Raw genomic sequence first — 144,179 nt, 5'->3', positions numbered from 1 at the left:
TGTTTCTTTTAGAGACCCACCGTGCAGGGAAAGAAATTAAATTACTTTTTAAATTACTCTTATTTCCTCAAGCTGTTTCCTACTGAGTTACCAGACCTACAGTCACACCTCACATCAGGGAACACCCAATTTGGCAGTAGCTGCTACATCTGGTTTTACAGACAAGAATGCAGTAATATTTTAGATATTAAAATTAAAGTGCTGCAGTTGGGCCACAAAGAAAGATGCCTGTATACTAACACAGTTCATTTAGAATTCTGTATCTCATTTTCATAAGTTCTATGAGCCAATAGTATCAGTTAAATCAGGATAGTTAGTTAATTTAGTTAAATAAGCAGTGGAATAAATATTTTAGGAGAAATCAAAGAAGTCTTTTGAACTTTGATGAAACCTTTATCATCCTAATGGGTTCTGTTACTTGAAGCTGCTACTGGCCAGCTGTGACACCACATTCTCATGCAGCAATTTCTTCACGTGCATGAGAGCTTGCAATTAGACTTCAGGTGTAGTTATGTGTTTAAAAATGGGATCAACAGCTTCTAGACCTCATATCCTGTCCGTGTCTGCTGATTCCCCCTCTCCACGTTGAGTGTGAAGCTGTGCCTGCCAGGGTGGTGGAGGGAAGGCAGCTGTCCCTGCAGCCCCCAGCCTGCCCTGCAGGACCCCACTGTACGTGCATTACCTGGCCCCGTGCCTGCAGCTGCTCTGCAAATTCCTAAGCACTGTGGTTTTCCTTTGATCTTTTACTCGCAAGGTGTTTATTGGCTCATCGCTGGACAACTGCTTCAGACGATTCAATATTTCATTGCTAACTATGGGGCTTGGAGGAGAATTGATCATGCAGCATACCTCCAACGTGCTGCAGAAAAGGTTTCCTTGATTGCTTTTTGTAGGTATGTTTCTTAACATATTTAAATTATGCAAATAAACAGGAATTCTGTTAATGAACCAGGTAGATCTTTAATTTCATTATCTGCTTACAGATTCGTAGTCTATCTTTAGTTCCATTTTCACACGAAATAATTTTTTAATAACAGCAATAAATTCATATATGTCTTTTTGGAAATTAATGTCAAAACGTTTTTTATCCCGCTGCATAGTGGAGCATAGAAGTGACATGAAGTGACTTGTCCAGTGTCATATAACCAGTATGCCCAATCCTATCTTTTGCAACATGCTTTCCTATGCCAAGTGCAAAAGAAAGAGAAATCTACCTACTTTAATTTCCAGACAAATGCATTTTCTCTAGAAATGTAGATATAATTTTTCTTCTTCACTTCTCATTCTGAAAAGCACATCAGTTCTTCCCTTATTGGTCATAGATACGTGCAGCTAATAAAATGCTTTTTAAAAACTAAGAACCCAGATTTTAATAATTAATTTCAAATATAATCTCATGCAAATTTGTTTGCGTGCACCAACCACAGTTCCAAACTATCTGATCAAGCAGCAAATAAACATTTCCCACTGATATCTCAAATCAGCTTTAGTATTTCATACCTACAGAAAAATTCTTTCTCAAGAATTGTCAATGTACAGAAACCAAAAGAGAATATAATTGTCTTTGACTCAGCTTCCTCTTCAAGCAGTTTCTGCACAGCACTAAACATAGTTCTCTAAACCAAAATATTTTTTGTGCATGGAGGACAAATGCATCAAAAGTATGTGCAATAACACCATGAGTGAATTGTCACCATAATATACATATGCATAAACCTAGCTTTCCATTGTACATATCTACAAAAGAAATTCTCTGTGGAAATGTACAGTGATGAAAATTTCAGGATAACAATCTTTCAATCTTTAGTTCTAACTGAAGTTTGTTTATCAACATATTGTGTCAATAAATACTCTAGGGAAAATTTTAAGGTAGTTGTGCAACAACCTGGAGATTTATTTCTAATGCTCTGAAGCATTTGTTCAAAGGTTTTGTAAGGAGCTGTGATGAGTCAGATGCTCTCCACAAGCAGAACTGTTAGAAAAGTTGAAAACTATGTTCAACAGGTTTTAACATGGTGAGTTAACTTTGGCTAAAGACCAAAGTCCCACTTGGATGCTCACTCCGTCCTCCTACTCAGCTGGATGAAGGGGAAAATAGGATAAGAAGGACTGTAACGAAATAAATACAGGGGCATGACTTACCAGTGATTGACTGGGAGAAAATTAATTTAATTTATTGCCCATTAGAATAGATTCAAATAGTAAGAAACAAAGACAAATATTAAAATATACTGTTTCTCCCCACTTGTCTATGTAAGTTCACAGCTTTACTCTGCATATGAGTTCTGGAAAATTTAAAGCAACTCAGTTCAAAGAAATAATCCTTCTTCTGTAATGCTAATAATTTATCTTCTTTCTTACACACCTTGATAGAATCACAAATTCATACGATAAGATTATGTGGAAGGGAAGTATAAGGAACATAAAGTCCAAGTCCTGGCCCTGCACAGAAGAACCTGAAGAACCAAGCCATGTGCCTGAAAGCATTGTCCAAACATTTCTTGAACCTCATTTCTCTCTGTGTTAGGTTATGCTGTAAGATAATCAGAACTCTCATCTAAGAAATACCTTTATTTTTTCCCCCATTCCGGGGTGATGTTTTCCCAGATTTGATCAAACTTTCAAGAGTTTCGTAAATTAAAGTGAACTTAGAAATTCAAGTGCATAACTGTACTGCAGTAAATGGACACCATTTGTAGCACTGTAATAGAGCTACCAAGAAAGCAGAACTATTAAGCCACAGACAGATGGTATGTGAAATTCTGTATTCATTGTGCTGGTTGCATCAATTTTATAGTTTTTTTCCCTTGGATAAAATAACAGCTATATGTTAATAAAATGGCAGTTTTGTGATTTGCCTTGACATCTACATTACCTAGCAGGTTCTGGATTTTTTAACTCTCTAGCACTTAGCATCTGCTATCTTGGAGCCTCAGGTTTCATGGCATAAAAAGATGTCCACATTAAATTCAGGGAAAAACTTCAGAGTACTATCAATAAAAGGTAAATTAAAAAAAAAACAAACCAAAACAAAGATAGAACTCCATCTGGAACCCAAACTGATTTATAAGACAATTTAGCAGCTTTAGAAAACTTTGGGGACTGGCAATGCTAGATGCAAGGTTCCATAGTACAGCTGTTTTTGTCTTTTTAATTTTTTTTTTTTTGTAGGGAGGAGAAATTATTATTTCATCTGATTTAAGACAAATAGAAAAGAGCACTTCTGAAACTTGAATAACTATTCCAGACTAAAATAATAACTCTCTGAAATAATGATGCTGACAGAGCAGAAATTGAGGGGGTTGAAGGCTTGAAAAGAGGAGTAAGAGATGTATCTCTGGAACAGTTATTCTTTGAGGAGGTTCAGCAGGTAATGTCAGAGAGAAAATAAATATTTTTTCCAAAGAAGACAAGAAAACCCACAGAATTCCTAAGAAATTGGTTGTTATTGCAAAATAGGGCAAATTACACATCATATATTTTTTCTGAATCTTACTGTATATTAAAACACATGCTATATATGTAGTTGCAATATATCAATAATTTTTAATCAGTGCGGTGACTTTTATTATTTGTAAGATTTTTGACCAAAATATTGCTGAATATGTATGTAAGAATGGAGTCAAAGCATTAGTTAAATTTTAGATCAAATTTACCGAAAAGCTGGCTAGGTTGCTCATAAGCACTTTCAGCAAACATAAGCTGGCACAGATACTGGAAAAAGCATTCCTTACCAGCACAAAAAAACATGCTCCTATTCTCATTTCTCCCATCCTTATACCAGCACAAATGATTGGGTGTGCTTATACAGTGTGCAGCAAGAGAGCTGCACAGATAAAAATGGAAAAAAGGAGAAGAGGCAAAGGAATCATTTTCTGTCAGATCTGATCCTGCATCCAATTCATCCAATTGACACATGAACAAATTCTGGACACAACTGAGCCTTGAGAGCAGGGACCATACAGGTAAGGAATGAGAAGGACTTCTCTGGTGGAAGTGGTAACCTGTAATTGCTGAAATGGCTGCATGGGAGTAGTTCAGAATCAGATTGTGGTATAAGCTTACTGTGCTGGTTCAAATATTTTCTAAAATGACAGGTTGTGATCTTATTAGCAGCATTTATTTTTTGCAGGATTATATTGGCAAGTAAATGAAACAAATATGCAGTAAAGATCAGAAAAAATAACCTACAATAATCTTACTTTTACAGTTAGATTTCTTTTCTGCTATGTTACAGGTTTCCTTCTTATACTTTAGCCTGGATTCCATGGTTCTCATCTATTCAATAATACTCCCATTTTAGGATCTCCACCTGGTCATACAGAGAAAGGAGTAAGTGAGGAGTTATCTTAGGCCATTTACACTGAGATGTGGGGTAGTCTAGACCCATTATAGTTCAATCTGCTATATGAGGAATGCTCTTTGCTGTGGGGCTTACTGGAGCTGAAGTACTTCTTTAAGTCTATTTTTTACTACTGGTAGAATGACTGAAACTTTTTAGGAGAATTTAAAAGAGGATTTCCAATAAAAGCTTGGTTTCAGTTTCCCATTCTTAAGAAGTTACAGAGTACATACTATTCCGCTTTTTATAGAGGTTGTGTTTTGAGACATAAAGCTATTTTCAAAATACTTGAAAATATACAACATTTCCATACTGTTGGAGCCTCCTTTCAATATATTTCAGGCTTAAGCTAAAAATAGAATTACCTTCTAGCTGAAGCACAAGGCCTCCTCATATAAAATAAAGTCCATGCATATATTTACAGGTAAAGATGCATTGTAGCCCTTTAAGAAGAGTGGTGACGTTCTCCCTGTACAGCTTGTTCTTTGATAATGTATGAAGCTGGGAGAAACAATTGTATCTGCTCCTTTTGGCAGTAAAGCACCATGTTTTAATACTGTCATATTTCAAGTCTATCATGCCTACGGCTGAGTATGCATAGTATGTAGGTCTGCAAGTGAGTAGGTGAGGAGTGGTTTTGTGTCCTTTGCTGTAACATCAACACAAGGACAGCTGCAGCTTGGGCCCCCCAGGAGTTCTGGAGATTAACTATCCACGGGTCTTGGAGACAGCTGTATCAGCAGCAGTATAAATTTTACTGGTTTGAAGCTTAAATATATAGAGAATAAAAGTTCTGGGGCATAGATGTGCTAAAGCAGAGCAGTAGTTTTCAAGGTACTAAACAGAAAATTTGGTGCTTACAATTAAAAAAAAAAAGCAAGCAACAGAAAGAGTATCTAGGGTTTGCAGACTAAATTTCCAGTCTATAACAGGAATTTCATTTCATATTGTGGAAAATCAAACCCCTAATAATTTTTCATTAATCACATTTTAATAGAAAGAAATAGAGATAGCTTCGTGAAACTATGTCTGGCTCATGTATATTTTATTTCTTCCAGCGCTGATAAATGCTTGAATTTTTTACGAGCAATGGGTAGCTGCTGGAACTAGTACTGACACTGATACCAGAAAAACTAACCTGTTCATCCAGATGTTTGCTTTCCAGTGAAGGAACCATCTACCTCATTCTTCTGACAACTGAACTTCTTTCTCACACCAAATCAGCTGTCAGTTGAAAGGCACCTCCATTAGCATTTATCCCAACCCCTTTCTCAGAGCAGGTTTAATTTTATCAGGTTTCTCCAGGCTTCTGCAAGCCTGAACATCTTGCAGGCTGGGGAGTCTGCAACATCTGGGGCCAACCTGATCTTCTTGGTAAAAAGATTTCTTTATATCTAAATGGGGTTTTCCATAGTCCAGCCTGTGTCTGTCGCCTCTCACCCCGCTGCTGTGCACCAAGAAAAGTCTGGCTGCTTTATCTCTCTACCATCCCATCAGGGATTTGAAGGCAGCAGTAGGGTCTCCCCAGAGGTTTTCTCTTCTCCAGGCTGGGTAAACCCAGATCTTTCTGTTGCTGCCAGTAGCCCCCATTCTCCAGCACCCTGCAGGAGCCACCTTGTGAGCACCAGCCTTGACAGCTGTGCCCATCCTGCCTGTGAGGATCAGATAAAAAGGTGGTCGAATTCATAGAGAGGAGAGGAAATTGGGTGGATGGCCCTTTGCTAAATCAGCCTTCTCTAAAAAATGAAAATCTAAGGGCCTTGAAATTTTATATCAAGGCTTGCATTTATTTTTGGTGAGAATAATGAAAACATTTTCCCCTGGCAGTTAGATAACAGTAAGTGAAATTACAGTATTCCTTGAACTGAGTAAACTTTTTGTGCTTAAAAAAAAACCCCAAACAAACAAACAAACAAAAAAGGTGTGGTCAGAACGGAAGAATTGTGCATATTTGCAAAATTCCAGCTATTTGTCAAAGGCTTTTCTAAACACAGGTAACTTTGGCTGATCTTGCAGTGATAGTTAAGCTGTAACTTGAGAAAATAAAGCTTGACTTTTGTAATCAGTAAAAATATGAGTAATAAGAAAAATACTGCAAAATTAAGATTTTTGGGTGAGCTTTATATTACACTGGATGAAGGGCATTTTGTGTATATGAGGCAGGTAGATTAGTTATAAAACTATTTTTAAAATTGTGCTCACTACATTTAAATTTATAATATCTCTTGGAATTAAAGTATAAATATTTAAGAATTATGTTATTAATTTCTGTAACAAGTCAGATTTTATTTGAATATTTCTGAAGTAAAACTGTTTCCTTGGATAATGGAATCCAAATGATTAAATAAAAATGATCATTTATAATAAATGATAACATGAGAGTTTGCAAATAGTTGTTTCCTTTGGTTTTAATCCTCTCTTAATACCTACCATAATAAGCTGTGAGCTGAAAAAGGTCATTTGTAGTATGACAAAGCTGTTCAAGTGGTGAATTAAGCCCTTAAATTATATGGAATATTAGAATAATTTTTTATCTGAACAAATCAAGTTTAATACCCCCAAGAGGGCTGACTTTCTAGACATTAAATAAAACCAAAGGAAATATATTTAGAACTTTAATGTCTTTTAATCTATTGTAGTGAAACTAATGGCAAATAATTTCTTAAATTGTCCTTTTTATGAACTTTTTTTGTCTGTGTAACAGGCTAAATGCTATGGAAGAAATCTGCAGAGAACTATTACCAAGCACCAGAAATTTACAATTGATTCATTACTAAATTACAACTTAATAGCTATTAGAAGTTAGGTAATACTACATTAATCCTTGTTCATAGAAGATATTGAATTACTTATAACGGAAAGCTGTTTAAATCCACTGATACAGGGAGTTGATATGATATCAGAGGAAAAAATGCAATTGGTTTCAGAGACTTTCTAGTTCACATACCTGTGATGCATACATTATTATTGACAAAGTTAAAAATACAAAACAGCAGTTTTAGACAGTAGCCAAAGTTTCCACATTTTCTGTTTGTGGCCTCTTCTCTTCTGTATACAAAGTAGACCAAGAAAATGGGCTTAAAATTTAAAATCTACAGACATTTTGAGGGCATGGGCGTGTTAACATGAATGGCTAAATACACAAATGTACCTTTTCCTCAGGAAAAAAAGAGAAAAATAGCAAAAATACATAATGAAAAAAATCTTCTGGTGCTAGAAAAACAAAACATGATGGGTTTTCTCTCTTTTTTATCTGGAGGGTTTTTTTGGTTGTTGTTGTTTTTTTAATGTATCCATTTTCCTAGGAAAAAAAGCTTTTTCCCTATATGAAGTTAAATGAATAGGAATATTTCTCAACTTGAAGCGGCAAAAGTTCCATTTTACAGACAAATATTGGCAGATCATTAAAAAGATTACATTTCTTTATTTTTCTTTTTTTTTTTTTTTTTTTTTTTGTTTTTTTTTGTTTTTTACAGAACCATCCAATACATGTGGTTCACCTCTTGGTGGTTCAGAAGGTGGCACTGTTCTCCCTGTTGAGTTTAAATGTTTGTGTGGCATATTGGAGCAGGGAACAGCTGTCATTTAATGAAATTATATGAATTCCTTCCCCATCCATTAGCGCAGATGTCAAGCAAATGGAAAAATAAAATGCATGTTAACACTTTTCTTATTACTCACTGATATGAGTCAAGTAATATCCTGTTACAATTCCTGTTATGTCTCTTACCTGCCTGTCTGTGCTTATGGTATGTAAATAAATCCTGTTCACATGATGGAATTACAGACTACAGAACTTCATTATGAATATATTTTCTTAATTGTTTTTGTCATTGTCAGACATTCTTTATATGATCTATTATGTTCATTTTACCCACAAATATACACCAAACACAGTAAAGACAGTAGGCCCTGAGTACCTCTTAACTTACCTACATAAATTATTTTGTTTTCTCTAATAAAGACAAGAATATTTACAGTTTTCAGAAAGGAAAAATAATGCGCTTTCTAGCTGTAATGCATTAACTGAAAAACTGTAAAATAACAGATGTCAGTGCAGATTGGATTTATTTTTCCAATATGCTTTCAAATGAATGAATGTGAAACTGTTTAATACTTGTTGTATCTCAGAAAGTTGGTTCTATTTACATGATTTTAATGTCTGTTTTTTTAATGTTAGAACTGCAGTCACGAATGTGGGAGGCAACTGGCACTTTCCCAAAAAAGGCTAGCTGTATGAGCTTGTCATTTAGGATGACAGGCGTCTTTTCTATCCTATTTATTTTGTGATTTCATCGATCAGATTTTTTTTCCCACGGTTGGATACTGAATGCGTATTTCTACTCACAGTAGAACTTTATAATCAGATTGAGTCTAACAATGATTTATGGGCAATCAGGTCTAACAATGCTCTGTGGGCAACAAAAACGGGTATCCTTTTCCAGGAAGAATGACATTCTAGTCTCCTACAGTGGTATTTCTTGTACTGTTCTTGAAGGTGTTCAGAGACGTTTTCTTCTTGAAGCAGATAAAGAAATACATTAATTCATGGTTCATTACTTGTCAGCATCTTGAGAATGTGATAAATTAGGATAAAATAATAAACCAATCTGCAGAGCTTATGGTCAGGAAAACCAACAATTTAATTTTATTGCCCTATTACTGTGAATCTACACTCCTGGAGGCTGTGGAGTCACATGCACTTCCACTAATGACAAAGAATTTTTTTTACTTCTGTGTTATAGTATCAATACAGTTATGGAAGAATGAGCTGAGCTGGTCTACAGCTTTCCTTCCACATCATCCACACTGTCAGCTTAGCTCTGTCTGCAGAGTCCTCATTAGAAAGGGGAGTGGAAGGAATGAACAGATTGCTTTTTTCAGATTCCAGATGGAGTTTGTAAATCTGACAGGTGAAGGAGAGAAATGAGTTGGAAAGAAAAATTTTCATACTTGTGAAATTAAAAAAATCTGTATAGAAATTCTTGAGAAAATGAATATTGGACAAAATGGGGCTGTAAATTATACCCTTCCTGAGTATAACAGCATCTGAGGGGTTAATCATTCAAAAATGCTTGAAATTGACACCGAGATAATCTACAATTGGAAATATTGATGATGATGAATACCAGCTGGTCCTTGTCCATGAACAGATTATTTTGTGTAAAGATTTGTGCTCTTAGGTGTTTCGTAAAATTTTACTCAATTTAATATGCTGAGTTTCTTTGTGACCTTGTAAGCATGAGGCTGTAATTTTCCAGATATGTGTATTAAACTACACTGCACAGATGTCTAAGCAGGTAGCTCTCTAGCTTCAGGTCACGACTTATTTCATTGCTTGCTTCATATCTGACTGTGCTGCTTGTTTGAAATGAACCAGACTTAAATAAATACAGCAGTTAGTTTATATGGAATCATACTTGCCATTTTGCACATTTGCAGATATTGTACACAATGGAAAAGAAGTCGGCTTGAAAGCTTAAAAGCTAAGGTTTATATTATAAGACACTAAATTTCTATATTTCCCCAGTATATTTGAAAAGTAAAAGGTAAGGAAAGAGCATGGGGGAAAAAAAAAACAATTAACATGTAGTAATGAAATATATAGGACTGAAATACTAATTTTCTTTATCAGTGTGAGTTAGTATGCAGATATATTTGATTGGTCTCCAAATCCATGTTAAGCAGCTATGCAAAACTACTGGCAGCAGCAGGTCGAGATGAGATATAAACTATTAAATATAAATGTATTATACACACAAATATACATATTTCTTCCAGATTATAGACTACAGGTGATAGAGCCTTTAGCTGGCTTTTAAGCCCCTCCAGAGCATAGGGAAGTAAAATAAATGTTAGGTAAAATAAATAGCTATATGTCACTGTGTTTAAAGCACTCCAGTACTTTAGAGCATTTAAAGACTAACACTCGCAGAAAGTCTTTCATATCAATTATGATCCAGACATGGATGATAATTTCATAGAAACAAAATTAAATAGGTTCAGAATATGATGATAGATAGGAATTAGGCAACTTAATTCTGCACAACAACACATGCATTTATAGAATTACTTCAAGATATTAAGAAAGAACACTTATTTTATGTTAGCCTCTCACTTTTGTATTGTACTATAAATATAAAATTTAAAAAATGAATCTAATTTCCTTTTAAAATTTTTCATTATTTTTCCAGGTTTTGTATACCATTATTCTTTAAATAATTTATTAGTTTTGGATTTTCTTATTGTGAATGTTCTTATTTTTTGTTTCACTGGACTCTTCACGCAAGAGCTGAAAATTGAAACAAGAAGACTATTCCATAGGGTCAGTGCAAATGTTTATTTAATCCTTGCAGTGGCTGAGAGTGCATGCAGAAGAATACAAGAACCAGGGTATTTATATGATCCTTTCTCTTTTTGATTCTGGATTTTGGAATATCAGTAAAACTGGAAGTTTAAAGGAAAAAAATTTATGTTTAACAGTGGAACAGTTTATAAATGGAACCACCTTCCAAAAGTTATCTTCCCCTCTTGTATTTTAATACAGGGAAAACGGTTTATTTTTCACTTATAGTGCTTTACCTCCCACCCTTTACAGTAGAGACTGAATCAAGATGACTGTACTTTCCCCTAAAAGAACAGCCCTAGAATCTGTGAATCCATCAAATGATGTCAAAGCACCCAGAAAAAACTGATATGTAAAAAGCTATTTCTATAGTCTGAGATGGGTTATTGTCAGGGCTTCAAAATCTGGATATAAATTTCTTCTGATCACAGAAAGCTGCATCTGGGTCAGAGTAGACCAAGTGCTCTCAAGGAATATGAGATTCATGATTTTGCTCTCAGTGGAGTGTAAACTGCTAAAGGCTGCATGCCTGCAGTCTACATTCAGAAAGAACTCTGGCTCCTTTGTATTCGCCGAGGGGTATCAGACTCCTAGATATCCTCTGGGGAAAAAATATATATCTGCTGGGAAAGCAAAGGTCTTGTCTCTGCTGCAGGAGAGTATTACACTGATGCTTTTATAAACTGTGGAAGGATATTTGTGGCCTGCTATGCTGTCTTGTAGACCATAAATTCTTCAGGTTTTTGTTACAAGATGTAATTTTTGCTTTAGTTGGATTTAGAAAGAAAAACTACCTTTAAGGCTAGCATTTCACACCTCTACTGTCTGCAAAATATGCAGAAAAAAAGGATTATTTACACATTGAGTCAAAGAATTCTAATTTCTCTTCCCATTTTTTATCTTTATGCCTCAATCTAAGCTCTTTAGGAAACAGCCATATTATCTGTTCTCACAAAGGCTCTAGGCAGAGATCTATTAGCAACATACTTCTGAATTCTTCAGATTAATAGATGACTGAAATGCAAAGTACCCTTACTGATTATAGAAAATGCAGTTTATATTGCCAGAATACAGCTTTTTTAATTGACTTAAGATAGAATCAAATTCTGCTGCATTTGTATCCAGAGTGTGTATTAGAGTTAAGTAGTAAAAACTACCACAGTTTCATTAATTTTGTTTCCAACTAAGAAAACATGAATTCTAAAAATATACTTAAAATATTACTTCTAACAGTGCTTGGCTTTGAATTAGTCACCAAGTATTGAGAGATAATTATAGCACTTAAAGTGAGTGTGAGGAATTGTGGTTCTCGTTGCTGAAGCAGAGATAATTGCTGTGAACAGACTCTCCACCCGTGCTCTTCTATAAACACTCAGTTTGGGAGAGTGGTGAAGAGATTGCTTAGATTATTTCTGCAAAAGCATGTCCATGAGTTCACAGCCTGAAGCATTAAGAGAAAATTTGTTTCAGTGAAATCAGTGGTAATTTTTTTTCTTCCATAGCTTTGTCTTACTGTATCAAACAATCCGAGGCTCAAATGCACTTATCAGTCCATCTCCCCAGTGTTAGAACCGTGCATCTGACAACTCCTGCTTTCTGCAGAACTATCCCCCAAAGCTCATGACCTCCTCATGACCCTCCCCTCTCTTTCCAGTTCAGTCCCAGATGTCCTTACAAGCACCAAAAAAGCCACACAGGAGGTGAATGAAAAAGTCCTCTCCTTTCTGAAGCAAGCCCTGTGTTTCTGGTATCTAGCAACTGACTGGCATGCATAGGCCTCTTTTTCCTCAGGATGTGAATCCCTCCATCATATACTTACATGGGAATATTTGGCATGTCATAAGTTTTAAGGTGGTCTCCACAGATGCCTTGACCACCACTATACCTTTTCTCCAACTTTAATCAAAACTGGAACTGTGCACAATAGCAATTTTCTCTCTGTAGACTGCAGATAAAAATGCATCCAAGGACTCGAATGTTTGACGAAGAAGTCTCCTAGGCTGGTGCCAGAACATGTTCTAGAGAACTTGCTGTTGTTTCTCTGTCCCCTTGTCAATCCCACGAGCCTTTTCATGTTTTTCTCAAGATCACTCTTCTCTCTTTCCCACTTTCAGACAGGCCAAAACACAATTCTGAATTTGGCAGCAATTCCCTAAGGAAAGAATTCATCCATATTTTTCTCCAAATGCAGCACAGTGTGTGGGGATATTCTGAAAGAATATGGAGAGGGATTTCTCATGGAAGGAAGTACGAAAAAATGCATAAAGCTGAAAAATTCCCTAGTAAGTCATACATGTGATGACTCAGTTGGCCTAAGGAACTGAAGCACTCAAAGCACCTCTCTTTCAGGTACAAACACTTGGACACTGATGTCAGATGTCCAACTCAGTTTCCATGATGGCATGAGTGCAAAGAGCTTGTGAAGAGCTCACTACCCATTCTCACTAGGACAAACACAACAAATTTGCAGATTTTCTTAGACCAAGAACAGAAAATGGAAGCCCTCCCCTTCCTCTGTCCATATACTTGTGTTTCTCATCCTTTCTTACCTACCTAATGGAATATTTAGAATAACCATGCTCTCTCCTTCAGAAACCTGAATCTCTAGTGTGGAGTTCAGCTACCCGAAAGACCAGCATCTAAAATTCCTTCTGGAAACAAAAATAAACCCCCATAGTCCCCTATCTCCATCAAAGACAACAAAAGAAACATTTTAAAAGTCAAACCACATATTGAAATTACTTTTGTGTCAGACACAATAGCCTATGAAGATGTTATAAAAACACACTTCTGATTCAAAGTGCTCTTCATTACCTGAGTATGAAATTTTTGTTTTGTGATTTTAGTATCATGTAAAAGATTCTATTGTTAGACTTGTTTCACACTGAAAACTGAGTCTGAGTTTGTGTCCCATCCTCCATTTGATCGAGAGTGTACATTCTTTATTATAGACACAGTGTGTTTTTAAAGCAATTGCATCTTATTTGCAGATTTCTACATTCCTGAAAAAAAAGCAAAACACAGGCTTAGTACTCCTGTATGCAGACTAAACAAATCATATTTTAAATATCTGAGAAAGAGTTTTCATATGTGATGTAATGTCAGGAAGTGTTTTTTTTCAACCAGTCAGCAAAATTAGGTTCTAATGGAATTAATTATCCCTCAAATGAGAAATAACTGCTGGCAATGTGGCATCTCAAGAAGCAGAAGTATAATTTTAAATATTATTTTGATATATTTTTAATTAAAAATCACATTACTTAATAATATTTATTGTCTATATATAATTTTTATTCCTATAAAAGTTGTTTTAGAAAAAAAAAAAGTCAATTCCCGACTGTTATAAACATGAATTCTTGTTTTGTATTTTAAGTTGTTTCTTCTTGAAATGACATTGCTAAAAATATATTTTTGGGAGTAGTTTTCAGTGTTTTTCAATACTATGTGTTCCTTCTGCGGGGTTTTCACCTAAAAATAACTACCTACCTTGATATCTTCACACTCTTCACCCGTCTATTTTAAATATTTTATGCACACTATAAAGTGACAGTATATTTTTAAGGAGATACACCTCAGGTCCTTTGTTACTATATCCTGTTTACAAAGATCTGTAAATAAATATTGCATAAAACTCAATAAGGTGATTTGGGGATTTTTCTTATTTCTTCTAGCAGTTATCCAAAAGCAATGACAGGAGTATCTGTACCATTTATGTAAAGTACTTCAATAATTTTAACTTAAGGGAACAAGCTCATTCCAATATTTAATAGCTAAAAGGTGAATTCAAAACAGACTCTGTTCAGCTTGCTTTGAATTTTCAACAATTAGTTGATCAATTGTGGTTTTTGAAAAATCTAATTACAGTATCAGAGTTGTAGGACATCTTGGATTTTTAACCAATCCTTATGTAATGAAAGTCTCTTTACTCATCATGAAATCTGAATAAATATTAAATAAAAACTTTTATTTTATTATAGAGTCATAGAAAAATTTACTGAATCACCTTAACTAACATCTTGAAAATAGAAAGTGCAATAACTATTGACAGATTTTAATGTTGCTTTGCTTTGGACTGTCAGGATGACTAGCTCTTTGAAAGAATTCCTTCATAAGAGTTTGGGAGATCTATAAAAAAAAGCAGAACATCTGGGTTAGACCAGTTATAGTCTGAGTAGATTGTTAGGTTTTGAGTAAATGGTTCCCCTTCTTCTGGGTGCTGATTGGTGAAGAATTGAGAATTAAAAAGGACAGACATGACAGGCAGCATCATGTACGTAGCCCAGATACAACTGGGGTGAGAAAGCACAGATGATCCCTTCTATATCTGTCACTCACAAAGATGATGGGCAAGAGCTTTTGAACTGGAGAATGCCACCTCCTGAATTACTTTGTCAGATGATAGTCAACAGTAGGCTTTCTGACTGCCAGAAATGTCAGCTGTCTACCTCATCAGCTGAAGGGGGAGCTCAGCACAGATTTATGTGTGTGGGCTGCCCCTTCACTGATAGCCACTCTGCAGTGCTCAGTGCATTGTCCCCAGGCTCCAGACACGACTTGGTGGGTCTGGATGTTTATGAGAGAGACATCTGGCAGTCAGATGCATCAGCTGCACTGCCAGCTCTGCTCCCTGCCTACCGCTCCGCAGTTTCTGGAGAGCTGGAAGCTGTTCCATGGCTGCACAGCTCCATTCCCAAAGCCCAGCTGCTCTCAGGTTGCAGACCAGAAAGGCTTTTAAAGAGTACACTGAAAATTACTGGGCTGAAAGGCAATGGTGTCCTGATAGTGTTGTGTTTCTTTATCAGGGGCTATTTTTGCAGGGCTGAGCTAAGAAACAGGAGAGCCTAGAGAAACCAGCTGCTAAAAGCCTCCTCAATGTGCCATGCAGATAAGCAGAGGAAAAACACCAAGCAATCTGGAATGGCTCCCACATGCCCACAGAGCCTGCAGATGTAAATGCCATAGTATGAGCTTTTCTGCACTCATACCTACTCCTATTCAAATCTGCGCTACTTAGTGATCTGAGGGCATAGGGATCCTTTTAAAATGAATATGAATTTATGGACTAACAGAATCCTTTCTCTCCTAAAAGTTTTTCCCTAGTTAAATTTAAAATTTTTGTTATGTTAAAAACTTCTTCTAGATAAAGTTCCCTGACTCAGAGTTATCAGTATTAACACCTGAGAACAAAATCACAGAGCAGTATTTTGAAACCAAACGTGTTCTGAAACTGTCAAGAGATCCATGACGTTTTCAATTTATTTAATTTAAACTGTGTTAACCTCTTAAAGGATACGGTGTAGTTATCTGTATGCAGCATAGGATTCTCTGTATTCCTGCAGTGTACCTTGTTATCTTGGGGAGAAGGCTTTACCATTTTAAGTATTTGTATCTGCACTGTTGCACAGAAGAATATTAAATAAATGTGAATAAAAGATTGCAGCTGGAAAGAGAAAAATGTCTTTTGTATTTGGTTTACTGACTGTAAGCAGCAGAAGAGTGTTGGGAGTTTTAAAATCATATATATATATATGAAAAACAGCAGCTGAAAAAAAAAGTTTTTCCAGTCATAGAAAGATGTTTTACTGGTACACAAGCAAAGTACTTACTTTCATGAAAGGAAAATGGACAAAAATAGTTTGAGAAGATTACAAGATGAAACAAGAAGTAACTCCATTGAAATTAGGAAGCTACAAGAACAGAGCAAAGTCAAAGTGCACATTTCAGAGTAGGACCAGCACATCTTGATTACCAGTATTGATATGCAATGGAAAAACACAATTTAGCTGCAGCAACATTCACAGAACACTAAAAAACAGTGTTTGGATGTTAACAAGAGTGTATAATTTCATGGTTTTCTCTTCCTCAACTGCCTTTTATTTTAGGAATTTTTGACCTGACTACTTTCTTCACTTCCCTTTAAAGAAATCAAGCCTCAGGAGGCAGAAGTTGCACAACATGGATATTTCATTTCTTTTTCTTTCAACTTAAAAACCAAAGGTTTACCTTTAGATACAAAAGCAAAAAAAAAAAAAACGACAATAAATATCCAACACTTTTTTCACTTTTTTTTCACTTAGATAGGATGGTGGCAATGAAAGCTTGTTTTAGAGCTGCTTATTTAGAAACTTAAGTGCCCATAAAAGAGAGAATTTATCCTAACAATTCACCAGAGAGATGCAGGTTAAGAATAGCATGCTAGTGAAGCAAAACACACGATGACACTGTGACAGATGACAACAAAATGGCCTAGCAATGGAAAATAAATTAATTGTATATACAGTAAGTTTTTCTCAAGTGCTCTTATTTTCTACACAGATTTTCTTTTCTCAGTTATCCTGTACTATAGTATGACCCAAAAGCAGAATAGGTAACAAAAGAAGTGTTGATTACAAGTTAGAGATATGTTACTAGATCTGGGTGATTGGGGAGGCGAGAGGGATTGCTTTGTAGGGAACAAATTCTAGATTTTATGCATTGATTCTTCATCATTATTCCTATTAAGTAACAACAGAATTTGTTAACAAATTATCAAACAAAAGGCAATTCTAGCATTTTGTATATCATTAGTTTAAATATTTCACAGGAAATATTTCTGATAACAGTACTCAATGTGTTTTGAGAACTGAATTTATTCAAGAGTTTGGTTTTCATATTAAGTCATCTCTTTCTCTTACAGACAGAGAATGTTTTATTATTTTTTTCTTCTCTTGTTTTGCAGAAAGTAAACGTTAAGGAGGAGATAAAATTTAGAATCCATTTTTTAAAAAATGAGGTCATTATTAGAAATGTTAAACCTAAAGCCTAATAAAGGCAAAGTTTAAAGTGCAAAGAGGTTCTTCCTAACTTATGCTGAGGGATGTTTACAATTAATATCAATAAATAAATGAAAGGAAATTTGTCTAACTATTGTTACTATTACACAGAGAATGAGAGCTTTTCAGAATAAACCACACATTAAAATTATCTGAATATTTAGAAGAGCAAATTTCAAGTACTTGGTGAGTTTTATGATCCTTCTTGGGAAGTTGACATTACTGGCCATATATAGGTGTGCCCAAGAATTTAATTACAGATGTGTTAAGTACAATACTGTAGTTGAGGCAAAATTATTATAGCTACATCAGTAAATCTCATTAAGAAAACAAGTCCCTCTTAACCCCAAAGTTACAGAACAAAATGTACTGTTTCAAACCTACCAGCTGCCTTGAAATCATGGCCATACTTTAAAAATATACTTCTAACTTTACATTTCTCATTCTTGTATATTATTTTCTGCATTAAAAACGGTTCTTCAAGTCTAAGATGCAGGGTTTTTGCATATCTGGCCTTTACTTCTCTACTTCAAAAGGTAAAATATACTTTATAGACTATTATGCATGCCATTTGTCAAAAATTGGCCTAACTCTGTTTATTGGTTTAGAATGGTGAATTTAACCTGTCATCTGTGGATTTTCACTAAAAGCACTCTTTTCACCTTCAAAATATCTACAACTACTCTGGAGCATATGTTATCCACAGCTCTCATCCATGGCTCCACTTTCATCAGAAAGTTTTTTAATCTCACAACTAGAAAATACAGGGTACTCTTCTAATTCTGAGTTGTAATCAGACATGATATATGAGATGCTTCTTTTTTAGAAAAGGGTTTTAAAAATGTATTATTAAATATGGATTCTTTTGTATTACCAATTATCTGTAAATATTTGTGTTTATAGCTTTGACTCTTATAGAATTACACTTTAAATGGAATGTAAGACTCTGACTAACATTTTTCTTTTAATTAGAATTCAGAGTGTTTGTATATATGTATGTATTAGCGGTGAATCCAGACAGTTGCACACACAAGCAAAAGCATTCAGATAGTTATCAGAGCCAACTGAAAGGCAAGGTGATTGACCTTAATTTTGTCACTTCCATATGCAAAAATAAAAGTCAGATTGAGGAAGCTTTGAAAACTTTGCATCTTCATAAACAATTGGGAAACCAACAATATGAAATTGCTAAAATGACTACAGTTTCCAGAAATCTACTTTCAATGCCTTCTCTAGCACATAGTAGCACATATCTTCAGTTATCTACGTCTTTGGTCTTTAAAACTACCTCTCATTATCATCAAGCTATTTCAAATATAGTATTTCAAAAATAATACCTATTTGAGGAAAATATATTTCATGTCCATTTTATATTTCAAATATAAAACCATGTAATGATCTACACATTAAACAAAATTAGGGTTCATAATCACTGAAATAACAAAAAATAATGGTTTTCTGGAAGAACAAAACTTTCCCAAAGCAATCAGATTTTTCTCTTTTTTTTATTCACAGCTGCAATTTGAATAGAAAAATAAACTTGCTTCTTTATTTGTATTATCTAGTCTGGGACATAATTTAGGAAAGAATACTATGGAGCTGATAAAACATTACACAAGTGCTTTGTACAGGCATCACAGTAAATTATGCAGTGTTGTTTGCTTTTTCTCCCCTTTACCATGAAGGGCATCTTTTCTGTAAAATCTCTAAGAACTCAAAGTACATAGTAAAATGTAAAAATTTTTAAATTAACTGTCATGAAAGCATATTTCTAACCTTTCTGTCATTTCTAACCTTGGATGTCATACTCAGACCCATGATATTTAATACCACTGTTCACATGGCTATGATACCAACCATTAGGTGATGATAAACAGTAAGGCATGCTGAGCAAATGATATATAATTTTATGTTGCATTCCCCATACCCTATTACAAATCACACTAGAATTTCTGTGGTCAGGTCATACACTGTGCTAGGCCAGGCAGCATGTGATGTCACTCCCCTGATAATCATAAACATTATGCACAGATTTTATCTACTGGTCAAAAGAAACCTGTAATTAGTGACTAAGCCAACCAGATCTAACGAAATGACAGGGTCTTTCCAGTCCTAAAAGCATGGACTAATCAAATCCCTTAAAAGCTCCCACTGCTGCCTAACACATTGTATGTCTTCTCAAAAAAGTGCATGTTCTAAAAAAAATTTAGGAAATTATCACAAGCATTTCCAAGATGTCTGAGGCCAACTTGTGCCCCTTCACCCTACTCTGCCTTCCTGTGCCTGAAAGTTTTCTGAGATATCACTGGTCAATGAAAGCAATTACTCATTTTATTTTCACATAGCTATTTTTAAACCGGTCCGTGCATGTTGATCAGCAAGATCCAGTGCCTTCATTGCAGGAACTAGGACAATTTTAATGTATCCCAGTAATTAGGGATTTGGATTTTCCACATATAGATACACACATATCTATCTATGTCTCTGCATATCTTGATGTTATCTTAATTAGATTTGAATTAAGGGCTATTTATTTTGAACAGTGCTCATACTTAATTAAACATTTTAATTTTCAATTGGCAGGCATAGAGGAGATCTGAGTTTGCAGTTAGAGATATTGCTTTTATTGTAAACAGGAAATGAATAAACAGAAGGTATCAGTGAATAAAAATGGTGAAATTTCTTTTCTTGCCTCATTTTGTTTGTCTTAAAGATAAAAACATTTTTAAATGTAGAACAGCATTCTCCACATGCCGTTGTTTTATTGACATATTGGAGTAGTGAAACTTCCTGCTCTTGTTTTATGGTGCCATAGGATGAGGCCCTCAATGAACCTCCTTTGCTTCACATGTCCCATAGATCCTGCTGTGGAATATCTCATATTCTAACGTGTTTTTTTGCTTAGCCTGTCTTGCTTCCTATGCTCAATCCGTGTGGCTGTTCCTTCAGCTGCATAGAGGGAATACTTTCAGGAAGGTATTTGAGAGGAGATATGTTTTTATTATATGGGAAAGGAGCAGTCCTGAAGATAAGAGAGAAGGAATGCCTCCTTTGCTACCTGCCAATGCATTCTGCTGCTAAAAGAAGTGCAGAATTCCTGAATGCTCCCTCCATGGGTAAGAAAGGACTGGAAGCAATTTGTCAAATGACCTTACTAGCACCAAGAGGTTTGTATCTAGTAATAGAGACATCAATTTTGCAGTGCATAGATACATCATGCTTTTTTTTTGCAAACAGTAGTAAATCATACTAATTCTATGGATTGGGTTGTACTAAATTTCTTTTTGTTAAGCAACACTTGCTTATACTGAGAATTTCTACAAGAAAATATGACTCAGCAATGAACATGGGAAATATGCTTTTATAGTAAAATTTTATTTGTACCTTTTATAAAAATACAAAAGCAAACCTGTCCACTTACTTCTGCACATACGGATACATACGGATCATTTGAAGATGATGAAACAACTTATTTCATTCTGAAGCAAAAAGAAAAACAGTGGTGGTCCTTCAGATGACACACTGGGGGTGTGCTGTAGTTCTGCAGTATGTATGCATTCGTCACAGATGAGTAGTTTCTACTTCTATGGATGCTGCACAAGGTTTTCCCCCTCCTGCCATCAGCCCTTCAAAGAGCTCACCTCTTGACCCTTCATGACTGGCTGCCTTCTCACTAGGCAACAGGAACACTGGCTGCTCTAGGGACTGCCCCTGCCACCACCCAGTCCCCGACTCTCTTTACTTTTAGCCAGACTTGGTGGATTTGCTATGAAGGGTTTAATTATCGAGCACTTAAACAATTAGCTACGGGGGCAGTGTGTGCAGGTGACTCAGAACCCAGTGCTGGCTCCTACAGCACTGGAGCCTGAGAAATTCCAAAGTCCAGGGCATAGCTCCCCTCTCTATATAGGTCATCAATAAATTGTATCACACACTTTCTTATCATTCATTTTCTCTGTCTTGCAGCTGTAAAGCGCTTAAATTGCTTAATGACTTTGGCCATGCATTAAGTGTGAGGTCCAGCACTTGTCATTAGCAACCGTTCACATTCACTTTATGCTGCGTATCTTTAAATAATACGTTTAAAATTATTTCCTATATAAGGCTTCAGGTGTCCTGCACTGTTAGTGCTGTGAGGAATTGTAGATATCCTGCCTGTTAGTCCTTTATCAAGCTGCTTATCAGTGACATTCTTATGGTTCCACTGCAAAACTTTAAAAGACAGACTTCTGCTCTCTAGGCGGGCAAAATGTTTCTTAAGTCTTAATATTGAGGTCATGTTTCTCAGAAACAGTTTATTATCTAAATGTAATTTTAAGTATCTTGCACACAAACTATTTCAATAGCTTCATGTGTTCCTGGAGCAAAGGTTAAGGTTTGTTTTTGAATGCTCAGATGAGTCTTACACCCAGATTACCACCAATATCTCTATTTCATCACTATTTTGATAGAACTAATGAAAAGTGAACCCTTCTGAATCTGGACCTCTCTCCTGATCCCACAGGATTACAGGACATACAGGCAAGCTCTGAGTTTGTTTCTCAGCAATCATTTAAAATTATTTAAAACATTATAATTTCCTCGGTTTAAGCTCTGCCTCCTGCCCAGAGATTGCTGCAAGGAATGTTTAGGTTAGAGGTGAGGTTTGTTTGTACTGAGATAATAGACTATGAATTGGGTAGGAGAGACACAGACATGTCCTGTTCTATAATGAAGACAGTAAGCTACGTGAAGAAGTCTGGTATATGCAGTGTCATTAACTTTTCAAATTTATTCACCTAATTGGACCCCTTAAGCACTCAAGTAATTTTACATGGTTGACTGACACATTTTTTTGTGTTGTTTACAGCTACTTCCATGTGTAAACCCACTTGATTTCCTAGACCTGTTTGGCATGAAGGCTGAAAACTACTGGATAGTTTTTGTATGCTAAATCTGTCTAACTAATAAATGTATCCAGCTGTAGGAGGAGAACAATGGCTGAACCCAAGCACACCACTCAGCCTGACAAGCCCAAGGACACTGAAGATGTTTTACAAGAACAGTACACGTCACTGGGGATGACAGGCTATATTCTTAAATATAAACTAAGACCATCAATACAACTTTGCATTTCTAGCAGCACCAATCCAGTAACCCAAATTACATACTATCAGTTCAAAAGACAATAGAAGCAAAAATGAGAAAAATTTGAAAAGTCTGAGTAGCTGCAATAATAAAAACTGGACTTCAATTTCTACTCTTACTTGAAACACATTGCCTGCAAGAACCTACAAGACGAAAAAAATTCCAAAAGACCAGAAAACAAAAGAAGACGAAAAAAACAAAATAAAAAAAAAAACCCAACTAAACAAAAAAAATTCCCAAAACCCAAAGCTTGCCAAAATACACTAAAAAGAGAAGGAAAGAGGGGTGAAAGGTTGAAGGGCTGGAAAGTGTCATTATTAGTGGTTGTGAACGCATACTCAGCTTTTCTCTCCCTGGTTTCTGTAATCAGGCAATTAAATAACCATTACAACTTCAGCGTTACTAGTCTGTATGGCTGCAGAAAAATTATAAAATAACATTTTAAATTACTTGGCATTTAGATAGTAGATAAAAATGGATCATTTATCTGGATGTTCCCAAGTTTATCTTTCTAAAAAAAGGTCATGATGAACTCTTTTAAGGTCTCAATGCTCAGATTCTTCAGAAAAAGAAAAAAAGTAACCTTGCTTCCAACCTTGCCTTTCCTAACTGTGGCCTGTTCTCCCTATTTTCTGTTCACGGCTGTGCATCTGGCCTGAGGTCCACATGCTGGAGACACTGAACTCTACTGGCAATCATAACCACAGAAAAAAAAGGGATCTATCTTTTGAAAAATTGGTTTTAATATAGAGAGACAGCTGAAGGCCGCTGGGGGTTGAACTTTCTGTATATAAGATGGGAAGGCATTTGTAGGAGGCTGTTGCCTACAACAAAAGTAGATTGGCCTATTTCCATTATATCCTTGCAAAATTTATTGGAATTAATATGAGTTACTGAATCGGTTTCACAGCATTTCTAAGAGAGATCCAAGGGAACAGCAACACGACTGAGTGTAATGGTCTGAAAAACAGGCTGTAGCAAACTGCCACTATGTAACATCAACAACCATTAGATTAAATGACAGGATCAAAATACACACCCCCTGAGCAAACAGTCAACTGACATTTCTATTAACGGAAGTTGCACCAACTACAATTCACGTTGACAATCATAAAAAACCTCAGTGTTTTAAGTTAAACATTGTAAAATAAAGTACAAAAATATTTTGCTATGTTGTGAATGTTTATTTTCTAACTAGCCAACTTATTCTTTCCAAGCATTACATTCCCAGCATTGCCACAGTGGACACAAGAGCAACGTGGCCCAGGATATGGACACGTCACTGACACCCAATGTAGAAAACACAATAACAGAATTTGTTTCCAGCCTTATCCTCCGAGTGTGAAGTAACAGCCCTCTGTTATTGGTGTGACGCTTTAGCAAGGAACGATGTCTTTCAGGAGCCTCGCTGGGGGCCTGAGCAGCCATCGCACACCTGGCCGATCCCAGGCTCTCCGCGCTTTGGCTCGGCGCTACCGCGGCCGCTGGGAACAGCCAAACGCGACTCCCGCCCCGCGGGCTTCCCGTGACAAGGTGAGAACGTGTTTCTGTTCCCAGCACGTTTAGCAATGCAAAACTCCTCAGGGAGCTAAAAGGGCGCTTTATACGTTAATTTTGGAGGTTTGCCCGTCTAAACTCTCAATCCCGGCGCCGGGCGCCTCCGCCCGCCCCAGCGGCTCCGGCAGGACTCCGGCGGCGGCGGAACCCGGCCCGCGGGAGGCTCCCCGGCCGCGGCGGGCGCACGCCTCTCCCGCCGAGCGCTCTCGCGGAGCGGCGCTGCCGCCGGCACGGCTCCACGGTGGCTCCACGGCCGCGGAAGCGGCGCGCAGCCCCCGAGCAGCAGCGTTTAGGGTTCCCTCCCTTCAGCGATCCCAAACTCCGTTCCAACGCGATTATTTCCTCCCGCCTCCCCAGCCAGCTTCCTGCCCGCGCTGCCACCGCTTCTCCCCGGTATCCCCCCCGCCCGGCGCGCCGCGCCGCGGGTCGCGGGCGGCCCGGGACGGTGGCGGCGGGGGCGGTGGGCGGCCCGCGGGCGGCCCCGATTGGCGCAGCCGGCGCACGTGGGGCCGCCCTCTCGCCTCGGCGCTGGCAGCGCGGCCGCCGCCGCGGGGCACGGCCGGGCAGGGCGGGGGAGCGCACCGTGCTCCGCTCCGCGCGGGTCTCCGCGTGCGGCGCTGCGACGAGCAGGGGACAGAGCGGAGTCGAGCCGAGCCGAGCCGAGCCTGCGGAAAGGTGGGCGTGGGGGCGGCAGCCGCCGCGCTGCGGGTCGCGGTGGCCATGGGGTGGGCAGGGGCGATGTGCCCATCGGCTCCCCCGGTGGCGCGCCGCGCCCGCCCCGTTGGGGCTGCCGGCTGCGCGCCGCGCGCGGGCGGAGCGCTCGGCGGGAGCGGGGCAGCGAGTTAGCGATCAACTCCGCGCTGGCGTCCACCGCCCCGGCACGGCGCCGGGACTTCCTGGGCGCCCCGGGGGTGCCGGGCCGAGGCAGCCGGGTCTGCAGCCCGGGGCGAGGCGGCCGTTCCCGCGGAGCTCCGCCGAGCGCCGTCTGCGGCGCGGCTGGGGCGCGGCGGGCGGTGCGCCCGGCAGCGCAGCCCTCCAGCTCTCGGAGGCTGCGGGAGCGGGGCGGCCCCGGCGCTGCAGCCACCCCTGGCACAGGAGGCTTTGCTCTGACACCGGCCCCGAAGTCTGCGCTGCCGGCAGCCGCTGGTGCAGCCCGGCAGTGGTCGGTCCCTGCGGACCATCCTCGGGAGGTTCTGTGGGTGGTGGAGAGCTGCACGGAAGCGGGCAGTGAGCGTTGAGAGATGTACTGGTCCCCCTTGCAACACGATGTTTCAGGAGTAACCTTGACAGTCCAGTGAAACGACCACTACCACCTTCCCCGCTTTCTGTTTGAGCCAGCTTTGCTAATGGAAAAGTAAAATCTACAGCAGCTGTCATTATCCACATGTGCTGCTGCTGATGAAATCTGAAGTTCAAGGAAATATTTACCATTTTTTAGAGAAATACGTTATGCTTTTTTCATCATATTTTGCCCCCTGTCAAACAGAGGAGCTTATGTTTTAGGAATTACATCACTTTGCAAGTCCCTCTATCTTTCTCTATATATAAACTGCCTTTTAGGATGTCTTCAACTTGGCTGTTTTCCTTTTGTGAGTCAGAGCTAGTGTTACTGCTTTTCATTGCTTGAACAGGCTCCACAGACCCATGACACCTCTCTTAAAGAGTTTTAAGAGTTGTTGCTCATGTGATGGGGATCATCTGGCAACTCTGCGTAACGTTACTGAGGCAGACAGGAGCTTTTCCAGCCTGAAATACTGGAAGATGACGATAAGGTATCTTGATTCGCTTTTGATTATGACATCTCATCAATGCTGCAGTGCCTAGTTAACTGTCGGAAAGGTCTGTGACTGCCATCGTTTGTAAGGGAGGAGTAAGCAGAGGGCAGGGAAGTTGTGTCTTGCTGGTGGTACATTGAGTTAGGAGCTCAGAGGTTTATTTTTCACATCTGTAGTTTCCAAGCACACTTTACCCCTGATTTTTTCAGTAATTCTAGTAAGTTATTTTAATGAGGCCCTAAGAGCTCATGACATAATGAACACAGAAGAATCCTTGTGGCAGTTTGAGTGCAAGTAATCATAATGGGGAGCTGGGCATTATTTTCCCCCTGTGCTCTGTGAATAGGATTTTACAAGTTCTTGCCCCTAGGAAGAATGTTCCCTGTAGGACTGATGTTATTCTGCTTGGTAAATACTTGAAAAAGGCACTTTCAGTGAAATGTTTAAGGCCTTTTTTCTTGAGGGAATGCAGTTGTAGTCATTCCACCCTAATTTCCTTTCTATTACTCTTGATTTTCTTCAGGACTATGCCTTAAAAGTTGCATGGTACCTTTAACAATGAATATAAAAAGTACTGTGACATTTTGAGTGTAGAGTGAAAGCACCATTTTGGAAGTTAGCCCAATCACCATTTTGTGATAACTTTCTCAGGTGAAGGAATTTCCAGGTCGAAAGAAAAAGGCTGTGAAGAACTGTGCAATGGAAAGTGAGGGCTGTCTTACCCCTAAATAAGAGTGTTTGCTGTGGTGACTGAGATTTCTGTTAACTGGCACGTGTTGATTTCTCATGTCTATTTCATTTATCTTCAAGTGTCTGCGTGTCTCCTAGACATGGTCTGGATAGGAGCATGTAAAGTCAGGGACGTGTGATGATAATATGGTGTTGTGAGCTATAGAAGGGTCAAAGAGAAGTACTTTGCAGGTTTTTTTTCCTCCAGGTTTATGTTCACATCGTCTCAGCCCTGTGTGCATGTGGGATGTTTAGACAGTGAAGATAATATAAGCCATTTATAAAGTCCTCAGTGTGAAGGGTTTTTTTTCCTCCTAGGTGAATATTTTTTCATTGTACTACTTAAAGCTACTTATACTAGGAGTTCACTTTTTAAGTAAGATGAATTAATCAATAGGTACTTCCTGTGTTTGTAGTGTTATTATTACATTAAAGCAGACATTTTAGAAAGCTTAAATATACCTTAAAAAAAATGAAGCTTATAAGACTATATGGGATAAAATGTCTTCTGTTTTGTTATGAATATAATTCTGTGTAATGCCCACTCTGTAAAATAGTAGCTGTTATTCTTTGGGGAGAAACATGCTGTCTCAGTAGTAGTGCATTTGTTCTTTCTTTCTTCTTTCCTTGTGACTTAATGTCTATTTCCAGTGTCCGGCTGGTAAGCTAACATTGCCAAGGTTTTATAAAAGTGTTTTAATCACGGTTGTTTGGATAATATGATGGTAAGACAAACTTGTCTTCTGCTTTTAACCAAGCAGGAATGCTATAGCTAATGTGTAGAGAGAAAAATCAAGTCCTTCAAGGGAACACTTAATTTGCCTAGCCCTGGATTGGTGGTCTCTAGTGATGTTGGGGATTTGAAAAATGGATGAACTAAAAAGCCTTGACATTAATTTATATTGTATCCAGACATGCCAGTGAATTCATTAATGCACTTTTGCATATGACTGCAGCAGTTAGTGCTGGTTTAACTGTTTAGAAGCATGTTTAAATTTAGGCTTTTGGTTTGCCTGTTTCTTGTCCTGAGTTAGGACATGCAACTAAGATATATCTAGTGTTTTATCAGGGCTAATAAACATTGCCTGATTGCTTACAGTTTCTTGTTGTGTAGCATTCCTTGGTTATACAGATCTTTAATTTTATCCCCAACAAATTTCTTAAGCTTGGGGAAAAGGAGAGGTAAATAATAATAATTCAAAACAAGAACTATGAGAGATGGGACTATTGGTTTTCCTGCCTAAATGATGTCATAGAACATTTAGGCTGTGGTGTGCAGGGAGGAGCTCTGGTTTTAGGGGAGTGGGAGGAAGGACATTGCCTCTTAGTACATTTTTTTTCCTCCTCTGGGTGATCTGCTATCACAGAAATGAATGATGATTTCTCAAAAGCAAATGCATTTCTGAAGCTATATATAGCAGAAATAAACTCACAAAATGTATTCACTGGATAACTGAGGGCCAAAAAAAGATCAAACCATTTAACGAAATCATTGTATGCAAACTCTTTCAAAACTGCCAGTATCCTCTTTCTTACTGAGAAATCTTTTCCCAGTAGTCCATTTTCTTTTTCCACTATACATTTTTTGGAGGCCTGGTTGACTTTTGGCATGTGTTATTCATTATGATGCTCTAGAGCTCATAGTTGAACGTTAAACTGCCTTTTTTCCATCTTAAGTTTAGGCAGACATCCTCTTCATCTGAAGTTTTTGACACAGACAGTTCTGTGGAGCCTCTTTGTCATAAGTATAAAAGATGCCTTTGTAAATGGGATTGCATGACTGGGAGTTAGCTTGATTTATTATCTATTCCTACTTCCCCTTTCATAATTTTTCTTTGCAGATAGTTTTGGGATAGAATTCCTGCTGTGCTGAAGGGCTGCAGGTCTGGGAGCAGTTTGGACTATAATGTTCCTGGAAGGATGGGCTGTATTCTGTAGAAGACAGCATTTGTTTTAGATTTCTGATGCTTGGAAGACCCAGTTTCTATATCTGTGTGTTGTCAGTTTCAGACTTATATGTAGATAACAGTGGTAATCTACTGTCAGCAGCCCCAAGGGAAAAAAATCCAGACATTTCTGTTCTGTAGCATTTTGATTTCCTTTATAAAACAGGAGTATTGTGGGAGTTCAAGGTTGCTCAGTGGTGTAGAATTCCTACCAGTGGCTACGAATACAAATTATTAAAGGTTTTATTGTCATGAACTGCAGATGAAAGTCCAGCACTAAAAGCTGAACTTGTTTGGTTTTTTTTCCCTTTAAACATGGTTCTAGTCCTGCTGTAGACATGAGAGTGGTGCCAGCTCCAGTTATCTTTTATTTTTTTCTGCCTTTACTGTCTTGTATGGTTTTAAACTTCAGACACTTTCACTTCATTGTCTCTTCCTAGAGATCTCACATGTTTTTTATAAATTTGAAGTTTCTAAGTAGTGTAAAACACGTTGTGTAATTAGAGACAGATCGATTAATAATAGGAAAAATCCCAAGATTATGTATATCTGTATGAAACACTTAGGATGGAGAGACTTTGGAAAACAGGTTTCTGGGTAGGTTTAGTTTCACTGTCTGTGCATAAAACAGTACAATTAAATGTATAACAGCAATAAATAATAAACTTGGTTTGGATTAGATTTCAATGTAAGAAATTAACATACTCCCACTTGAGTTAAACTGAGCCATGGTTAAATTATTAAGATTCTGCTGCTGTGGAGACAATTCCTTTTTCTTGATGCATCATCATAAGATAAAACTGGAAATGTAACTTTTGTAAAATTTGGTGCTTGCCTGCAATTCATCTGCAAAAAATCAATACTTATAATTTCTTCTTTCTAACTGTGCTGGCCAAGAAGTTTGTTATTTATACGTTTTGGTTTTGGGTCTTCTTTTCACAAGCCATTCTGTGCTATGCTTGCAGGCTGGTTTAGAAAACGTTCTTCTGTATCTTGCAAATACTTGCTTGGAGAACCAAAACAGTAACTCCTTTACTTTACTCACAGTTTTTTTCAGGATTGTTGAGGTGCAAAATTGAAATGTAATCTAATTTTCCACTTGCTAGTGTATTTAGGAGGAGGGGAAGAACAAACAACTGGCCATATGCAGTAGACACTATGAAAACGCCCTCTTGGTAATTAGTAGAAATTCTAGGATGTTCACGAGCTTCCTCTTGAATTATTTGCCTTTAATGGGCCATTATCTGAGCATATCAACTTTCTATTTTCATTTAAAGGGACACGATGCTTGGTTCAACATTGTTAATCATATATGGAAAGAAATAAGGAAATAATATGATCAGTTATTGACAGATTGGAATTACATAGTTAGAGTTCCTGTTAGTTCATTTATTTCCTTAAGCTTATATGACAGGTTCCTGACAGTGTAATAAGTGTCCAAGTGCTCTGATATGCCCAGAGGTTAGTGACTAGTCTGTTAGCACCTCTGTGACTTTAATAAAAATATGGCAAATAGTTTTTTGAAGTGGCAATTTGTTCAGTGTAGGTTAACAATCAACTCTACCCTCTAACAGCATTGTTACTCTGTAGGGCTCTGTGCTGGGACCTTAGGCTTTCAGGCAGCATGGAGAAAGGATGGATGCTCGGAGATGTGCTCAATGCCAAGGGGTTTCCTCCTGGATTCCTGTGGCCATCAGCTCCTGGCTGGCAGGTGTCCACTGCAGGGGGCTCTGCACCTGAGCCTTGGCCATGTTTTTCATTGAATTAAAGTTACAGGATTCAGAGAGACACAAAAAAGTGTCTGGTGTCTTTCCACAGGAAAACGTCAACAAAAATCTTGTATTCAGTTGCCCTTAGTGTCTTAAGGACAGATTTAAAGGTAGGTGTTAAAACTCTGAATTCACAACTTAGTTTTGCCATTTTAAAATCTAGATCTGTGCTGAAAGGATTGCCTCAAGGAAGCAGTCTGCCTTTAAAATACAAAAACCCTCAGAAGATCACAGAACTGTAGAAGAGCTGAGCCTGGATGGGACCTCTGAAAGCTTTTTATAGTTTTATTATACAATTCTCTTCAGGAAAAAAGCTGTGTTAAACTTAGCTTTTTTTGGACAGTGCTGTCAGGCCCAGGTATGAGTCTTGGGTTTGTCTGTGAAAGGCCAGGAGTTTGACTTCATGATCTTTCAGGGTCCATTCCAAGTCAAGATGCTCTGTGATTTGTTTTGGGAGATGGAGAAAAGAAGTTGCAGCTTGTAAATACAGAGGTTCACTAGTATGAGGGGATATCAAACAAAGAAGACTTTGTTTTGTAAGCAGGCAGCTGAGTGGAGTCAGAGGCACATTCACAGATGGAATGGAGTTTGTGGTTACTGGAACTGAAATTTTCCTAACTTATATTTTTTTGAGCCTTAAATGGGGACTTTTTCAGAATCGTCTTACATTGTGCCCAAGCTACTACTTTTTGTCTCGATCAGTACAGAATTTCAGTTTCAGTATAAACACCGTTTCAATATGCTCTTTGAAGAAGCATTATTCTTGACTGATTTTAGTAAAACTCACAATTTAAGAAAATTAATGTGTCAATTGTTTATTTAAAACATCGGTTTTACGCATTTGCAGCTGTTCAGAAGTGACTGTCAGAGGAGCAAAGAATGATTCAACAGCATATGAAGTGCTGGATGCTTCTTCCCACATTGTTGGTAACATATGATCTGTATTTGAGAAATGCAACCAAGACTGAATATTTATATGTTTTGTTCTTTTTTCTGGATGACTGACTAGTTTGACTATAATAACAGACTGAGTTTGCTCTAAGTTAGGGTATTTGGATCACTTTCAGTTTATCAGGGCCTGAAATATACATACAGAAATTCAGGATGGAAGTGTTTGTTTTGAAGATTCTGATTTACTTGAACTCCTGTGGAAACTGAAAGCTGTAGCTGACTTCACTGGGAATTGAACAGAGCAGGTAGGCATGGTTTTGTTGCATAGAGTTGCTTTAATATTTCTGTTTCCTATGTATTTAGTAAGGCTTCGGGTGTTCCTTTAGTATGTGACTATAGGACTAGGTAACGTGCTTCTTAGATGCTGAGACACAGTTACAGTGTATATATACAGATTATATAATCTATTGTTTAAATATCCAAATACACGATTAAGAATTTGCAATAGATGATCAGTTGTACCTTGCAGAGTTGTTAATTAAGCTGCACTTAGACACAAATTGTGTTTGTGATTCAGTCTGGGCTTAAAACTTTTATATCAGTTCTGCATTGACTTGTGAGTTAATGCTGTCTACCTAGGCACCTGATTATCTTCTGACCTGAGGTGTCCACATTTCCTGTCTAGTCGGTGCAAGGAGTTGAAAGCCTTGGGGGCATGAATCACAGCATTCTAGTGTTTCAGAAAATAGTAATGACATTACTTCAGTAAGCAGTATTAAAAAGCATGAACAGAAATAGCTTTTATGTGAGTTGGGAGTAAGGCAATACAATTTTGTGACTGTATTAGCTAAAGGTAGCTGTGTCAGTTGCCTTACACCTCGTTTACACATCTTGACACACCACTGTCCCTGCATGCCCCAGTTTGCCAAGGTCATACTGAATTGTGGATGGTTCTTGTCCCCAGCCCAGGAGGTCAGTTGTATGGGGGTGTCTCTTGAGAAAGCTTTGGGAAGGTAAGCTAATTGATTATCTGTGAAATTTTTCAGGTGGAAGCTAGGACCTAGGACCTCTTACTTACTTTAATGATTTGATGGGATCTGAAATATGACATTTAGTGTCTTAAAAGTAAATTCTTTGTGTCCAATATGATATTTTAACTCGGAGTCTTTATCTGTCCAAAGGCTAATGTGACAGCCTTTAAAGGATTAAGAAACCAGTGTGCCTATGCCTCGATTAAGGAATTTAGTAGATAGGAGCCATGAATAGGGCACCTTCAGATCCTCATAAGAATTACATAAAAGACTAGTTTCAGGTTCTGTTTGGTTTCTAAACTATGTGTTGTTTTATGGGAAAAGAAGTATGCAATTAAAAAATATTAGACTTCAGTGACATTTAATTTATTTTTTTTGTAAACATGATGCATTTTAACCTCCTAAAAAGAAAACTTCAAAGATAAGCTCTGTCAGCCAAGACAGATTTACTCATATCATGTAAAACAGCACTGCATAAAACTGCCCTTCTTCATCTTTTAGTAATGATTGTATTGTGAAAGATACAGCAGTATTTTGGAGTGGGAGTATACAGGCTTATGATGGTTCCACATGCCTATGGGTCCAATTCTTTTCCTAGTTACTTCTGTATAAGTCTTCTCATTTATTCTTGTAGAAATGACTGCTTATCTGTGAAAGTGGGCAGGTCTGGGCTGAGGCAAGGCTTGGTCCTGTTGTCCTTGGAGTACAGTAACAGTGCTTCTGCATTACAGTTAAGGGGGTGATAAGACCATGTTTGCAACTCTGCTTTCTGTTCCTCTCCATTAGTTTATTAGAGAGCTGCTTTGGTGTTCTGGATGTTTGGGTAAAGAAAATTGGGAATTCTCCAGTAGTATCAGACACTTGTTTGTCCCCTGTGGAAACTTGTGAAGCAGGATATAGTCAAGATGCCGACATAGCTTGTGATTAGTTGCTTGTTTCAAACAGTAATAGCTGATGTCTTCAAATCGTGACTTCAGTATACTGACTGGTTTTGTGTGTGAAAGTAGGCTTGTTATTCATTCAAAAGCTAAATCTGCAGCTTTGTTTTTTGTGTTCTGTTTGGTTACAGTGGAAAGTTCAGGAATGGATTGTCTTTGACAGTAACCCAGCTACCACTCTGGGTGCTAGCTGAGGCTTCCTTACAGCTCTCTCTGAGCAGTGATCAAGCTGAAGAATGCATTTGTGTAGCCCTGTAACTCTGACCTGGTGTCCCACGAGAGTTTAGCAGATGCTGAACTCCCCTGAACATTCATGTGCTGGGTGTGGTGCAGAAGGATATGATCTTAAATGAGTTGTTCAAGGTGATACCTGTGGTAATGCTGTGATAATAATACATCTTTCTAGTTCTGTTTTTATAGATTATCAGTGTATTAGACTTTATTTTTATCTTTTAAGCAATTCAGTAAGAAACTTGTGATCAGCTAAGTATGCATTTGAAGTCCTCTTGGTATTAAAATTTGTGAATTTATCCCATGGAAAATCTTGCTCAATGTATAACACAAACATCTTCCCTTTCCAGTTTACAACCAACTTGTTACTTAGGTTTCTAGAGTAAAACAGGCAATGCTGTATATGAACTGTTATTCTGTCTCTTTCATTGTGCATCTGTTGTGTCTTCCTCTGTGTCTGACATAGTCTGTGCGTGTCTCTGCACAGAAGGAAATGAATTTTCACAGGTGGAGCAATAAAAGCCATCCTTGTGAAGGTGCAGTGTCTGGGTGTTTCATAGGGAGCTGGTTTGGTGGCCATGAGCATTTTCTCACTTCCTGCTGGTGACAAAGCAGTAAATCCCAGGTTATTTTCCTATATGTTCCCCCCACTGTGTGGATTTATTTCATGTTCTTACAGCACAGGCTTATCTGAACTTCAGGATATTCCCAGCTTTGACATGAGTGCTCATACTTATTTTTGCCTTTTAATTGAAACATTTCTCCTTCCTCCCTTTTCAAAAGGGTGTATGAGGTAGGGTTGACAATTGATGTCTGTTATGACTAAAGGGAACTTTGCTTTGCTAATAGAGGGGTAAATATATAATTTAGCTTGCAGTAAGAGGAAAATGCTTTTCATTTCACTTAGTGAGCTATGCTGAGGAGGGCATAGTAGGGATCAGAAAAGTGGAATCCAGACTGTGATATAATGTATTGTAATATATTATGCTGAATAAAATTTTCTGAAAATAGAAAAGAGATCTTATAGGGCTCGCAGGAAGTGCAGCAGTCCCCCTAGAAACATGCCTGAGATGGGAGGAAATGAGAGTTCAGTACCACTGAAATACAGAGAGGTGCAGTGAGTTGTCTTCTGAGGTGTGGGAGCTGTGGGAGGTATTATCTGATTAATGAACCAGTAGCACTGGTTCAGCTGTCTACCTTGGACAAGGATCGTTTCTGTAACATAGCTGTGTCTAATCTCACTCGTCGTTTTCTGCCTTCATAATTTTGTCTATTTCTTCCTTATTTCTCCCTATTTCTTATCTTAGCAACCCTTCTATGTGGTTTTAATCACGAGACTGTTCTCTTTGAAACCTCATTTAGCAGTTCCCAGGGACTTCTTAAAGGACTTGTAGGTGTGTACTTCCCTGTCATGTCAGTTTAAACATTAACTTTGGCATCTTTGGTCAAAAAAGGTGACTAGAGATTGATTTTCCTCTATTGATAGGTGAGTTCTCACCTTTCCTCATGTTCTTATTTCCTCATTTAAATAAATGTACTTTCCTGGCTTATCTTAGAAACAAAGTCACTTTTGGGAAGAGTAAGGTGTGACTCAGATAACTGGAAAAGGGGCAGCATTGTGCCCATCTTGAAAAAGGATAGAAAGGAGGATCCTGGAAGCTACCAACTTATCAGCCTCACCTCTGTGCCTGGGCAGGTCATGGAAGAAATGCTCCTAGATGCCATACTAGGGCACATGGAGGACAGGGAGGTGACTTGAGACAGCCAGCACACCTTCACCCAGGGCAGATCTTGCCTGATTAAGTGGCCTTCTGTGTTGGAGGGACTGCATCAGTGGACAAGGGAAGCTACAGATGGCATTTGTCTGGACCTTTGACATGGTCCTCCCCAGCATCCTTCTCTTTAAATTGGAGAGAGAAGGATTTGCTGGGTGGACTGTTAAATGAGTTAGAAATTGGTTGGATGGTCACATGCAGAGGGTAGTGGTCAGTAACTCGGGGACATCAGTGACAAGTGGTGTCCCTTAGGGATCTGTAAACTGTGTTGTTTAGTATCATCATTATTGGTGTAGACAGAGGGATTGAGTGCACCCTCAGCATGTTTGCAGGTGACAGCAAGCTGAGTGGTGTGGTTGACACACCTGAAAAATGAGATGCCATGGGAATCTCAGGAGTTCTAACAAGGTGGTGCTGCACCTGGGTCAGAGCAACCCCCGGTATCAGCCCAGGCTGGGGATGGACAGATGAGAGCAGCCCTGCCCAGAAGGACCTGGGGGTGCTGCTGGAGGAGAGGCTGGACATGACCCAGCCATGTGTGCAGATAATCTTCCAACCCAAGCCATTCAATAGCTCTGCAGTTCTGTGACTTACTTTGTAGTTTCCGTTTCCCTCTACTTTCAATTCTCCCCTTTCACAACCTTTCTTTAAATGAAACAGTGAAGTTATTGATGATAAGGGATGAAAGATAAATGTTCTATAAATACCAATGTGGTACATTCTGGATCTTTCCAGATATGTTATTACACTCTGTGACAGGATATGAAATATTCCACACACATTGAGTAAATAACAGCTGTTATGAATAAAAGCTTTTAAATTAGCAGAGCTGGATAACTTGTTTCTGAACATCTTAAAATGAAAAGCTGGAAGAAATGTAGATAGAATAAGGAAGGACCTGGAATTACGTTAGATATCTAATTAAATGGTTGCTTCTTATTCTGTAGTTGCTCAAAAGAATCCAATGCTTTGCCAGTGCTAAAGGGTCACTGAAAAGAAAAAGACAAATTTGAAGTGGTGGGTGGTTGTTTGACTCAGTATGGTTCTGGCAAGTCTAGTATAATTTGTGTAGAGTATTCTGTATTTAATTAAGCTTAAAATTTGAGTAATGTACGTTCAGAGGCAAGAGCAATGCATCTGTTATATTTTCATCTTTCATTGAATGGAGCAAGTGATTTCAGTGTAGAATTGTCTGTATTATAAGGTACAGGACACTGAAGGGCTGCTTCTGCTTCTGGTTGGCTTTTTTCATAGTTCTAAATGTCTGAGCACTTTAAGTATTGGTAACATTTCTATTGTACTTTGAATTTTCTATTGTGTTTCTTTACGATTATTGGTTAAAAGTTATATTTAGTATACATAATTTGTAAATGAATTATATATTTATATATACCTGAGATTTTTGCTTTTTAAGAGGTGAATTTGCATTCCTTCATAACCACAATGTTTTGATCTTTGGCCTGAATGGATATCTGAAGCAAAAAGATTTTTGGAAGGTTTATTAGCAGTAGATCCTTGCTTGATTCCAGGTGGAAATCTTTAAGTTCTCTTGGGGGGGTCCTATGAAATAGTTCTTTCCTACAGTAATAAAATATATAAATGATGCTAGAATTGTCAAGCTGAGCAAGCAACTAAACTAATAGTTGCAAAGAATTCCAAGTCTGCATCTGGCTATTAAGGCTATACCACAGTTTTGTGATATCTTGATTTGGGAAAACATCTCTTGCTTTCTTTACTTGATGTGCAGATGGCTGTACAAAAGATTGCTCTTGGAAGAAGGAAAGAAACATCAGTAGGCATAGTAGCTAAAAGCACAGAATGCACTTAACTCTCTCTTTCTTAATTTCAGAATCTTTCTCTCCCATGAGGATTTAGAAGCAGCTCTTATCATGATGTAGCTTTTGAGAAATTAGCATCCTTGTAAAAGCTAGATGAAAGCCTTTTAAGAAGTTGTAAGAACAATATTTGAATATTTGTACCATGGGCTATGTGCCTACACTCATGGCTCCTTTATTATGGATGCTGGTTTTTACAGTTGCCTGTCCTTGAAAACCTTTCTGTATGAAATCTTATTGGAGACACAGAAGGTTCTCAAATACTAGTATATCTTGTAGTCCATAACACGTGTGCTTTGCAAATGAAATGCTTCTTTCTTTTTTCAGCAAATGGAGTAATGTGAATCCTTCTTTGAAGAAAAAAGCAAAATCCTAAGCTTCTCCTTCCCTCCTTTTCCCCTGCCCCCAAGTATTTTGGAATATTAACTTTAAAAATGTAGTTTACTCCTCTTTTCATCTTTGAAAACTTTCTAACATGTAGACAGGAATAATAAAAAAATTTGATTACTGCAATCCTGATAATATCCAACTTTTTAAAAAGTGATTAGGTTTTTTGGACTCTTGAAAGCATGTGAACTTGTGGAAGACTAAGTTCAGCTGCCTTAGCAAAGAATGACCAGAAGAAAGCACATGTAGATTCCATTTAGGGTGCACTAAGACCTTAATAAGGATATTGTTTAGTGGGTTTCTTTTTTTTTTGAAACTTCCCTGCCTGTCTGTATGCACTGTGTTTCATTGGTGGCCTCCCTGTACTTGGCAGGCTGAGTAAAGGCTGTTTGTTTATATTCTGATTCAGCATCACTCCTGAAATGCGTACTGTATATCTGCATTGCATGCAAACTCACTATTAAAAAAACCCAAACAACTTTTTAGTATTTCTTATATCTACCAGGGCTCGGATTCAGACCTTTGAATTTCTGGGTGGATTATTTTGTTCTGTTTAAAGACTGAAACTTAGCGTATTCAACCCTGAGAAACGGTTGTGATGGTAACATGATTGCTGATACTTACTGGATGAGGATGAAAATGTTACTTGCAAAGTGAGTGTGTGCAAAATTAAATGGTTCTGCCTTATCTCTGTGGGGCATGGGAAATTTTTTGTTTGGATTTTTTTACTTTTGTGTCTTCTTTATACTGTGTTTAATGTATTTTATTGGTGATAACATCTATGATAAAAAGCATGGCTGAATCCTTGCAGAATGGGAGAGCTACTGAAAGAGCTGTTAAATATAAGTAATTATCTGTGAAGCTTTACCTACCTGTCCTGAAGATCTCTCTCAGGGATTTCTCCAGTTGTTGAACATAATGAGCACAGACCATCATTAACTCTGAAGATACTTGTGTACCTCACAGGATTCTAGGTCTCTTGTTGAATGTGTGACACTTAGTGATTTTCTTCCTCTTGGAGGAAGACGTTTCTCTTTTCTTTTAAGTCTGTCCTGTCACTGTTGCACATTTGTCTTCATATAAAAATTAGTAGGGATTCCCATCCTTTTCTTGTTTCTTTCTTTCTTATGTTTCTTTCTCATTGTTCTGGTGTTACATACTTGGATTGCCTTTGTTTTATTTTCTGTTCTATCCCTTCACCAAATTTCACATAGGTATAAGTGGTTAAAAAAACTGTGGTTGCAGCAGGTTGCCTACTCAGGTTACAGCATGATTAGTGATAAAGCTTTATATTGAAAGGAGAAGATTTCAGAGAAAAGTGTTAATCTGCCAGCAAAAATGTACAAAACCTTCATATGTAACAAGGTGTAGAATGCCGTGCACATTGCAGTAAAGAGTACTTATAACAGAAGTGTATTAATGGCAATAATCTGGGTAAAATTTTAACAATTCTAGAACAAAATCCTAGTTGATGCAAATTTGCTTTAAAATATTTTCCTTCTAACTTCAGTGTACATTCTCACACTTTTCTAGCCTTGCCGCTGTATTGTAACAGGGGTTACACCCCCTGAGTAAAGCCATTTTTGATTCCTTTCAGGAATTAATAGAGGAGGTGATTGTGTTTCTGGTGAAGACAGAACTGTGTACAAGGAAATACTAGATCTGAATTGTTCTTATTACAGTTGTGAAAAGATATTAGAGTGGTAAATAGCTCTGTTGTGTATAGCAGGAAAGACAAAGGACAGTAAACATTTGTATTTGATCTTGAATCTAATTTACATAGTTTATTTAACAAGGCTATCTGCTTTGATTGTAGAAGAGCAGGAAATTTTGGTGATAAGGTGAGTAGCAATTTGAGTTTCCATTTATGCCTTCCTCTGGTGCTTGCACCTTGGGCTTACTGTGTGTCAGATACCTTGAAGCAGTTCACATATCTGCAAAAGCTAGAAGGAAAGGAAAACTGCACACATTTGAATGCTCAGCAAACATTTGTGTGTTATTTTAGGAAATCTGACAGGTCTTAAAGTAAACTTAAAAGTTACCAAATGTACTGGTACACTGAAAACACATCTCCTCAGTGTGAATACAGCTGTACTAGCCTCCTAACTAAGATAAGATCCTGGGAAGGGTGAGTTCTCATAACAGAAGGCAGAGAAAACCTGGTGATGTTTGAAGGACCTAGTTCTTTCCGTGTGTGAACCCTAGTTAGCATTGTCTTTGCAGCACAGGGGAAGAGAGAATGAGGTAACCTTCTTGTGAGAGCTCTAGAGAGCATTGTATGAAAAAGTCCTGTCGTTTTCTCTCCCAGCAATAATATAGCCTGGCAGTAGGGCTGAAGACTATCCTTAGTATCTTTGGGGTGTTGACAAATTGTAAATGAAAAAAGATTACATGGGCTTGAAGGGAAGATGAAATTAATCTTCCTTCATTGTCAATTGCAGCAGAAATAGTCAGAATAACATGTTACTTTCAAGTAAACTTTCACTGTAGATTTAAAAGCCCTGAAATACATAGAACCACACTTGCTCCAAGTAACCCAGGTTTCATGATCAAGTTGTGAATGTTGTTCTCCCTTTCATCTACATCCCTCTATTCATATTTTGAAGTTATATTGGGATCGTACCACCAATTTCAATTGTGTTTAATTGCAGTGTTGTGAGTTTCTGCCTCTCCTTAAAAGGTAAGAAAAATGAGATCATTCCTGTTTTCAATGAAAGTGTGTTGTTGAGTAATAACAATGAGGACATTTTATTAAAGCTGTAAAACTGTCCTACATCTCTTTCATCAAAACATTTTTCTTCAGACAAAACTGAAATACTCAGTCTGCCACTATGTTTGAACTAGAGGACACAGGCTCAAAGATCAGGCACAAAGTAGTGTAAGCACTTACTGAAACAAAGTGAAAAGTGGTGGTAGGTCATTTTACATCTTCTTTGGGAAACAGACCCAAAAAGCCAATAAAAGCAGACCTATGTGGATGGGAATGGGTAATATTCCACAGTTATGGCATTCAGATCCTACACTTTGCCCCTAATTCCTTTTATTCTCTATCACCTGCATGGAATTGTTCACTTCTACCCCCCCAAAAAAATGCATACTGGAGATCCATAAATTGGGAAATGATTTCATCTCCTGTAACCAGCGAAGTTCATTATCACTTCTGTCTATTTGGGTTGTGGTATGAAGTTTGCAGATTTGAATTGCTCAAGACATTCCTCAAAAGTATATCAAAACAGTAAGCACAGGACTGGAGTTACAGCTTAATGGAGTTGAAATAGAGGTGTTGAACAGAATGTAGTACTGTGGTGAAAAAAATATTTTGTGCCTGGGTTATCATAATAATTTCAAAGGATATTTAAGGAGCTGATTTAGCATTGAGACGAACCTTTTTTCTTAAACTGTGTAATGAGAGGAAGCATTGCAGTAAGAGACAGACAGACGGTTCCTGCCAGACACTAGAATTATGACTATATTGATAAAGTTAGTTGAGGTGATTTTTTTTCCTTTCTAAGGTGGGAGGTGGTGATTCCTCTCTTAGATTATGATTTCTGACATCTTCTGTTAATGTGTGCAACAGTGAGACTGCCAGAAAATGGTTCTCTAAAAATGCAATCTCTAAAGTCAACCATATGCTTCATTGCAAGCAGTTTCTTTTAATCCACAAGTCAGTAGGCATCAATTCTGTTTAGTGGTTTGGGTTTTAAACAAAGAACATTGATGTCACACTGAAGCTTGCATAATGCCAGTGGTGGCTGCCTAATACATATGGTTTCTATGAGCTGTTCTAAATTCTAGACTTCACTGGTAGTGCAGATACTGTTGTACATCATTTTCTGGAAGCAGAAATGAATGCTCTTCTGGATACTCTTTTCTGCATTACTTTCCATTTTCAAGATTCAGAATGGCTGAAGAAGGTCCTTTTGCCTACCATTTTCTACCAGTGGGCACAGCAATGTTTGTAGATATTTCCAATTTAGCAAAACAAGTTTATGAAGGTAATCAAAGAAGTAATTTTGAAATAGAGCAAGAAGAGAAAGGGAATCTTACCCTATAGATACAGTCCCTGTACTCAGGTGAGAATGATTTGGAGATCTGACCTTTGCATATGGGTTTGCTTCTTTCTTTTTTTCTTTTTTTTTCCTTGTTGATTTCATAGAGTGGGTATACTGGGGATAAACCCATGTTAACCCCTCTGTTATAGTATGTGGAGTGCTGCCTCAGAAGTAAAATGGAAAGAGGGAACCTTATATGGTACAGCAGAATGCAATTCATAAATGTGGGTTTTTAAATCTAGTATTTATTTCAGTATACTTTCAGTTTGCATCTGTTTATGTACTTGGCACAGAATTATCACTCATTACTTTAGGATTGACTGTTCAATTGTTTCTTTTTTTAAATTTTATATTTTGGATCATTTTGTATTATTAGACCAGCTAAAATGTAACTGTTCATCAGTGAAGTTGGTAATATCTTTTGCTGCTTAGGCTTGAAGGAAGAGCTGTGTTCTCTGCTCATTGATAACCTATTTGTTTTGTATGATTGTGCTAGAAGGTGGCAATTGGCACCTTGCTTTTTTGTACTATTTAAGAATGCCTTGTAATTAATATAATTTGCTGTTCTTCAAGGTAACTAATTCACACATGCAGTAATTCAAAGGAAATGGAAAGGAAGTTACATGGAATTTCTCTTTTGGCTGTGCTTAGTAAGCATGTTACATCATCCCAGAAATTCTGTTCAGTTAAAGCCTAATTTTGGAAAGAAGGAAAACTGTCTGTTTCTGTCTGGAACTTGCTTGATACAAAGCAAGCAATTAAACTTTCTGCCTAAAGACTTGTAATTTGTGTTTGAAAAACTTAATAACTGTAAGGGAAAATTCAATAGGAGTTGGAATCTTAGGTTTTTCATTTGATTTCAACTGTCACTGAAGGCTTGACTGGTTTCATTTATAGCTTCACCTAACCTCTTTTTATGAATATGTTCTATGTTTCTGCTTTCCTTCTCCTTTGGGAATACTTGATGGCTGTCATTGTGGGTTTTTAGCTGAGTGAAAATGACGACTTGAATATAAATGACAGTTTTCAAATCCACTTTTAAATAAGTAAGAATTTTCCTTGTAGATTATATCAATCCCCTTGCAGTGCTTTTAATGGGTCTGTGGGATCTCTTCAGCAGCTGGCAAGGAGTCCATCTTAAAACACTTGTCAGGATCACCATTTATCCTTTGCCCATTGTACAATGTGTGGTTTGCTGCAAAAGTGCTGAGCTATCCCAGCGTGGATAGGTGTGATTTATGAGTCTGTTGCATACCTCCATCCTGTGCATAAGCCCTGCAGTTACCTCATGCTCATGTGTCACAAGCACAGGCATGACCCCGGTGTGTAAGAAGGAATGCTCAAGTAAGAGAGGAATGCTTGGTGGAGCAGTGTAATTAAGCGTGGTGCAAACAGGACACGGTCTGTCACATATGAGCTGTACATTCTGCAACCAAAGTGTGCAAGTAAGTGCTCATCCTTTGGATAGGCAGATATTTAGCATTATTGGTCTGTCAAATGCTAAATGACAGGATTATCATGTGCTAAATAGAAAGCTCTTACTTTTTTCAGTTTTAAATTCGAATTTTTAAGATTTAGATCTGTATTTCTTCTAATGCTGTTCAAACTAATTTTATACCTCAAGACAGGGACAATAGTTTCTGATTTTGAAATGTCAGATTACTAGTTTCATTACTACTTTTTAAAGCATTTATGCACTTTGGCAGTGTTTGTGAGTTTGAAGTATTATGCAGACACAGCTGAGGTATAAATCGTATAAATTACATCAGTAGTAAGTTAGACTAAAGGATATTAAAACAAGCTAAGCAATTGCCTGTTCCCTTTATTTATTTATTTATTTATATCTTGTCTGCTTAAAGTGGGTTTCCTTTAGTTTAGACAGATGTAGCAATGACATTTCCTGATTTCATGTCCTGGGGCAAAAAAATACCTTTAGAAGGAGATTACCTTGAGCTGGTGTAAACTGCTTTGTGAAATATCAGGTGTAAATAATGTATGTTTGAGCTACCCCCAGTAGGGACTGGATCTTTTGAAATGCTTTCGAAGTCTATTTTCAGCGTTTCAGTGGAGTCAAACTTTCTGAACAAAAACTTCCTCATTCTCCTGTCACCAGAAATAAGTTGATCCATTGTTTTTGGTGTTCTACTATGAGTAAGTCTTAACTGAAATTTTGCCTGTCATTGGTACCAGTTTATTTAGGTTTTATTGATATTTTCTGCTTTGAATTTTAAAATGTTGCCTCCTTATGCAACAGAGAAAGCTGAAAATAATCTGTTTTATCTAAAAGTGGGTGTAAGAGTGCTTGTTTATAATAGGCAGTTGTGCTTGTCATTTTCTATATGTGCTGACCAAATGGGGAGAAAACCTGTGGAAGATAATGAAGCCTTTGAAATTCAGCAAGGTTTATTTTGAAATATTACCTCAAAATTTCTTGTAACTGTTCAGGGAGAAGTTATAGTCTTATTTTTTATACACCCAGCATTTTGAAAGGTAGAATTAAAGTATTGAGGCTTGTAGCCTAGTGTCTTGTTGATAGTTACATGCTCTAGTATCTGTGAAACTGCTTTAACTTTTCCTGAACCATTGCACAAATTGCTCAAAAATCTGTTTTTAAGTGTTAATTCCACTGTTATGCGTGCACAATAGCAATGCTAGCTATTTGAACTTCTTTTCTTTTCTTTCTGTTTAGATGTGCTTAGAGGTTCAAGGATTTATGTTCTGTTGTAGTTTCAAGTTTACAGGCTAGAATCTCCCTGAAATTCAGATGACTGCTTACTGGTGGCCTGTATGGAAGAGAAACCATTCTTAACTGTAAGCAAGACCATTTTGAGCATAATTCTCCTTTTTGGCCTGCTCTGTTTATTGTCTTACTAGAATGGCATTATCTTCCTAGGGTGTTGAAAAATGTTGATGAGATGTAGTCTGAGCACTTACTTCTATTATGCATAAACTGTTGTATTTGAATAACTAGGAATTTTTATTGACATATATATAATGTGTTTGGCTCTCTTATCATACTGTTGTTGAATTGGTTATCTTGTTATCTTGACTTAGAGTGGAAGAGCTGGCAAGGCTTGGCAGCTCCTTTACCTCCTATCAAATTAAGGTTTCTTGCCAGTGTCACTGAAGCAATTTTTAATGTGCTCTCATTGGACTAGAATTGCTTGTATAATTTTTTTTTTCTACTAAGTCACAGAATTTCTCAGCAGGACTAAGTATGTTCTTGTGATGCTGGTGTCTCGAAGACAGTCATTAGTCACTTTGGCTCTGTGCATTGAGGCTTGCCTGCAGGAGGGGTGGTGACTAAGGGAGATGCTTCAGCCTTTCTAGGTCATCATCAAATCAGCCTGCTGCTGTCATTCTGCACAAGTTTTGCAGCCCTCCCTCTGAAGATCTCCATCTGCAGTTTTGAAGCCCTTGCTGCCCTTGCTAACCACATACAAGCAGAAAGATTTTTGATTCAGTGGTATAGCTTTTCAGATGCATGTTGTCTTCTTTTCCACTGCTGAGCTGGGCAGTCTCTTGCATAATTACCTTTTATTTGAAGAAGAAATAGCTCCAGCTGGCTACTGCTGCTGAGTTACTGTGTGCAAGCAATGATTAGGTGTTCTGACTTTCTTCCTTGTGCTTCTCTGCTCTCACCATTTTGCCTGTCCTTTGCTGTTACCTTCTGCAGTAGTTTCTCTCATGACCTGCCATCCATTACTTAAAACCTTCTAAAAGCGAGGAAAAATCAGTTTTGTTTGCTTGATTCCTTTCTTTTCCTTTTCCCTGACCTTATGAAACTTGGAATAACTGCAGAAGGCTTGAGTAAGCACAGCCTTTGGATCCTGTTTGCTGCTTAGTGCGTTTACTTAAGCTGTTGCTGGTGTTCCTTGTGCAAACAAAGCTGCTGGTGGTTTTAGGCGGATCTTTTGTTTCTCACGTTGGTTTAACCTGCCCAGGTGCCCTGTGAGCTGGAGGCTCCCTGTGGTTGTGGCACCGGGAGTGGTGAGGGCTCCCTGGGGTCTGGGCTCAGCCTGGGCATGGGACAGCTCCCTGGGGATGAGGCTGAGCCCAGGCTGGGGTACCTGCAGGTGGGGGGGCTGGATCAGTCCTGCTGAGCTCACCTGTGGTCACACAGGGCTCTAGGGATGGCCTGAGGCCACACTGGGCTCTGGCACTGGCCTGGTGGGGCCCATGGCCATCTGGAGGGAGCTGGAGATGGGCCCTTTAGAAAAGAGCAATTAATGCAGGAATATGACTGTCATGCCTTATCTTCTGCATACAAAGTAAAGCCTATTTTTTGTTTTTTGGTTTTTTTTTTATTATGAGCAGGACATACTGAAAGAATTAATTCATAAACAAAACGTCTGTCTCTCCAGCAGTTTTTTTGCTGGGATTGGAATGAGTCATGGGTTTGGGAGCTGTGCTGGTCTCAGTGCAGTGAGATCACCAGAAGACTTAGGGATTTTTGCTGTGCTTTCCAGAAAAATAATATTGTGAAGTTAGTAAAACTTATAAACTTAGTAAAACTTACCCTCCTTGCACATGGCCACCCAATTTATCCCTTTATGATATTGCGAACTGTCTTCCAGGAGAGCAGTTTCCTTTTATTCTCCAATAAAAGCATTGAAGAGACTTGGACAAAACTTTCTATCCTAGTAAAAGTTAACAATCTGAATGTGATGGGAGAGAATGAAGAATGTCAGGAGTGTGAGGAGCAGGATGTTCTTGCCAGTTCAGTTTTGGCCTAAATTTACATATGGGTAAATAACATCATTGAGGGAAAAACAATGAGTTGACTAACTAAAAATAGTCCAGAAATATTTCAAGGAAAATCAGATTTTAACTGTAAATTACTTGAAAAGCAGTATCATGGAACTAGAAGACGGAAAATAGTCATGGAAAATGAAGCTATGTTCTTCTGTTTTCTCAAGGTTTTATTTATGTAATGTTAGTTTATTTATCTAGCCGACGTATGATTTATTTACAAGAAGAAATTGAAGTGTCCCTGTGCTTTGACTGCTGCTTAGTCAAATTGAATCGACTCAAGTAATTGCTTCTTACTTTTGTAGGAGTTGTAGCAGTTTTTTTAATACTGTCTAGCAAGGCTATTATATCTGTATTCTCTAGATTTGGTGCTGTAGTTCTTAAGGTGAGAACAGTCAGTAATTTTGTTGGCAGAAATGCATGCAGTCATGTTAGCATAATCACTTTGCATTTCCTTCCTGACACTTAATAAAATTCTCTAAATTTGATTTATGTGGAAACAGGTCCAGTCTCAATCCCTTAAAATAATCTAATTTGTACCTTAGCTGTTGGATCCCACGTTTCTGAAATATTACCAGGGTGGTCAGTGCCACTGTCTCCATGTCTCTTGCATGTATTTTCACTCTGAGAGTCTCTATCTGACAATCTCATTAAGCAGTGGGCTCCTGTGCTCCATTTATTAGTAATAGGCCTTTGCATAGTTTTATTTCCTCTTTAGGGTGTGATTTTCTATGGGAGTTTTAATTTTCAAAGTTTCTTTTATAAACATTAATGTCTTAGATGCGTAGAAATTGAGGCAGAAGACTTATCCTAAGACTTTTGGAGCATGAAAAACTACTTTTGTCCTTAGCAAGGCTATTTAGGGCACAAGAGTGAGCTGCTTCCCATGTCTTTCTATCATTCCCTTATCTAACCAGCCCTTGGCATGGCTGTAGTCCAGCGTGGTAAAGCCCAGTCCTGGATTTCACCACACACACTCACGCTCCATAGTACAGCCTGTGAGGACCACCTGCAGTGCTTCTGAGTGGAGGGGCTTGGCTTTCACCAACACACGAGTTTCTGCAGTAAAAGAAACAATTCGGGTTCTGAAGCAGCAGCTTTGTTTTGTTTAGACACCGCATGTAAAAAAAAAAAAAAATCCTAGGTGCTGAAAGTCAAGGTTTGGTATTCTGTATGTTGAGTTCAGTGCTGGAGAATGTCCAAAACCTAGTCAGGGATTGCGCTGCCTCCTTCCACTACTTGATTTCATATCCATTGCTAGAGAAGAATGAATTGTCTCTCTTTCCTGGCTGGGTTGGGATCTTTTGTGGCTGGTGTGTTTTGCTCACATCTTTAGGAGAAACCTTATTTTCCTGGCTGCGAGTATCTGTGGTTGCACTCAGATGGGAGAATTGTACCTTTTCACACAGTCTCGGCCTAGAGGTCAGTTTGAAAGAGAACTAAAAATTACTTTCGTATTCTTGTACCTTAATGAAAAGCGTAGAAGTGGGAACATGTATCCTCTTTACCTGTTGAAAAGAGACATTTTGGAGTAGAATTTTAAGTCAATAGCCTTGAACAGTGAGTTTAGTTTTTTACTTGGAAGTCACTTACTAAGCATAACATTCAGTGAAGTTCTCCCCTTTGCAATTCCTTTGCCAGAAATGGCAAGTTATTATTTAATAAACAAAACAGTATAATAACTGTACACAGACTTACCCACTGAACTGTCCATTACCACTGTTTCATGTTCACAGAATAAACTCTGAGAATAGATGCCAGTTACAGGGATTGCAACATACTGTATCAGAGTGTGACAGAAGTGGAGTTCCTCAAGTGTTCTGGAGAAAGTCTTCTCATTTTAAAGTGCAGTTGAAAAGCATAAGACCAAATCATACAATGCATACCCCTACATATCCTTGACCATATCTGCAATGCTACAGCAAGTAATTCTAATTTTTGTCATCTCCCCTGGGTAGTCTAAAGATTCAGCCTTCTTTACTGGTGTTTTCTACTGTCATTTTTTTCGTTGTTGGGCTGAGTCTCTCTGCCAAAGAGTGTAGAGAACTAAAGTCACCAGTGAGGTGCTGGCAGGGCATGCAGGGCATCACAGTTGAGATCAGGTGTGAAGGCAACAGGATAAGTAATAAGAGAAAGAATACATTTGTCTCCCTGCATTTCCCCCTCTCATTTTGGTTGGAAGATGTCATAGAAGCAGGCTCTTGCATTTTGTCAGTGGAAGCCATTTCTAGGCACATGAAGGACAAGAAGTCGAGTAGTATGAGCCAAGGTGGTAAATCGTGCTTGATGAATCTGCCTTCTCTGATGAAACATCTTCCTCAGTGCATGAGGGAGGCTTGGGGAAGCTGAACAAGATACATACTCACAGTGCAATGTACTTCTCTTCTGATGTCGTCATAGCATTTTGAGAAGTGGGGCTTTGTCCCTCCCCTTGTTATCATAACTTAGACTCAGTTTATTTCTTCTGGTAGGGTTTGCGTTCTTTCTGCTCTCTGCTAGGAGATGTTTATGTTATATGGGCTAAAGAAGTGTTACCCTTTTGTCTGGAATGCAGAGACATCTTTGTTAATCTCCTGTGGTAAAACAGTTCATTACTGTGTCATTTGCTAAATGCTTCTAAATCAAGGGCCTCTTGTGCTTGAAGTTATACTTGATTTTTACTGTTCTTATTAAGGTATATAAGTTTTTATATACCTTAAACACTCAAGAATATTTTAGATGTTGGAAGTTGTGTGTATTGTGAATTTAAAGCCACCTGTGTAAGTTCTTAAGCTTTTTTGCCTCTCCTGTTAGCCATTATGAAATCAATATGTTTGAAGTCAATTGCAGAGTGATTAAGTCTGATGAATGGCCAAGTATCAGGTTATAAAGTCATGTTTATTTACCTACTAACAGTATGAAGTGAAAAGTAAAGGGTAAAGTGAAGCTTCATTGAATCATTCATGTTAACTGTTCTCTTTTAAAGTAGCTGATTTCCAGATGGTGATTTTGAGGAGTTCAAAGTCTGGAGATAATGCTACTGATATATTTTATGAATTTTATGCACTTTTTTGTTGTTACTATGTCTGCAAAATATATGAAAGGAAAAACTTATAGCAAAAAGACCACTTGATTTAATATAAGATGTACTTATAAAATTTTCTGGGTGCCATATGTAAGCAGTTAATTACTGAATTACAAAATTGCTTTCAACTACTTATGTTGATGGTTGGATTACAAAGGCAAAGTAGTTTAATTGTTTTTAGTAAAGGAAGGTGTTAGGATTAGTAGAGGTTATGTGTCCTGTTGAGTAAAGAAAGAAAAAGATAACTGCAGAGGAGTCTATAAGTTCATTATAACAGGACATATTGTCTATGAGATGAGTTTAGGACCAGATTTATTTCTCTGTGAAACAGTCTTCCTATCTGTAGATGGAAATTTCTGTCCTTGAGCAATTGTATGAGTTGCTGCTATTGTGTAGTGGTGGTTAGGTTTTGAACAGGTGGAGGATTTTCATAAGGCTGTGCATGCTAGAAAAAGAATGATACATTTGAGATAAACACTTCTGTATCTACATAAATTTGTTTTCTAGGCTGCACACCACAACCAGGGCTGTATGGCTCTCAGTTGTTTTCTCTTACCTTGTGTTCAGGTGTCTTAGTTAAAGATGGAATATATTTCTTCCTGTTGTTGATGCAGAATATATTTGTGGAATAAAAATCATAATTCTTTATGGAATATGTCCTTGTTCTTTTGGTTGGATGCCATTATATCTAGGGGTGTGGCCATGTAAAATATGATGTGGATTGTATGAAGTTGATTTTGGCACAGATTGTTGCAGAGGATTTGTTGCTGTGGATGTTTTCAGTTGCTATACATACGAATCTGATAGGGGAAAATTAAAAATGCCAGTCAATTTTAAAATGTATATTTATCAATCAAGTGTGCATTTGGTGCTAAAATTACCTTTTCATAAGCCTGTGAAGATACATTGAGAGATGTTATTTCAGGGTCCATAGCTGTGCCTGCTCCTTAGAGACAGTGTAAATTATTCATTGTAGAGTTGTGGTTGACATTAAAGTTGGAAGGGTGTCTGATACATTGATTGAGCTGGTGTCTTCTGGGATTTGTCTAAAGGAGGACATACATTGTATATTTTGTCATGTTTTTTTGTTTGTTGTTTAGTTCAATTTTTTTAAACAGCCCTCTTACTTTGACATGTGAAATGGGTAGATGCCTAGTGGCTATAAATCTAAGTTCTGCCTACAATAAGCATGGAATCACGCCTGAATATATGAAATGAATGATACAGGGAGTTTGTGTTGTATTGTCTTGCCATGTCCCAGCTCCCTGGACAGGATGCTTCTTACACAAATGTAGGTGTTACTCTTTGGTCCACCTTCTCATGCCTTCATATTGTATTGCCTTAGTTTCAGGTATGCAAAATGTGATTCTTCTAATGTTTTCACTTCAAATAAAGGCATTCCAGTCTCTCTCTTTCACGGTAAAATGTAAAAACACGGAATAAAAATAGAGAAGGATGTTTTTTGTTTGCTTGGTCTGTCTAGGTTACCATAATTCTTTCATCCTTCACTGTGCTGTTATACTGTTGTTCTCAGAATTTAATGCAAAACTGCAAATATCACTATGTGTTTTACATGTATCCCATACATGGATTAATACCACACTGATCTGTAAGAGATACTCATCTAAAACTTAATGGTTTTTCCGGATCCATAAACCTGATGAAATCTTCCCCTTCTTCAATAAGTTACTATTTGTTCCCTGCAAGGAGTGCAGAGGGGAAAATGGTATTTTATTTATTCTTTTATTTTTATTTTGAAAGAGGACTGTCTTGTTCCCAACAGGCTATCACTTGACAAAATTTCTACATTGCCATATCCATGTTTGATGGAAACTTTCTAGCTATTAAAATAGAATAATTCTGCTACTGATCACTAATTGCAAATTACTATGAAAATAAATGAGGAGGACTTACTTGAGAGGAGAGGAGAAAAGCCAATAGTTTCCTTTCTAGGTTTTTCTCAGCTTTCTCTGAGACTGAACAGGTCAGTTGTTAAAAAAACCCAACCAACCAACCAAAACCAAAAACCCCCTAAAAAACCTCCACAAAACCCCATAAATTTCAAACATCCAAGGTCTGTTTGCAGTTGTGCTTTTCTTAACTGGATTCTGTCAGGAGAGCAGAGTTAAGCTATCATAGTGGGGGCTAGAAGCCGTGGATGACATTTTTAATCATTTCTGAGATTATAACATGCCTTGAACAAAACACTGGGTCAGACCATTTTATTTTTGTTTTTAATTTCTTAGGTTTGCAAAACACTGGAATTTTGCAAGCTTTGTTGAACTCACGCATTTTGAAGTGAGTGATGCTTGTAACTGTTGGAAGATTCTTGGAAAGAAGTATGCAGCATGTCAGAAATGTGTTCAGGTTGTGTTATTTGCCAAAAAGAAAACTGTATTTATTTAACTGCTGCAAAGTATCAGGACACTGCCAACAGATGGTTTACTACTTTTACATAGTATTTGTTTTCCCTCAAGAAAAGCATTCATGTAGTAGTTCATAGAGGTGTGTCTGCTCTTACAGAAAGTTTAATATCCCCAGAATCTGTTTAATTCTTAAAACCATTATGCATTTTGCTAGTAAGTTATTCTTCTTAGGCATTTGGAGTGATTGAAAAAAAACCACTTTATACTTACAGGGGAATGCTGATTCACCTTACATGAAATGAAATGCTTTAATACCTTGATGTTATGTTTTACTGTCTTCTCCCAATGTATTACTGTGCTTTTCTGCTTTTCCCCAGCATTAGAGTAATATAAAGGAACTATTTTTTTTTTCCGTTGTGGGTGTTGCAGGTTTTGCAAATAGAATTTAAAAAATTGAAAATATTTAGCCTGAGAGACCTGACTTTGTTCCCTCCTTCTCTTTTGGGATATTTAATTTAATGGATGACTGTAAGGTGCAGAAGTTTGCAGCTTGTACTGATATCAGTTATGTGAGGAGGAACGGAAATGGAACTGGGAGGATTTGTAAAACCTGATTTCAGAGCATACTGAATTATATTAGTTAGAGAAAGCAAGTGGTAAGAGTGCTATGTGCCAGCTGTTAGCTCAAACAGTTTTGTGGGTTTTTATTTTTTTCTTTAAAACACCTTCAGCTGATACTGTAGGAATAACCTGTCTCTCTCTGGCAACCTGTACACTAAATCATGAATCCATTTAATGTGTTTTTTCAATTAGCAGTACTTAATAAGTCAGAATCTTCTTCCTGTGAAATGTCTTGAAAGTAGATGTGAGTGAGTGTGTTGTAGTTATGGGTGCTATACTGCAGCAATAGCATTTCATCATATGTTTTGTATATTCCTATAGGCAACAGTTCTGATAGCAATGTAACAGAGCCAGACTTTTAACCTTTTTGCTACATCTCTGTTTAACCCAACCAATAATGGAGTCAGTATACCAAGAAATTTTATACTATCTTGAGCCCCATTTGTTCTTATCAAGAAGCCCCATATGAACTCCTGTTTTAGCACCTTTTAGTAAGTTTGGTTCTTTGTAGCAGGTCATGATTTTGAAAAATTTTGTCTAGATTGGCTCCACGCAATGTCTTCAGTCAGTGATTTCAATATTTGATGAAAGTACATGACATTTTGGGTTCTCTCTTTAAAGCACAATTTCATGATCCCAGTAAACCAACTGCTGGGGGCCCATGGGAGCCCTGTCTTACCACCTGCACTTCATTCCCATGTGCTGACACACAGCTGTGGAGTGCACTGTATCAGGGAGTTTAATCTGAGTAAAACCAGAGCTAATCACTTTTGAAGTTAGATTAAAACTGGATTAATTCTCATTTAGTTCACTGCACTACCACAGAAACGTTTATGCACATTAGGAAGAAAGCACAAAAAAAAAATCAATTTCTGCTAGTACAAGTGCTCAAGGTGGTTAAATGAGAACCAACACAAACTACTGAAAGAAACTACATTTCTAAACTACAGTTCTTTCAACTAGTTCACAACAATAGCTCAAATGCAACTTTAAAACCAGCTGATTTGGGTTTGTGATAAAGGATTAGGCTGTGTGAATAAGTTGGAACTGCTTTAATGGTGCCTCAGATGCTGTCTCATGTGATATTAGCCACATTGAGTTAACTAAGGAAATTAGGTTCACATGAAAGTAGCATAAGATGTATGAACACAGAAATGATTTAGAAGTGTATCCTAAGGAGTTGGTATCTTTCTAGTTCTTATGGGAGAAGTGAAAGGAAGCTATGTTAGGTCTCAAACAATTTTAACTGTCCAAAGTGATGGCACACAGAATGTACCTCCTGACTTTTGGTGGTTGTCAATCTAGAGAACTGCAAGTGTTAAAAGACAGAATTGGACTGTAAAACTATTGTACAGTAGGAGAAATAGCCTTAAAGCAGTAAGTACAAAAAAAACCCCTGTTAAGTTGGAATAATTAGTTATTCAGATGTCAGATGTCTTTTTCCTTCCCCACAAAAAGATTGAAGAATGTGGTAGATGTTGAACTGAAGCTCTTGTGTTTTGCTGACTATGTATGGCAGTAGCTGTATAAGGAGTATTCACTCCTTTTAGGAGTCTGTACATCTTGACTTGGTAGGGGCCCATAAAGGCCACTAAGTTCAACTCCTTGCTCCTCACAGGACTACCTAAACCATGTGATAAGGGCATTGTCCAGATGCTCCTTGAACTCTGACAGGCTTGGTGCAGTGACCACTTGGGGAGCCTGTTCCAAAGAACCAGACAAATAGTTCTTTTAGTTGACTCTGGTGCCATCAATGAAGCTGTGAGTCCAGACTTGAGGATTGCATTTCAGAAAAGATGTAGGTTAATGGGAAAAAGTCTAGAGAAATGAGGTGTTTGGAGGAAGAAATCTGTGAGGAATGGCAGAAGAAACTATGACAGTCCCTCCTGCAAATGCAAGTCTAAGGTTGGGTGTAATAACTGATCTTAAGATCTAAACACTTCTGAAAGGTCATAAGAATTAAGCTAACCTCTTAAGACTATGATTTGCAATGCTGTAATGCAAAAGTGGTAGTACTTACTGCTGTGAATGTCCCAGTGTCCTGAGGGCAAATTTCTGCAAATGCTAATCTGTTCTCTCTGTGGCTTTGTTATAACATCTGGCAGTTCCTAAATGTCTTGGTGAATCTGTGTGATTCAAAATGCTCCTGTTTCAAAAGGATGACTCCAGCACCACTGACTTGGTAAACAGTTTTGTAGATTGGGTGGTGCTGTTTAATGTGGTGTTGTCCATCTTAATTTTCAAATTCTTACATTCTCAAAATAAGAAATGACTTTCGGATTGTGGGATTCTTGTGGGAGAACCTGAGTGGGTCTCCAGCAGTTGCTCTTCACTCAGACTTGGAGAGGGCTGTACCACCTCTACAGAGCTGCTTTTGCCTCCCTGGGGTAACTCCCAGAAAGACCTTCAGTTTTTCATGCTAGTTCCAGGGGAGGGCACATTTAGGGAACACTGCTGCTTTTGGCAGTTAAGAAAATGCTGAAAGAACCAGTGTCCACTGATTCTTGCCTTATTATTTTATTAATTTCTTATGAATATAGTCTTGATCCAGAATGCTATGAAAACATAAGCAGAAGTTAATTTTAATTTGCTGCAGTTCTTGACTATATATTTGTTCTCTTGCATACATATTTAAAATAATCAACTAACAGTCTGCAGCCATGCACACACAGAGTCGCAGTACAGAAATGTTATGTGTTTTAGTTGAGTTGGGTTTTCCCAGATTACAGTGTTCTAGGTTCACTTCAGTATTACATCCTTTTTGTGAGCTAGAACATCAGCTTCTGGATCTGGAATTGCTCTTTTCAGAACAAGAAAAAGCTTTATGACCTGGAGTATACAATAACCCATCCCTCAATGTTTCTGGTGCCCTGTTAGGCCACCTACTTAATTTTCTGTGCTGTTTGGAGGCAGTTTAGGGGCACAGTCTCAAAAGAACCAAAAGTGATACTGCATCTTCTGCTTTTGCTGCATCTGCCTTGAGGAGGTACAGGTATTATTTACCATGATGCTCTGAGTGTGTATTTCACTCACCAGAGCAGAGTGCAGAAATAAAAGCAGCCGATCTGACTTCCTCATGAAATTGGGACTGGTTCTCATTTGCTCATTTGTAGGATTTCTGTGATGTCCCTGATAATCTGTCTTTGTAAGGGGTTTGGGGTTTTTTGCAGGGTGATGGAAGGTGTACAAAATGAACTCAAATGTACCTTCCTTTTATTGCATCCCTTTTTTTTAACTGCCTCTTTATAAATACATTTTCCATTCAGAGCTCTTTATCTCTTTAAATCTGTAAGTCCATATAACTTGCACAGAGTTAAAGTCACCTTCCCTTGTAATGAAAGGTTATAGGAATTGCTGAGGGCCTCAGGCTGCCTGCCTCAGGTGACTAAATGAAGAATTGGGGTCTTTACTGCTTTTCTCTGACTATAATATCCTATTACTGTGCACCTCTCGTCTCCTATTTTTTTTCCTTGACCAAAAATATCACATGTTCTCAGGGCACACAGTATGGTAGCCAGTATAGTCTTTCCTGTTTCTTTTGATTATTCTAGGAGCTTTTGAGAAATTCAGTGATTCAAACAAGGCTTCTTCAAGGTTTCAGTAAACAATGCTGCTAAATTCCCACAGTCAAACAAAGTAAAGGCTTGTATTTCAAATTTACAATAAATTCTGCCATATGTTGGTCTTGGATTTGGTGGGCTACGATAAAAAGCTTCACTTAAAAGACAGAAAGCATGTAAGACTCAAGTTTTGCATTTAGGAGCTGCTGCTCTCTGAAGTCTGCTTATGTCCTGTTCAGCTTGATTGGGCAGTTTATTTTGTAATTACATATGTAAGTGAAAACACGTTTCTTGTTTCTAGTTTGAACTGCTACAAATACAATTCCAATTTAGTAATGTCATATTTTGGAAGTAATACTTTATTCAAATGAACTAGTCTTAGATGAGAGGTTATTTGGAAAAATAAATTTGAAATGTGACAGCCTACAAATAACTCTGGAGAATGATTGAGTTATTTTCCAGCAAATACTTCTAAAAGTCATAAACTCATATTAGTAGGAAGTAATAGAATTTTTCTGGCTGCTGCAGTGGCTGCTGCTATTGTCCTAATTTATTTAAATATCTCTCAAGCAAAGTTAGATTTGAAAATAGAAGGATGACAGAAGATGATCTGATTTATGTTCAAGCATTTTAAAGATCTGACCTCAACCATTTCAGAATAAGGTTGATCTGTTGATTTGATCCTTATTTGCAGAGCTTATTAAACTTGATGTTATTCCTCTAGGATAAAGTTATGCTTAATAAATGTATTGCAAACCAACTTTTCGAACTTCTATGCTCTAATATTTGTTCTTTAAAGATTTATTAATTAGTTCCCTTGGGTTTTAAATGATTTTTTGCTTTTTCCAGACTTGTACTATCTATTTTTTCGAGATTTTTTTTTTTGGTACAGCAAGTACAAGATTTTGATGACCTGTAATATTTAGTATAGTTTAAACATTTCCAGCAAATAAATACCAGGCAACTATCACAATAGCAAAAGCTGTTCTTTTGGTAAGAGTGTCTTGCAATGATTTCCTAATGTAGACATCATCTTTCGGGATAGTGGCTTTATTAAAAGCAGATTTGAGTGCTTGTTAGAGTTACTATTCCAGGAATAGTTGGTTGCTCAGATGATTTCACACTGCAGGCAGCATTTCAGTGGTTAGCCTGTCTTGTGAGTCCATCCCTGTTTGTGACTAAACTAAAGATCCTTGAAGACAGCAAGGTTTTGCATACTGAACATTTTTTCCTTTCTTTGGAAACCATTATGTCCTTTTCCATATCTTGCTATGTATTGTAATTTACTCCTATTTGAATTCTGTGTGCTGAGGATTAGTTTTCCCAGTTCTTTCTGCATACCTATACCCTCAACAAAGATACTGTAAATCTCCTTTTTTCCACTTATTTACATAGAGTCCTGTGAAACGTGGGTGTAAAGATAAATTAGCCATTTACTGGCTGTGTGCCTGAAAACAGTCTGAGATTCTGGCTGACCAGAAAACCGTCCAGTTTTTTTTGTTATTGAACATGTGGGAACCATTAAGGATTCAGCTTAATTATCTTGCTTTTATTTAATCTTCTTTTCAAGAAATTGCCTTTAATTGCCATCCCCTCACATACTTTTAGAGGGATAGTCATCTGTTCATAGAGGGAGTTTTAGTGATAGAAATATAATGGAGAAGAACTGTAGTAGAGAAAGATGTGAGAAAATGCAAATGAGCAGCACATTGCAGACACTTTTTCAAATCCACACAGGAATCTTCCCTCTCTGTGTTTCTTTTGTGTGCTGGGGGCACAGTGTAAATGCTGACATCCTGTTCCATAATGCTATAATAGATGGAGTAAAAAATTGCAGAAGAAAAATGGGGTCTTTGTTTAGCCAAAAGCATCATTATAATAATTTGAGTGGAAGTAAACATGTGGAACAAAGCATGTGAGGTAGGAAATGTGGACTCTCATTCTGGACTCTCAGATTTACTGAAACCTTTAAATGCCCTGTACCTCAGAGGGGTTAATGTTGCAAGGACTTAATGTTGCACTGTCTCAGAGTGCTTAGAGATCCTCCAATAAAGTTTCTTTAAGGCATTTTATTTTCTATTTGAGTACAAATGGGAGGAAAAAGTTTGTGTTCCAGTGCACAAATTCATATGGGCCTTGAGTGGAAACTGCTGATGGTTTGAATTTGTCCTGGAATGTGCACCAAGAGAAAATATTATTGTACAAAGAAATATACATATACAACATGAAGTTGTGCATGTACAGGCAGTGGTTTGGGTTTTTTTTTAATGAAAAGAGGGATTTTGTTGGAGAATGGGGAAAAAATGAGACTTATGTTCCTTGAGGAAGTCTTACTTTTTCTTTTTTAGTAAAACTGCCAGACATTATATTATCTCCACTTGTGAAAACAAGGAGCTTTGGAAGGCTTTACTTATTTAAACAAAGGTCTTTTGCATACATCTACTGGTACATAGAGAGAAGGTTACTCATTTGAATTCAGCTGATGATTTTTTGACCTATGAAAAACAACTTCATCTAAACTATATTGACATCTCAATCTCAGGAGTCTGTTTGTACACAGGCACAGTTAGTTATTTTCTTCTTTAAATAAATAGGCTTTTGTGGTTTGTGTTAGTGTCAGTTTTCACATCAGATTTGGCAGTTGTGTCAAGCACACACTGTGTTAGATTAATTGTTTGACTATGGCTTCTGAAGCTATTGTCAACCCAAGTTTTGGGAACAGAAGGATCACAATCTCTGAAGGCAGGAGTCCACACTTGGAGGTTCCAGTCACAGTCCAGGTATCTGCTGTGTCTGTGTTCAGCTTCTGGTGGATGTATACAAAGCCAGTTTAATGTCAAAACCAATAGCAGCATGCAGCAATAAATCACTAACATTTTATGATACTGTAGGTAAGAAAAGCTTGCATCTTCTCTTAATCCTTTACATTCCTGAGTTATCTATTTTACAGTCTGTGACCATTAAGAAAATGTCTGAAAGCATGTATCCAACAATTCAGTTGCAGAATTAACAGCATCAGATCATTGCAATCTGGAAAGCACTTTTTCAGTTGAATGTCACTTGAATGTATTTCTGTCACCTGACAGCATTTCTGTGTGTTTTCCCAAAAAGCTCTTAATTGAAAATTGTTTAGGCACATGATGGTCTGGGTTTTGCCAAGATTATCAGTGTCTGTCTCAGTCAGGAGGAGGTCTGTGTGTTTAAAGCCATAGTCATTAAGGGTGGCCTTGAATTTAAAAAAAAAAAAAAAAAAAAAAACAACAAAAAAACCAACAACCCAAAAGCTAGTTGCAATATTCCAACAGTTTAAATATTGGTATGATGTACTCTGCAAATATTTCTATAACACAGAAGAGAGAACTATGTGATGAATGTGAAAACAACACATTTTCTTTCACTACTCTTTTCTAAGTAACTACCATGTAAGTTTATTCTTTTGATTCTGTTTTCATGTTGATATATTCATTGTTAAAGGATAGGTAACTAAGATGTCGGGAGTTATGAGATCACACCTTGTCAGAAGCTATACGTTCTTTGTTCCTTTGAAATTGGTCTGGGTTTTTCTTTTGATGAGACAATTCTTAAATGCAGTTCACTTTTGTAAAGGTTTATGTAAAATGACCTGATGCTAAGATATGTCAGAATTCAAATACCTCTGTTTTGGTTAACTGAGGTATACTGTTACAGATTTTTTTGGTACAGGATTCCGTTTGCATCCCAAAATTAGCAGGTGGTGAATTCACTTTCGGCTAAGATGTGCTGTCTCACATGAACTTTTTTTTCAGTTTTCTCATTTTTTTAAGATAAGGGAAGGTCATAAACAGTGACAACAAAACTTTCAGACTGCAAGTGTCAAGATAATTACTTTGCTGGTAGTGTGCACACAAAACATAATGGATCCATTACTCTCGTGGTTTCATAATCTGACTGTAATTTATTTACATTTATTTCAAATTATATATCAAATATCGAATGATCCCACAGGCAGAATTATCAGGTAGTTCAGGCCTGAGTATAACCATCCTCATACTAAGAAAGCTAAGAATGTCAAAAAAAATCTGTCAGCTTGAAAGTCTTAGTAACACAGAAATGTGTAAATTAATGTATGTGCATTGGAGTGTCATTATATTGGAGCAATTAAAGGTGTCATTCAGCAGTTTCCATGAATGGGGGCCTGTGTATGTATTACAAGATGTCAGTGCAGGACTAATTGGAGTTACAGCTTGCACAAAGAACCTCTAAATGTCCCCTCTGAGTTCTCCCTCCTTTAGTTAGGCTCTTCTGTAAGCTGCAGTGAGGTTTGTTTTCGGGATGTGCATGGCTATGCAGCTTCCCTGCTCCCTCCCTGTTCCCTACAATAATTTTTCCTTGACGAATGTGGATGTCTCTCCTGAGATAAATGTCTCTCCTAAGCCAGCTGTGCTGCTTCATTACGAAACACGTTTAGGAACTGACCTGGGTCAAAATTGCACAGCACAAAAGTAGAGCTGTGGTTTTGTCTTCACTGACCCTGATGGTGTCTCTGACACTGTTTGCTGTGCAGTTGCCCAGTCAGTAATTCCAGAGCTGAGGAGATGAGGTGCTAAAGCTGCAAGAGGTGCAAGAGCTGTGCAGTCAAGCACTGTCACCAGGAACAGTGCTCCTGCAGGAACAGCCTCACCAAGTCTGAAGCTTTCTCTGCCTTCTGCCAATGTCACTTCTTGTGCCACGGTGCTCCTTCCCTGTGCCCTTGCAGTGCTTTCCCTGGGAATGTGGGACACAGATCTGAGTTTCCCTCAGTTATCAGAGGGGGAATTAATGAAGCTTTTATGCTGCATGAAGTTCAACAGGGTGTTTCTCTGAGAAGATTTTGCAACATACTGAGGTGCTAGTGCCTCTGCCCAAAATAAGCTAAGCTAGTATAAGCAAATACAAGAAGTGTGGAGGACAACTTCAGTGAAGACACTTAAATACTTTGAAAATACTGCATTAAGAAATTGTTTCCTAAATTCTTCGAGGCATTAAAAACTTTCTTTGAAGGTCAGAGTTTTTAATGCCCGTGTAAGTTAAGTGAACTATGATATAATTTAAGAGTTTCTAATATTGTTTTATATTTATGATTTTATTTGTAGAGAGCAGCAGCCTGCTATACCTGTGATCTACAATGAATGCCAAATCTGCAATCAGCAAAGAGATTTTTGCCCCACATGATGAAAGGATGCTGGGAGCTGTGCAAGTGAAAAGAAGAACAAAAAAAAAGATTCCTTTTCTAGCTACTGGGGGTCAGGGCGAATATTTAACATACATCTGCCTGTCAGGTAAGTTTAATGACTTTTGACATCCAGTTACTTGTTTAGGTTTGTCTTTGATTAACTGACTAGCTGTTGTCTGTAGCCATAAGGATCTGGGTGATTCCAGTCTTCATAATGTAATGAGAGAATAATACCACATATACCTTTTGTCTTGAGGAACCACGTGCTCTAGGCTATTTATATTTATATACTATAATAAATTGAACCAGTGGTTTCATTGTTTAAAAACCCCTAGGTGTTCTCTCACAGCACAGCTGCAGAGTATGAACAAATAAGAGTAGTTGCTAGCAGTCTTTCCTTAGTCAGATTAAGATATTTCTTAGAAAGATGAACTTTGCAGGACATTAAAGTGATACATAATTTTTAATGCATGTTTCAATGTCTGCCAACTGAATGTGTGTGAATATCTGTGGTATTTTAGTGTGATTTAGTCACTTAGGTTTTTAGGAGTATCAGTTGCTCCCTTTGAGTGTGTGCATCTTGATGGAAGTACAACTAGTGGCCAGAAGAAACGCTCTGTGACTGTCAGAAAAGTACGATTATTTTTGGACTAAATGAGAGAGTTTCATGGGCTCTTTCAAATTGTGGTGGTTTTTTTTTTTTTAATAATGTTAAAACTTTCAAAGCACAGGAGGTGAAACTCAGTGACTCTACTACTGTGTGTTCTAGCACATCACAGATCTGCCCAAAAAATATACATCTACTGGATGTTACTGGATGAGATGTTGTTTAGATACATATGTGCAAATACTTACGTTAAAATACAAGCTGCAGAGGAAATGCACATGCATACTAAAGTCAGTGAGACAAAACAGAAGACCTTTCATTTACAGCTGAGTATTTTGCTTGTCATTATAGGATCATAGAATATCCCGAGTTGGAAGTGACCCACAAGGATCATCGAGGCCAGCTCCTGGCCCTGCATTTTGGTAAAGCCAAAAATGGCACCATGTGTCTGAAAGCATTCCCAAATGCTTTGTGAACTCTGCTGGGCTTGGTGCTGTGACCAGTTCCCTGGCGAGCCTGTTCAAGGGTTTGAACATCCTCTGAATAAAGAGCCTTGTTCTGATACCCAGCCTAAGCCTTCCCTTACAGAGTTTCATGCTGTTTCCTCAGGTCCTCTTAGTGCTCATGAGAGTGAGGAGATCAATGTGTCACTCTCTGCTTTCCCTCCCAAGGAAGCTGTAGGCTACAATGAGCTCTTCCCTCATTCTCCCATTTCCTAGGCTGAACAAGCCAAGTGACCTCAGACATTCTCCCCACATACAGAGCTTCAAGGAAGGATTTAAAAATTGGTTCCCCTAGGCTGTTCCATAGACTTATGGTTGGGATACTCTGTTTGGATATAAGAACTGTGTACTTCAGTCTTCTCAAGGTGTAGAGGAAATTAGTCTAGGCCTCTCAACTCTTAAATGTTCAAATCACTAATGTTTTTAAGCAAAGCTGAACTCTTCTTTTGGCAGTCATATTTTTCAAATGTCAGTCCAGTTTTTTTCTAAGTCTTCTTGTAAAGAACAATCATGTTCTAGGTCCATGCAGTAAGTTTTGGGATACACAAGTGTTTGATACACATGTTCATGATTAAAGGTCAGAGATGTGCTCTGTGCTTACAATTTTCTGTAGGCTCTCTTCAACAGATGGATTTTTTTCTTTTTTCAAATTACCATTCTGTAAAACTTAGGCCTCCTTCAGGTCCCCCATCCCATATTCATATGTATAAGTCAACATGGATTTTTAAGACAGTGAATGGCCTTGAATGCCTTTACTGTTTTACTGCCATAGCATGTTATGAGTAAGGAAGAAATAGTGGATGTCCTGACTTAAGCAGAGTTTGTCACTTATGATAAGGAGAAGCATTCAGTATCTGAATAAAATTACTTTGTGGCAGACCTGAAAAGTTAAATATTGGCATTGCAAGAACCCTCACATGTGGTTCACTATTCACGTGGTTTTGCACAGATTTGAGACCAGGTTTTATCATATACATTTACAGTTAATATTATGAGAGTACAGTATGATTGGTAATATCAGTAGGCAACAAAGTGACTAGGGAGAGGACTGCCTGGCTGTGTTTGATGTCACATTCTAGTCTGATCAGAAAGATTATGCAATTCAGTAGGGTGAAGTGCAATTAGTTATTTAGTCAGGAATCATCCAAGGCACAAAACCAAGCATTGGGGAGCAAATGTTTCTGCTACTGTGTTTTAAAGAAATTGTTATGAAGATCAGCTGTAATTTTGGCCTATTCCTAGTGATTGTGAAGCAGTAATGGTTTAGTTGCAGCAAGAAGTTGTTACAGAAAAAGTTTATGTTTAGTGAGGCTAAGTTAATGTGGGCATGGCAATTTAGCTGTGCCCCAAACTGTCCAAGATGGACTATATCTTGGGACAACAGAATATACTTGATTACCTTCCTTTTTTGGTGTAATGTGTACAGTGAAGCAGACACAATGGTGGCTAGCTCTGGATTTCTACTTTTGAAGCAGCATATGCTTTAGTGCTGTGTTGCAGCCTCTTCCCTGGAAATGCCTTTATCAGCCTTTGACTCTCGTCCCATTTTTGCCAGGTTTGCTATGTGTTAGGTAAACAAAGTGACTGGAATATCTCTGTGCTCATAGTTTTCATGGACTAATTCAGTTCGGCCTTTGCTGAAAGGAATTTGATAAGTCACTCTTTAGAAGAGAATTTTTCAGTTGAAAGAAACTGACTCCTTATATCCTTAAGGGATATAAATATTTGGGAATATAAAGCATCTTGTCTAGTTGTAGTTTCATCCAAGATATGGTACAGAAAATGAAATAGCAGTTACTGCGACTTCTATTTACTGCTCCAATTGTAACTGAGAAATTACACAAATTGTTATAACCAGAGTTAAATGTTTTCCTTTCAGTGCTGAAGTTTGGTGCTGAAAATGCATTCTATCATAGTTGCTGTTTATTTCAATTTCTGAAAGCATGGATAGCTATACTGAGCAGGAAGAATGCCCTTAGGCCTCAGAGATGGGACAGTGAACCATTAAAAGACTCAAATATTGAGCAGAGCGAGATGGGAGAGTAAGGGAGATTCTTCCTTAATATTGGTATTTGAAGTATGTACTGAGGTTTTTTTAATTTTATGATACTGAATACTGAGTTGGTTAGAAATAAACATTAATGCAGGTATACATAAAGCCTAATCTGAAACTGGAGATAGATTAAGTTAAGAAAGCTGTAGCAAGGCAGCTTGACAGCCTGGTGGAAACCAAGCAGCTGGGTTACCTGCAGCTTTCTAGCCTGGTGTTGGAGCTAGCCAAGTTACACTGGCAAACAGAGCCAAGACAGATCTTTAAGGAGTTATTTAGTTGAAGAACAACAAGAAAGGAGTAGACAGATGGGAAACACAGAGGTGGGGTGGCTGTAGGCAGAACAGAGAAAATGAACGCTGGGATTTTTTGTAATGTGTAAGAGGATTTATCACAGAGAAAAGACAAGAAATTCAAAGCTGAAAATGGATATTTATCACCTCCTCCACACTAGCAGACCTAGTGAGAGTTATTGGATCAGGGCTAAGTTTTAATTTTGTTGCCATTGTCTTATGTAATTGAAACATAATTGTTTAAAATAGTTCTTAGCTTTATTTAGCATTCTGAATTAAGTATAAAATACTTAAACAGTCACTTCAGAAATATAGGTCATTGGCCTACTTGCTTGTGCAGAGTTCTGTGTGTATTATTCCTTTGACACTACCGTTACATTTTTCAAATAACTTCTGTTATTTAAAAATGTTTTCAATGTCATAATGAATTGAAAATGTTCTAGTTTGTATGTATGGATGTTGTGTTGACCTTTCAGGATTAGATATGTATTGCAGTTGTGGTGAACTGAATGAAACAGGTGGTTCCTTTTGAGCCTGAATTCTTGTGTGTCGTAACACTCAGTTTAGTTGCACCAATGTTTCTAGTCCTTGTGCTGAAAACCTTGGGATTAGAGTGTAAAGCTGAAGTTCTTTAAAACCAAGAGTGAAGCATTTTCCTCCTGTGGTTGTGACTTTTAATAGTGTTCTTTCTTTGCCATCTCCAAATTAAATTAACACTGTCAGTTCAGGGCTCTTTTTGAACGGCTTTGATGCAGAAGTACAATATATCAAGAATGATGCTAGAAAAGCCAAAAGGAAATGCAAAGAAATCATAAGAAATAATACACAAAAATAGGTGCACCTGCAGAGGGCGAGCACGTTGGGCATTCCCCCTTTTTTAAAAGTTTAACCTTATTGACCATATCACAAACTTGTTTAAAAGATCGGGAGTCCATAACATAGAAAGCTTTTTGCATTTACCACAAAAAGCTCTTGGCTTTTTTTTCCTTCTGTTTCTGAGTATACAGAGAGACAGAGAATTGGTTTATGCAGTTAAATAGTTCTGTGGATATCCTCATTTGTATGCTTACAGCTGATACCTAACCACACCACTCAGTTACACTTGCAACATGAGCTTTTGTACTTTGGGATCTTGGCTGTAAGGCCATGATGCCATGAAATTGTTTTTCCAATTACAAATTTGTTGTTCCTTCCTTACGGGCTGCTCATGGAATAGAATGCTACCCAGGAATGACCTATATCTGTTGCTGTTTTTAAGGTCACTTGATGTGGCTGCCAGAAACTGGCCATAATTTTACAGGGAGTTCAAGGACCAGTTAAGTGCAATTGAGTTTTCAGCATAGTGGCTGAACTAAAATTGGGATTATTTATACAAAAAAGTTCATGACTGGCATAAGAGATTTGGTCAGCCCAGAGAGCATACCAGACAAATGGTGGTCCAGTCTTCTGCAAGCTCTGACCTGGACAGCCTTTTGCAGACAGCTGCAGGCCAGTTGTGGTGCATTGCCCAGCCTCATGGACCCAGACTGGACCCACACCTGGCTGAATATCTGAGCACAGACTAGGATGTTCAGCAAGGCCTGAACAAAGTCCAGTACAAGTTTTGTATTGTATTTAGTTGTAACAATTCAAATTCCTTTTTTAAGAACAGAGAAAAAAAACAAACAAGCTTCTTTCTTCACTATCTTATCTTGGTAATGGCTTCTTTAAGGTGATTATTTAATCATTCAGATATCTGTAGGGTAAATAATGTCTAGCTGCTCTTGTTATGTGCTCAATGACCTATATTTACTGCTTTAAGCTGGCCATGAGTTGGGTAATGGAAAGCACTGATGTTTTTCAAATTGTTGCATAGCATGGTTACATTCATGTACTGTATTATGTGTGCCTAAATAAATATGTGTTAAATATACACATACAGCATGTAACTTCTAGTGCTAATATTAAGCTGTCAAAACATAATTGCCTTCATCTACTTATAATAAATTATAGTGATACTGGATATAGTTCTCAACCAAGACTCTTTGCCTTTGTTTGTCAGAACATACTTTGTTAGGTACTTCTGGTATTTTAACTCCAGGGTTCTCATAAGTGGTTTTATAAGGTCAAATATCAATTGCTCACAATGATACTAAATTTCAAATTCCATTTTATAAAAGAAATTTTAAAATCTTATGTTAAGGGTCTTTGAAAAACAAAAGTTGTGCATTTTGAGTGGAAGCCAAATTAACCTTCTCTTCTTCATTATTGATCTTTCTGTATTTATTGGAATAGAAGAAGAAAAATGATGAACTGCTTTGGAGTGTAGGATGCATTTTTTGATTTTGTCCTTAACATGTCTTGATGTTCTGATCCCTCCTGATTCTGAGCTGTCCAATGTAATGTATCCACTCCTTTTCCACAAAATTCTTGTGTAGGAGGGCATCTTGTTACAGCAAAGCCACAGAATTATGTATTCCAAAGCATTTAGGCTGGTTGTGTGTTTGTGTGGTTTGTGTTGTGTGGTTGTGTGTAAGATTGGTGTGTTTTGGTTTACTTTTTTTTTTCTCTTCTTAAGGTGGAGGAGGAATGTTTGTGTGCTCCTGAGAATCTTCCCAATACCCTGCTTGATATTATTCACGTGCAGGAAATATTTTCTAAATTGCAAGCTGAAGGTTTTCAATTATGTGTCTGCTGTTTAGAGCCTTTTTTATTTTTTTTTCCCAAATTCTTCAGGATAGAATTGTAGCAGATTGATAAATCCCAACAGTTTACTGTGCATCAGTGGTATTCCCCAGAGCTCAGTATTGCACCCAGTCCTGATTAATATCTTTATTTATCACCTGGATGAGGGGATCAGGTGCATCCTCAGACAGATTACAGACAACACCAAGCTGGGCAGGAGTGTTGATCATCTGGAGGGCAGGAAGGCTCTGCAGATGGATCTGGGCAGGCTGGATCAATGGGCCAAGGCCAACGGTGTGAGATTCAACAAAGTCAGGTGCCAGGTCCTGCCCTTGAAACACAAGAACCCCAGGCAGCACTACAGGCTGGAGACAGAGCAGCTGGGAAGATGTCAGGTAGAAAAGGATCTAGGAGTGCTGGTCAACAGCTGGATGAACATGTTCCAGGGTGTGCCCAGGTGGCCAAGAAGGCCAATGGCATCCTAGTCTGTATCAGCAATAGTGTGGCAGCAGGACCAGGGCTGCCCCTCTGTACTCAGCATCTGTGAGGCTGCACCTCAAGTCCTGTGTTCAGTTCTGGGGCTTTCACTGCAAGGAAAACATTGGGGTGCTGGGGCATGTCCAGAGAAGGGTAACGAAGCTGGTGAAGGCTCTAGAGGGTAATTCCTATGAGAAGCAACTGAGGGAATTGGGGTTGTTTAACCTGGAGAAAAGGATGCTCAGGGAAGATGTTACTGCTCTCTACAACTGCCTGAAAGGAAGTTGTAACAAGGTGAGGGTCAACCTCTTCTCCCAGGCTACCAGTGATAAGGCAAGAAAACGGCCTCGAGCTATGCCAGGGAGGCTCAGCATGGACATCAGGAGGAACATCTTCACAGAGGGGGTTCTTAAACGCTGGAATGGACTGCTCAGGGCAATGGTGGAGTTACCATCCATGGAGGTGTTCAAGCGAAATGGCTGGATGTGGCATTTAGTGCCATGGCATAGCTGACATGATGATGTTCACACAAAGGTTGGACTTAATGATCTGAGTTGTTCTTCAACCTAAATGATTCTGTGACGCTGTGAGCACTTTCGGTTTCTTAGAACAATGTGTCAATACACAGAATTTCTGTTACTAATGTTACTTTCAATTCTATTCACACTTGATCTCTTGAAATTGCTTTTCCTTCCACCTCAGCTAGACATAAACTCCTTGGAAAGATTTTCAGAATCTCAAATGAGATATCTTGGAAAAATAAGGAAGGAAAAAAATGTGAGCAAAACAAAGACATTGAAAACTTGATGGGAAATGTGAGGCATCAGGTCTATTTATTCAGTCATATGTGAATTTACAGTAATTAAAAGGAATAAATTCAATAGTCATAAATACGAATCCAGTTTTGATGCAGCAAGTTTTTGTGCATAAAGCAAATTGGTTGTAAAACTGTAGACTGGATGTTATATACTGGGAGCTCCTTGTTGCCCCATTCATAAAGGAAGCTTGATGAGATTAGTACTTGAACTTTGTGGTCTTTTTCATGGAAGTATGTGAAAATTACTACACAAAGTAGTTATGTTGCACACCCCCTCACTCCCCTCCACATTCAGAAGAGAATGGGGGCTCTGTAGAGCTTTTTTCATTTATTGCAATTACTTATGCTGGGTAGGTTTGTATTCCTCAAGAGCTGGCAGCACCTTACTTCAGTGGTGATGATGTGTTTCAGTGCTGTGTTCTGCCCAGAACATGGCAGATGCTTGTATCAAGTTTAATGCCAGGTTAAAATGTTTGAATGTCATGATGTCTTTGGAAGCAAATTGTTCATTCTTTATCCAAATGAGGCTTTTGGCAGGGTTTGTTGCTATCTTGTATGTGATAAAAATGCAGAGCTGTAAAGTAAAGCTCTACTTAACAAATTTCCATGGTAGCTCTCCCTTCAAGTTGGAGTACAGCAGCCGTGTGCATAAGACCTGTGTGAGTCTCTCCTGATGAGTGGCCTTGGCAGAAGCTGTTCTTGTGGTACCGTAACAGTTAAAACTGCTGTGTTTTACTTTGCACGAGGATTCATTCTGAACAGTTTTCTTCATTTTTGTAGTGCTGAAGTGTATGTATAATACCCTGACTCACATTATGGATTGTTGAACTTGAATCATACTGGGCAGAAAACATCTGGAATGTTCCCTTGACTTTGCATGGCAGAAAGCATTTCTGTTAATTGCTGTATAGTTCTGCTCTTAGAAGTAATATCACCCTGTGAACAAAACCAAAAGTTCTCTTTCTCCCTGACCACTGTGTACTGTATTACAAGCTCTTTTAGTAGATAAACATCAGATTAAAATCTTACCCTTTTATAGAGATGTATGAGTCAAATCCTGTAAATTTTCACCATACATCTGGCCTTTAAATACTATAGTATCGAATAATTTTCAGTGCAGAGCAGCACATAAGAAGTACTTAACAAAGGAACTGCTAGGCTGATTAGAATACTACATCAAGCTTCTCTATCATTAGGTAGATTTTATTGTTGCCTTGACAAAGAAAAAGATGAATAATGCAGTTCTGATGTCTAAATATTTTCTGTTTGGGACTTTAATCTGTAAATAATCCTTTTAAAGCAAGTTAAATTGAAAAAGAACAGATCAGAAATTATGCTTGGTTTTCTAGTGTGTTTTGCCTTTATCCCCCAGTTGATGTGAACTGCTGCCACAAGAGTTCATGTACCAATCAAGTAGCAAGACACACCTGAAAAACACAGTAGGGAGGAAATTACTTAATTAACTAAGTCTGTCAGATCTTCCCTCACTGTTATATCTGAGCATTTCAGACTGTTCCAATAAAAACAAGCTCATGCTCTCATGTATACATGTGTATGTGCTACTGTGAACAAGTGCTCTGCATTTATAACAGGCATTGTTTTTCCTCCAGCCTACTTACATTTAGATTTTTAGTAACTTGTTTTTTGTACTCTGATTATGCATATCCTAACAAGAAGGAAAAAACAACATATGAAGGGTGGGGAGGCTGAGAGAATATAAACTATGCAAAGTTTTGTTGGCCTCGTATCAGGGAGGAGCCTACCCATTAGTCCAAGTTAAAACAATCTCTAGTAACTGTTTAGCTGGAACAACTTCATAGAGAAAGTCTGGCACACCCAGTCAGCTCTTTTCTGTTCATTAGAGCTCAGCAGCCTACAGTGACTCTCAGTAGCCTCCGGGAATGACAAAGTTAAAACCTTACAAATTCTCTAACGTTACTATTTTAAAGAAAACTTCATTTGGGTGAAATTTTTAGGGGCTGAGTCTGAGAGAACTTTATAACATTGTGGAACATACTTGTCAGGCAGTGAAATTCCTTAGGCATTTTTAGCCCCTAATTCTAAACAGTTACTGGAAAATTACTTTAAGCATTTCATTCTCCTTTCATATTGTCTGCTTAGACCCATCTTCAGAGGACAGGCTCAGCTGGAAGGGAAGCTGCAACATAAACATCTCGCTGGATGAAATAACTAGTAAATGCTTTTTGTAGATAATATGATATCAGCCCCTGCTGTGATAGTTTTCTTAAATCTGTGCTTCATGTCACTCTGTGGAACATGATAGTAATGGCAAGAGCAGTTTTCTGTGCCTAGATCAATGACTTAGAAGAAAACAGAACTATTAAAAGAACATTCTCTTACTTCTAGCAAGAGAAGTGTTTACAACATGTATTTAAATCATTTGCACAAAGTATGCTTTTTCTGAGTGAGGCAAAAAATTCACTTGCCTTAATGGCAGATTGCTGAAGAAAACTTGCCTGTTTAAGTATCTGGGAATATCTAAAGTTGTCTAAAATATTATCTGAGGAGATTTTAGGCATCTGAAATTTGTTGAATCTGCTTCAAAAGAAAATAACTTCTAGGTAGAGAGCTCTTAAAAGTTCTGGAATAATTTCTGGTTTGCTTTATTTTTGTACTCGCATATCATGATTTCTTTTAATAGTTTTCTTAGGTTTAGCACATGTAATTTTGCCATACAAATACTCAATCCTTCAGCTTTACCATTTGAGGGAATGTTCTTTTTTACCCAATGTTCAATCTAATGAAAGGTAGTTGGGAAACAAAAGAAGAAAAATTATCTTCAAGTGTAGGGAACATAAAATGGGTTGAGGAGATGATTTGAAATTTGTTAGGAACTGGAAAAAGTGTTTTTACAGTTGCATTAGGAAGAGTCTAAACTGATAAACCACTATATATATAGACTGATAAAACCATTCATGTTTTATTCATTTGAACTCCTAAATATTTTTAAATTTAAATTTAACAATGTTTTGCTGTCATCTCCTGTTTTCCCCTGACTGCCCAGAGATTAAAACAAAGTAAGCAAGTTTGCCTTAGGATTTTCTGTTGTACTTTGGAAGTATTGAATCACATTATCATTTAGGTTGGGAAAGATCTCCAAGATCATTGAGTCCAACTTGGACAAGTCATCACCTTGTCAGCTAAATTGTAGCACTAGCTACCATGTCCAGTCATTTTTTCACACCTCCAGGATGTGTTCTGTGATCTGTGTTCATATCATTTTTAACCCAAAGTGAGGTTTGTTTGTGTTCTAGCCAGAACCTGATGTAACCTAATAAAATATTTTTGTGCTTAGGTCAAAAAGCTTTTGTTTTGGCCAGGGAGAAGGGTCAGGAGGGGAAAAGCAGAACAGAAAGAATCAACACGTGCAACTACACGAGCTGGTTGAACCACATACTTCTCTTGCCTCTAATGATGTGTTGGAGCATGATGTTGCCATTTTGTAAGTTAGGGCTTTCAGTCTGTACTGAAATATTGTGAGAACTAAAGTATGTATTGGCTGTGAGTGCTTGTGATCCATGTGATGGGAAACAATTTTTTATTAAAGGCTCTAATTAGCTTTTAAATATGATAAAAATGTTTCCTTGTTTAATAATTTTTCGGTCCTGATGTTATACTAATCAAGAGAATGGCAGAACAGCCCAGGTTGAAAGGAGCCTTAAAATAATAATCTGGTCTAGCCTTTATTTGTTAAATTATATTTAAAAAAAAAAATAGTGTGTAGTGAGGCACTGGTGTCGTTCAAACAGTCTGCTGGAATTATCCAGATCAGCAGCCTAAACAAGTAGAAATGGTGTCAAGAATAATTTTAACTATTCATTCAGGTAGGTAGCACAGTCTCAAAGTCTTGAATGACCAGAGGTGTACTACTGCTTTGGACTCAAAATTTAATGATGTGTAGAAGATCTTGTAAAAATTACATATATCTGTGACTATCCACTGCTCTGCTCTGTCTGTTGTGTTAATCCATAACCTGTGGTTTCTCACTGTTTCAGTTCAGTCACTTCTTTAAAGGATGGCTCTCATGTCTGCTTAATGTGGACCTGTTCAAGCAGTGTTTCTCTTTCCCATTTGCTTTTTTCTCTCTTTAAAAAACACTTGCATAATTTAAGGCAATCAACTTGATTTCATGATGTCTTTCACCTTTTTGCATATCTGTAATGCCTTTAGAATATGGTAAAAATGTTTGAAATTCCCTCTTTCTGTGAGTAGTTCCTATTCTAAAACAAACCAGTTGTGGACGACTTCTTTTAGTCTTTCAATGTGTGGTAGTTTTACTATGGCAAGGTTTCTGTTTGTTGCTTCTAAAATACTCATTTTTCTTTTCTTTATGATTAATTAATTGTATTATATAGCCATGGCTATTGCTTCTTGGAGGAGTTTCAGTCACTAAACATAGTTGCTTCACTTCAAGTTAATTCTTGTTTTAATTTTGCGCACTTCCTTCCTGAATGTGAATATTCACTAGTAACTAGCCATTGTCCACTTGTCGCTATTTCTGCTTAACTCGATCTCCAGCTGTCCAGCTCTGTGCAAGAATCTATCCTTTTGTGAAACAAAACATAACACTAATCCTCCTTTGCTTATGCCAACTTCTTCTGCTGCTACCACACACTAGTGATGTTGCTGATTGTTAACTGCATGTGATTATTCCATCCCCTTTTACCTTCCTGCTCTTTTTAAAGACTCCACTTTCTGGCTTTTCCATCTTGCAGTCAAGCTCTTAATTTTCAATACCTCGTCTGCTCTTTTGGACCATATTTTTGTTTTTCTTTGTTTTTCCTTTTGTTTCTAGAATCCAGCTGCAGCTGTAAACTCAGGCTTCCGCTATGCCATATCCGTGAAAATTTGATATGCTATCACTTGGCTTCATTCCAGGGGGAATCACTTGGAGTGCGTAATTCCTATTTCTTATTTACCCTGAACACTTTGTCTGCTCTTCAGTTGGATGTTTGCTGCTTCTGGCAGGTTTTGTGAACTCCATGCTCTACTACTAATTGTCTAATAGGAGAGCCAAAGGTATTCAATTGATTTGTGTAATATTTGATTAAAGCAGTCCTAGGAGCTGCTTGTCAGCTCTGTGCACGAAGCTTCTGCACATAACAGAAGGGCAGAGAAGCTTTTTCTAAAAAATGTTTGGATTTTTTTTGGCCACAGGGCTAGATTTTAAAACTATTTGAAAAAAGTAAAAAGCTCACAGAACAGTGAAGAAATAATGATTACTAGAGCAGCCTTGTAGAGCTATATTTTTGGCTGTTAATTAGTGTTCATTAGAACACATTTATAGGGATGGAGCGCTGGAAACAATTGTATTGAATTCTTTTAAATGTTTGTAATTCTGCTGTAAACTCCTGTGACAGCTAGTTGTGCCCTTGCTTTCTTTCCACCTGTTCAAGGGTATTACTCCTTCCCTCTAGGAAAACTTTTTGGCTTTACTGTTCATGCTTCATTCTCTTTTGCCTATTAAATCTCAATGAAAAGAGAATTTACAGCCTCTTAAGCTTTTTTTGTCCTCCACAAATACTATCACATATAACAAATAGTCTATTACATTATCCATGTGTTGGGGCCTAAGTAAACATGGGTGAGAGGAACACAAATTGATTTCAACGCATACACCTTCATATGTTTTAAAATTAGCTTTAGAACTAGTTCCTCTGTTTGTTATGTTTTCTCACAGCATTTTTTGCAAAAGAATACAGATAAAAATTCAGTAATATGGCGACTTTTCATAAAATACTTTATCTCCAGTAGCGGGACATGCTAATAACACAGTTTGTAAAACATTTGCATATATATAGAAAATATAATAGAATAAATGAAACTTCTTTGAACTTTAAAGTGCTGCCTAAGCAGACGGTTTAATTTAAATCATAACAAGAATGCATCAATTTGAGGGTTGAAATTAAAATTGTTTTCCTAACTGTAGAAATGTTTTTTAAAGCATGGGGTTTATTTTGAGCATATTGAAACCATCTCAGGAATTGGATGGAACTGATATTCAGAAAAATCTGAAAATTTAATATAGGCACATGCAACTTTGTCAAGCTATTTCGTGACTATGTGCTTTATCTGTCAAAGCAATCTGACTCAGAGTACACATAGAATTTCCTAGAATAGGAGTAACTTGACTGACGTGTCCTTTATTTTAAGATGTTATTTTTACTGAATCAGTTGTTTCATAATCCAGTTATCAATATTCTTGAAACAAAGGCAGTTACCACCAAGTTGCTAAGTGACTATAAGCTTGCATAAGGGGTAATTAGGACTGTAAAGAAAAGGAGTGGACTGCTCACTTCTGATGTTTCCAGTATAAATCTAAGAATTCTTGTATAACTTTTCAAGTTCATTCTTTGACACTGATGTGGCTGCGATTTGTACAGAATTTAGTTTTATCTTGCTGGATAGCGAGTACCAAAGGATATGTTACAAGAACTGTCAAATCATAATGTAGTTAATTGTAGGATTGCCTTTCCACAAGGTGTATTACTTCCTTATTACCCTAAATGTTGGCTAGTGCTTAGTTTCATTTTTTAAAGCAAGTGGAAGTAGAATCTTTGAGGTACAGATGTCTGGAAGTGTCAGGGACTGCTGATGCCATACTGTGCGAGGTACAATGTACTCAGTGAAATGTGCAGCCTGCATCATGAGGGTGCAGCTGTGTAAGTCCTCAGCTTGCACCTGCTCTCTGGTCATATCTTTTTAAGCATAGAATCATCAGGTGAGTGTGGCTCAGAACCTCTGGGGCACATGTTCATAGAGTTGGTATTTTAGCTTTTGGTAGTCATTGTATTGAAATGGAATCTGGATTGAGGGAACTAACCAGCATAAATTAATATGTGCCACAAAGAAAATCATTCACTGGAAGTGACGATGGCTACAGAACATCCAAAATATGATTAAGCAAGGTGTCAAGATACCAGTTCTGGATATTTGAAATGCCATGAGGATCTGCAAGAGTTTCTTCACCAGTATAATACAGTATGAAAAGAGGGAACAGTAGAAGCAGTAGCAGTAATAAATGAGCTTGCATTCCTTTCAGTGTTGACAGTAATTAATTGAACAAGCAAACCTGAGGCAAGTAAAAGGAGGCTGATGTACTAAACTGATGTTTATCAATAGATGCAAACCATGTGTTGGTAAGGCTTAGAATCTGGACGGGGTCATCATATTTGAGTGGGAAAAGGTGCTTCTTACAGACATCTCTAGAGAATTGGGTGTACTTTGAAAGGAAATGCAGGGTGATGTCATGTGCTAGCCCTTTTCATATGTGCACCTTTGGGATTGTTTTGTTGCTCTGAAGCACAGAGAATGTTCCAAAATGACTTTGTTGTCTTCCTCCTCTTTTGGGTTGTACCAGTAAATGCTTGATGTGCAATTGATTACATTTGTGTAATCTATAAAATCTCAATCTATGGGTTAGCTTTGTCATAATGCGGTAATAAAATTTAATGGTTTTCTGCTTATGCATTTCTGTGTTTTTTTAAATTCTACAGGGTCATTCATATGATAATCAGTCTTGTTTGTATTACATATTCTGTAGAATCTCTGTGGGTAGCATTTGTATAACCTTTCAAGATGCAGCTGCTGCTTATGTTATTGAATCCTTTTCATTATGCATTCATTACAGAAGTATAAATAAAAATAGATTTAATAACAATGGCAAGAGAAATCTACTGCAGTCTGGGATATACAGATGCAATTTGTATAGTCGTGCTTCATTTTATGTTCAGTTCTAAAGTTCATAGGCATTAATACACCAAGAATCTGCTGCAGAGTTTCTTAAATTTAAGGCTGGCCTTCATAGGATGAAAGAATGAGTTGGTGGAGTCTGGGATTCCTATTAAAGCTAACTGATTAGTATATTATATTGGTAAGGGAAAGCCCTGAAAGAGATATTAATTTGAGAGCGATAGTAGTACAAACACTATAAGATTCTGATTTGAAAATAATATGTTAAAAATCTTTAATACTTAGGGTATAAGGATTTCTTGCTTGTCCATGGAAAATCTTAAAAATAGAAGAGCTATCCCTCCTGCGAAACACTGCCTATAATACTATACATTTTATAATTTCTCAAGATACAGCCCCTTCTGAGACTCCTCGACACAGAAGTTGGTCTGAACTGTGTGTGTGTAAGGGTAAGGAATTACAGGAACTTGAAGTAGATGTTGAGATGGCTGATTTTTCTCAAACAACTGCAAGCAGGGATGGAGAATAACTCAGCCAAGTATCAGTATGTTTCTACTCCACGTACTTGAACTAGCCAATGTTATTCCAGGCCATGGGCTTCTGAGTCCATATTTACTTGCTTCATTGAGAGAAGTACATGCAACTCTGATAGCTCTTTATCTTTCTCAGTGAAGTAGTACTTGAGTGAGATTTTTGTCGTTTTGAGGAGGGCTCCAGGCATTCTTAGGCTGAATTCGTGTGTTTATGCATGGAATTTCTAGACAAATACATATGAAAGAGCAGACATTGATGTTTCTCAGGATCTTGTTATGTAGCTCAAGCTCCTTGTCTCACCAGTGCAACAAATTGTGTGGGGAAACTTGTAAATGTTGATCTTATGTGTAGGAAAGACTTTGAGGTGAAAAAAGGGAAGGATGTATCTGAGGAAACCTGAACACAGGGCAGGTCTGTTGCTTAGATTTGTTTTATTTTCAGCTTTCTGGCAATTGAACTGGTTTATGAAGAAAATCCTGAAATAATAGCTTTGTTTGATAATGTTGCAATAATTAATCTGCAATCGATCACAGATAGGTAAGTATAACTTTTTTAGAGTATACTTATATATTGTGTGTTAGGATTTGTATATCCCGAGGAGTTGTGGATGCCCCATCCCTGGAAGTGCTCATGACTAGGTTGGATGGGACTTTGGGCAACCTGATCTAACCTGTCCATAGCAGAGGGTGATGGAGCTAGATGATCTTTATGGTCTCTTACAATCCAAACCATTCTAAAATTCTATTAACTAAGTGTGAATGCATTTGTGTTTTAATTTGATTTTCCAGATTAGAGTGCTTTATCTTCTTACTCTGATTTGTAATTAAATACGTCTGGTGGAGCCCCTTTAGGCATATGTGAAATGCAGTATCTTAAGCAGCTTCATAAAGCCATATGTTGTGTTCCTATCTGAAAGCAGTATCTCTAGCAATAATCCAGAGAACTTGTCTTAGCATTAATATGGGTGCATTGGGTGAATTTAGTAATATCTCCAGTGGTACTTATTGTACTGTATTATTGTACTGTACTGTACTATTGTACTGTAGTTGTAAGGTTTTAGTTATCTGTTTCATGCTGTCTTTGATAACTGTTACAACCAAGTTGTAATTGGCAGTGCTGCCGTGAGAAAGTGTACTTAGTGCTCTTTTGTCAGTGGTTTTGTTAAGGAGAGAAGCGTCTGGCTAATCTAGCAGTAAAAGATAGGTTAGTTGTAAAGCATAAACAAAATTCACATGCTGGTTATTTTAATGGTATCACATTGTGCTACATTGTTTGGTGAATTGGAAAGTGGATAGGTTATTCTGCAATTGCATTTTAAAAATGAAGGAATTGAGTTGCTCCATGATAGCTTCATATTGAACTGTTTGCTGAATGATATAGACCTCTTCTTTTAGTCTCATATGTTAAGCTGTCATAATTTCAGATAAAGTCATTTGGTAAAAATACTTAATAATACTTACTACTTAATTAAATGTCAGAATATAGAGTTCAAGTCATATACAGTATCTTGCAAAATATTATAGCAAACAGGTCAATAAACCTGTTTTAAACTAGTATGGTCTGTTTTCTGTGTGAAAGTTACTTACTGTGGTATAACTTTTGACAACTTCATAGCTTCTTGCTCAAGCTGCTAAGTATTGGTTGTTTTTATTTTTTTTCTCTTGAAATAGTTTTAAGCAAGTGTTAAATCAACAGGTGGACCACAGCGTGAACCAGAACTTACAAAATATTAGATTAGAAGAAAGTCTGTCCACTGAATTGATGTTTAACTGATATTTAGTCAGCTCTTATCTAGCCGAGTGGGGACTGACATAGTCCAAGTCATGAAAGACAAGGAATTAGCTCAATAATATACTGGGGGATGTGTCAGAATGAAAAAAATAAACAGAGCAAAACAGAAACAAAAACCACACAAAGTGAAAACAAGAAATACAGGTCTGAAAGGAATCTGCAAACAAGTCCTTCAGCATAAGTTTTTACTTTTATTTCTTTAGTGGCTCTTTAGGGAGTTTCCATTCTCTCCCTCTCCAATGGCTCTTCAGTTTGTGCAGTCATATTACTGACCCAGGTCAGGAACTGATTCAACTGAAAAATATTTTTCTTTTCCTGTGTTCTTTTCCATCCTGCTCACTCTGCAGTCTGATTCCACCTGTGAATGAAAGCCATGGCATGGGACAGAGTGAAAGCCAAGGCAATGGGAGGAGGCACCTGACAGCAGTACCTGATTTATGCCATAGAGGTACCAAACTTCTGACCATGACCTCTGCTGCCTCTGCTCTGTCACTCTTGTTTGGTGCTGGTATAAATCCTGAACAAAGTTGATTCCTTGCATTTGTCCAAAGCTGTATTTGAATCTATTGAGACCAAATAGTGTCCTCATAAACAAGCTATGTATCTATTAAAAGTAAATAAAAACATTGTGTGTTAATAATCAAAACAGGAACAAAGTGAAATTCACAAGGCTGATGTACTATGCAAGGGCTTTCCTGTGCAGCAGCTAATGGTGTTACCTTACTGCTTACTTCAAATGTGCTTCTTCACTAAAATAATAATTTCCATAGGCTCCCCTTGATGAATCAGTTATATATACTCGGATATACACTCAGAGGAAGCTGAGTGACATGAGAGCCCATTACATGAAGGCTATGTTCACAAGCAGCCCAGTGTTCTCAGCAACAGAATTAACAGCTTACAACCCAAATAAGGATTCTGGTTCAGTCACCTAAGCCTCAATGATGGCTAGCCCATTGTAAAGGAGGATATCTAACTTAAGGCATTTATTTTTACCAAATTTATGTGAAATATGTGATTTATTTCCTCAAACTACTCTACTTTATTTGCCAATGAGCAGAGACTTACTATCAACATTGTTGATAGTCTCATTTTTATGTGCGTTGCAATTAATTAACATAATGTCATGTATTGCAAGAATAGATGTATAATATATCCTTATCTTTCTAAGGGGAAATGTTAATTCTGATTGACAGCATCAGGTGAGTTGGAGAGAACATATGGAAATATTTTTCTTGTCACATTCTAACCCTTGTGAGTATCTTATGGTAGGGTGTCAGTAAAGGACTGCTTCTTTCTAAAGCAGAAGTATTGCATCAGATAACACCCTTTTTCATGGAAGTACGATGCTAATGGTTGTGTTCCCATGGGTGGGAAGATGCATGGGTGACCTTTCTACAAGGTCTTTTTGAAATGAAATTAATAACTCTCATGCCTGGATAATTTGACCAACACAGAAGTGTGAAATGTTGAAATGTTTCTGCCCCCTTTTTAGATCCCTTCTTAAATGCCTGGTGTGTAGGGGTGTTGTAGCTGTAAAGCATCACTTGGCTGATGATGCATTTCAGCTCTCCTTAAGATAAATTTGTGGTTTAATTATTTGCTTTAAAGTAATCTGATCCTGATTGTATTCTTATACCTTTGCTAGTCATATTCAATACCTGTTAATCAGGGAATGTTCCAGCCTAACTTGGCACATAAAATACAACTGAAGCAGACATCCCTTTAAAATATAATTAAAACTTAGAGACCTTACTATTCCCATGGTATTGTCCAGTAATCCATTAGCTTTTGTATGCTATTGAGATGCTTCTTTTAAAAGTCTGTTCATCATTACTGTTCTCCTTGTGCATCGTGCTGCTGAGTTTGACTAGGGAAAGCAAGACATTAAGACGAAGACCTTCAAATGGGATAAGGCTGCTCTGCTCCCTTTCCCTGTAATTTTAGTCCTTGTATCCTTTTAGTCCAAATGCCTTTACTTGCTTTCCATGATGTAGTTTCTATAGCTATATTCTGGATCACGTTCAACTTCTTGTGTTGGCAGTCTTTGCAATTATACCGCATTCAATAAATCTCTGAAAAGGCTAAATTGACTTCTAAAGAGCCTTTTGAAGGCCTCATTACCATCATTTTCTGTCCTGACAGGCTAATAGGGACACACCCCTGCACTTCTAGCAGTGCCAAATTATTAAGTACTTGAATACCTGTCCTTATACCATCTAAATTTTCCAGTGTAGTGCTCATTCCTTTTAGTATCAAATAGCATATTCTCTGTAGCTGTGATAGAATCAGTCTGTAGAAACCAAGAAATGGGTGCAGATGTGTTTGCTTAAGAACTGTTAAACCAGCTGATGCTGCAGTGTACTGCTTGTACATAGCTGTCTCTAACAGACAAAACCTTGTTTAGATTCATAGGTAATCTTGCAGATTTAAGATTTTAGTTCATGTAAGAGAAAACCATTTCAGTTTTCTCAAGCTTGGGAGGACAGAAAGGTACAGTGAGCATCTCTTGCTGATGCCACGGGAGATTTTGCAAGCAAGCATTATGAACAGCTCTTGCAGTAGTTGGGCAAATCAAATGATAGGTACTAATTACTGTGTCCCAGTGGTTCTCAGGTGAGAATCATAAGAATTCATGCCCCATTTACTGTTTCATGAACAGAGACAAGCTTTGAAAGGCAAGTTGTTGCTTCTTGAAAAGCCAGTGACAGAAAAAGTGCCAAGTAAGGAAGAACTCAAATATGAATAGTGTAATGATTTCAATATGTAATTTTAATTAAACTTTTTGAGTTGTCAAAAGATCATATGTAAAGATGGAATGGGGAATTAAACCCCTAAAGCGAGGGGTCCTATTCTTGTTCTTTTATTTATGTATTTTGGGGTGAAGCACAGCAACTTTGGTTGTAGTCGAGAGCATCTCACCTAGCAGCTGAATGCTGTTTTGAGTGAGTGTAAGCTGAAATGGCTGTATTTGCAACGGATCACTAACTGAGAATAGCTACCAGATGGAAAATGTAGTGGAGATTAATATTTGTGAAACAATGTCAACTTTCTCATTAAGAGAATTAGCCTGTAGGGTGGGCTGTAGGGTTTTTTGTCTCTTCCCACACCTCCTTTTTAAGGTGTTATGTCTAACTGCTACTATTAATGTGTACTTAGGTAAGTAAGCTGTTGAAAACTGATAATTTTTTAGAACTTGTGGTTTTAGGAAATTCTCTTAAATTTCACTCCAGAGCAACTTACACGATGCAATAGTTTTATTGCTACAGTCTTGGAATTTGGAAATACCCAGCTGATTTTCCAACCTTCACTGGGAGACAGGGTCAGACCTGCAGAAATTATGATAGCTGACAATATGCTTGTATTGTAAATTCTTCAAAGCTGTGAAAGCAAGTCTTTAGAGTGTGAAGCAAACCTTGTGTGTTTTTTTAAGTACATGAATTTTTGCATTTTTGTTACAAGCATTTTTTAAATTTCGATTCTGACTCCAGCTTGTAACTCTTGATCTGAAATTTATTTATTTAGTAAGGTTCTAGTATACAAAAGAAAGCAAAACAAAGGTTTCTTGAACAGGTTTGTCTTTGCAGGGACTAATTTGTGATTCTTTTATTGCTCCTATGGAAAAACAGTAAGTGCTTTTCCCCCTCTCTAACAGAAATTCTTCAGCAACCATTCTGTTTAATTTTTTTCGTTTCTAAGGAATTCAATAAATAGTATGAGTTTTCTAGAAGGAAAAGGTCTGGAAGTGCACTGTGTTTTCTTAGTGGGTAGAGGACAGAGAAACCAGCTATAAAGGCACCACATTTGAATTACCTCTGTCTCCTTAAGATGTGTGCTTATCTGAAAGAAACAAAACATGAAAGTAATTCATTGTTTAGAGATTATTTGTATAAAAAAATGATTCCTAGCATTGAGAGAACCAACCACAAAATATAAATCTTGATAATAAAACAGGTCTTGATGCAATGTAGTGAGTTCTTCCAGGCTGAGCAAATCAAAGCAGTTACTTATTACTGAAGCAGGACGCAGTTTGGCACTGCATGGCTGAAATTGTCGTTAATTTATACAAACAAAAAGCATTAGCCTTAGGCCATGTGTATAAGAGAGTGGCCTGGAGCTGTTTTCTCCTGAAACATTGGGCAGAGACATGAAGCTCTGATCCAGTTCTCTCTTGGTATCTGGGCCTGGCTGGCTGGGAGATGGTGTGGAAGAGAACCATTAGGAGAAACTAGATTGTGACAAAGCTTCTTGTCTTTCTCTTTTTATCTTGACTTAGAGTATTGTCATACCATTGTCACAGTGCTCTGATAGGAAGGACAAGTGTTACAAGTCTGAACTGTGCAGACAGCAGTGGTGTGTAATACAAATGTGCAGCTCTAAGCATTGAGAAACAGTGATAGATGGGCTGCACTCCTGGATCTCCCAGTCCCACTTCCTGAAACTGCGTGGAGCTGAGCCCAGTAAATAACCTTTGATTTGAAATGAGACTTTCACTTGCTCATACCAGTATGCTTTAGACTTTTACAGTGCTATTTTCACTGCTCAGCGTTTTCCTTTGCCACTTTGAGTCAGTCTTTGTCAGATAACAATTATTTAATCTTTTCTTCATTTTATATTTCTTTCCTTTTTAGTATTGGATAATAGATTTTTTTTTAAATGGTCAGTGATTTCTTTTAAAACTGATGATAGCACAGTCTTCACAAACATTTTGATTCATTTATTTGTTTATTATTTCTGTTTTTGCTTCTAAGCTTGAAGTTTTTAAGTGGAGTTACATGGAGTTGTTGCTGTGGTACCAATAATGCCTTGTTCATAAAAGATTCAGCAGTATAGCTAGCTTCCAGGCTAGAATAGTCTGTAAAATTGCCTCTGCATGAGAAAAAGGTATTATATAAGAATATTAGTTAAAGGGGTTTGTTGTTGGTTTTTTTTATACTAGGTGGGAGTGGTCTTAATAGAGTTGCATTGAGAAAAGAAGCTTCTGATTGTGGCTGTGCAGTCCTAGTAAGTTCTTTAACCATGGCAAAGGGAGGAGAGGAGCAGTGGGCAAAGGAAGCACTGATAATTCGGTGTTAAATTCTCTATATTTGGAAAGAATATAAAAGGGTGTTATACTTAGAATATAGAAGATTACGTGTTTCAAGATAAGATACACGTTTTTCCTAATTTTTCACGTAACTTCAAAAATAGGTATCCTGGCTAAAAATGCAAAAATATCAAACTCATCTAAATTGAGATGGTTGGGGTAAGGGGCAGAGGAGAACCGTCTAAAACCTTTTTACCAGAAATAGCCATTCTTGGGCTTTTATGTATGTCACTGTTCTGTGAAGCAAGTCATGGTTCAACTCTTCAAGTGGCATTTAGGTATTAAAAACTAGAAATAGATTGCTTATAATGTTTACACTTATTTACTAACTGTCCTGTTACACTGTTCTCCAGAACTTACTTTTTTTTTGTAAATTTGAGGATTCTTAATAAATCTTAAACATTCACTAGAACTGCTAATGACACTGAAGTTAATTTTCTTCTTGCTTTAGCTGAACTTGGTTGTTCTTTTGCTTCTTTAACCCATAAACCATCCAATCTTAAGTCCTCAGTGTAGACAGTCCTAAAAGGATTGGTATTGATTGCATCAGTTGATGCGTGGGTATAAAGGCCATGTGTGTAAATTAGGATTGGACTGGGACTTATACCTCTTGACAGCCTGTTGACCAGCTGGACAGATCACATAATACATCATAGTCTGTGGAGAGGGACTTCATATCTTCTGTCTTCAGCAAATGGTAAAGTTCTCAGTAAAATAGGGTATCTTTGGTTAAGTCAGTTTTACTTTGAATATATTGATACTGATACACCAGAACCTTACAATTTCACAGTATTTAAAGTTTTTAAATCTGAGTCAACACTGCTGTATTTTTTCTGTGGAATTATAAGAATTATTCACTAAAATGAATATTTTGAGAGATCAATTTTTTTAATGTAAATCACTGGACAAAATTGTTGAAGTTTAACCTAATTGACAAAACCTGCAATTTTAAAGGAATGTTATATTCTTCAGGAAATTTTGACCCATTTTTGTTGGTTGGCTTTCATTATATGATTTTTGAATGTTAAGTTTAAAAAGTAGCTATGTGTGCCATTGATCTATATCTTTTTCTTTCTTAATGCTTTTAAGCTCAGAAGTCAATACAAGTAAGTTACATTCTAAATGTTATGCCTTTAGATTTTAGTTCATTGTTTGATCACATGGCAAATGTAATTTCAAAGGACGTTAGGCAGTCAACTTTTTTTCTTACATCGACTTAACATCTGTACCATTAATTGATTTGCCAAGAAATTATTAATCTGCAGTGAAAGTACATAGCATTACTAATAGGAGGTGAAGAAAGTAGTGTCAATTTACTTTATGATGGTGTCATTGGAAAGGCTTTTTTTAGACTATTGGAAGAATATAAAAATCTGGAGCAATAATTAACTTTATACATTTGTCCACTTGCAGATATTGCTATAGTATAGAGATTGACAACAAAGAGGCATAGAATGTGGTAAAATCTTTAAGCATCTTCTAAAGTACATCCTTAATTCATGTAGAATAGGCAGAAATAGTTCATGGAATATCTTAGGGGAAGTACTTTGATGTAACTTCTTATCAGTGTTCAGAATTTACTTTCTGAATCGCCAAAGCTGAATATGAATGTGTGTTTTGCAGTGATACTGATTTGCTTTGCAAAGGTATTACTCAAGACACAGTCACATTTTTTTTGTCTGCAACTATTACTAATTTAAGTAATGCAACTATATTTCATTAAAATGTTTATAATAAAATTTTATATTGGACATTTTTATTTTGAAAAGGCCAGTTATTGTCTTTTGAGGAGAACATGACTAGCTGCTGGTCTCAGTAGCTACCACTATAAAGGTTTTATATGTTCAAGACTTTTCGCAAGCTTAGAAATAATTTTATTTCACAAAAGGCAAAGGCTTAAAGAAACTGAAAAGCCTGTGGAGGTATTATGTCCACTACTGTAGCTCAAGTTAAAACCATTCTGTTCATGTCTTAAACAGCAAATTTGAATGTTGTTCCAAGCCCTTGAAAAAGACATTGATATATTTAAACTAAGCAATTTACAATCAAGATGACAGATTTTCTTCTTTGCTGCACCATTTGTTTGGTTTTATCAATGAGTATTTATGGATGACTCTAACAGGTTAATTACAGGACAGCCTTCATGGACTAGGCAGCAGACAAGCCAGCAGTCATGGTGATTCTTGGCTGTAACTGTGCAGTGGGAAGAAGCTGTTAGCTGCAAATTTACAAGCTATGAGGCTTAGAATAATAGATTATATTAGTACTGTGTATTAGAGGACAGAAAAATCAAGCAAATGTTCTGCTGTACATAAAACATTAGAAGAAACCAAGGACCTTTCCTTTCAGGATGGGAATTTTCTGTATTAGGAGTATATAAAGCAGAGACTAAGAAAAATACTCCTAAGAAGCCATAACCAACTGACAAAAATTCCCTGTTTACAAAGGCAACTGCAAGTACAAAAATGCATGTAAGTTGCATAGTAATCAATTTCATACAAGAAAAATAGCAATTGTTTTGTATATGTTGAAAATCCAATTGTTAGTCCTGGTATTTGGAGATTCTTCTGTTTCTTTATATAAGTTTAATTTTGAATGGAGGGAAGAGAAAAAATGTACAGTCTGGTAGAAATACTGTGGGTTTTTTCTTTTACTTTATTCCCCTAACTTAAAGTGCTTGCAGTTTTTACAGAGTGGTCAGCACAGTAAAAATTACTGACATAAATGTTAAGAATATAGAATTTGATCAGAAGTAAATGCTGACCAAGTAACAGGGCAGTTAAGTTGAATAACACAATTATTTCTGAGTAGTATGTAATTTCTATGTATTTTTAGAGTCCGTTCAAGCTCTTACTATAAGCTTACAGAAAAATCACTTAAATTTGATTTGCAATTTTCAATTTAATTTGAAAATCTGCTCAGTGCTAGGCCCTTAAACATTATGTTTGGCATTACAGAATTGGTCTCATTTTAAGTGTTAGACCCTGCGCTTTCAATAATTAAGTAATGCTAAAGTAAAATATTAGTGAGGGTAACAATTATGCATTATGTAAAACTGGCACTAAAAGAATATTTATGTCTTACTGTTCTACATTACAGCAGTAAATTGATGCTTGTAAAGGAATTTATGAATACCCAAGTAGATCTAGTATCACTCACTTTCATGGGAATAGAGTCATGTAGCAGTGTAGCACAGCTTTTGCTGTCTTTGTGGGCAGATGGGGTAATTTGTATAGGAGAGGTGGGCTATGAGGTCAGTGCAAGAGCTGAGAGGACCACGGGGCTCAAAGGTGTGATTCTGTTTCTACTCAGTGGTTCAGAGTCTTAATGGGATAGCTGGAGCCAGACCTAGTTCATGCCCTTTTCCATGACTAGGATAACAGAACGTGCTGTGTCCCTCAGGTGTGCAGGTGGTACCAAATTGGAGGGGAGGGAGGTAGGACTTTAATACGGTGGCTCTAGATGTGGGAGTGGGGCAACAGGAATGGGACTTCCTGATGTTTGGCCAAGACAAGTGAAATCCTGCACCTGGGCTGGAATAACCCACTGCTTGGGGTAGAGGGTTGCCTGTCAAGTCTGGAGAGGAGAAGAAAGTGAAGTTCTTCATTTGGTTTACTATCTTTTGTAATTAAGCAACTTCACCGAATGATAATGTTTGCCTCACTTTGAGCAGGGGTTTGACTAGGTGACCCAGAGGTCAGATTCACTTCTGTGATTCTGAATTGTGTAAATGAGCAGGCAGCTATGGAGGAACTCTGGCATGTTTTGACAAAGTAATTTCAGTCTGTCATAAAATCAGGAATGTTTTGGTAATCTGAGTGCTGTGTACAGGCTTCTTTAAAGTTTCATGATGCAATTGGTACAAGCAGCAAAAACTTGTCTGCAGAAAGAACAGAATATTAGATTGAGATTGAATCTCTGTCAACAAGCTACGTGCTTTCTAAGACTGTCACGTATAGCAGTGGACATTTTTTCCCTGAGGATTGGGTTTGGATATCTCTGTTAGTCCTGAATTGACTTTGCTTTGAATGACAAGTACAATACTTAAGAACTAGGATTCTGGTAAATGCAAGACATCTAGTGAGAGATGAAAGGTTCTATCAATAGAAAACTAACTTGGTTTTATACTTGCTCCTGATAAGTTTTGCCAAAAGTATCTCTGCTCAATCATAAATTAGTTGGCTATCTTTTCCAAAATTTAGCAGTGTAGTATGACAAGACTGGAACTATATTTTGCTGTGAGAGAAATTGCATTTGATTTTAACTTTCCAGAGTAATTTTCCTTGTAAGGAAATCCCACAGTCAAGTGTGTATTAACTTTACTTATGAAGGTTGGTATTTGAATCTTACTTTGGTTTTCATTGGTGGATGTTACATGTGAATTCTGGAACTACTGGATGGACTAATAGTGGATATTAGTCCAATAGTGGATAAGCCACTATTGGCGGTTTTATTTGGCATGTTTCTGTATCCTGCTGTAGAATGGGTGGACCTGATGAGTTCTGCTTTAGGTAAAGTGTGGCAACAGATGTGTGAAAGTGAACACAAGTTACCCATTTTTTCATGATTTAGGCAGCAAGTATGCTGAGTCTTCTCAACAGATTACTGTAGATAAACGTGGCTTCGTTTAGAGTCTTCCATTTTAAACAAATCAGAATAATTTTTTCATCTGGTCTTGCTTGAACCTACTGGTGTCTGGCTCGAAGAAATCAAATGCATTTTCCATATTAAGTTTATTTCCAGAGTTTCTTGTAAAACATATAGCATGGATGTTTCATGTAAAACATGTTATCCATTCTGTTACCTCCAATGCACTGCAAAGCACTGAAAAAGTCAGTCATAAGATGATAAAATGTCATGAGCCAAAAAAGCTGCAACATTAGATTTCATTTTTCAGGTTGCACATGTCTTTAGATCTGCTTGTGTTTAGAGTTCATAAATTCAAATATATAGTTTTAGAAAACCTGCTGATATTTTTCATGGGACTTTTCACAGTCTTGCCAGGTACCAAATTTGCCTTATCATACGCTGGTCTGCACCTCAGACCAGTAGGAAAGCTGAAAATCAGTTATAGAAGGGTTAGGTCCTGGGATATGTAATGAGGATGTCATCCCTCTGTTGCACTTTGCAATGAATACAAAGTGACAATAGTAGGAACAAACCTTCAAGGTGTTGTAGTGCTGCTTGCATCAGTTCTCTCTGTGTTCAGATTGTGGGTGAGTTTTCAGCATTTCTGCCTACCCAGACTGTTCTTAGGGCCTTTTTTTTCTTTTTCTTTTTTTTCTTTTTTTTACCTCTCCCCTCTTAAAGTGATTCCACTGTATTTCTACTAGTTTGGGGAATTACCTGTCCTCCAGATGCTAGTAGGATTTAGGGCTTTTTTGCACCATGGTAATGTTGTATTTTTCCTCTCCTGATAATTGGAAAAGCTTTTTGTAAATCTGACTGCAGTACAACTAATGTTTTCTGTAGAACTGCCCACCAAGGCAGCAGGCATCTCCATCCATCCTAGACCTTGTACCAACATTCACAGCATGGCTGGAAGCCAAGGGGGCATCGCTGGAGTCTCCAGTTCTAACTGCTGAGTGCCCTAGATTGTGAAACTGCTTTAAACATTTGAGATCTAGATCTTTCTGATCCAGACTTTCTGTATGTTTCCTGCCTGTTCTTTGGGCATTTTTTTGTCCTTTCACACTCTTTCAAACTGTTGCATTTCTCTGCTTCAGAATATCTTTAGTCTTAACCTTTCAAATGTAGGAGAAATCCGGATCTGAGGAACAACTCTTTTTCCTTCAACTTGTTTTTAATTTGGCTATAAATATAAATGCATTACTAATACACAAAATCTGCAAAAGAAAATAATTGGTTTTCTCCTCTCAAGGGCTATTATTAGTGTACTGTGTCTAGGAACATTATGGATATTGCTTTAAAAAAAGTATTCTTCCCTCAGTGTAAGTTTCCTTTACCTTATCCTTTGTGTATTGTCAACTCATTTATACTTTCACTGGCTGTTTTCTGCTAGGAAATTGGTTCAATACAGTCAGGCAAAACACACACCTTCAAATAATTCGTAGTTACCTACTTGGATAAAATCCTATTGTTCAGGTACTTCAAAACAGAAAAACAAAGAAACAAGCAGTAATGCTTTTAACAGACATGGGTTTATGGGCACATGGCAGTCTTTTGTTTCTGATTGTTTTGGGATTTTTTTGGGGTTTTTTGATAATTGGTGCTTGGTAGAGTGAAATTGGAATGTACACCTGTAGTAGTAGCTTCTGTTCTTGGCATTTACAGATAACAGACAAAATTAGTTCAGTCTACACAGACCTGTTAAATACACTTCAATATTGACCTGGAATCCAAAATAAAACTTTTAAATGTTTCCAAACTGAAATTTATTTTCTCATTGAGCTTCATATCACATTTCAGCTGTACCTTTAGGTACCTCCCCACTGATAAATTTCTGGGGTGTTTATTAGTTAGGGCATGTGTGTATGTGTGTGTTTCAGTTTCTTCATAGCCTTAAGTGGTCGAAGTCTGGCAGGCTTTTTTAGTTGCTTGTATTGAGATTTAGATGTTTTCATACCACATGTGTATGTGAAGGATTCTCCAGAATTCTCTCTGACAGTCTGAGTTACAAGTGTATAGAATAATTTGCCCACAGCTCTTCTGACTTAGGCCATTGTATAGCAAAAGCTGGGGATTTTTTTTTTTTTTGTGTATGGCTGTAATAGTCCTTTCTTGCATCTGCTCATGGAAAGTATTTTTTTAGTAGCAGTCTCCTCTGCTGTATTTTAGGTCATTGATTCAGTGGAAAATCAAGAAAAACACAATTTTCTAAGTAAGTGTAAAAGCTCCAGTAAACCTTCTACCCTGTTACAAGAGGATTTTCTTAAAATGTAGGATCTTAAAAGTCATTGGCCAGTTTTTTCAGAACCTGAAGTCTCTCAAGTTATCTAAGCTGGCTTAGAAGTGGAGCACCATTTGTTAAATAATACTGTGCTCTTTGTATGAGTTACTGAGTAACAAATTCAGAACTTAATTTTCCAGAGTCTCTTCCTGCCTCTCAGGACACTTGCTGTGAAGTTCAAACATTGTTTTCAGGCTGGTGAGGTAATTCCTAGTGTAGTCTCTCCTGCGGATGCACATCTGTTAATTTGTATGGGAATTACGCCAAATTCCTCTTAAGTTCACAAGTACTTTTGTGGCATTGATTTTAATTGGTTCCTCCCAGTTTTCAGGTGCTGAAGTGACCAGAATGTGATAAAAAGACAACCCCCACATGGTCTATATCTTGAGCCTTGATTTCTAATTGAAGTGAGATTTTCTGCAGTGTAAAATGTAAGCTTAAATGCTTACAAGGTGATTTTAAAGTATTCTGTTCAGCAAAGTCTGTGAAGGATCCTACCTTCCTTTTAAGGAATAGAGTGCAAAGAAGATTGAAGGTATAAATGAATCAGACAGACAGAGTGAACTGAAATTCTCAATCACCAAATACTCTCTGATTAAGAGAGGAGGCTCTGTCATGCCAGGGCAAGGTGAACTACTAATAGGAAATGCTCTAGGTTAGGATCAGCAGGAGCTCTATTCTAATTGAGAGGTCCCTGATGAAGATTTTGATGCATGAGTTGTGGGAAATTCGTCACTCTTCCCTGGGACCTGGCTGGAATATCTATTATCTTTCCCTGCAGTAACCCTGCTTTGGTAGAGCTGCCCGAGCACCGTCCTGTCATCTCAACTGGGTTTTAACTAAAAACATACACACAATAAGTCTGCTGGTTTTGGCTAGAAGTATCTTGAGTCCTCAAATGCAGCTAACTGTGTGCAGGAAAAAGGAGGTGGGAAAAGTTTGAAAGTTGGCTGCTTTGCAATATAAAGTAGTAAAAGGCAATTCAAACAAAACCTGGAAGTTCAGTCATCGTTCTGGAAGTGAAAATGTGTTTAATAAGATTCCTTTCCAGATATTTGCAGTTAAGCAGAAGCTTTCTCTCTGGTGACAAAATGAAGTCTGCCATTCTTGCCATTGTTACCTACATTTGTCTATTTAACTGCCACTACACAAAGCAGTTGCCTTGATATCAGTAACTTAAACTATATTGCTGTAGTATTTTAAGAATAATTTAAGCAATTTATTAATTTAAAACTGAAAAGTTTCTATATTTCTAGCTTTAAAGTTTTGATAGAAATGAAAGATGAGTTTTCTGTAATGAATATGGATGATGGGGGCTTCAGGTGTTTGGATAGTCATAAAATCTGTTTTTAAGGACAAGTATTTACATGGTTCTGTGAAAAATAAATATCACTAGGGGAAAAACCAGAAGGCGAGGCACTCTGCCTCTAAGCAGCAGTTTTTATTAATACAGTCATGTTGGAAAGCATACAAGCTCTCATTTCAGGCTTATAACACTTCCTGGTGTCATAGGCATGAACAAAAAAAAGTATTTTTTCATTGCAACTCAGAGCAATAATTTATATTTTTTAAAATTTAAAGTCACCAGAACACTCTTTTATCTAGTCCTTTATCTTGGGAAGATACAGCACAGATCTTAACCTGAATTTCCAGGTTAACTAATTTTTTAATACTTGATTTTTCTTTTACTAATCACCAGATAAAGATAACTTGTATGTAGAAAGAAAATTTATTACTTACATAAAACGACATTTTGAACAATATATGAATATATGTTAATTACAAGAGAGGCATTTCATACATTTTTATCCTGAAGCATGAGGCTGGCAGCTTGTTCCAGGCAGTGATGCAGTAGAGCTGATTTCAGCAGACAGATGATGGATATTGTCATCTGAACTATTGGGAAGGGCTGTGGGAAAACCGGTTGGTGTGTGTTTAGACTTTAGAGGAGTAGTTTGCCTCTTTTGTATCCGAAAGCTTCTCTTTTTTCCAATTTGATGTCAAAACATTATGCTGTGCCCAAAGAAACAGAAGGAATTAATGTTTGGTTACACTGCTATGTATTTAGGGCCACTTACATCCTCATGTCCTATTTGGCAAGTGGAGAAGGTGGGACTGTGCTGCCTGTCCCTGCTTTCAGCTCCTTAGATCCCAGATGGTGAGAAAGCAGCACTGTCAAGTGAAGGAAAAAGGAAATATGGGCCAAAGCAGGAGATGCCATTCTGAGAAGTCAAGCCTCAACTTATGAGCATTTTGACACCTGGCAGACTTGACCAGCAAGCAGGAATTTAAACCTGCCCCAGTTTTAGCTGGTTTTGTTTCTTTTCAGTGAGGCTAGCTGTCTTTTACTGAAAACATATCCTTTCTTTCCTCTGTACCTAAAAAAAAAAAAAAAAAAAAAAAAAAAAAAAAAAAAAAAAAATTCCTGGATGTGGCAACATAAGCCTGAATTCTTTTTACCACATTCTTCTCACAGCATCCCTTTGTATTCTAGATAGCTGAGGTCTAAGAAGTGTGGCAGGTGTGCAGGGATAATAGTTGGACAATGGCAGTGGGAAAGCTCAAAGTTCTAGAATTAATTCAGACTGCAGTTTAAATCATTATTAGTTGAAACTGTTCTGAGAACATGAAAAACTACAAGTTTTGGTGCTCAAACTCAAAGCTGGAAATGATAGGTAGCAGAGCTCACAACTGTCATGTAAAGCAGACTAGAAATAGTTTTCCTAAAATACTAAGACAGTGTCATGTATCTGGATCTCATTCTTCCCTACCTAAATAAGTCAGAATGCACCTGTTTGCTCCATCTTAATTCTCAGGTTAATTTTTCTGATTGTCAGAAAGTTACTGTAGGAAAATCTGGAAGTTGCTTGCCAGGACCATACTTTGGGGACCATGTGACCTGAACTGTAGTAGCTTGGACTACCTTATAGCTTTGCAGAACAGAGTAATACAAACTTCTACTATCATAAGGGTTAAGGGGATGTGTTATTTAGTGTTCTTTGCCCTGCATTTCCTTGCTTTGGGAAGAAAACAGGGAGGGTAAGATTTTCAAATGGGGGGAAAACAATTGTAAGGTTGTCTTAGTGACAGAAGGAGGAGCTTCTTGTGCTAGAGGAATAGAGATAGATATCTTTTCTTGCCTTTTGCTTTGGACTTGCATACGTGAGAATAGCAAATGGGGGCCAGTCCTCATAGATACCTTAATGTCTTTTCTTTGAGCCTTTGTACTTTGACATTTGAAAGAAAACCCTTTCTTTCCCAAACTTCTGGGCCATTTCTACAAGTTACTTGTGCTTTGTCCTCTGAATCAAAAAGTCCAACATTGCAGACTTGAATAACAACTGGACAAAGATACAAAAAAAGTCACCAAATCTCACAGTGTCTTCCATCATAAATTGCTATAGCTGATTTCTCACACATTTTCTTACTTCACCAATAACTGCACGTTGCTTAAAAAGAAGAAATCTTATTTCCATCTATGACACACAGAAATGCAGTGTGAATGCATTTATTCATGGGCTCCAAATAAACGTATTGTCCACACCACTACAGCTTCTTATTTTGAAGGCACAGTGCTACAGTTTTAAAAAAAGGTAAAGCAAGCAAAAAACCCACTTAAAATTGAAGCATAACTTAAATATTGGCTTTTATTAAGATAGATATTGATTATGTAAGATCTTGGCAAAAATACCTAAATGATTTGTCAGAGAGGGAATGTGTCTAGGTGTATATAATTGCTTCCACATTTTTTCCTTTTTTTAGAAAATACTTTTTACATGTTTGCAAGATTAACTCCCACTCAGTGGCTGGTGAAGTGCTTTATTTTTTTAAGCAACATAATGAGCAGCTAGTGAGGTTTTCCCAGCTGCCAAAGGGTTTCTCGGAGTTACAGTGACTGTCATGTTACTGTCAAGCTATCATGGACTAAGATGGTTTTAAAGTGTGTTCGGTGGGTTCATGAGTAGCTGGTTTTTTGAATGCTATAGAAATGCTAGCTGTTTCCTACACTACAAAGACATAAAAGGTGAAATGCAACTCAATCTGTTTGGCTGTGCACAGTAATCATGAGTGTGAGGTCATGAGGAACTGCTGTTTTCCCAAGAGGATTGCATCATTTAGCTTAAGACTGAATTTCTGCCTGAGATGACACACCCAAGATCTTTGTAGGGTCCTCCATAGAAGAGTAGCCCTCTTGGCCTCTCCCAGAGTTATGAGGTGGATGATATGGAAACAATCATCTAATCAAGATGCTTTTATAGTTCATCACTAATAGACATTTTTGGGAGGCAGTGAAGTTTGGAAATGTAATGTGAATCTTTCACTGCAGTACGGAGCACTAATGGCTCCAAATGAAGACAAAGCTGCTGTTCATTGATTATTGAAAGTGCTATATAGAGAAGTTTGGAGAAGTAGGTTTTGGATATGTCAAACGAACCCGTTTCTGGAGATGCTGAGATTAGACATTCAGTGCTTAAATATAATCTGTAAAATTTGATATTCTCACCTTGAAAGATGTTATGCCCCCTGTTTTCAAGAGCACTTGAATGTATGTCATGTAGAATCCTTCAGAACAATAAGAAGTTTGCTGTATTAAAGTTTAAGGCTGTATGTTTCATGATTGGTTATCCATGAGACTCTGAGGGGGAAAAACAAATGTTTGATCACAGAATGCATCTAGTGCTTCCTAGTGTCAAACCCTTTGTTCTGCAGAGCTGCTGGCATTAATTATATGTGTGACTTACCTATGGTATGCACAATTTTTTCTTTTTAATATATAACTCATTTAGCAGTAAGTAGATCATTGCCCATTTTGCAAGGAAAGAGAATAATACACAGGCCATAAAAGTTGAGCCACTGTTAAATAGCTTTCAATTAGTACTGCTTTGTAGAATATATGTGAAACTTGTTCTAGTAGAATGCTGTAAAGTGTTTCAAAGTGATCACTGGAGTTGACAAAAGAGACATAAATACCTACAAAGAGTAAATTTAGAGAAAATAGGTACATAAGCTTGTGCAGCTTATTTGTGAGTTTATTTCCCACTCAGTACTGTGTAGATTTGAAGTAGAAACAGAACCTGTGTATACCCTGTAGGTTTAGATAGGTTTCCTGACACCTCTGCTGTATTGGGATTGTTATGTTTGGATGCATGAGCCATGGAGCAAGCAATGAATCTTTAATACTAATCTCACTTCTTAGTAATAGCAGTCTTTGCATTTCAGTAGTCATTCTGGTCTAATTTTGGTGCTACCTTTCTGTTACTACATTGATCTTCTGTGTTCTGTACCATTGCATGTAAGATTCTAAATCACATACTTCACCATGCACCAGTTTGGCTCTCAGTGCTTCCACTGTCAATGAGATTTCTAGCAATGTGTTTACTACATTCTTTTCAATAGGCTGATCACTATACTGAGTCCAGCTGTGCTTTCTATTCCAAGGTAGCTTCTTAAAAACAATTATCTTCCTTGTGGAATGCTAGTATCTCCTCTTTATTTTTTTTCCCTACTAAAATTTCCTTGGAATGAATTTTCTGTTTATCGAGTTTAGTTCTCATAAGGGTGTTTGCATTTTCATAGACACATACAGAACTGAAAACATCTAAATCTGAGATACTGAGAGCTTTTCATATTAATCTGCTTTTGCTAATCTATTCCAAAGTACATTTAACATCAAGAGACTGATCTGTGTGTTTCAAAATTTTCATCCTAAGAACCAATGTTAACTTTTTAACTTCATGGAATGATAAGGTATCACATCAGTATTTACTTACTGTTTAACTGTGTCCCTGGGTGCAGCGGTGCATGCAGCATGCATTTTCAGAGTGGGAAGCCTCTTACTTTTCCTGGTTATTTGGGCAAATGGGGTGCACAAAAATAAGCAATTTTGCTGTTTTAGTCTTGATTATTTTAGAAGCTTTCTTTAACTGCCAGCGTCTAAAAGCAGAGAAAAGCGACTTTTCCAATAATACTCTTATTTGGCAGACCATATGGATAAAATTATTTTTGGAAAGAGTTTAAGTAGAAAATAAATAGATGACACACCAGCTTTAGTAGATTATGCAGTACAATGATTATACAAATTATTTCTTCACAGAAAGTGGAAATGTGTTTGGGAATGACTTAACATACAGCAACAGATAAGTAACGTAAATAAAATACACATTTGACTGCAGAAAGTGTCTAAAGCTACTTATAGAACCTCCGTGGAGTTACACTGATTAAAAGAATATATGTTTAGAGAAAACATCTAATGCAGGAAGTCAATTTTCCTGCTGTTGAAAAGTTAGCCTTATTAAGTACTCTTTAAAACCCAGTTCTGACTTAATGATACACTAATTAGAGCATTATATTGCTTTTTTTATTCTTGTCCAAAATCAGAGCAGTCTTCTTTGTGGTTTTCAACATACATTTTGTTTATAAGTAATATCATTCTTATTCATGGTTTTTGTTTGTGGTACCTAGTATTTGGAAGGAGAGGTGTCAAGCAAACTTTAGTTCCTTAATTCTTATACCTTTGTTTTTTACAGACTATTGTCTGACTTGGTAGATTTGTAGTGTAGTAAGTGCATATACCTATGTCTCCTGACTGCCAGTCAAATGTCACAAATGGTGGTGGTGTTATACAAGCATGACCTACATGTGCCATGTTGTGAAAAGACTGAAAAAATGTTTTGTTTTTTTCAATCAGTAATATGAAATCCAGTCTAAAGTATTAGGTTTTTTTAATAAGGTGCATATACTTACTTGGTCATATGGTTGGTATTTTTTCCTTCTCTGTTTCCTAAATTGAGAAGATGAGAAAGAAATTATTAATGTTCAGTACTGAATATGAGAAACTTAAGCAAATTAGCATGGGGAAAAGAGAACAGTAAAGTAATGGATGGTGCACCTCTCCTATGAGGAAAGTCTGAAAAATTCGGTTTGTTCAGCCTGGAGAATGCTTTGGAGTGACCTAATTGCAACCTTCCACTACCTGAGAGCCTACAGGAAATCTGGAGAGGGACTTCTTACAAGAGCATGTAGTGATAGGACAGAGGGAAATGGCTTCACACTGAAAGAGAGTAGATTTAGGTTAGATTATGGAAAAAAAGTCTTTACTGGGAGGCTGGTAAGGCACTGGAACAGGTTGCCCAGATGGGTGGTCGATGCCCTGTCACTAGAGGTGTTTAGGACAGACTAGATGGAGCTCTGAGCAGCCTGGTCTAGTGACAGGTGTCCCTGACTGTGGCAGGGAGATAGAAACGGGATGATCTTTAAGGTCCCTTCCAACCCAGGCCATTCTGTGATTGTAAGAATGGAAAGACCTTTGTTGTAGTTCTGTGGTTTTTCATAAGATGTTGGTAACTTAAGTTGATAATGACTAAAATATATCCAATTCTGAGTAGCAGACAGCTTGTTTGGCATCATACCACCATTCTGACAATAAGAAATACACTTTTCAGTGTGTTATCCTGGAAAGAGAATGCATTCTACTGTCAGAATCAGTGACAAGTATTTGCTTTGTGGGACACTGCAGAAAACACACTGACAATACAGCTAGTCATAAGTGAAGTAAACAGCATGTTCCTGGATCACAAAGCCCATTTCAGTTACATGTTTTTCTGTATGTTCAGTGACGAACAAGAAACCAGCTCAAGCATCTATTACGAAGGTGAAGCAATTTGAAGGCTCCACGTCATTTGTCAGGAGGACGCAGTGGATGCTCGAGCAGCTTCGCCAGGTCAACGGTATCGACCCTAACCGGGTGAGTTTGAACAGCTTTCTAGAAAATGGACACTGAGCTCTTATGTAACTGATTTCTGAGCCAGGCATTCTTTCTATTCAAAAGGCATCTGGAAATAGAAGATATGGGTTTAAGTGCAAATTCTCAAAAAAGAAATGACTAAGTGGAATATGTGAAGTAAATTTTAATGGGAAATATAGGAGGAGGCTAAAACTCAGTCATATGGATCTTTTCTTCTTGTCTTTCCATACTTTTCTTACTACTTTCGCTTTGTAAAGAGCAGAGTAAGAGCCTTGTTTGCTTCAGCTTTAAGCCTCTTGGGGTCTGCTTTGGCATGCAGCTGTGCTGTGAGATAGAGCAATAGGTAGAAGTAAATACAGAAGAAGTTGCTGAGATTCAAGTTTGTGAAATCTTGTGAATCCTGCATTTTTTTCTAGGACAGTCCCCTCCTCAGATATTTCGGCATTCCTTGTCTTATGCTAGAAAATGTGATAATGTCCTTTAGCTGCAAATGCCAAGTGAACAGATTTAAACAAAAAAATTACCAAAAATAAAGCAAATCAACCCTCTATTAAATAGCTGTGGAATTATTCCTTTAATTTGGACTATCACAGGACAAAATTGTACTAATACGTGTTAGGCTTATGAATACAATTCTCCAGTGCTAAAACAACCTAATTGAAAGTTAAAAATGTGTCTCATAATATGTGCTCACAAAGTGATTTAGTGTTCTTTTTGTAGCAAAATATTTTTGTGACTAACTCCCTTAGTTTCTTCAAAGTTGTACTCTGATCAGCTACCTGAGTATCTTAACTATGGTGCACCAAATTCTGTCATTACCCAAGTGTTGGTTAGTACCTAAGTGCCTAGTACCAAGACTATTTACTACCTGAAGATTTGGTACAAAAAAGAAGCCCTTGGCCACTGCCCTATGACAGGCAAGGAGTAGAATTATATTTTCTGTGGGCAAAGGAACTATAAAAACAAGTGAAATGACAAATAGATAAGGGATAAGAGTTTTAAGCTCTTTTACAGCATTTGCTATGCAGCTATATACATAACAGATTTAAAGTCCTACCTTAAGCTTAGAAATGTTTATTTCAAACTCATCTCCCTCTGAATTCCTAGTGTCATCAGTTAGGAAAGAACATGTACTAGATTAGATTGCAAAACAATGTGTCACAAATAATAAATATATAGCACGACTTCTTGCATAAAATCCTTTTATTTTGGCAACAGAATATGGTGTAGAGCTGCAGTGTGATTTGTTCTGGGAGTGGCCTTTTGCTCATGTTATCTTGCGTCCTTTGCAACACGTCATGAAAATGCATTAAATGCAATAACTAGGACTTGTTATTTGCTTAGGACTTAGCTTATTTGTTCAGTTGAGCACGGAGAGCAGAGCCACATCTTCTATAACATACTGTGACCATCGATTTTGTGTTGAGAGGCAAAAATGCTTGAATAATATAGAAGACAAATAACTATATATCTGAAGATAGCAAGGGTTTCTTATGAGAATTTGGCTTTTAATGTTTTGATCTAAATTATTTTTGTTTTCAGTTATTTTTGATATAGTTGATTATTCCTCATTAAAAATAACTGTAAGAAAAAAAACTTACTTCCTATTTGGTCTTTTTCATTCAAAAATATGAAGTAAGACCAGGATGGTTATTAGTTGCATGACCTTTCTGCTTTTTGCAACACAGTACATTTTAAAAAATATCTTTTTCCAAATCATTTTTAAAACTGGAATAATAACAGTCTGATTTTTTTTCTTTCTTTTAGGATTCCCCAGAATTTGATTTACTATTTGAAAATGCATTTGACCAATGGGTAGCAAACACAGCTTCAGAAAAATGCACATTCTTTCAGGTTCTACATCACACTTGTCAGCGATACCTTACAGACAAGAAGCCAGAATTTATCAACTGCCAATCTAAAATTATGGGAGGTAAGTGAATCAAAACTTAATATTTTGCAGTTGGACATAGAATTATTTGTATGTGATTTATTCTGTATTTAGATGAGTTTGAAGCCTAATGATGTCTTGAAATCACGGGGGTGAACCTGCTAACTTAGCAGCAAATTGGGCTTCAGCATTTCTCCATCAAGCACCACTTCACACTCTTCTATTACCTTTTCATTCCTTTCATTTTAGCTACTGAAACTGATAACAGATACAGACAACTTTGTCAATCAATAGTTTTCTTTTAGTGTCTTCTCAAATCAAGAAAAGATACGCGAAATTTCTTGTGTCTTCTCTCATTCTTTCCTTTTCCACATTAATAGGATTTCCTTTGTTTTTATTGGTGTGGTGGTGAGGGGGGAACTGCATTAATGTGTGAATATATACCCTACAGTTTTACTAATTTTTATGTGAAGTCTCATGTCGATTATCTGTTTGCTAATGTTTCTCACTTCCATCCTTCCTGCAACTAAGTTGTTATTAATAAACCACAACACATTTTGCCTTTGAACTTGCTATTCTCCTAAGCTTGACTTGTCCAAAATTGAGTTCCCGATTCAACTTCAGCATAAAGTTATTAACTTTGTGCTAAACAAGTGTCATCACAGTGGAAAAAATTGCCACTGAGGTTCATAAATACACGCTTAACTTCTGCTTCTTCAACACATGCTAGACCCTACCATGTCCCATGAAGCACACCCACATTCTCCCTTTGACAACTTCCTAGATAAAGTGGGAGGATTCAGTACTCCTCTGGTAGCAGATGGTGACCATTTCCATATTCCTTGTGTGTCATTCTGACTGGGCACAAGTCCAGTCTGTGTGTGTACACACACAGTACTGCATATAGACATTGTATAATTAATAAATCTTCTCATGGATACAGTGCTTTTGCTGTTCTTCACACTATCAACTTTTTCCTCACACTGGGTGATACACTCCCTGTGAGTAGGTTTAAATTTGACAGAATCTGTAAGAACTGTAAACCAAGTAATAGTTGACCCTAAATTTCAGTGACTTGCTGTGTGTCAGCCTCACTAAGCCAGCTGTTTTCATCAAAACCCATTTAGTCCAAACCCTGAAATACTAAGAGGTATTTTCTGGAAAATATGTTGAAATGTGTTTTCAAGCTGAAATTCCTGACCAGAGAAAGTAAGGTCCAAATGTAGCTAAGCACCAAAGAAGATACACCTGAGAACATAGCTTGAAATTTATTCTATATAGTTGAGAATGTGTAACATGGATTTTTTGTTGTTATTGTTATGTTGGTGTATTTTGCTAACTTGTCAAAGTGGTATATTCAAATCATACTTAATTCTTAGTGCATTCAGAGATCAAGATGAGGCTTGTCACTTCATCCTCTAAACCAAGGTATCCATAACATTTTAAGTGATATTCTTGTGAACTTTCTGGGGATGTGTAAAGTAATAATTTTTTTGGGGTGGCTAGACAGTTTAACTTCTAATACTCTACAAAATTTTTAAGAAATAAACTATTGGAATATATATATGCATGCATCCACATGTTTTTTTAAGTCATTATATTGATATGCCCATTATATGTGTAATGTATATCTTGTAGCTAAGGCATATTTTCAAAAATTAAAAAAAAAAAATTGCCATCAAAGAACACGTTTTCCTAAATGGAACTGAAGATGAAAGAACTTGAAAGGCTTGCTTACAAGCCTACTTATCTTACTGAACCTTATTCCTTCCTAGAGGATAGGAGTGAAGAAAGTGAAATTCATGCTGCTCCTGTTTCTGCAGGAAGTGCTTAAGAGGTTAGCTTTAAGTAAATAAGGGTATTCCTGTGCAACTCCAGACCCTCTTCATGGCCTTCCTGCTTTTACTTTCTTTCCCTCCCACACACCCTTCCCCCTACAGACCAGAGCCCTGCCACTGACTCTCCTTCTGCAGAATCATTTTTTGCCTTATTTTCATTTGCATGTCTGCAGATTTAAATAGGCTAGACTGTTTTCTGAAACTTGATTAATGACATCAGTACTTGCAGCAGTAATGATAACTGACCGAAGGTGTGGGTGCTAGTTCTGAGAATAAAGAACAAATTCAAGTTTAGGCAGACTGTAACAAGATTCCTCCTACTGGTGTCTTATACTAATTTTCCCCTTATGTGCCTAAATAACATACAGGTTCTGATACTGGAGTGTGTCTAATTTGGAGTATCTTTGTGTTATGTTGTCATTGGTGGCTGTGTTAGTCAGGTTGTATTGCTTTTACATTAGTTACTATAAAAAGCAAAGTTGGAGATGGCTAGTGTGCAGAAATTTCATCACTTAGAGGTTGTGTTCATTGGAATAGCTTGATTCTTGACATAACATTAAACTGACATTGAGGATGTATTTTACTCTCATTTCTGGATAGAACCTTGAGATACAGCATTTGAAGCTCTTCAGAGATTAACTCTAGGTCTGTAATAAAGAACAAACATTTGCTGCCACCTTTAGATGCATATTAGAAATGCATTTGGTTTTAAGCTTTGTCCTACCTGTATGCTTTGGTATTTAACAGTTGTTCTGCTGAATTAGTCAAAATATTCTTGGAAACCCAAAATGATGGCATCTTTACTTCTGTAGCCTTTTCTGTAGGACACGCTGCAGGAGCTACTAATAAATCACTATTTTTCCTCCAAGAATAAAATGCCAGTGTGAGAATGGTAATGAGTACTTTTTCCATACAATATTAGTCATCTTGGCTTACCACATTTGAGACCTGCTAAGCACATAGTGGTGTTTACCATAGTGAACAAGCTTAATGACTGACTGAAGGAGATGAACAAAAAATTGTGTTAGGAATTGCCCCGAACATCCTGATCTGGTGCGTGGCATCCCTGTCCATGGTGGGGGGTTGGAAATAGATCATCTTTAAGGTCCCTTCCTACCCAGGCCATTTTATGATTCTGTGAATTAGGATGAGAAAAAAGACAATTGTTGTCCTCTCTCCTGTCAGATACCTGGTAGTTGGTTGTTTGTTTCAGTTCGTACCTAATAGACATTGAAAAAAGTGCATATTTGAACATACTACTCTTGCAGAAATTCACTTGTAAATTAAATCTGATGGAATTAGTTTGACCCCCCCAAAAAAAAAAAATAAAAAACAACAGCAACGAAGATGAATTATCTGCAATATCTACTGTTTTGGTGGTGTTTTGCTGGTTTGAAATGACCAATGAAATTCAGCCATGTTCCCATAGAGAAACAAATCTTTTTGCAGTTTATATAGATATTTCTTGCCAACGTATACCAAATACTCAGTTATTGTTATTCTAGAGATTAAAATATTAGAAACTCATTTTCTGCTGCCAAAGACCATATTGGATGCTTGCTTTTATGCCCTGCATATTCATGTCAAGATTAATTTTGCTTTGCAGTTTTACTTAACTATATGTGTTTCAGTGATCTTAAACATAAAAGCCATGCATTGAGGTTAGAATGGATAAGAGTAGTTGAGATCTTTTTCTGTAGAAATTTGGCATATAATCAGAGCTCTAAATTAACTTCTAAAAAGGGCATCTTGTAAAAAAAAAATAAAGGTACATCATGTTCTTTCAAAATCTGTAGGGATACATAAATTGAGAAGGGACATTTATCATTACAAAGGTTGGTTCCTTTTTCTGATCTGTAAAGCTTTGAGACAAGGTAATGTAGAAAGCATTATGCAACATATTTGCTTGACTTTCTGAAGATTGGAGGTCTAAATGTAGTGTTATCTTCAAGATGCAGAATATTGCTGTTTGCCATATAAATAAGATTTTTTTTTCCAATCTAGTTGTTAGATTTTGGTGTTTACAAAGCCAGACTGAAGTTCTGTGCTTTGTTATAGTTACTGGTTCTGAAAGTGCCTGGTTGGTTAAACTGTCATTTAGTATAGATCCTAATTATTATTGAAAATATTGCTTACTTAAGTTAGCATTAATTGTATAAATTTATTAGATTAGAATTTGAAGTTTTACAAGTTTAAATACATTTTTCAGTTTGGAAAGCAGGTAAAGGCTGTTAATATGAAATTGATCCTAGTTAGGTATTTCCTTAATGTATAACTAATACACATGATACAGTAACAACCTGTCCTGCCATCAATGCCAGAAAGTAGAAGAATTAATGGGAGAAGATAAGATTTTTTTGTAAGGCATTTGTGACCTGTCCATTCAGCTCTTAATCCTTGTTCTGTATATTCTCCAGAACCGCTAGAAAAGGAAAACAGAATTGCTTTTCTGTTTCTTTTAAAGAAGGAAAAGAAACAGTCCTGGGTGACAAAAACCAGGTCTGTCTGTAATGAAATCTGTAAAAAAGAAAATTATTTTCTAATTTCAGTAATCTGACTAAACTTTAAATTTGAATTCTGTATTGATGTAGCAAGGTGGAGACATCACCATTCTATGGTGATGTTGAACCCTAGAAGAATCTCAGTGTTTGAATGTAGTTGGCTTGGAAAACTATAAATAACAACCTTTTTTTTTTTTTTTTTTTTTAATTTGAACATTTATTAGCATTAAGACCAGATTATGACCAAAATAAATAAAGTATAAAGAAAATTGAAAAGTCTTTATCCATGAAAATTCTACCTATGACAAGTAAAACTAGCCTGGCTCCCATGTTGTGTGACAGGGAATGAATGCTAGAGATCACATCTTCCAGCTATGCAGTTAAGATGAAATACTACTGCCTGGACTCATAAACTAATGATGATACTGATAAAAAGTTTGCAACATTTTTCAAATGCTCTTTGCAAGTGGCTGGTATTTGCTGTGCTTTCCTGTAGGAAGTTGATGATAAGTATGCTGAATGTTGATGTTTTTCTTCTTTACTCATCCACTGGTTTTAGCACACCTGATTTATGGCACACTCAGTTAGTTTGTCAGTCCTGTCAGCCCACCTCAAGGACTTCTTGAGATGCTTCTTACCCAGAGGCACAAATTATCTTGAATGTAGTTTATGATCACAGTGGCAGAGCTATTCACTGTCAGTTTTACCCTGATTTCTTTTACTAAGATATCTTTCACTGTTTCACCTCACCCAACTTCATTAGCCTAGTGCTTTTGATAGATTTTGAAGGTACAAATCTGATTTCCACATACTCAGTATATTTATACTTACTTAGATACATTTGTGTATGGATAAAACATAGGCTTGGGTTTGAATATATATTTTACAGCATTTTGGAGTTCATCAGTTTTTGCTTAAAATGAGATGGATACCATTTCTGCTTTGTGCTGCTGAGCATTGGTTGATTGGTGAAAGCTATCTTCTGGTCACCTTTGTGTGTAACCAAGCAAGACCAGACAGAGTTTCTTCATCCTATATAAAACTTTCTTTAATCTAGCTGACCTCTGATGTGGAAAGGTCATTGTCTATATTCATGATGACTTCAGAACTATTAGAAATGTAAAATAGAATTGCTTTTCTATTTCTTTTAAAGAAGGAAAAAAAGCAGCCTTGGTTAATAGAGACATCAATAAAAGGGAAAAATCCACCGCCTGAATGCCTGACTGTTTCAAAAACTAAAATCTTCCTTTTCTGTTCCTGCAACCTGGTATTTCTCACATTTCCATATTAGTTCACTGTTACATCATTTAATGCAGCATTTTTCCCAGTCTGCAAAGTGAATGCAAGTGGTGCATCAAAAGTAATAATTAACTATTCAAAATACCTCTATGCAACATACTTTGTTGAATGAACCTAGATCCATTTTTCGATTCTTCTGAGTTTCATAGACTTTTGAGAATAAATTTTGCATAAATTCTCAGGTTACTTGAGACCAGAAAACTCAAATGAAGCATTAAATAACAGCTTTTTCTTAATGACACTGCTCTGAGTATTTGTCTTGTTTGTAAATCACACAGCCACTAACTCATTTGAAATAAGCCGAGCTATATGGAGCTTAATGAATTGCTGTATAGTTGCTGCAAAAGTTATCCGTTTGTTACATTTTCAAATTTTAATTCTTTCCAGTGTCTGTCAGAAAGCATCTGTCTAAAGACTCACTTCTTGATCTTCTGTGTGAAAATCCTGTTTTTCATTCATGTCATTAATTTCATTCATTCATATAATGTTTTTCATTATCAGTCCCTATGAAAGTCGTAAGGCGATGGCATTACTTTATATTGGAACAAGTCAATAGGAAGTGTGAATTATCTTGTGTAATGTAGAAGTCTCTTTGTATCAACATAATATGCAATATTTGTCCACCTTTTTATATTTACATGTGTTCCTAGCCATTTTTAGTATTGATGGATATTAACAGATCCAGAAGAAATTGCCTAGCTCACATGAGAACAGGGGAAAGTACTGTAACCAGTTTAAATTTCAGCTCACTTCTTACTCTTGAAACCTATATTGATTTTCAGGACATAATAAGATTTTTACAAAAGTAGAACCATTGATTGTGTCCCTTGGGAGTACAATGACTCTTAATGTTGCATGACTGGTAAAGGCTAAATTAAGTGCAGAATATGTACCACTTATGTCAAAATAGTTACCAGACTTGGTAACTAATGCTTTTTGAAGGCCATAAACTTTCCAGATTCTGGTGCAAAGATTTACAGAAATGTTCTGTTTACTCTTAAAGAAGGTGAAAGTCCATGGAAATCCTACTGTCCAGGCTGTGAGACTTCTAGATTTTATGGATCAAATATAAATAGGGAAAGATTTGAAAGATAAATGGGGAAGTTTGTCTTCAGATTCAAGCTCAGATTTAAGTTTTCAAAGCTGGAAATCCAGTGAAGATTCTACTTTTTATGAATGTTCTGTCTTTCAGATCACTTAATCATCCTTTCTGGATGATAATTTAAATATTGAAATTGTCTAGAGAACATTCCATTTGTGTGATACAGGAATTCATTAATTTGTAAGAGTGTATTATCTTACAGGATTACAATCACAGAAGTCTCTTGTTTCTATAATCTTCTACATATTATCTCAAGATGTTTAATAAGGCTTTTACATGGCTGTTTAAGAGGTCAGATTTTTTTTTTCTGTTTGGGTCTTTTTAGTAGCTCTTCCCTCTCTTATTCAAGAGAGCTCTTTACCAAGGCTGTCAGCACAGCACTAATATTCATGAAAGGATGTGTAACAGTTGGCAGGGAGGTGACAGGGATGAAGAAGGGGAGGCCTGTGAACCTTTATAATCAGCTGTTGTGTTACAGATGTGATGGACAGCCTTGGGTTAATGTTAGTCTAGGAAATGTAACTCTCTGGTAATGGTGATTTCAACAAAACAAATGTGCTCAGCAAGGAGAACCATCTAATGGATGTGTGAAGTGCCACCATCAGTTGAAACTTCATCAGTCTAAATACGTTGATTTTGGAATACTGTAGCTTCCTAAGTTAGATGCCTAGGGTTCACTTAATCCTTTATAATTATTGTGGTGTTTCTTGGGTATCATTCCAGACTAAGTGTTCCTTATTGTGAGCAGATTCATGACAGTCTTAGCAGTGGAAGAGATTTGCCTTCGTGTCTTCAGTGCTGTGTTGCAGAAATGAGCAGCTCAACTTATTTGTTGTGTGGCATAATTCTTTCTCCAAACAAAATGTACGATTTTGATTGGCGAATATAGTTAATACGTGGGAGTCACCTGAACCTTGACAGACAAGGAAAAACTTTCAGATTAGCAAAACTTGCAGTTTTCTCTTGAGCTTTCTGTAGTCACTTGCTTCATTCTAAAGTGTTGTTTTCAGTGATTCAGTACAGTTTGGAGTGTGGAAGAAGAGACAGGTTTTTTGTAAAATGCTGTCTATAAGAGCAATATTCAAGCTGTTTTTTATTGACAGTGGTTGATTGAAACAGATGAGAGTGATGTGCATAATTAGCAGAAAAAACTATTCAGGCATAAACATATGTCTGTCATACCAATCTTAGGATTGGTATACCCTGAGGACAGGGCTGGCACAGCCAGTCAGTCTCAGGTCAGATGCTGCATTTTTCATTTGATGTTTTCCAACCATTGCTCTTGACTTATTTCATCCTGACCTTGACCGGTTCTTACTCCATTTTCATTCTTACTTGTGAGCCATAACTTTATTTTCAGTTTATGTGGTAATAGAAGTTGGTGATTTTGAATATGCTGCTTAAATAGCAAACACAGAATTTTCAAAGTCACTTACCTGATGAAGAAATAAGAATCTATTGACAAATACATTGTGTTTCATGCCTCCATTATAGCAGGTTGATGCTTTATGTTTCTCAGTAATAATTAACAGTAATTAAGGAGAAGCTCAATCAGTAGTATTGACACAATGTCTGCAAGAAATAACCTTTGTTTAGAAAAATCCTGTGGTTCATCTTCACAGCATGTTGCTGTTTAAGTCTCCCACCCACCCTAAAAGAAATATCAGTACTTTGGTGAATTCCATTGAAACAAAACAACAAACTTGCATCAGGAGACATGTTAACACTTTGGACTGCCTTGACAGGGAAAAGTATATTAGGCTTTGTATGGGTATTGACTGGGATGGAGCTTATTTTCCTTCATAACAGCCAGTACAGTGTTGTATTTTAGATTTGTAACCAAAACTGTGCTTGTAATACACCAGTGTTTTAGGTGAGGTGTGCTTACACAGCGTCAAGATCTTCATGGTCTCCTTCTGCCTGCCCCCCAGCAAATGGCCTGGGAGGGGACACAAACAGGGAGGCTGACCAAAACTGACCAAAGAGATATTCCATGCCATGTAACAGCATGTTCAGCAATGAAACTGGAGGGGAAACTGCCTTTTCCCAAGGTACACATTGCTCAGGGACTAGCTGAGCATTAGGCCAGTGGTGAGTGTTGGGTGGTGACTGATTCTTTTTGCATCATTTGTACCACAGGCTTTCATTAAAAATAGATTTTTTTTTTTCTTTTAAATATTAAATATTACTCTTCATAGTAGTCACTGGTTGGGAGCTTTTCTTATCCTATGTGAAATCTGTTTCATTATTCTGAATATTCCTTATGGAAAAATATTCTTATTTTGTATCAAATTTGTTTGAATATTTCAGCCTGTGGTCATGAAGAAATGTAGTAAGTACAGCATTTCGCTAATGGCAGAAATGGCTGGAAGGTTTTAACCAAACAAACCCTCGTGCTTTGTCTTTATAAGATGACATCAATGTCAATAAAAATTGACCCGGGAGTTATCCCATTTCCAGTTATTTTACCTGTCAGCTGACCAAAATCAGCAAAGCTTGCAGGTTTTTTCGGTGTTCACAACTCTCACACCTCTCACTTGTGACCCCAGGGGAGCAGCATTTAAGATGAATATTTAAATTTGTCAGCTCATTCTCAAACAGAAGCTTGTCATGGTGCATGACTGCTTTTCTTTGTTTTAATTACATATTCTGCGTCTTGTCATGTTGGCTATAATGGTGGTATTGCTTGAGATCCTGCTGAATTCTAGAATTTTTCCAGAGTAACCCTCTTTAACTCAAAATTGTCATGATGTGTAAATGTCACTGCACAGTGAGATTTTTGGACATTATTGGTTTTATACTCCCCAAGAAAATTACACTTTCTAGAGAAAAAAATCAGGCTTTCTTCCTGCAGGGTATTCAAAGTTATTACATACGAAGTTTTTTCCCATTTGGATCTTCAGAGATAAAGTTTTTCCCAAAGGTGCAAAGTTATGGGAACTTAATAATCTTGACTGTAATGGTTTGTCATTAATATAAGCACTAATCACAGAATTGTTAGGGTTGGAAGGGACCTCTGGAGATTATCTAGCTCAGTCCCCCCATTTAATATTAATCATCACGATTGAATGTAATTTAATACTGATTTTAATTTGTTGAGGTTTATCTAAGAAGATATTTGCTTAAAAAGAATAAATTTGCTGAATGTGCAGTAAAAGTAACAGCATAATCCACAGCCCTCACCTCCATCCCAAGATTAACAACATTTTGACCAGAGTAATGATCAGATATAAATTCCTATAATAAAATGACGTAAAGATATGCTAAAGTAATTTTTCTCATTCTACTGCTTGAAATTTGGCTTTGTAATTAATTAAGCTGTTCAAAAGTATGAATAATTTACATTATATCATTGCTGTGGAATACTGAATAAAAGAAAATATCAGTAGAGCAGGAGGTATTTTCCTTATCAAGATACCTGATCAATTAAAAAAATCTTTTTTGTTTTACTCTAATGGCTCCCTATGTTATTTAATTTCACTATTTAAAATAAAAGGGCATTCACATCAGAGATAAGACTTCCTTTTTCTTACTACTGTAGCAAGACAGCTTGTCCTACTTAACTGTCCATAGAAGAGATTTTTATAGTACCTTGTAGAACCATAACAAGGGTTGTTTTTTTGTAATACAGATGTTTCTAGATCTAAGATTTTACGAGCCACACTGAGAAATGTGAATACAGTGTGCTTGCTAAGCAATAAATATACTGAACTCTTGAGCACTTAAACTTATTAAGGTTATTTATTCTGCTGTGGTTTTGGGGTTAGTTTGTTTTGGGTTTTTTTTAAGACCTCGTATTCATGACTTAATTAAATTTTATATCCTATGGTCTGCAGAAGTCATTCTGTTCATGTGCTGCTTTCAGCTTTTTGCAACTAATTGTCTGCTGTGTTTCAGGCTATGTTGATTCTTTCATTTCTGTGTTTCTGGTTGCATATATTGAAATGCGGGAGTTAAAACAGCAGAAATCTTCCAGATGTATTTGATATGTTGGAGATGATACTGTTTGCAATAAAAGTAGTGGTGGCGCTTTTTTTTCAGAGAAGTTTATGGAAATAATTTAGTCAAGATACATGCAAAGATACTCTTTGACTCAAGAAAACGCCTAAGCCACAAATAGTTATAAACTTGGAAAATATACTAGATAAGTATCAGTATATATTTATTTTCTCTAAATCTTTATTGAAAATATCTGCATTTTCTTAATTTTCATAATTGTCCATTGATTTTTGTTAATATCTTCAGAAGTTTTCTTGAAACATAAAGAACAGTCAAATCACATCTGTGCAAAATGTATTTAGTCTTGTCTTTTGTCTTTTATTGCAACATTATAGTTTAGGAATGGTATTCCCCTCTAGTGCTCCAACCAAAACTGTGACAGTTTCCCCTCTGCTTCCAGCAGAAAGCACAAAAGGCAAACATTATGGGCTGAGATAAGAAAAATTTACTGAAAACAACAATAAAATAAGAAAATGAGCAGTAACAGCAAGAATACTAATAACAAATAATTAAAGCTAAATACATTTATTTCCTTCTCAGAAGTAGGTAGTTGCTAACTGTTTTATTAATGCTTGTACAATTAAAATTGAATGCTTCTGTTTGTAAATCAGTCACTGTAGAGTCTTCCCACTAATGTAAAGATAAATCTCTGCATTGAGCTGAAATATTTTTGATATGGCTAATAGAGAATGCGGTGAACCTTTTATGAATGTGTGATAAAACAAATGATGCAGTCTAAATAATGATACCTCTAGAGACCAATTCGTTTCTTCACATACTTGATTATGACAGTATTCCTGTAGCTTTCAGGTATTGGGTATTGTGCCTAAAGGATGTGCTTTACATGTGTATGTTAAAAGTCCTAAAGCTGACTTAATGGGGTGTAAGAGCCTCTGATACAGCTCGAATTGTAGAATATACTGAATTGGAAAGGACCTACAAGGATCATCAAAGTTCAGCTCCTGGCTCTGCACAGGATACCCCAAGAGTCACAGCCTGTGCCTGAGAGCGTTGTCCAAATGCTGCTTGAGCTCTGTCAAGCTGGTGCTGTGACCACTGCCCTGGGGAGCCCATTCCACTGCCCAACCACCCTCTGGGTAAAAGACACTCTTTTTAGTACCCAAAATAAACTGAAGAGATCAGTGTCTGCCCCTCCTCTTCCCCCATGAGGATGTTGTAGACTGCTGTGAGGTCTGTCCTCAGTCTCCAAGCTGAACAAGGTGACCTTAACAACTCCTTGTATGGCTTCTCCTCTAGATCCTTCACCATCTTTGTAGTCCTTGTTTGGACACCCTACAATAACTTTATATTCTTTGAGTGTTGTGGTGTCCAAAACTGCACACAGGACTCGAGGTGGGCAGAGCAAAATGCAACAATCCCCTCCCTTGCCTGGCTGGTGATGCTGTGCCTGATGCCCCTGCCCAGGACAGGGTTGGCCCTCCTGGCTACCAGGCTCAGATTCAACTTGCCATTGACATGGATCTTTCCATGGCACTGCTCTCCAGCATCTTGTTCCTTATTCTATATATAAATCCAGGATTGCCCCGTCTCAGGTGCAGAATTCAGCACTTTCCTTTGTTGGACTTCATGTAGCTGGTGATTGTGTGGCCCTCTAATTTGTCAAGGTCTTTCTGCAGGGCCTCTCTGCCTTTAAGGGAGTTAACAGCTCCTCCCAATGTAGTATTGTCTGAAAACTTAGTGTACATTTCAGTCCTACATCCAAGTCCTTTTTGAAGATGTTGAAAATTGGGCCCTGCAGAGCCCCACTAGTGACAGGTCACCAGTCTGTTGTCACCTGATTCACTATATCCTTTGCACCTGAGCCATGAGCCAGTTGCTCACCCAACCCATGATGTGTTTATCCAGCTGTGTGTTGGAATTTTGTCCAGAAGGATCCTGTGAAAGACAGTATCAACAGCTTTACTGAAATCCTATAGGATTCCATCAACATGGAAAACATTTCTCAGGATATTTTGAATCGGAGTAGTTACATCCTGAAGAACAGCTAAAAATTTTGCAGGTTGTAGATGATTTATTCATAGGAATGATTTTCCAATATGTCCAGTGCAAGTGTTGCTATTCCTGCAGTGATAGTAATACAGGGATGAGGCATAGTCAGTCATACCAGCAACCACCTACACACGCTCTAGAAATACACTGATGAAATCCCATAGACTACTGACACATGGGTTTCTCAGTTGCTTATAGATGAGAGCAGATTTTTTTTTTATTGTTTTACTGACATTGCATCGGTAAAGATACTCCAAAAGTAGTTCTTCAGAACAGTCTCAGAATAGCAGCTTCTCTGCAAGTCACTGCCCATGAGAACATACAGCAGATCTTACCTGGAGAGAACACAATATTGTGCTAGTTGGAGGAAAAAACAGTTACTATCATTGTGCCAGACTTCCAAGTTCATTCTTCTTTGCTGAAAATAATATGGAGAAACAGATACCAATCTTTGGCCACAAATATAAAAATAATTTTAGGAGTATAGAAAATAAGGAATATTTTTAGGAGTATAGAAAATGAAAAATACTTTTGTTCTGTAGTTTCCTACTGACGTGATAGAAGGTCAGCAATGTGTTGAATCCTGCTCCCCAACACATTTTAAGACTTCGGAAAATGCTTAGTTTTATAAGGTTATCCATGTAGCCTGCTTTCCTTGAATTCAGCAGAGGCTTTGTGATATTGTAAAAAACAGATTTAATTCAGTGTTGGGAGCTTTTAAAACTCTTACCCTAGAAAACTAACCCTATACAAAGGGCCAAAGCCATTAGATCACATCACCAAAAAAGGAAAACTATTTCCAGTGCAGTGTTGCTCAGTACACGTGTTTATTGGAAAAGCTGCCTGAACAGAAGCCAAAATAATAATCTCCTTAAAAAATTATGAACAAAATAGCAATTGACTGAAAATTTTTAAAGTAAGAAAGTGTGTAATATGTGAAGTTGTTTGGTCTTGCAATCAAATTCCTCAGAGTCTGAAGGCAACCACTTGAAAAGATTAATTCTGTCTCTGCAAAGCTCCAGCTCACAGTATTGTTAGATATTAATCTCTTCAACAAGAATGCCAGCTGTTATATTTCTTTTCTAAATGCAAGAATAGCAAAAAAACCCCAAAACTATAGCAGTTCCACATCTATTTTTTTAACTCCTGTTGTGCAAAATGTAACAATATTGGTATATAGAAGGCCAGGGTGTTCTTTTATTGCAGTTTCTCATATTGACTCATCATCTGTGAGTCACCATGTGTAGGTTCTTAAGTCTCTCCCTCACCTCCATAGTTTAATACTAGTTGAGTTTTAGTTTAATACAATTGTGATGCACTTTCTTTATCTCAGGAATTCCTGCATATGCAGCTTGTACCGTGCACCTCAGGATACTCAGGGCAGCCTTTAGTTTCACTAGTCATTGTTTATTTGGCCTAAGGAAAGGATTATCATTTGAAAACTGGGTCTGAAGGGGTTGGTTGTTCTTTTTTCTAATGAAACTGTGTGCTAGTTTTAGCTGTGTTAATTTTTTTTTCACAGTGGCTGGTATGGGGCAGTGTGATAGATTTGTACTGCACATGGGGCTGATAATATGGAGATGTTTTTGCTATTGCTGAGCTGGGCTTGCACAGAACCAAGGCCTTTTCTGCTTTTTGTACTGGCCATGCTGGCAAGGATGTTGGGCCTGCATGGGAGGTTGCTAGGAGGAGATACAGCTTGGACAGCTGACCAAAGGGATATTCCAGACCATATGACATCATACTCAGTACAGAAACTCAGAGGAAGTTTGGGGTAATGACATTTGTTTTCATGAGGAACTGTTACTTTGGTGCCTGCTCTCCTGGGGATGGCTGAACCCCTGGCTGCTCATGAGAAGCAGTGAATTAATTCCTTTTTTTACTTTACTTTAGTGCATAGCTTTTGCTTTCCCTATTAAACTGTCTATATCTCATTCCATCAGTTTTCTAATTTTTACCTTTCTAGATCTCTCCCCTGTCCTGCTGGTGGGAGAGTGAGAGCAAGGGGCTTTGTGGTGCTTGGTTGCTGGCTGGGGCTGAACTACAACAAACTAGTAGCAAAATAGCCCTTTAAATTAATGTTTGGGTTTGATTTTTTTAACCTGAGAATATTTTTGAAGTAGGTACACTTCTCAGATTAATGATAAAAGCAGTGTGTTTGTGTCTGTTTTCACTTGGTTTTGTATGTCAGTGAGAAAACAGATTTTAACAGCAGATTTGCTGTAGTGCTCGCTTCAAATGTGTTAAATGTTTCATACCTTTACCAGAATAAATCACTTAAGCGCATTATATACTTGGTTTTAATGCTGTGGAAAAGAAATGAAGACTGCCAGGACAACCAGGGGATCAAGCCCAACCAACATGGATTTATGAGAGGAAGATGCTGCTTGACTCTCCTGATGTCCTTCTATTGACAGAGTGACTTGCTGAGTAGATGAGGGCAAGGTGTGGATGTTGTTTATCTAGACTTTAGTAAAGTGCTTGACACCATCTCCCACAGCATCCTCCTAGATCATCTGGCTGCTTGTGGCTTGGATGGGTAGACTCTTCGATGGATGAAAGTCTGGATGTCCAGGCCCAGAGAGCTGTGGTGAATGGAACTAAATCCAGTTGGCAACCTATCACTAGCAGTGTTCTCCTGGGCTCAGTTTTGGGGCCAGTCCTGTTTAACACCTTTATTGACGATCTGGATACATCCAGGGATTGAGGGCACCCCCAGCAGATTTGCAGATGATCCGAGGATGGGTGGCAGTGCTGATCTCTCCAGGGAAGAAGGCTGTACAGAGGGATCTGGGCAGTCTCAGCCATTGGGCTAAGGACAGCAGCATGAGGTTCACTAAGGCCAAGCCCAGGTCCTGCCCTTGGGTCACAGCAGCCCCAGGCAGTGCCACAGGCTGGGGACAGAGAGGAGTCCAGCAGGAAGGGCCTTGGGGTGCTGGTCAGCAGCGGGCTCGGTGTGAGCCAGCAGTGGCCCAGGGGCATCTTGGCCTGGACCAGCAGCCGTGTGGCCAGCGGGAGCAGGGAAGTGACCATCCCTTGTACTCAGCACTGGTGATGCCACACCTCGAGAAGCGTGTTCAGTTTTGGGCCCCTCACTTTTAGAAGGCCATGGAAGTGCTGGGGTGTGTCCAGTGAGGGACAGCAGAGCTGGAGAGAGGCCTGGAGAGCTCGTCTTTGGAGCAGCAGCTGAGGGAGATGGGGGTGTTCAGTCTCGAGGGGCTCAGGGAGGATCTCATTGTTCTGTACAAACACCTCAGGAGAGGTTGTAGCGAGGTGAGGCCAGTCCAGATAGCACGCCAGCCCTAGAACATTATGAATTAAATGAATTGTATTTAATACAAAGCATATATATATACTTGAGTGCTCTAATGGCTTCTTTTGGTGTTGCAGGAAACAGCATACTCCATTCAGCAGCAGACAGTGTGACAAGTGCAGTACAGAAGGCAAGTCAGGCCTTAAATGAGCGTGGTGAAAGGCTAGGTCGTGCAGAAGAAAAAACAGAGGAGCTGAAAAACAGTGCTCAGCAGTTCGCAGAAACTGCACATAAGGTAAGATTTCAGCAGGATAAAACTTAATAGGTTAAAGTCAGATATTTGGCTGTCAGAGTTTGTTGAATGAAAGCATATATCTATACTTTGTTGTATAAAGGCTTGAACTTAGCTCAGGGTATGTATCAAATCCTCCTTGTGACACCTTCTTCACCTTCTTTGCCTTTAAAAAATCCCTTCCATTTGTTGGTGGCTGCACAGGATCTCAAAGTTATAAATTCTGTGTAATAAAAACTTCTCAGAGTTGCCTGCCAAAGACACATTAAAAAAAAATCTGTTTGAAGAAAAAAGTGTTAGTTTAATTTCTTTCATGCTGAAATGCATTTCTAGTATAGCGCTAAAAATACTAATTTCTTTAAAAAGCGTATTTGTAACCATATCCTTGAGTATCAAAGGTTTGTGTCAGTTTAGTTTGAGTCATTTATTAGTCATCATTTCACTGGTAATAAATGAGTGAATTTTAACTGCCCCTACCAGTTCTGTTTTCTAGGTAATTTCCCAGAGGGCTCACTCATCTCAGCTTTGTTAGCATTCTTTATTATATACTGATTATCTACAGATAGCATTTTTTTTTAATATGGAGCCTAGCCCTAAGCTCTCTTCTTGGTTTGCAAAGTCGTTTATCTACATATTTTATACAGGTTTTAACTCACTTGATCTCTTTCCTCTCCCTCTCCTTCCCAGTTAAGTCCATTTTTGAATTATTTGAATTGGAAATAATTGGTAATCAGAGAGGTGGAAAGGCAATCAGACCTTTATTTTTCATCATTATGTAGTGGCAGAGCTCCTGAATAGGCGTTTTAAATTACTTGTCTAGAATTTCTGATTGTAGTTAACAATCAAAATCATTGGGTCAAAATTACTATTCTTCTTAGCATGTCTTTGTTTCTGGTGTCTTGCTCTAGCCTTCCTCACAGATAGCAAAATAATGGAACATTGGGAAACAAAGCTGGGAAAGCAGATGAATCCTGCCTCCTCAGCATGGCAAAGAGAGGCTTTGCCTGTGTGTCCCTGGAAAAGGAATGACTGTTTGCAAAGAATTTTTTTCTTTTTTTTTCAGCTTGCCATGAAGCACAAATGCTGAGATACTGCCCAAAGTGAAATCTTCTCAAGAGAAGCTGAAGAGGCTACAATCAGCAACTTTTACAGGAGATTCAGTCTTCTGTGTGCTTTTTCCTTCTCGTTCAGTGGAGATACATTCTTTCAGTTTTTGTGCAGGAAAACGTGTTGCATTTCTACTTTTCTGACTTACTTTTGTTCCTCTTTTTTAATATTGCTACACAGTCCTGCGGTACTTTCTACCTGTATTTCAGTTGTGACAGGAGTGAAAGCAGACATTGAAAAAGGACCAAATGACAAGCTGATCAAGATTAAAATTGTAATATTCTTCCGTGGTTATACAAAAAAAAAGATTGAACTGATTGTGGACATGTGTGTGGAAATAAAATCCAAAGAAGGGGTATAATTTTCTTCATTTAATGTAGCATCAGCAGAATGTGAATGAATGTTAGAATTAAACATCTGGGGCTGTAGCTATAGTGGAGGACAAACTGCTTTGCCCTGGCAAGCAGAAAAAATTGTTTCTTCTAACTGATGTAGGAAGCGTTGCATGTGCACCAGCATTCAGAAGTGCATATCTGAATTTCATTCATATCAGCATTTTACATGTTCCTGTTTTCACATTCACACTGATTATTTGAATAGTATGCTAAAACATAGAGAATGTATGCTTGACGTTTCAAAATTGAGGAAAAAAGTAATTTTTACATCTATACGCACATAGCTGTGTCTCAAACACAATCTACAATTTAGCAATCTTGATATAAAATAGCATTTCTTTTTACCTGTGATTGTGTGGCTAAAGGCCCATGAAAATGAGAACGCAAAGGCCTGAGAGGATGAGAGTGTACTATTTTCAAGACATCTGTTTTTCATAAATTCTACAGTTAGAGTTTTTTGGAACATTTCAGAAACTTTTCTGATTTTAATGACTTTTGTGTTAGCAAGTTGTCTGATTTTTAATATAGAGGCTTTCACAAAAGTATGTCTTGGTACACTAGAATCACCTTCTAGTTTGAGTCTCAGCTTTCAATACGTTATCACTGGAAGGGTGACTCTACTTCATCTGTATTCAGTTTATGCAATATCTGCAGCACTGTATTACTTTTACAAAAATAAGTAGGTTACCTTTCTCCTTCACATCTGTTTTCTTAACATTTTTAAGATGGTCTAATATGCTTCAAGAATGAAGAGGAAAATAAAAAAGAGAAAAATATGTTGCTTTTTTTCTTTTTTTATACCAGTAAGCTAGAAAAGAAATCTTTGCAGAAGGTACAGCCTTCATCTTCTGAAAATGCCTGCTCTTCATTTTTGCTCTCGTCTTACCAGAGAAAAGCTGGCATTATGTGAATGTACTGTATTCATTGTAGAATATGATTTTTGCATTATTAATGACACAACAGTCTAAAATCCTCAGAGCAGTGCTTGTAAGAGACATAAAAGATACTGTAGTAATTGAGAATATTTTACTTATTGCAAGCTGAAATAACTGAAAATCTCATGGAAATGCCCATTTTGTAAAAAGATGCTTGCCTTTTGGAAAGTATTCTCATTTGAACTAAGGACACTGTCTAGTTAGCTGATTGCATTCAAATTTTACATCTGTTTTGTTTGAGGGTTGTTTTTTTTTCCTGTTATTTAAACAGTTTTGTATGAAGCTTTTTATTTAATTTCACACTGGGGGTTGAGAGAATGGGTCATTTGTGTAGTACCATGTGATCATTTAGCTCTATTTAGCACCAGCTCCAATAGTTACCAAATCTAGCACCTACTGAAGTGCAATTTGGCCACTTCTGTTGTAAATCAGAACAGGTTCCTTAACAACACAAGTTCTGAACACTATGTTGAGCTATGTGTAAGTAATGCTTGCCCTGGAAATGTCTGAATGCTATTGTATTGACTGAGTGTTTCTGCAATGAACCAGGAAAAAAGTGTCTGTTTTTTTTAAAATAAATTAAACTCCTGCTAGATACAAAATGTTAGGCTATTTTTTTTAAAAGATGGGTTACAAATCAGTCAGGGAGTACATTTCTGACCACATAGCTATCTTCTTGACATGTTTTCCACTCTTTTAAAACTATATTCTGATGCTAACCTCACAAGTCTTTCTCCTGAGAGAAAGAAGTAGATTCTGAACTGTTGCCATCTAGCCTTGCAAATAATTAGAAGAAATGTCTAAAACCCAGGCCAGATAAACCTGAAGATAATTAGTTGTCTAAATTTAGACAAAACGGCATATATTTTCAAGTGTTTACATAAACATCAGCTGGACAGAACAGGATCACAATTGCACTGCTAAGTTCCAGACCTCTTCTGAGTTGAACTGTACTAAAACATTGCTTTAGTCCCACCTGAGTTTTTCAGCATTTTGGGTTGTTTTATATCCTTCAGTTAAGTGTATCATTTTTATCATAACTCAGGACTTTAATCCAACCATCAAAAGCCATTTACTGTGGGAACTTTAAGTAATATAAGTCTTCTGAATGAAGGAAAAGTGGTTTGTCTGTTTACTTTGTTCTTGCTGTTCATTAACTACGAGGTTTTGTAGTTTTTAGAAAAAAAATCAAGGTGTATAAATGTTTATCCAAAGGTAAATCTTAGAGCTTTGCAGTTTCCTTCTGGAACTTAGCTTGTAGTGTATACAACCTAGTATTGTTAGATAGTCATGTACATAACATATACTATGATTCAGGTTAATGTTTCATATGAAAGAATGTATTTGTAAATTGTAACAATATTAATAGTTTCTTTATCTTTTTAAAGTTCTGAACAGAATAAAAATAATGTATTGTTAGACTTGACTGCTGTACTGCAAACTCTGTCTTAAAAGGCTACTTTTGTGTCTAGCAAAAGTTGTGTATTATGTGAAATATTAGCAAAAATGTGTGCTCTTAAAACTGATCTAAAAGGTAGGTAGGTTTTGCTATGATTTGCCAGAATTGTACTACTTGCTGATATCTATTGTAACCAATTCCTTGGAAGTTCTCAAAGATGTAGAAATAATTTGTGCCATTTTGGGGAGGAAAAAAAAAAGTGGGACCTGCTCTCTTGACTCACTACTGGAAAACCTGATTTTTGTCATTAAATACTATACTGTGATGAAAACTGTCTTTGGATTGAGTTCTCTATTCAAAATATTTATTATTTTTGAGTTAGCTTTTTATATTTCACTAGCAAAATTGTATTGAATTCTAGCAAAACTGAATAAAAACTGTTTTCCGCTGTAGTGATAAAAATTTTCTCAAGCATACTGTAATTAAAGAGAAGTTGTGGAAACTAGGCTAAAATGTTTCCTGTCTAAGCAGATTCCAGAAAATAATTTCCGTATGTTGAAGTTAGCACTCTACCTAAAGGCTGTGTAGGTCAAAAAGAATTCTGATAATTTACTTTCCGTTTCTATGACATGCTTATTCTCAAGTTGTTAATATCTTCTTTTGGCTATCTAATTTTATTGATCATTTATTATCAAAGCACAAGCAATTGTAATTATTCTGTAAGAATCAAACTATAAAGGTAGAATTCTACACACAGAGAAGCAGTCCCTTAGATACAAATGAGGACTACTTGTACACACCACATCCAATACAAAATGACTTCGCTGCCATCTCTTTTCAGGCTTAAACATGATTCCTGTGATTGTAATCTCAAAAATGTCTTGTTGGCAAATACTGTCAACTTCAATTTCTGTAGTTACTTGGTAAGTTTTGCTAGAATTCATGTTATCAATAGATGTTGAATACCACGCATCCCCAATGCCCAACCTATGTGAACCTCTTAGTAAAAGAAATAGATTTCTGGTGGATCAGAAGCTCATTTGACAATGAGCTCTGGACAGTGTTTTGTTGTAGATGGAACATAACTATTTGTCAGTTCTTTTCTATTGTTATTGTATGTTTATCCTGTAAGACAGACAAAATGTTTAGTTCATTTTTGAGCATTCATTTAGCTCAGTGTCATTTTTTAATATTGATGTTATGACTTTCATAAGTCATCAACTTTATTTGTTGCTGCGTATAAATTAAGGAAAATATGATAGTGTTTTGTTTGTCATCTTTGAGTCATGGAAGAAGCTCAAGCATGGCTGTTTGCTGATTCAGCATGTTAGGTTTGCAAAGTAAAAGATATGTTAGTATGTTCCTGAAGGGATAATATTTGATTGAGAAAATTGTTCTTCAGCTGCAAGTCGTGGCATCTATGAAGATACACACTACTTCAGGTAGTGAGCAGGAGTGCTGTCCAGTACTCACAAAGGATTGCAATGTCTCAGATTAAAAATAGCTTTTTCTTATTTCGAAGTTAGTCCCCCATGGAAGTGGTCAGCTACCACTGGGGTAATGACATGAATTTATATAAACAGTAACTTCCCTAATAATTCCAAAGCACCAACTTCTACTTTGTAGTTCATCATTACAGCCTGTTTTGTGCATCATCTGGAAACGCTGAATGGTATTTAATGTCTGTTTCATTTATACTTTTTCTGTTTGAGCTGTTAGTGTCTTTTTGTCTGCAGTCACCTCATGCAGTCTGAATTGTGGCAACTTTTTTTCGTGATGGTGGCTAGTTGGTGTGGGATTACAGGCCCAAAACGTATTTCACTATTTATTTTTACAATGACTGAGCAAAAGTAAACTGGGTGAAAAGGTCTGTTACGTGGAGGCATAATATTATGTTAGATCTTCAATGTTCAGGCCAAGTATCCAGGATAGAAAAACAACCTTGTTAACTAAAGTCAGGTGGTTTTGGAAGTGTAGAAAACGGATATCTAACAAAATACTAATTGATATTTTAAAGTTTCAGAGGTTTCTGGTAGCTAAAAGGGTGATAACTTACACAGAGGACTTGAAGCCTGTATTGTGTTGAAATTCTGTTGCTGCTAAAGAGGGGGAATAGTTTTCATCTGTGTTAAGAATTTTTTTCCTGGAGAGAAAAGAAAGAAAATACAGTAAAAAATAAATGAAAAAACACTGACAGTTTTTCATACTGTATTGAAAAGGAATTCTTCAACATGTGCAACTAACCGTAGTCGTCATGCTGGTTTGCAGCCAAAACAGTTGGGGTGTTTTCCTGTTTCAGAAAGAATAGATATAGGAAAGCTTTCTTTGCTTTGGCATGATCCTGGAACTAGGACTTCTGCAGAAAATGCCTTTACTTGTCAGAAATATTAAGATTTTAATGAAAATCCTTTCCAAAACTTTCAGTGGTTTTATGAAAAATAGCATTTGGAGACATTTATTTGTTTCTGTGAGAAAACATAGAATAAGGAAACATAAAAGAGAAGGCTGTTAGATTTAACTGTAGATTGCTGCATTCATTTGGAGATTGTGAGAGACTAGTCAAAAGCATCACTCTATTACTTTTTAAGAATAAGGAAGTGTAAGCACTGTTCATGCTGCCAATCAACAGTGCCTGAACCTGATAAGAAGGGTGTGCAAGATGAGCGACAGATTGGAGACTTCTGCATCACCAGGTCAGCAAGCCAGAGGGGGTGATGAGGTAACTTCTGAGAGCGTCCCAGGGAAGAAGAGAAGCATACCTGTTACTTGGGAAGACACTGCCATCACTCCCAGTGTGTGTCTTCCCCCCACTTCTTCCCCAGCTTTATATGCTGAGCACAAAGCTGTATGGTGCAGGATTATCTCTCTGGTCAGCTGGCATCAGGTGTCCTGCTTGTGTCCCCTCCTAGTTAATTGTTTAACCTCAACCCCTTTGAGGGTGTTACAAGAAGCAGAAAAGGCCTTGACAGTGTGCAAGGCCTGCTCAGCAATAACTAAAACATCCCTCAATTACCTGCACTCTTTCCAGCACAGATTTAAAACACAGACCCTTACTTGCTACTATGGAGAAAATTATACCAGCCAAAAGGAGCAGACTGTTTAGTGTTTTCTCATAAATCAGTAGAGAACCATTTGCAATTTTAGCAGCATGTTCTAGCAAAATTTCTTCAGGACAGTTCTGAGGTGTTTTAACCCACATAGAGAGAAATGTGAGTGCCTTTGGTATTTTATCTTACCTGTTCTTTTTTGGCACTTCCCCATGAGCAGTTGTGTAGCATTTGAGACAAGCTGAAAACAGGTCTGTTAAAAGTCAGAGCAATGAAACTGCATGACAGGTATTATTCTTCACTGAGGCCATGAACAATTGCAGAGCTGCCAGTGTCTGAGTGAAATAATAGCTGTATATATAGGATCATTTGTAAGAGAGATGGCTGAGAAAGGTACCATTTATCTACCAGGGAAGGTTTCATAACTTTTGGCATCCATTCTTGTCAAAAGCGTCATTAATGGTTAGCTATTTGCTAATCACCTCAACTTAGAAGATGTTAGATTGAAATCCTTTTTTTTTCTTTTTTTTTTAAAGTCTATTCTAGATGGCAATCTCTGCAATGGTGCTGAAAGAGGAAAGGGAGGTGGGAAGAAAGAGACTATGTGTTTGTATTCGTTGACTAGGTAGGATTCATAGAATCTGTTCCTCTGTCTAGAACAGTACATGTGCAAGGCTATTTATGGCTTCTTTAATGTCCCAGCTGTCCTTCCTAGTTCCCACTTTTGCATATTCTTCAATATTCAGTTTTGGTCATACTGCTCACTTGAAAATATCTCATTGTAAGGGGTGGCTCCACAGCTGAGCTATCAGGATTTTTAAGGCCAACATGAAGTACGATATTTAGTGTTTGCTCTTTGGGGTTTGAATACCTCCTCTTGCATTATTTATTAACTGCATATTGTTGCTGTTTGTAGATGAAGATGTAGGCATGAACTGCACATGAAATGAGGATACTTGACATCACAACGGCAAATTTGTAGTGAAGGTGTTTCAGCATGTCGAAAAGGTTTAGGATAAGATTTTGCAGTCAAAAGTTCAGAGTATTAGATCACCAAGGTGTTTCTTCCTTATTCTTCCTAAAGGATTTTTTTCTCCAAAGCCTGTGATGAAGCTGTAATAAATAAAAGATATTTATCTTAAATGTAGGAGGTTTCACCCTGCATGAGTTCAAAGAGAAATTACAAATTACTTTCATATAGGTATAAAATAAGCCCTGGAAGTAGTTTACAGTAAATTAATGGACCAGAGTAGAATTGAGATCTGAGATTATAACCCCAAATTTCTTCAGTCCTAATAGAAAATTTCCAGATTCTAGTGGAAATACTTCTAGTTTCTTGATTTGTAAAAAAAAAAATCAGATACAAAAGTGTGCTTCTCTCTGTCTTGCTTTAACCCCTCTTTAACCCCCAAGCACTGTGCACTAGCACTATTGAGTGGATACTCAATCCTCCTTCAGTGAGATTGGGAGAGAATCAGAAGAATAAAAGTTAGAAAACTGTGGGTTGAGATAGAGACAGTTTAATAGATGAAGCAAAAGCCACACACAAGCAAAACAAGACAAGGAATTATTACACCATCACTTTGAGTGTCCTCACCTCCTCCTCCTTCCCCTGGCTTTATATGCTGAGTGTGACACTATATGGTCTGGAATGTCCTTGTGGTCAGCTGGGGTCACCTGTCCCAGCTCTGTCTCCTCCCAGCCTCCCATGCACCCCCAGTCTCTCACCAGCATGGCAGCACAAAAAGCAGAAGAGGCCTTGGCTCTGTCTAAGCCCTGCTCAGCAATAAAACAAAAAATCTCTATATTATCCACCCAGTGTTAGCACAAATCTAAAACACAGCCGTATACTAACCATTGTTGAGGAAATCAGTTCTACCACAGCCAAAACCAACACACTCACAGGTATTTTTTCCTTCCTGCTCTAGCAATATAGTATCTTTCATGGCATGCAGTATATGCTGTTTGCAAAAATCTATCTATTGTTGCAAAACATATCTGGAGAAAGAGAGGCACCAAAGGAAAGCTGAGAAAAAGCAGCAATAAAATATCATTGCTGCTCTACTTGGATTTTGCACAGCAAGAGCAAACAGCTTTCAGGCAGAATGCCTTCGTATCCATGAAAGAATCCAGTTTAAGGTACTTTGGGGAATGCTGTGTCTGTATGCCTCTTGTCACAGGCTTCAGCAGCTGTGAGGAAAAAATATCTGTTGCTTTGTGCTCAAACAGCTCTCTGACATTCTCTGATTTAGTCTAAGGACAAAAGTATTTCTCTGTCAGAGACACAATGCTTATTCAGTGTCAGCTTCCATTAAACTGCCCTTTTGAAACACATAAACCTTCCCTCCTAAAAGCATAGGGAAAGAAATTCAAGGAAAAGAATATACACCCTAATAAAGCATCAGAAACACTCATATTCTACAATAGTATGTGATGTAGGAATTCATACTGCAAAAAGTATTTCAGGTAGCCAAACTTGAGCAGTTTTCTCATCTCAGCAGAATGAAATTAAATCATGCTTCACAGTATTTTCTGTCCCTTCATTTGAGATTCAGAAATTGAACATTGTGATTCTCAGTTGAAGGGTAAATTACAAAAGAACAACATGGGATTAATAGGATGAGAGTACTCATAAAAACAAGACTTAGCACTCTCCATGGGTGTGACCATAGGGAGTCATGTGGTGAGCCCTGGAGGCAATTGAAACACCAGTCATGGTAAAGAAATGAGGATAGACTGGGCCACCTTGAACGTAAATGGGCAGCAGAACTCAGCATTTCAGGATGTGAAAAGTCTATAATTTGTGGCTGTCATGGAGGGAAAGATCAAGGCATTTGTGTAGAATGCATGGTCTTATAGAATTTGAGAGAAGTTACAGAAAAGTAGGGAAACTTTGTTTTTTAACACCAGTTTAGTTGTCTCTAATTACCAGCAAAGGTAACTTCATTTTAAGATACGCTCATAATGGCTTTAACTCAAAACCATTTCCAAGTGTAATGCCCAAAGCAGTAAGCAGCTTCTCCATTCCTAATCGAAGGCTGTTGTAATAGAACTTAGTTTAACCCAAATGAAAAGCAAACAGATGTCCTAATTTTCCTTCTAAAGGGTCAAAAAGTGCTAGAAGCTGTTACTTGCTCATCCCTTCCATATGAAAGATCTTTGCAGTGTTGACAGTTTAATATTTCACCAGCTCTGCTAAGATTCCTTGTCCTGTAGTGGTGTTAAATGAAAGCTTCTAGTATCTGCTGTCTTCACATCTGGAATTTTTTCAGTTCTGAGATTTTTTTATCTTTAATATTACTACTAAAATAGCACAAAGTCTATGTCTCAATTCTGTTATTATATAGCACAATTTCTATCTGAATTACATCATCATGGATTTAGTGACTGACAGCTTATGCTATGAACTGCAATGACATGTCAAGCCAATTTAATGTTATCAGGTTCTAATGAAACTCTTTATATTGGTAAATATTAATTCCTCCCTTACTAGAACTTGTATTAAGATCTGTCATACCTTTGACATTCCAAGGATTGTACATCAACAGAATAGCATTTTCCCAGACAGTCAGTGATTCCCCAAGTCAGACTGCAAACGCAGCTACTTGTGTCAGGGGAACCTAGAAATCTCTCCAAATAAAATAGCTTCAGGATATTTCTTACTAAATCAATGTAAAACAATGATGGAAATGCTTTGGGAATGGTAGTAATAAGGTCCTTTATTTTTTTAAATTGAAGAGAAGGGTTGGCTGGAGCTCCTGGAGAGCACAGGGCAGGGGCCTTCTAGGAGGAGATGATAGGTAAGGATTGTTTGTACAGTCATAAACTCCCTCGGCAATTTCTGTGCCCCAGCTTCAGCTCTGAGATTTTTACAAGTCGCAGCACAATATATTAAGGCACTTCTGAATAGGATGTACAGTAAACAGCATGCTAGAGAGGAAAACTTTCAAAGATTTCATATGATATGTTTAAACAAAAGAAGACATGAAAATACAGACTGTCTTTTTATGCAGTCACGCTTATTTAGAGAGAAATCCTCTGAAATTTTTTTATTTGTTGCAGTGTGTGCTTAATTGGTTGGTTTTGCTGTTGCTCTTCTCTGTGTATTAAGAATGTTTTGTCAATCTTCTCTGTATGTCTTAGTAATTAAGACAAATATGGTGCATTTAACACTACCTCTGTCTTGAAGGACTATGGAAGTCCTTCAAGTACATGGAAGTGTGTGGAATTTTGTGATGATCGCTTACATAGTGTTGCAAGTTCATTCAATGGTATAGAAAATAACTTTCAATTTATTAATTTGGCCTCTTAAATGTTGCAAACTACAAATACAGTACTGATTCCATAGTGAAATTTATTGCTGTAGATGTTCTTAGCCTGAAATTTAAACTTTAGTTGTGGTCTAGGATGCCCTTGGACACCTCTGGATTTGAGATTTCAGTTTTTGGAGTAGAACTTCAGCCTAGATATAATCCTTGAGTTAGGTAACAAATGGTCCTTCTCTTCTTTTGGTTTTCCCTTTGTTTCCCTCTGAAAGAGCAGAACCTGGCCACACAGGGTGGCAGAGCCATGTATTCTGAAGCCCTTTTGAGATGCCCAAGGAAAAAAGAAAATGGGATAAGTGGCATAGCACATTTTTCTTCAGTGTTGACAAAGCAGAGAGATTGAGACTTCCCTACCCAATATGATAAACAGTGGCATTTAGAACTTCTTTGAAAAGGTTGAAAAATTAATATTGTTCATGTCTCAAAAGTGTGAGTTACAGGAAGTAGAACCCGAGAAATACATTACCTCTGAGATCACCGTAGAATTGTTTGTAAGCATAGGCAAGGAATGCAAGGATAATAATGTTTAAAAAGTAGGCCTTTCTGGTCTAGGATTAAGATTTGAAAAGTGAGGGGTTTCCAAATTGTAATTGTTATAAAAGATAAAAAGGTGCTTGCCAGGCTTTTTGGAGCATCTGAGGAAGAGAGAAAGAGAAATCTACTTCCTTAACATCAATGGTTGTTAAAGTTAGAAATCCAATATCAACTAAAAATCATAGGAATTAAAAATTAAATGTCTTGGTCAACATCACAATAGAGTTAGACACGGCAGTGCATGCACTGGATCAACTTGTCATGATCATTAGTCTCTGCAGATACAGCAGTTATTTTCGATTTCCAATAAATTACATCTTTATTGATTTGCAAACAGAACAATTCTGCAACAACACTGGACTTGAGGGAGCCTCTCTGGATGTTTAGTGTTTTTTTGTTTAGATATCCCCATTTCCCTGGTTGTCTATTCACTTTTTTCAGTCAAAATTACATCAGTTTTTAATGTAAATGTTTATCTCTCAAGCACAGTCCCTGGAGTTTGGAATTGACTGTTAACTTGTACAAGTCTCATTCACACTCAGGTAGTACTTCTTCATGGCTTTTTATGGAAAGGAAAACAATTCACATATGCACAGAATGCGTTTGTAGAATTTCCACTACACATGTTTGATGATGCATATGAAACATCAAAACCATACTCCAATACATTAAGTCTTTAATTTGTCTAATATGACTACAATGTGACTCATTTTGCACATAAAAATATTTTTTCCTGCAGAGTTTTTTAACATGTATCCCAGTTTTTCGTTTGTATCCCAGTAAGATAGATAATGAGGTCACTTGAACCAGGAAACTCAAAAATTGGAATATTGTGTAAGAAAATTATTTCTGAAACAGTAGGTATTTGTCTATGTGATAATAAGTCTTTAGCAGTCAGCTATGTTATTAATGCACACATCTATTAAGTCATTTTTGTTTGCTTATTATAGCAATAGTAGTTTTAATTGAAAAAAGCTCTAAAATATTTAAATACTTTAGGATAAATTGTCTCAGTATTTACGTACAATAGAGGAAATGTTAGTATACAGTTAATGCATTACCAATAAAAAATTAAGGAATGTTCCCGTCAGAATTTAATTTCGTATTTCAGATGTGTTTCTAAACACCAATGTTTTATTAATTGCTCTTAAAACTGAGATACTGGTCAGCCTATGTTGGAAATAATTCACTCTTTTTCCTTAAACATTCTTCACAAGTAATGTGCCTCCTCACCTTGCTACAGTACATAACTACTATTGATTACCTGCTCTCTGTTAAAGTCAGCTTCTGTTCAGCACTGAAGGGCACATGCAGGAGTTCTGACAGATTGATCAGGACATGCAGAATGAAGCTTAACGAGATGGTAGCTCTGACCTCCAACCAAGAAGCCAATCCAAACTACTGTGTGAAGTGTGTTCTTTAATTACCCAAGTCTTTGCACTGATACTTTCTCTGACTTTAGAAATATATTTTATGGTAGTTATGAATGTTTCTATAGAAACGCACTAAACAAAGGTGCACAAAAGGATGTTAATGACGCCTGAACAAAACGAAAAACAATAAAACCCAAACAACAACAACAAGAAATCCAACATAAACAAACAAAAAAAAAACCCAAACCCCTTCCCTCCCAAAAAACTAACTTTAATTTTGAAACTTTGAATTTTAGATTCTTGTAAATAATTCAGTTCCTAGAAATAATATAGAAATACAATGCTGTTATGTTTTAACCCCAGCTGGCAGCTAAATATCATGCAGCCACTTGCCCACTTCCCCTTCCCTGACATACTTGGTGGGATGGGGAGGAGAATGCAAGACTGAGCAGCAAGCAACCTCTGTGGTTTGGTCTATTATTAGATGCCAATTACTGGCTGGTGTAGAATGGTTGGGAAAGATTATTCCAGCAAATTGGAGTCACAGCAGTTTTGTAAATGTACAAGAAGAGGCGGGAATATTCCTGCAATAACTATTGTCTTTATCCAAAGAAACCTTCAAATGCACTCAGGTTGTCTAGTTAGCCCAAAATACAAGACTGGTGAAGCTGTTCAGCTTTTGCTGTTTTATTGTGGTCATATGGAAGGACCTGGGACACTGTACAGGGAATTTTCAATATCTGATAAGCACATAAAATTCTTTAAAATAACATCTTTCTAACACTCATCCAAACAGCCATGCTGTCTGCATCAAATATTTTTAAGGGGCTTTCAGTGAAAGTTTGTTTTTTAACAAAGCAGAGATGAGATTTGTGTTTTTAAAAGCCACCTCATGTATTTGACCAGCAGAAGACTATATGGCTAGAAAACACCATAGCTAAAGCCTCACCATGCCAAGAAATATGAAATTAAAACCATCTGAGTTACTACTTACATGTAAACAATTTTTTTTCCTGCAGAAAGTAACCAACTTTTTCAAATAGATGCAATTTTCTCTCAAAGTAGTTCTGTTCGCAATTTTTAAATTTGTTTTGCTTGTTATTTTGTCTGATATCTTACCTAAGCAATAATTTAGTTTTTCTGGGACAGTTCATTTCACCCAAGTGTATGCAACATTCAAACTATCAGTGCTGGAGTATGCTGCTATTATCCTTATAACCATCTCTTTTGCTTATCCTTATAACCATCTCTTTTGCTGAATACAGTTTTGGTATCCTTCAATCCCCAGCACATTCCTCTTCATCGTTTCTCTTTCACTACAAAACAGACTGTAAAGTTCCTATGATTTGGTGGATTTTTTTCAATTTTTTAGTTTTCCAGGTAAAAAAAGTCCAAGCAACTTATTGTTCACAAAGTCAAAAAACCTTTTTGCTACTTTTGTTATGTAAAAATAAAAATTTTCAGTACTGCTTGTGCACTCATTTTCTCTTCCACAAAGAGAAGTCTGACATGAGCAAAGAGTAGACTGGAATTGCAGGGCAAGAAAAATGATCTGTAAAATGTAAGCAGTGGGGAAAGTCTGAATGTATTCAAGTCATTTATTGTAGCAAAGAAAATCAGAGAATACATGATGACTTTCAAATATATGAAAAGACAACATGAAGAACAAAAGCAATAAAGTGTTTCATAATAGATAGCTTTAGAAGCAATGGTATTACAATTCAGAGAAGCAGATTTAAGTTAGACAATAGAAAATATTTTATAATGGTGCAAATACAGTTGAATGGGCATTCATTTCAGAAAACCAGAAATGGTGGAGCTATGATTTATTTTCTCTCTGGGCAGATAACCTCAATATCCTTTTCATCCATATCATTAATGGTTCCATGACTTCTGATCTCTCTTCTATTAACTGTTCACTTAAATAGACTCAATCAAACTGGATTTCACATCATCATTATCCTTGTACTGGCTCCCCAAATGTACTCATTACATCATGAATTAAATTAGATTGTAAGTGACCTTTCCTTGAGGACTGCTATAAAGTATCAGTTCAGTACATGGCACAGTAGAGAAATCTATTGAAGTTACTCTGAAATACATCTGTCTCTCTAAGGCTCCTTGGAAATTAGGAGGAATGAAAAGTATGAAGATCAAGGATGAGGGAAAAAAAGTAAAATTGATTGGCTTGTCACACTTCTGAATAGTCTTTGACTATGTCACTGAACATGGTAACCAGCGTCTGAAATCCACAGTTGCTTTAACCAAAACTGACTTGTTAAGATCTTTGTGACTGTAACTGAACAGCTAAGCTGCAACAGTACAAAGTACAGACGTGACTCCATGCCTAGCAGCATTAGTATGTTATTTTTCAATACTTTCCTTATCTTGTTCACACATAATAGTAAGCATGAATGTAAAAACTTCTGTGAAGTTTTTTCTGAATGTAAAAAAATGTAAAAATTCTCAGAAAGGAACTGCTAGACTGCTTTTTTGTTCATGACATATAGAACATTTAGTATTTTGGATTGTATCTCCAAACATCAAGAGCAGAAGAAAGATATAAGAATAAAGCTTATATATTTATATTAAATACCTCTACCTTACCCTATAGGCAGTTGAATACATGAGATGGTTTTACAACTCACGTTTGAATTAGATGTTTCACATGCAATCTGTGCATATCAGTGTCTGATGTTGCCTAATGGCTCAAAAGTAGTGAGCTGGAGATTTTGATCTACAAGCTTTTCTGATGTTAATTTTTTCAGAAGCCAGTGATGGTAAGGAACATCTCAGGATGTCCCACTCCCAGTCATGTTTTAAATGAATCTCAGCTAACAGATAAGGTGAAGATCCTGGTAACACTGACAGTCCTTCAGGAGCTATGGCAGGTAGGAAAAATTTCCATTGCTGTTGCTTCTTATATATCTGCTCCTTAGCCAAAGAACCTAACTTCCTTCTGAACCTCTGATACTGTATAATGAGCCTTAGTCACTTTTTAAAGTAAATAGACAAAAAATTAATTTTTTTAATACAAAACTAAAGAAAATAGACAAAAGTCCAAACAATACCAGCATTATTTCTTCATTTTTAAATATGTTTCAGATGGGTAAATCACAAATGTAATTTTTAACAAGTAATTATTTTCATTAAGTCCTACAACCATCAATCTACATCTTGTGCATTTATTTCCTATATTGTTTAATATCAAGTTTTAAAATTAATTGATGGTCAAATATATACCTCTAGTTATATATCTGTTTAAAACAGATTAACCCTTCAATGAAACATGTGGTTTTTACCTATTACCCAATGCACCATATTTTTAACTCCTGTGAATGGTACTAAGGGGAGTTAGTGAATGCCAAAATTGCTATTAGCTTTATTTTACAAAAAAAAAAGTGTTCTGAAATGAGTGAATTGGTGGCTGTGATTGGATTCTTTTCACTTTCTCAGTGAAACAAGATTAATTGCCTGATAAGATAGTGCATTAAAGATTTTTTCTTAAGTTTAAATATTTTAACTCTATGCTCATATTTTCTGCATTTTTCTTAGTTACATTTTAACATAAGAATTACTTCATTATATTTTTCAGTTTTAAATATAAGGTCATGCTTAGTAAAGGTCTGCTTTAAATCACTTCCATTAAAATGACTCCTACTGTTTTGCAAGTGATTGGAACAGTGGGTACTTTTGCTGAAATCTATTTTTCCTCTTTCTGTTAAAATGTATCAAAGAATCAAGAGGTAAAAAATTGTCCTTTCTACCAATGGTGTTTGAATTTAACAAGATAACACTTTAAAGCTATTTTCAGAAATATGCTTAAGGGGTTACATTTCTACCTGATACGGCTCTGTGGCTGATGATGGGTGATTTTGTCACATAATACTTATTGAGTTCAGGGACTCTGGATTTTTACTTGTCCTTGGTAACCTGCTGTTTTCAAAAAGCATATCCTGCTTTTTGGAGAAGGTGGGATTTCAAATCCTTAGGTATAAATTACCTTTGGATTTATAGGACTAAGCCCACACATTTTAATTAACTTTCTTCATTATTAAAACCACTTCCACGTTATCTTCGGTGAGTGATGTGTTTGCAGCAATGTACATGAGGGGAGAATTTGGCTCAAGATATCCTGATTAACAACTTTGTCCTCCTAGCTGGCTATGCAGAAGCAGAAGAGAACTCTACACTTTCTCACATAAAATTGCAACTGAAATAGTATAGACCAAGAAGCAAATTCTGACAGAAATGAAAGAATACATGCCTTCAAGATATAGGTCAAAGTCTAGGCACAAAAATATGACAGGTTTTCTTGATTACTCTCTGTTTCCTTTAGGCTTTTCCCATTCAATTACTTAAATAATTCCACTGTAGTCTTGGATATTAATGGTGAGATATGTAGGTAGCATTTAGGCAGAATATTCAAGCTAGATTCTGACCACATTTGGTTTTTTGGGATCCCATTATGCATTTTGTAAAAGCAAGACTGTCATCTTCAACAGGCTTGATCATAATGTACAGGCACATTCTCTCTGATCAAATTCTCATTGCAATTTCAATTGGATGTGATATTCTTTGCCATAGATGTTGCAAGAGATGAAAGATGCTTATATTGAGATGCTTTTGTGAGTATGCAAGTTTGATAAAAATATGCAGATAATATGGACATGTGCAAATCAATATGTTTATATAGACACTAAATTTGAAATTTGCAAGATCAGGCTTTTGATAGTTAGAAAGAGCCAGTCTGTTTATGTACTATCAACTTGTAACTAACTTTCTTAGGTTTATGATTCAGTATTTGCCGTCACATCACCAACTTTTCTCCAGATCTCTGGCTCAGTTCCAGGCACGATAGTATTGCAGATGTAACACTGTGGAATTTTCATTCATCTTTTTGCCCTTTTAGATATAGTGGCTGAAGAATGACAAAAGATGACTGCAGGGCTCATGCAGGTAATGATTTCCTTGGGGAATGGGTTTCTCTCCCTATTATTTCATCTGATATGAGTGTGATTCTGTCCCTGGTTCATCCAATGCATTTCTTTCTAATGCTTCAAGGTGCACTTTTCTGAGTATGCACTGATACAGCTGTGCTTCAACCAAAATGGGTGTTAGAAAATGTTATGCTGCTCAAAAACTGAGGTCCCATAAATTTTCCAATCCATGAACCTAAAAGTAATAATGTAGGGGTTTTTTAGTCTACCAATAAAGTGGGAAATAATGTTTCACACCCTAGTAAGTACTCTGAAAATCAATACTATTTTAGAAGGACTTGGACTATATTCAGGGATAAACACCACAGAGAAATCGTAGCCAGTCTCATCATTCACTGCTCAAAATAGTGTTTGGATGATGGATCACATACAAAGTAAGGACTGACAGCCTAAACATTACATTAAAAACAAAACCAAAAATTGCTGCTTTGTTGCTTCCTTACATGCAACTAAATGCCAAATAGCAAATGTGTGTTATTAAAAGTTCAAAGTACCCACAGATCTGCAAGGAAATGCTTCTTGCATTAATATATGGTTTCTGAAAAATTTAGTAACAAAAAAGTAATTTAGTTGATTCTTTTTTTGGGGGGCTGGTTTTGGATGAAAATCTCAAGAAGATTTGGCAATGTGTGCTCCCAGCCCAGAAAGCCAACAGCATCCTGGGCTGCATCCAAAGCAGCGTGGCCAGCAGTGTGAGGGAGGGGATTCTGCCCCTCTGCTCTGCTCTTGTGAAATCCAACCTGGAGTGCTGCATCAGCTCTGGGGCCTCCAACACAAGGAGGAAATTGTCCTATTGGAACAAGTCCAGGGAAGGGCCACCAAGTTGATCCCAGAGCTGGAGCACCTCTTCTTCCTGTGAAGACAGGCTGAGAGCTGGGGCTGTACAACCTGGAGAAGAGAAGATTCTAGGGAGAGTTTATAGAGCCTGCCAGCACCTAAAGGGGGCTACAAGGAGAGGGACTTTCCCCAAGGGTGACAGGACAAGGGGAGTTGGCCTTAAGATGAAGCAGAGCAGGTTTAGATTGGGGATTAGGAAGAAATTCTTTTTCATAAGGGCAGTGAAGTGCTGGCACACATTGCCCAGAGAGATTGTTGACTTCCCATCCCTGGAAGTGTTCAAGACCAGGCTGGATAGCACAGGGCTCTTCCAACCCAAACCATTCCATGGTTATTTTTTTCAGACTAGTGTTGAGCTGTCAGTATGTAATGAAGCCATGTATACAAGGTTTCCTTCAGCCATGGATGTTGTGAAAGGCGTGTTTCTCAAGGAAGGACAAAAGTATTTCATAATCACAGGTCTCTAGCAACTCGAATTTCTAGAGATGTATCAAATATTTTGAAACCAGTAACATTATTTCAATAAGTAATTACAATCTTTATCCAAAATAATAGATTTCTATTAGATGCTGTAAAGAAAATTGGTGTTGTCAGACCTGGACAGCACAGCTGAATTCTGAAAAACATTTGTATACATGTGCAGCTCTCACGATATTCATGTGGATCAGCTTGCAGGAACTAAGAAAGCATTCTAATTTACAGACTAACATCTATATTATTCTGTACTGTTATTGTGTTATTTGTCAAGAGACCAACTAAGACTGGGTCTGTGACAATAAGATCTGTGACAATAAGAATTATAAATGTTATTTATCATTTTCATTTTGCTTTTAGAAGTTCTCACAGTAGCCAGTTAAATAAAAAAAATAACCAGAAATTTTCTAATTATTTTAAAATTTACTTTCATATGTTTTGGTTTTGCTATTCTGAAAACACTGAATTTCTTCATTTGAAGTGTGGTTAACCTACTTTAAAAAGAAATAAATGTGTGTTTTAAAAAAATTAGAGCTCAGGGGGAAAAAAAGTGACCTTAAAATTCCAGTATTATAAAAAGATAGGCAGATACTGCCTCTCACTGAAGCTGGTGGAGACACATCTGAGATTTCTCTATTCTGTTTAGGAGCTATAGTTCAGAAGCTCTGTATTTTAATACTTAATTCAAATATAATGAGTAAAGCAAAGGGCTAGCTGAATAGGGCTATTAATTTTTTTTCTGTATGGAGAACAAGTCAACTTCTAACTGTACTTTTTATTATAAAAAACAGTCATAAGCCCTGAAGATTCTGAAATAAAGTCTGCTTTGACATCCTGCTAATAGCTGCTCAGATTTTAAATTTTCTTGTGTCACCACACCACAGCCCAGCTAGTACAAACGATAGATGCTTTCTATTTTCTTAAATTGGTTTCCAGCCTCTGGATGATTTGCTATGCAAAGGCTGCTGTCCTAGAAAGGTTCATGGCATCCTTTTAGAGACTTGATACCCTTACATTCATTTCCTCCATGCTTTTTTTTCTTGTGAATTAAGCCTGGCACAATTTTGGCTGTTCGCCTTTGATTAAACATAGGGGACAAGGACTGCAGTTCCTTTGCTACCTCTCAAGTAACCATGTCGAAGTGCATTAGAGAGCATGATGTCTGAGGAGGTGTTCCTGCTATCTGCACTAAGCAGGCACATTTGCAAATTCATGAGCTATTTTTGAAATTCATGAGCCATCCTCTGCCCAGTTTTTCCTTTTGTTTTCTACAATACAACATTCAGAAGATTTAATTTTTTTTTTAATTTAAAGCACAGTACTGCATCTTTTAAAACATAAAAATAATACAATAAAATTAAAATATGTATATAATAAAAAAGTAAACCAAACATACATGAATTATGGTCTTCTTCCTTAGTTACATTTTTTTCTTCATTCAGTGCATTTCCAGATTAAATAATATTGCATATGCAATTTCCATCCATTTCAGAGTCTTTCATTTGCTTGATTTTTTGGTTGTTTTTTTTTTTTTGTTTTGGTTTGGTTTTTTGTTTTGTTTTGGGTTTTTTTTAAGAACAACTTATTATGCTCCATAATATGTTCCAATGACAAAATATTTTTCTATGCTCATACAGTGAATATATGCTCATGAATAAAGGTGTGTTTTTGTTCAGTCCCATTCCAGTGTCTGGGCATCTGACCTGATAAATCCCATCAGGTTTCCACACTGGAGAGTTTTCCTGGTCTTGGGAGAAGGGTGCATGGACAGCAGTTATCACCAGGTAATTTACTGGATCTTTCTAACTGTAGGACTCAGGTTTACATGGATATTCCATGGTCATCACCAAAATGTTTTTTAACCTAAATATATCCTATGCTACTCACTTGGTTAGGAAACAAAGTCAGAAAGGCAATTACTCCTCTCCCCTGTGGAGGGCAATGTGGATAACAGAATATACGCTAGGAGCTGGATGGAATTCTTTGCAAATAGCACATTTCTAAATCTTTCTTGGTAACTCAATATTCTTTGTAAAACACAATAACAAATATTTGTTGAATGGAGTTCTAATGTTTATAAAATGCACTAATCTTTTATATAGTGGTTATAGCATAATGAGCTTCAACAAAATATCTGATTTTTCCTTTTCATTGTCACAGTTGACTGTCTTTAGTCTCACACTGAACTTGTTTTTAAGTTTCACCTAGAGAGCTGTGAACTGAATAAATACAAGAGGTTGTGGGAGAAAGTATAGGAGTTGCTCAGTTCTCTGTAACCCTGCATTAAATCAGTATAGCCACAAAACATGAAATAGAAAGAAAATGCGCAATGGGGCAAGATTTTGATATATCATTGAAGGGAAACATGAGAAAATTACACAAAGCACCTTAAAAATATAAATAATTTAAAAAAAAGAAACCCAGAAAATAATGTCAAAATAGACATCACTACCAAGTGCACCAATTGCAAAGGGAAGATTGCTCTTCTAAGAGTGCAAATTTTGCATCAATGAGATTATATGAGAAGAAGTTGCAAAAAGACCCTCCACATAGTCTTTTAAAGAAGAATGGAATCAAGGAAATGATTGTTGAGGTGGTTCCACAGACTGAGGAAGATTTTTAGTTAAAGCCTGTGTTTGTGAACTCCCTGTGGTTGAAGCATTTTCTGTTTGTCAATTCTGCATATACAGACGCTGAAAACCTGACAATGCAAACAGCCAACATTGTATTGCTTTGCAGATAGATGTAGGCTGAGTATAAGTGAACTTTCCAGAACCTTTCTATCAGTACTGCCCCATCCTTAACTTCGGTCATGTTTACCAGGAACTTCTCCTTTTGGAGAAAGAAATAGGGAACATGTCAAAAGATTTTTAGTCCTACAATAAAAAAATATTGCTTTTAAAACATGTATTTTCTAATAATGTTAAATAAAAATAATAGATGTTTCAATGTATTTTTAAAAGATTAAAAGTGAGATGTTTTAGTTATCTAAGAAAATATAAGAAAATTCCACTGGCAAGAATAAGAATCAGTACTTTAGAAATATGTGTTCAGCTTTTATTTTCATGCCACCTAGCTGACTGACATTTACAGTTCTATTTACAGCTATTTCAAGGTTTTACTACAAATATGTGAAAGACAACATTTTATATTGAATGCTTTTGCACAATAAGCATAGGATAGGATAAAATAGTTTTGTCTCTATTACAAATTGGAGCAGGTGGAGCTAAGATAAATGTTGCTAAATTTGCATCCAGGTTTAACGCAAATTACTGAAATGGAAGAAAAGCTTAGATGTGGGTCTTGATTGGATTTTCTCTCAGCTTGAGGATAGATCTTGAAAACTTAGCAATGATCATGTTTTCAGATTTGTCAGATATATTTACAGTCTCACACATCAGTAATAAATCTACGACTGAATTCAAGCAGTTTCTTTGAAGACAAAGAAATGAAGCACTGAAAACTTCAAATTACTCAGCCTATCCTAAGTGGAGACTACCCAGAGGCTTTTATACTGGAAGTGTGATATGAAGAAGTGTGGTATGATACGTTTTTGTACTGTATTGTAGATAATGTGATTAAAGTAAGGGTTCTAATTACCTATTGGGCAAAGGAATATCTATAGAAAAATAATTCACAGTATCAAGTTTAAACATGTTTTCGAATGAACAGGCTGATTTATATTTCTAGGCATTCAGGGACTGATTCCTTTCATATAGCTTAAATGGTTTTTCAGCCCAGTTTAGAAATTTCCCAGCCTCAGGGAATAAAGTAGGAAATTTAAGAGAATAGTTTTTCAGCTTCATGGTTCCTAAAAATGCAAGATAGTTCTCATTTTAGGCATATCTATTTGCTGGATGGTTTATTCTTTCTATTTTGCAAGCTACTTGATATCAAATCAACAATATTCACTTGAGTGACTGCATCTGCCAAATTACTTTATCAGTGTGGAGAATTTATCCTCTGGAAAGGATTGTATGGAAACGAAGACTGCAATTTCAATGATTGTTCTTGCTGAAGAATATATCTTCAAATATGTTTCCAAACGTATTTTCAAATTAATGTTCCACTAGTGTACCAAGGTTGCTGAGGATATCTTGTGGCTGCACTGCCTACAGTCTGTTTATGATAAAGAGATTAGAGACCCAAACACCTGAGACAGAGGAGAAGAAATTTAAACTTTGCTTTTTGTTCCGCCTCCTCATTGCCTTCTCTCTGCTGAGAGTCTGGGCACAATATTCTTTTCCTAAGGGAACATTTGAACTGAAGAGTACAAAATAATGAATAGCTTGCACAACATGAAGAGAATTATTATATTTGTCAGGATTCCACACACAGTGAATACTGGGAAAGATACTTTAAAAGCAATTTAGTGACATTTCATGAGCTAATTTTTTGTCTTTTTCCCCCCAGCATGTCAATGTTCTATACTTCCATAATATTGGTTCCTTTAAAGGTTTTCTAAGGTAGGGCAATGGCAATTTGTTTGTTTTGCACTTACCTCTTTTGAATAACAATATTGGTGTGAGCCATACGTTTTGAGAAGATAATTCACAGGCTTTCTTTCACTGTGATTTTAGTGCTCCTTTATGTTGACTCGTAATATTCCAGTCACTGGCCTCAGTAGAAGAGACTTTCTGGTATGGTGAGGAATGTTGATGTACTTGGGTGATTTACTCTATGGCTAAAAATTTACAATGGTCTTTAAGATAATGAATTATGACAGCATTCAAATATTGCTCTCCAGACCTGCAGCATAAACATGTTTGTGAACAGTCCCAGTTTTTATATACCATAGAAACAGACATATTAATAATGTCCCTACTACACCACGGAGGTGTTCTCAAGATGTAAAACAGAACACTGAATAGACAAGATGGTGATAATTACATAGTTTGGTGTCTCAAGAGGCTTAAAAATGCAGTAAGACCTAAATTAATTTGTCATATTGAATCCCAGGCACAATGAAAATTTATTTTATGCTCAGGTAAGTTAAAATACTCGATCTGAATATTCATCACAATTCGACTTTAAATCTCCTGAAATTACACAGGAGGAAAATCTCAGTTCCAGATTCCTTAGGGTGGTGAAACACCAGTTTTTGGAAGTTCATCTGCTGCAACTTGAGAGGTGACCTTGAATCATCAGAGCCAGAACTTGCTGTGGAGGCAATCGCTGCCATTATCACACTTTGGCTACAGCTTATAGCAGCACTGGAATATTGTCAGTCCTGGCAGAATTCTCTATATGCATTACTATGAAATGGTATTTTAAAAGCTTATATAGCCAATAAAGATGTAAAGTCTGGAAAAATTGTAGGAAAACATGGTTAATTTGTTTAGGTCCTTGGGCTCATTAAATTGGCTCAATGACTGGATTTAAAATAACTGAGTTGATATATCAACCCCAAATACTTTTTATGCCAGAAACAGCAGCAGTGTACTCTGTAACTCCAATGCTAGATTTCCCTGTGACATACTGCCCTCTTGTGCATCAATAGCTTTCTTATAATCTAAGAGCAAGACACCCATTTAATAAACAAAAGTTCTCAGACTCTCTCTTGATCTCCTTTGACATTTTTTATTTTTATCCAGAATGAATGCAACTTCTTAGGTGATGATGGAGAGGCAACATGAACTGGGCTTGTCCAGTCTGGAGAAGTGAAGATCAAGAGGAGATCCTACTGCCATGAGGGGAATTGAGGAGCAGACTGGACAGAGTGGAGGTAGAGGAACTCTCTCAGGAGCAGAAAGACCTGCACTGAGTTTTCTGTGACCTGCGAAGCCAGTGAGTTGTCTGGAATCAGGCCTGGATATTTTTTTCGATTGGTTCCTCATCTTCAGTTCTATTCTGTTTAAAATGTTAAAAACTCTAATTTGTATTCTCTGACAGCTTGAAAAATTTCGCATTTTAAATCCCTTTTGCTTATCTATGGAGAAAGCACTACAAGGAGGCTTTTGTAACCTTAGACCTTCAGCAGAGTGGTCACACTCCTTCTATACCTGAGATTCTGTTTCTGTGTTAGTGATATTTATTTTGTACAATATGGGAAGTCTTCAACCAAGAGCTATCCTTTTAGATTTTTCCTGGCAGGAAAGTCACTTTTCCACTTGAAGGTTGATGTTAAATCAAACCTCCCCAAGCAAGAAGAAAAAAAAAAAAACCTGCTGTGACTTCCCAATACAGTCATTATCCATTTAGCTCTGGATGAAGGAATGTCCTCTTTCACACTTATTGAACAGAGGATGCTCAGGAATGCCAAGTACTACAGATGAAATGAACTATACTTTCACCTCATAAGAGGTTAGATGAGAGTTGTAGCTGGAGTTAGTTATGTTTGGCAAGGTATTGTTGCATGGAGCCAAGCCCCGTGGCAGAAATAAGAGGGCAAGAAAATTACTGCATCTTAATTTAGTCTGTCAAGTTTGGCACCAAGCACTTTTGTAGCCACATTAGATATCAACATCTTTTAGTTGATATAGTCCCTCTGTAACAGTAACATCTGGAAAAGATATTGAGGATTTAGTGCTTTTGAAAACCATTTTACTGTCTCTGGATTAAAATTAGAAAAATAAATCATATTAATAATCATTAATAAATCATATTTCCCTTACTTGTGGCAATGTTTGGCCCCTATACTTTTATGAGGAAGGAAGAAATGGTAGTACAGTTATTTTACCATCAGTCATGTACCACACCTCTATTAAAGTGCAAGGAGCTTTCAGAAACACAAGTTTAGATATCTTAAATAATAGTAATATTAGAAATAATAATCGTTGTAGTAATAATAGTAGTAAGAGTAGTAGTAGTAGGAAGAAGAAGGAGAAGATTATTTGGAGAGGAAAGAAAATATTTTTCATGTAAAGAATAATTGTTTGAAATATGTAGGGAAAAACTATCCTGCACATTAGATACTGCATACTATACAGTTTGCAAGCTTTTTTAGCTGAAAAGGCCTGCAGACATTTTATGTGTCTGCCAAGTGCCAAAATATGTATAATGAAAGGTGTAAAACTGGGGATTAAGTCAGGTTGCCTGTGAGGTTACTGACCCTGAACAGGAACCAGAAATTATGTGAAACCATTGGGTGGATTGTCTAACTCAGGTTGAGGTGTGGGACAATGTCTGGAACCTAAAGGCTGGAGTCTTGAACTCCATCTCCCTGGTTTTAACTGCGAAGAGACTGGATTCTGCCTGTGCAGAGTAGCAAAAAGGCTCTGAGTCCTCTGGAAGATAACTCAGAAAAGAAATATTGCTTACTACTGTCTAAAAGAATACTAGAGACAATTGCCTTCTAATTTATAGTTCTTTGTTAGGTGTCTAAAATTTTGCAAGGCAAATTTTACCAGCATCTTAGCAAAATGAACTCTGACAGTTCATGAAATATCCCCAGCTCCTGATTCGTTTCAATGTAATATTGTTAACATCATCAATAGCATTCAGCAAGAGGGTTTGGTGGCAAGTTATTCCACTAATATAATTCTGAACAATAATTTTATATCAGTTAGTATTATTTTCAGAAGCCACCTTAGACATAATTTTTGGTATCACAAATAAACTCCAACATCTCCTGTATATTGTTCTTCTGCGTATTTAGCAGTTTGTTGCAAGAAGTTCTATTCAATTTTGCTCAATTTCAAGCTGTGATTAGAGGAGAGCCAGTGAGAAATAAACTAAAGATTTTAAGCCCAGGAGTAAGAAAATAAATCTCTGAAGGTCATGTTAGATTCTGGCGTGTAATTTGATATATGTCCCATACAACTAGAAAACAAGGGGGATGAAATATTGAACAAAACCAAATAATAAAAGAGCCTCTAGTATCTTAATTTAAAACAAAAATAGAACCAGCCTAAAACTTGTCTGTTTACTTGAATCAAAACAGCAGCTCAGTTATGCTACAAGAAAATAATGATAGCAAAACTGCTCTTATTGTAGCTATTTTTAGTAATTTGCTTTTATGCAAACAATATCCTTTATGCATCATATTTTTCCCAGCTCTTAAAAAAAAAAACTGCATCAGTGTTTAACCTTCTCTTGTGTGTGTAGTTGTACTGGCTATAATTCAGAATCAGAGCCATTGCAAACAGCAAAATTTGGCTCAGTCCTGAAACTTGTCTCAGTACAATTCGGCATCATCTTCTACTGTCACTTATCTGCTGCTGCACTTGTTCTGCAAAGATATTATCTGACCTGTGGAGTAAAATCTGTCCAGTAACTCTGCAGTAATTGGTACAATCATATTTTCTTCCAGCAGAACACATAACATTTCCAATCACAGTGCT

General features: G+C 37.1%; 1 protein-coding gene across 3 annotated transcripts; it reads left to right on the top strand.

Annotated features, from left to right (window-relative positions):
- The first annotated feature begins 24,029 nt into the window (after positions 1–24,029).
- On the top strand, positions 24,030–120,638 carry STXBP6 (syntaxin binding protein 6). Of its 3 annotated transcripts, XM_088167214.1 has the most exons (7): positions 24,723–24,859; positions 25,816–25,956; positions 61,018–61,203; positions 98,156–98,286; positions 100,054–100,219; positions 116,317–116,474; positions 117,535–120,638. In XM_088167214.1, the coding sequence occupies exons 3-7, from the start codon at positions 61,050–61,052 to the stop codon at positions 117,556–117,558; spliced, it is 633 nt and encodes a 210-aa protein (XP_088023340.1). In that variant the 5' UTR covers positions 24,723–24,859; positions 25,816–25,956; positions 61,018–61,049; the 3' UTR covers positions 117,559–120,638. The 3 variants fall into 3 exon arrangements, with proteins under 3 accessions (XP_088023341.1, XP_014746939.1, XP_088023340.1); XM_088167215.1 differs by lacking the exons at positions 24,723–24,859; positions 25,816–25,956 and adding an exon at positions 24,030–24,160; XM_014891453.2 differs by lacking the exon at positions 25,816–25,956 and having other exon boundaries at positions 24,688–24,859.
- Positions 120,639–144,179: the final 23,541 nt, after the last annotated feature.

The sequence above is a fragment of the Sturnus vulgaris genome, chromosome 6 (assembly GCF_052056855.1).
Source record: "Sturnus vulgaris isolate bStuVul1 chromosome 6, bStuVul1.hap1, whole genome shotgun sequence".
Lineage (NCBI taxonomy): Eukaryota > Metazoa > Chordata > Aves > Passeriformes > Sturnidae > Sturnus > Sturnus vulgaris.
This window is presented reverse-complemented; position numbering and strand designations above follow the sequence as displayed.

Coding starts and splice junctions, on each gene's coding strand:
- STXBP6 (XM_088167215.1), top strand. CDS start 61,050: ATGAATGCCAAATCTGCAATCAGCAAAGAGATTTTTGCCCCACATGAT. Junction 61,204..98,155: donor AACATACATCTGCCTGTCAG/GTAAGTTTAATG, acceptor CTGTATGTTCAG/TGACGAACAAGAAACCAGCT. Junction 100,220..116,316: donor CCAATCTAAAATTATGGGAG/GTAAGTGAATCA, acceptor TTGGTGTTGCAG/GAAACAGCATACTCCATTCA.